Genomic DNA, 106,828 nt, shown 5'->3' with positions numbered 1-106,828 from the left:
TGTGAGTTGGCCGTTGCTTGAGCTGACGCGCTAGGAAATCGAACCAGTGACCTTTGGATATTAACTCCAGAGTGCTGACCACTACACCAGCGCAGCGTCAACGCGAGCTGTAACACAACTCAGGATAGCACGTGTCAACAAAGTTTTCCTTCCGACTCATTCACTCACTCGCACTTTATTTGTAAACAAATTAAAGAGCTGCAAACGTTCGTCTAGTTTTGGAATGGATTTTTTTTTGTCACAGGCTATGTAACTTTGAAAGTGCCTACGCCCTTTAATATCCCTATCATAATTAAAGTATGTTTGACTTATTTAACAATTATATTGTAAATCCAGTAATCCAATCTTCAAATGCAACTCCAGCTGGTGTCTGTTACACTGTGCTCAGTGATCACCGTGATTGCGTGAGGAAAGCGAGTTACTCGCTTCCTTAAGGAATAGAAGAGTGGAATAGTAATTAATGATGTAATTCAAACAGATGTAGCTGCGATATAAAAATTGTTCACTGTTGTATGTATGTTGAACTTCTTTCGCACCATACGTAGCCACGCGTGCTAATCGGAGGTGCTAAAGTGTTAATGACTTTGGTCTTTGATGCGCACTGTCGGAAACTGTGAGCAAACTTTAGTTTAGTTTAAAGGTAACGTTTATTTTTCGTATTAAATGTAATAAAATAGTCGCTTGTTTTTTTATTCAACTGTAACACATGTCACACCTTTTGGTCATAAATATAAACCTTCCTGTCACGTCATTCTAAAATGTTTTTTACAACGTCTGTGTCGTTTAATATCTGAAGGTGCAGCCATGCAATTAATTGGTAATGCCACTGCTGGCTAAAGGGCCTCCGCTCACGAGAGCTTCATCGGGCATCTGGCCTACTCTTCCACACTGGCCAGTACATGGGGCTTAACGATCAACTAACTATGATGTACACATTCACAATGCTGCCCACTGTTTCAACTGCCTCGCTGAGTGATTCGATTGAGCCGGTGAGCTGAGGATTGCGAGTCTAGTTAAAATATAATGACTTCCTTGCTGATATTAATATTCTTATGCTAATCATAAATATTGTACAGAGATGTTACCACTCAAAAATACGTATTTTCTGGAATGAACATACGTCACGTAAATTAACTCGCAGTTGTACAGATGACAGTACGTAGATAGACTTTATTATGGTTCGTCTAGCAGATGTATAGCTAGCCTTGTGTTTCCAGAATGGCCCTCAGAGGTATAACGCTATGGGTTGGAGTTTGTCCAAAGAAAACAGGCAGCCGCAAGTCCACAAAGAGCGGCTGTTTTCGACGGCGTTCTTCTCCCGTTTCATTTTTTTAAGTGGAAATGCCAAAAAAATACCAAAGTTTTACATCGCAATCCGTGTCCGCTGCAATTATGCAAAACGCAATTACCGTACTTTGTTCTGCAGCAAACAAAGCCTCAACTGTTAACAAAGAGGGTTTGCATTGCTTGAAAAATGCTAAATAGGCGTGCATTTTTTGAGAAAATCGGGTTTACAAAAACAACCACACGTCACAACAAGACACATTGTAACTATTGTGGGAAGAAAGATTACGAAAGCAAAAGAGATTGGATATTTGTTTTGTTTACTTACCTGCACAAGCGGTGTTTCTTTCCCTCGTCTATAAAATAAAGTCTCAAACTACCTCACTTGTTGGCCTTACACCACGCTTGCCCATGTCTGTTTTATATTCTGGCCATCTGTGTGTAAGTACTTTGCAGTTTCCAAGATCACTTTTTAAATGCCTTCGTACAAGAACTTGTTGCAAGTGTCTTTTGTTATTAAAAGTGCACGCCTGAACATGCAAAAGAACGACTTGTGATTGTAAACTTCTCTCTGTGGCCTCTAGAGACTTTCTTGTTTCATGCCCTTTGGGCACAACACACACACAAACTTGCTGGGCTCACATACTCAGTTCAAAAGTGAATTAACCATTCGTTTCCTGATAAATAAATATCAAAATCAGAATTGTTATTTATACTGGAGGAATCCGATGAGCTGTAAAGCTCTTTTTTCACAAATGTTCAGTAGGGGCAGGTTAGAACGTCGCACCGACAAACAATGCAAAAACACGATAGGAGTGCAAAGTAGAGGAGAGGTAAACAACTCTTTTCACAGATGTCTAAAAATACGTTGTGGTATTCGTCGGTTACATGGAAAAAACAGCATCGCATCTCTGATTCATTGCCAATTCTCACAATTATTTTCACAGACCAAATCTGAATTTGGAAAATCAAAATGCATCTTTCTTTTTGTTAAAGAAAATACTCGGAAACTATGAAAAGAGAATCGTGTTGATTCAAATAATATCCAGGATTTTTACTGCCACTTTCAAAGGAAAGGCACCCTGGGAAGGTTATACCACACAATGGTTTTATTTATTTTAACCATAAAGATATAATCACTGAAATTAGGTGACATTTAATCTATAGGAGCAATGGGCCTTCTGGGTCAATGGGCCTTCTCTCTAATTTGGCATTGTTTACAAAATGCAGCTGTTGCCAGCATGTGTCTCATGCGCATCACATTAGAATGACGTTGCTCTTAAGCCAAAATTTAGTGGCAATCTGATGTCATGGCTAACAGCCATTAAAGGACATTATGGAGCCCAAACATGTAATTGAACGAAAGTACAATTTGCTGAATTTAATTAGCCACTGCTTCTATGGAAAGTTAAATACGGTGAACTATCTAAATTTTAAGGCTATTACAATGGGCGTTTGGTTATTTTGCATTTACTACCACGTGTATTTTATTTAATGCTGTATGATTTTTATTAATGTTTTTGTATTGGTTGGCATGAGTTTTAACTTCAGCATTTTTTCACAATGTAATGTTTACGTTGATTTGTGTAGATTTTTTTTCACTGTAAAAACATTCCTTCTCGACTGTTGCTTTTACCCCAGGCTTCCCTTGGCAAAAAATAGTTATTGTTTTAATGGTTTCTCAGACTGTTCTAATTTGAAGAAACTCAAGCACTCTCTCACTTTCTCGATTTCCATTTATTGCGTCCATTTCGCCACCTCGCTCTCCCTCATTCGCCCGCTCATTCCACTCGCTCCTTTGCTTTCCACTCTAATTCTTTTGCCTCGTGATGCTGAAATGCGGGGGGTCTTGGGCACTCCATTCTGCCAAGGTATACCGCCTCCCTGTGTCTCTACCTCGGCCCTGCTGTGCTGCGATGGGTCGTTTCTATGCGCACCGAGTCAAATTTGATCTGCGCCCTGGTCTATTCCGAGGCTGCATCACCTGCGATTAGCACGGTTGGCAACGTACGCTGCGAGATAAGTTTATCATACGTCTCAAGTCCCCGCTCAAAAAGGTTGTGTTGCTCACTCTGGGTTCTTGAAGGCAGTGTTGTCGTCATCGTCCTCAGTTGTTGGTTAAACCGTGCCTCCCATGCAGGACATGAGTTCTCTTAACTGCACACAAGCCTGAGTTCCATCAAGATTGTAGATATTTTTTTGTATGTCGGTGTCATTGCTTACGAAGGATAATTTAATGGTGCGTGGGGCACTCAAGGGAGATTGAGTTATTGAGCATTCTAGAGAAGGAGTTGAAAGTTGGGCAGCAGGGTGGTGCAGTGGCAACACTTGGGGCCTCGCAGCAAGAAGGGCCTGGGTTTGATTCCCAACTCGGGTGCTGTTCTCTGTTGAGTTTGTGTATTCTCTCCCCCTTGTTCTGCACGGGTTTACTCCAGCTTTTTCGGTTTCGTCCAGGTAGCTAAAAAAAAGCCACACAATGTAACGGGTATCGTGCCAAAACATCCCGATGCTGAAACATTACCTGCAAATCACTCGTTCGAGATGACAATCTCGATTGAAAACTAACGTCTTTAAAACGGCTTTTTTGTGTTTAGTTTGTTGTCCTTCCTCCACGCACCTCCGTTATGCACGGTTGGCTATGCACGGTGCAAAAGAAGTTCTGATACATACACACAGCAGCAGTAGCAGCAGCAACATCGACCCCGACAGGGAACGCTTGACAGCACCCTCCTGAAGAAGAGACACTCTTGGGTATACAAGTACGATATTATTATTTTTCTGATTCTGAATACACAAACAGATAACGGCATGCTAAAACCACGTATCTACTACCCGCATTATTTCTCTTCCGCACGTTGTTATTTGTTCAAACGCTTCTTATTTGTAATCCTCAATAAACCAATCCCTGTAGCGTTACCACACACTTCTCTCACAGTGACAACATAATCATAGCCATGTTTACAGTCCTGTACATTCAGCCTGGATTTGCTTGCACAGTTCATCAGGCATCTGTCAGCCAACATATTTAAAACAAATTGTCAGATACCACACAATGCTGCTGCCTTACCAGTTGCCAGCTTCTTCTACCGATCTTATGGCCTCTTACAGAGTGACTTTATTCAGCTCGGCGAATAATAATAATAATGTTTCCTTTACTGCTGCCTGATGGTTTTCCATTCGACCTCATAGTTTTGTAGCTCCTCGCTGCTCCAAGGTTGACTGACCAACTCATTCCGTGTCACTATTATCCATAGCTGACCGTATTCCTGCGCGTGGAAATATGCTCACGCGATGCACGAGTCGGGACCTCCTGTTGCTTGTGAGCACACTCTGTTTGTGTCGTTATTCTTACGCGAATTAAAGCTGTGCATTACAGATAATCAATGCTATTCCGCAGTAGAATGCAAGCCGTATAATTACGGCATGCTTCCTTGTCCGTAACCCTGAATGCCATGCTTGCCTAGAACACCTTCCCACTCGCCATACCGAATGAAACTCACTCACCCGTTCATGCGGCAATGCATTGACTTTTGAGAAAAGCCCAATAATGAGCAATGAACCTGCGAAGCTCTTCTTGCACGGGTGATCAAACTGCCCAGGTGTCACGAGGTTTGACTTTCAGGCTCGCGAGCCCAATTATAATCCACGCCGGTTTCTTTGGCCAGCCGACTTTGAATGCACGCAAAAAACTACTCCTCTGTTGAGGAAATACTGTCTATGCATATATGTGGGATGAGTTTCAGAGTACATTTTTAATATTCTTATGCCCAAGTTCATGTTTGAATTCCAATTTTCTGATTTAAAACGTGTATATTTAAAATGTGTACATTTTAAATGTCCTTTATATATGCACTGAATGCAATTTAAAACAATGCTCATTGAATTTCGATTTAAAGCTTTCGTGACTGCAGGGATTCATATTCTTGGTTCTTTTGGTAAAGCTACCTTTTTTGGATGTTCTAATAAAAAAGAGACCTGATGGTTCAATGAGCCACTCTGTCTACAGGAAAGCTACCCATACGGATGCTTACCTGAAACCGGATTCCCACCACCATCCATCCCAGAAGAATTCCCTCATCAAGACTCTGCACCATAGAGCCCAATGCATATCCGACCAGGAACACATAGCCAGTGAACACAAGCACGTACACCAAGCTCTTAAGGCTAATGGTTACTCTGACTACACAATCCGCAAAGCTATCACTCTAACCATGAAGAAGGACCCTCTTGAGGAGCCATTCAAAACCATCACTTTACCCTACATTGCGAGGATCACAAAAAGATCAACAAAATCTTGAATAATCACAAGATCCAGGTCCGATTCAACACATTACATAAAATCCGTGATCTGGTTCCCTCTGTAAAAGATGTGATTCCGGACATACAGTACCCTGGCGTCTACAAACTAAGTTGCCTCTGTGGTAGTAGTTACATTGGAGAAACCAAACGACATGTCTCGGACTGCATCCGTGAACACAAAGCAGACCTAAAACACGGTAGGACCAACACCTCTGCCGTGGCAGATCACTGTTATAATTCAGTAGGCTCACATGACATTGACTTCTCCAAGACAGAGGTTATCTGCAAGCCATCTGGCTACCATGAGAGATTCGTTCATGAGGCTATCCACATATACAAACACAGAGACAATTTCAAACAAGAAGATGGATTCTGGCTTAGCAATCATTGGAAGGATTTGATAAACCATTTCGGGTCTTAATTGATTGATCACGCTTAAGGTGGCTTTCAGACCACATCCATTATTTTTGTCTCCCCCCTCCTCTTTTCCGAACATATATGGACTCGTCCATCTGAATAACTGCCAAATCGCTCTCCGTGGTGCTAACGTTAAAAAGAACCGCCACTTTTTTCAAATTTTCTTTCTATGGTTTTCACACCTGATGATGATTGTTTGTGTTGCAGTCAAAACGTCGTGAGAATTTTGTTTTATATTTTTATTATTTTATTGTTTCCCTTCTACGTGACTTTACCGAAAGAACCAAGAATATAATGCTCATTGAATTTTAGTTTTTCATGTAAAGTTCCGTCAGTTATAAATCACACTAACAATAATGTTCATCTGATTTTTTATTTCATTACATATATCCTAAAACATGTTTTACTAAACTTTCCCACCAATAGTGATGACACTTTTGATAGGACAGCCACAGGTGTCATGCCATGAGGGTGACGTCACTTAGCACCAGGTCACATCGACACAATGCTGTTTTTGAGTCGTGTTAAATTTAATTTGTAGGCCCGATTTTTGGATTTATAGCATGAATCCAAAAATTGGGAACACGTCCCTCGTGTGTGTGTGTTTGTTTGCCTCATGTCAAATGATGGACCCAATGAGGAGGTTGGAGGGCAGGATCATTCCTGGCTTGTATCTTCATTATTATTCTAAGGTGACCCATTAAGATGGTAGCATGCCCCTCTCCAGACGTGTCAGTAAATTGCCTGGCAGTGCAATTGAAAGAAATGTTAGAAAATTTGAACGGATTGAACCTGGGTCAATGTAACCGCCGCTGTCGCCTGGCCTTGCCCAATAATGGCTCCATGCCAGATGATGGTGAAATAAGCCCTCTTTTCAGGCTGATTGAAATTTAAAAATTGCCTCCTCACTTTCGCTTTGTCAATCCCTCCTCACCCTCTTCACATTCGCACGGAAGGTGAAGTATTACCCTCCTCACTGTCGCAGCGTTTTCTCTATCTCGTCCCCTTTTTTGAAGACCCACCCATTTAAAATGGCCGTTTCTCTCTCTAATTATCTATCGTATCTCTTTAGTCCTTCGCTCCCCTGTCACGTCTCACCTATTTTCCTACATGCATGGCCCTCAGAGATCCATTGTTTAAGGGCGCGCCTTATAGCATCCGAATTATTATCATTGTTTTAGATGGAAGGAGAAACATCTGTTGGTTATCAGGTATCATGTTATGTTGTTGGTGGTGGTGTCATGAATAATTCTACACGCAAAGGTAGAGTAAGTCAATCGAACCCCACAGGACATAAAATGATTAGCGTGATATAAAGACAGCCCTTAAAGTACGATACATTCCACACATGAGTACATTCCTGCTCCTTATTGTCATTGTAGTTAGTCAAATTAAATAAATAAAACAAAACTTTTATTTTTTTTCCCCGGATCATTGCATAGCTACAAGCCCCTGTTCAGAAGTTTCGGATTAATCCGAAATTTGGGAAACAGAAATTACACGTTTTACTTAATCTGCTTAAAGTGTCCTCTTGAGAGCTTAGTTCTGTGGCTTTGCACTAATATGCGCATCGCCATATGGACAGGGCTCGTGCTGGGAGATTGTTCTCCCGAGTACGGACGGTGTCGAAGTTTATAATCGAGTATTGATTGGACACTCGGCTAAAACGTGACTTGTAAAGACGGGAAGGAGGGGGGAATGAACGGCGAATTTCACCAAAGCACGAGCATCCATCCATTCTGTCTGGCTGTGCCACTCTATACAGGGTTGAACATTTATCGCTACCCCTCTAAAATAATGGGGAGAAATTACATTTTACATACACCGTATATATAACAAAGCCTATACATGTCTTTGAACCTATCCACGTGACTTTACCGAAAGACCCAAACAATAAGCCTTGCAACCCTTTGGTTTGCAATTGTTACAAACATGTACAACGTTAACACGTACGCACATTTGATTAAACAAAGTAGTTGTATTTCGATTTAAAGCTTTCGTGACTGCAATGATTCATCTTCTTTGGTTCATTCGGTAAAGTCACGTAGAATGAGAATAAAATAATAAATTGATAAAATAAAATAACACAATAATATTCTCACGACGTTTCGGCCACAGCGCTGTCCTACCAGACAGTCTCGCTCCCTTCACCTGATGAAGGCCGCTTGTGTTGTGGCCGAAACGTCGTGAGAATATTATTGTGTTATTTTATTTTATCAATTTATTATTTTATTCTCATTCTACGTGACTTTACCGAAAGAACCAAAGAAGAAAAAAAGTAGTTGTACTTACGTGGCCGTGCTTAATTTGTGTTTCGATGACTTACCTTCTAAAAACAATTGGGCATGTCTCACACCCCCAGGAAGGGCATCTCGCACCCCTATAGGGCGCGTGCATCCCAGGTTAAGAGCCGCTGTGTTAGCGGGTATACAATGAGGGCCATCATTGGGGTATCTATAAATGAATTAATGTGGATTTGCTAATTAAATCGATCATTGTGTGGATATACCATGGCTCCTGCTGCTGATGATGAGAGAACGGTATTGAATTTTCATGTGATGCATCCGTAGAGCGTCTACTCACTCTCGATCACAACTGGTATGTTCGTTGATATACAGGGTGATCCATTTATTGATACCCCACTAAGGTAACATAGATAAATTGCAGTATGGAGAAAACTTTTATTTTAAAGCCTCCACGCGTCTCCCAGCAATGTCCATGCCCTTATTACATCTTTTAACAACACTCTGTAAGATCTGGAGCCATAGCTTTGACAGTATTCAATCATCTGCTGAGAATAAAGAGGGTCATTAGGAATCAGCAGGGTGTCCAAAAATGGATCACCCTGTATATTCATGAGCCCTTTTAACTGTTAACCTAATACAGATGACTTCATGTGCTTTTAATGAGACACAGAGTACATTTTCTACTCATTAACACGTGATGATTATTCATGCTTTTTAAATTGTAAATGCTGTGCATGTGTTTCGTGTGCCATGTATTTAAATTCCAGTGCTAAATATATGCTGATAGGCACAGGATATTAAATGTGCTATGCCATCGGTATCACTTTGGTTAATGTTGCAAGTGAAATGTTTTTTTTGTTTTATTGTTACCCAGGGGTAGTTGAGGGTTTTGTAAATCAACAGGCGAGCGGCGCACTGCTTATTGGGAGTGTTTTTCCTCCACGATTGCGCTTGGTGGGATAAAGCGTCTGGCAAGCATGGAAGAGGAGGCCAAATACCCTCCAGAAGAGGGGCTCTCGAGAACTCTCTCTAGTGGAGACCCCTCCACCAGCAGTGACGTGAGTTAGAAGTTTCAGAGATTAACCTTTTACCATTTACGTACTTTGACACACTGTCATCGCGAAGAGGTGATTGTCAAGGGGCACCTGTCTAATAGCTGGCCTCTTTATTGAAATTTAGCAAAATAATATTCTTTATTATTCTGCTTGTTTGCCCAGGAAAGCTTCAGGACTCTCTTTCAGGAGTACTCTCTGCAAGTGTTCACAGGAGGGGCGCGATGTTGCTGCGCTGTGTAATTCCCAAATGAGTGATTTGTGGGTAATTTTTCAGCATTGGGTAGGTTGGTCAATACCAGTTGCATTGCCCGGTTCTTTTGTTCTTAAGCTATGGCACGGTATCTTCCACACATCGGGGGTGGCAGTGAAGGAATACACCTTCACCACCCCCAATCAAGCAGCGCTTCCTTTCGGCGTTGTCATTAGGAGGCTTTTATTACTGGAAGGCGCAGCAGTTGGGGGGCAGTACCACGTCTCTCCTTCCTGTCATCCGTGAGTGATACGTACGGTGCAAAAGAAGTTCAACATACATAATAGGAAGGGCCATCTGTGAATACGTAACAGGACAAATTACAGGCTGGCTTAGCCAGCAGAGATAATTGGCATCGCCAATTAGAGGCGTGTAGTTAAGCGGAGTTTCACTGCGTGTTGTTTTACACGGATATGTTAAAGGCGCAGCCCTGCAATAACTTGCGTACGCCACTGCTGATAGAAAGGTCTTCACTTGGGGGAGCTCGAGAGAGTCCATTTCGAGGGTACGTTGGCCTATTCGTCCACACTGGCCAGAACAATCTTGGAAGAGGTGGATGATTGGTAGCAACGCGAATAATCGTTAATTTTACAATGTTTTATTTTAAGAAGATTGCATTGTATTGCATGTCTTGTAAACATCGTGCAATGTACTATTGTGTTGTTTTCCCCATGCAAGTACGGTTTTCTTCAATGTAGTTAATGAATGAATACAATACATGGCTGCTCTTAATTTGTAAAAGGATTTTGGGAAGATGTTACATCATAGCCATATCCCCCAAGAGGTGGGCCTGTATCTTTCTTATGTCACGTCGCACTTAATTGAGGTCGCGACCTTATTGATTGAACCTTACTCGCTCATAAACTCTCACACGCTTACAGAACCACACGCGCATGCTTCCAGAGGCATCGCTAATTACCAGGGCTCTGGCCTCTGTGTCAACGAACGCATTCTGTGCAGAAATCAGCTGCGGATTTGAACGCGACGATCCTTAATAGACAGAGCGTGGAAACATGTTACGTAATTTGGGGCACTTTGCAAGCGTAGACTCTCGCCGCGAATATGAAATTCATGCTTTTGAATAGTTCTTTTTAAGAGCCGTAGATAAATGAACGCAATCAAAGCGATAACCTTCGCGACTAAGCCCCATTCATGTCTCACCCAATGTTCGTTTGAATCCCAGCCTGCTTTATATCTTCACAAAATGCATTATTTATTGAATGTATGTTGAACTTCTTTCGCACCGTACATAGCCAGCCGCGATAATCGGAGGTACGGGGGACAGGACAACAAACTACATACAACAAGGAGTTCTAGAGAAACGAGCTTTCGGTCTAGATTTAAAAGTGGCTTTCTAATATCAAACGCATAACATGGTTTCGAGGTCTTATAACTTTCACCCCACAGCTTCTACGTCGTACTTACAAATACACAGGGGACCAATGACGGATTCAAATTGAGTCTTGCTCTTCATGACACTTGCATCGAATTATGCGTTTAAATAGTTTTATTATCATTCAATGTGCATTTCCGCTGAGTACGCCTCGTGCCAAACGAGTGCCCGGAGACTTCTGCTGTCACTCGAGGCTGCTAAATGCGTAGCCGACAAGATGACCGAGTGCCGTATTGAATCGCGACCTGGAATTGTGGCAATTCACTGACGCACGAGAGGATCAGTGGCGGGTTATCCTAGTAGCAAGAGTAGCTACATACGTAGCTACGGGCCCTGCACTTTCAAGTGTCCCGCACTTTCAAGGGCCCCGCGCTAAACGCTTTCAAGCTATCAATTCCGTTTTAGTGATTCTGTACTTGCTCTATTACTATAGTACTATACCGCCTTCAACTTTTATGAACGACTGGGTGTTTAAGGTTAGCGATTGTCGCATTATCTGGGCTGTATAGCAAATGAAAAAATACAATTACTTTACTATGCAAGTAAAAAAAATGAGTATTTGAAAATGTATGTGTTTATTTTTTTTTATTTAGGGCCCCTTTATAGCAGATGCTACAGGCCCCGCACTAGCTTAATTCGGCACTGGAAAGGATGTGTCTCATCGTTGCGGGCCTCGTCTGCAGGAGAGTGATCCTTCGTTCTCGTCGCGGTGCTTTAATTGGAGCGGCGTCTGGGCTGAGTGAGCTCCCACCTCCTCCTCCTGCTGCTCGACGTAGCGGTCACTCTGCTCTAGACGTGGGAGGGGCTAAATGTCGCAGAAAGGATGTTAGCTATAAGCCAGTGTGATATGTAGGATTCCACAGGGATGTCTGTCAAAAGCAACTCGGAATCTCTATTTAGGCTGGAGGAGGAATCCGATGAGCTATGAAGCTCTTTTTCACAGATGTCCAGTAAGGGGCGGGGCAGAACGTTGCAGTGCGAACAACGGTGGGTATGCAAAATAGGTAGAAGGTGAGCAAGTCAATGCATCTGCTTCGTATGTCCGTCTGTCCACGTATAAAACACACAATAATCACAATAATCAGCTCCGTATTGTCTACAGCTGATCGCTTTTGTTATTTACATTCTGCACAAAGACGCGAATTATGATGTTGTATTATTTATTTAATACAGTTTCTTTTGAATATATTATTCCTTTATAGTGTGCAGTGAATCGTCTGTTTCCTCTGTCTACGCTTAACAAATTTGGCTTGCCAATTTTCTCACCCTGCAAGAGTTTACGCGCAAAACCCATACATCCAGTTCACCATGGAAGTGCAAGCTGACAAAACTCGACCATTTCTGGATATTCTGCTCGGACAGGGTCGAAATGGTAAAATTTAACACAGAGCTTTTACCGAAATAAAACGCACACCGACGCATATCTGAATGCAGAGTCACACCATAAATGTTTGAAATAATAGCAAAATATGCAAATACCTTTCAAATATAGACACATACGATGCCTTTACATTTATTAAAGTGACACAAAAGATTAAAAAAACGCCAATGTGTTGCATGTCCTCGTGCATATTATAGAATTCATATTTCAGTCAATCCACTGCTAGATGAATGCCTTGCCACGCCATGTCACCTGTGGGAGCTGTTTGACAAATTTCACCATGCTTGTCAGTCCGGGTTCAACGAGAAGCCCAGGAACCAGATATCTCTCACCACCGATGTTAGCCGTAGCCAGGAATCAAACTCAGGCCGCCAGGTTCATGGCACAATGCACTAACCAGTGTGCCACCACGCTCCCACTTTGCAAATAACACATTATACATGTACACAAATGTAACATAAATACACGGTACTTTGCTTAACCTTGATCCGTTACAAGCTACGCATCTCCATAATATCATTGCACGCATGCATGCGTTTTCCTTACCGTATTACATCCTAAACCCTGGGCTTTTAAAAAAGGGGGTCTCACCTCTACTCCTCAAGTGTTCACGACGCTACCCACAACCCCACTCAGCCAGAGTATGGATTGATGAGCTTAAACTGTCAATCTATCATCATTTTGATAACATTACCCTCTACAACGATGACCTACAGTACATGTATGATTAAAATGTGCCATCAAGTAAAGCTATGCTAAATATAGAGGAAACGTTAGTTATTCGTTTCCAGCAAAACATTTGATATTAAAACTCATTAAAACGCTAATGGGTAATATTTGGCAAGGGAAAAAAAATCAATTGAAGAATGATAAGAACAGGAATGCAGGGACTGTCTTGTGAATGTAAAGAGCATAGATGAACGTATCTGATCATGTGAAATTGCTTCTGGATAATGAGATTGTATTGACAAGCTATATATAAATCAGACTATCTGTCAGTGTTTCAGTGCCTCGAGTATAATATACTTTCGGTTTTCAACTGTTTATTGTATTCGTCCATTGGTTGATTTTGCGCACAAAATAGAATCACTATATTGGAATTCCCTGTTCAGTGGAATGTCTAATAAAGTAATACAACATCTGTAATGTACTGCAATATTCATCAGCATGATTGTAATATAACAGTAAACGCATCCACGTATATGACCTTATATTGTTAGATTTACAGTTAAACACGTTGTATTTACAATGCATTCTCACATGAAGTATAAAATAGCAATTGTTGTTCTTTTAGAACAGCAGTGACATGGTTGCAACTACCAAAATATCTATCTTGATGCAATCACAAACTATTTGGACATCGCAATGTCCTGGTACATCCTAAAAAGTTGTTATGAGGATTGACACAAGTCTAAGAATATCATCACGTCCGCATGCAGACCCAAGGGGCTCCACGTGATAACATTACATGCAAATATCATTTTCCATCTTTCAGATCAATACTGTAGGTCATCCCAGCCTGTTGATACCAGCACAAATTGTCATCGGCATCACCTCTCTGTATGTCTTTTGTAACACATCTTTTCCTTGATCTCTGACCTTGAGTTTCCATTTGCGGCGCTGTCTTGGGAGCCTACCCTCCCATTCGCCTGGACAGGTGGTCCCAACTGCAAAGTCACAACCCCCTCCGCCAGCAATGATTTTGTTGTCATTTTAATATTCCAAACTTCAAAGTTTCTTATCATGTCCCGCCAGGAAAACACTGCGATCCTCTGCGTCCAGCTGTCTTGAAAGGTCATACGCATCTCGTGTCCATGCCATCTCTAGGGAGGTTTTAAGTATTGGGGCATTGATGGGAGGCTGATATGAAACTGGCAGGCATCTTCATTTCTCCACCGTTTTTGGTTCCGTTTCGCATTATTAATAGCAATTGCAAGAACAATTTGCAACGTACAGAAATATCGGTAAACACGTTCTAGTATTTTTTTAATCGTAAACTCGTATGCTTAATTGACAGTATTATTTGATGAGTTGCGGGCGCTTGCCGTGGTGTGATGGTGAATACGCCGGGCTTGCAATGCCCAGAGGTCGCCGGTTGAATCTTCGAGCGTGGCGGTTGAAAGAGTGGTGCAAGATTCCTCAAAACCCGCTCTCCCCTGCGTGTGCCCAGCCAGCACTCGGAGTGAATGCAATTCGCACGTCTTGGTGGTGGTGGTGGCGTTGTTTTTGTTCTTACAATTTACTTTCATCAAGACACCTGGCCAGCGTGGAAGAGTAGGCCCATTACTTCTGGCAGCAGCGGCGCGTGAAAGTAATTGCAGGGCTGTACTTGCGCCTGTCTTAATTTACGGAGCATTGTTTTGAGTTTAGATTATGTTGCTGTGACTTAACTTTGGTGAATGTGTTTACGGTGTTCGGTCTCGTGTTTGCATTATTGTGTTGACCGAGTTTGGCGGCTCCCGGCATGGTACTTAGTGGTCATCTTGTGCTGTCCGTGCTGGACAACAACTGAGCGAATTACCTCCTCGACACGTGTGCACTCCTCAGCGGGAGTAAACACATATAGTATTTTTTTTGCTAAAAAACAATTTTCCAGCCATTACCTGAGTTATAGTAATCACCCCCCACCCAAAAAAAATTGGATTACACCCTTTGTTCTGTAACAGGTAAACCAAATTGACATCTGAAATTGTGTCAGTGCTGAGTAAAGACGGCAGAGCCGCAACCATGCCTGGCAGCATTTCAGCAATCCATGAAAAAACATATTCAGAGTGGACAATTGTTGTTTGCACACACAATGCAAATGACATACCCAAGGTGTTTACATGTGTACACACACAGATTTACATATAGAACTCAAACTCTCACGTCAATGCACGTTCCAAATTGTTATTGACAGCATGAATTTAGTGCATGACTTCCCTTCCATCAAACTAAAAGGTATTGAATATGGGATGCTCTGCTGTAGCATTCAATAAAGCTGACTGTGTGAGTGCATCCAACACAACGGTGTAGTCGTCTGCATGTGCCTTATGAATTACAATGCCGTAGACTAAATCGTGCACAATTATTTGCGCAGTTTTAACGACACTTCAAATTTCAGATGTACCACCTGAAATGCACGCATACTGAAATTTCAGGTGGTAGCTATTCACATTTCCTGGGAATTCGCAAAGTCTGCCTCAATGTATGACCTGTCCCTCGACGGTCCGATTCTTTGTTTTTTATTTATATTTCCGACTGATTTGCACTTGCGCCTGTAATATGTCAGCATGTGAAATAAATAATATAGGTCGTGGAGGTTCGAGTCAAAATCAAGTTTATTTTGTTGAACCAGGTAGGAACTCAAGAGACCAGGTTAGGCTCATTTGCAAGCGTGACCCTGGGTCAGAGGCATGATAAACGCTAAACAAATAAAACAAAATACGGCCATGAAGCGAAAATAAATCAGAAGGAAAAAAAACAACAACTTGTGTGTCTCATGAGAAATCAACAAATATTGCACAGATGTAAATCAATGTTAAATTATACATTGCCTGTAGCGTGAGGTATTTTTCGGCTGATCACAGTATAATTATAATTAAGTTACCGGAACGTTAAACAGATATAGAGTGACGATTGTACTCATATGTAGAGATGCAAGGATATACGAGTCAAATGCGACGTTGCAAATAATCCACAGCTGAGCATTGTCATTTATATGGGAAAGCAACCAACGACATTTTGAATCCATCAAATTGCAGGTGTTGGGTGCGTTAACAAAGAATGAGCACGGCCTGTATAGGTGCTCGCTAACATCAGGATCAGAATATTGATTTACACCGGAATAAATCCGATGAGCTACAAAGCTATTTTTCACCGATGTCCAGCACTTGTCCCAACAGTCTGTCAAGGCTATAAGGGGCGAGGGGGGGGTCTTTGCCTTTGTATTAAAAGGAAGCCTCCCTCCCCCATTTTTTTAGACCCTTCCAAATAGGAATCCTTTGATTGATTGTTTTTGATTGGCTAGCATCCATCCCAGCTGAATGCTGCGTGTACTGCGTTGTTCAGGTGTTGCCAGTAGTAAGGCAGCAGCAACAGGAGGCCCCATCACAGTGAGACGTTGTTCAGGTGCTGCCAGTAGTAAGACAGCAGCAGCAGGAGGCCCCATCACAGTGAGACGTTGTTCAGGTGCTGCCAGTAGTAAGGCAGCAGCAGCAGCAGCAGGCCTCATCAGAGCGAGACGTTGTTCAGGTGCTGCCAGTAGTAAGGTAGCAGCAGCAAGCCTCATCACAGTGAGACGTTGTTCAGGTGCTGCCAGTAGTAAGACGGCAGCAGGAGGCCTCATCACAGTGAGACGTTGTTCAGGTGCTGCCAGTAGTAAGGCAGCAGCAGGAGGCCTCATCAGAGCGAGACGTTGTTCAGGTGCTGCCAGTAGTAAGGCAGCAGCAGGAGGCCCCATCACAGTGAGACGTTGTTCAGGTGCTGCCAGTAGTAAGACAGCAGCAGCAGGAGGCCCCATCACAGTGAGACGTTGTTCAGGTGCTGCCAGTAGTAAGGCAGCAGCAGCAGCAGGAGGCCTCATCACAGTGAGACGTTCTTCAGGTGCTGCCAGTAGTAAGGCAGCAGCAGCAGGAGGCCTCATCACAGTGAGACGTTGTTCAGGTGCTGCCAGTAGTAAGACGGCAGCAGGAGGCCACATCACAGTGAGACGTTGTTCAGGTGCTGCCAGTAGTAAGGCAGCAGCAGCAGGAGGCCTCATCACAGTGAGACGTTGTTCAGGTGCTGCCAGTAGTAAGACGGCAGCAGGAGGCCACATCACAGTGAGACGTTGTTCAGGTGCTGCCAGTAGTAAGGCAGCAGCAGGAGGCTCCATCACAGTGAGACGTTGTTCAGGTGCTGCCAGTAGTAAGGCAGCAGCAGCAGGAGGCCTCATCACAGTGAGACGTTGTTCAGGTGCTGCCAGTAGTAAGGCAGCAGCAGGAGGCTCCATCACAGTGAGACGTTGTTCAGGTGCTGCCAGTAGTAAGGCAGCAGCAGCAGGAGGCCTCATCACAGTGAGACGTTGTTCAGGTGCTGCCAGTAGTAAGGCAGCAGCAGCAGCAGCAGGCCTCATCAGAGCGAGACGTTGTTCAGGTGCTGCCAGTAGTAAGGTAGCAGCAGCAAGCCTCATCACAGTGAGACGTTGTTCAGGTGCTGCCAGTAGTAAGACGGCAGCAGGAGGCCTCATCACAGTGAGACGTTGTTCAGGTGCTGCCAGTAGTAAGGCAGCAGCAGGAGGCCTCATCAGAGCGAGACGTTGTTCAGGTGCTGCCAGTAGTAAGGCAGCAGCAGCAAGCCTCATCACAGCGAGACGTTGTTCAGGTGCTGCCAGTAGTAAGGCAACAGCAGCAGGAGGCTCCATCACAGTGAGACGTTGTTCAGGTGCTGCCAGTAGTAAGGCAGCAGCAGCAGCAGCAGGAGGCCTCATCACAGCGAGACGTTGTTCAAGTGCTGCCAGTAGTAAGGCAGCAGCAGGAGGCCCCATCACAGTGAGACGTTGTTCAGGTGCTGCCAGTAGTAAGGCAGCAGCAGGAGGCCTCATCACAGTGAGACGTTGTTCAGGTGCTGCCAGTAGTAAGGCAGCAGCAGGAGGCTCCATCACAGTGAGACGTTGTTCAGGTGCTGCCAGTAGTAAGGCAGCAGCAGCAGCAGGAGGCCTCATCACAGTGAGACGTTGTTCAGGTGCTGCCAGTAGTAAGGTAGCAGCAGCAAGCCTCATCACAGTGAGACGTTGTTCAGGTGCTGCCAGTAGTAAGGCAGCAGCAGGATGCCTCATCACAGCGAGACGTTGTTCAGGTGCTGCCAGTAGTAAGGCAGCAGCAGGAGGCCTCATCACAGTGAGACATTGTTCAGGTGCTGCCAGTAGTAAGGCAGCAGCAGGAGGCCTCATCACAGTGAGACGTTGTTCAGGTGCTGCCAGTAGTAAGGCAGCAGCAGGAGGCCCCATCACAGTGAGACGTTGTTCAGGTGCTGCCAGTAGTAAGGCAGCAGCAGGAGGCCACATCACAGTGAGACGTTGTTCAAGTGCTGCCAGTAGTAAGACAGCAGCAGGAGGCCACATCACAGTGAGACGTTGTTCAGGTGCTGCCAGTAGTAAGGCAGCAGCAGGAGGCCCCATCACAGTGAGACGTTGTTCAGGTGCTGCCAGTAGTAAGGCAGCAGCAGGAGGCCCCATCACAGTGAGACGTTGTTCAGGTGCTGCCAGTAGTAAGGCAGCAGCAACAGGAGGCCCCATCACAGTGAGACGTATCTACATTATTAAAGTATGTTACGTTGTTAGATGTCATCTTGTGGTAATAAATGCGTGTCATATTGTTGATTTGCAATAATTCCGTACAGTATTACTGAAAGGGGAATGATTAAGTAGTGATGACTTATGTGGTTATAAACGTGTGTTTACAATTTCCGAGTCGTACTTATTTTAATGTCTGAGTTGTACTTATTTGTCTCTGAGACGGTGAAACATCCACTGCGTTCACGACATTGGCAGCACGTGCCCTGAAGCAGTCGGCTCAACGTTAAAGCAGTGCATTTACAAAGAACTGTGAACAATTTAATTTTCACTTTCATTTTGTGTGGGGGGTGGGGGGGGGTAAATACAAACACTTATTTTGATAGGTACAAGCAAAATGTACCCAGTCATGAACACCCCAAAGAGTTTAATCTGAACAAATAAGTCTTATACCTGCAAGACGAGTAGCAACAGTGGAATACATCTTCATGCGTTTAGAGTATTTGGCTGCTTTACATTTCCACACCATAAGCCGCTTCGTTGGGGAATCATTTGTGGCCAGTTCGCATTTGAAAAAGAGCTATATAGCTCAGTGGGCCTTACCTGGTGGAATGAAAAAAATCAAGATATTCGTCGTGTTTATTGTAGTCCAGCCGTTGCGAGGAGATAGCGTAGCTTCATCTCGTCATCTCCAGCCATTCTCATGCTATGAATGAATGTTCTTCCCATTTTGAGGCCACTACCTGCCTGCCACATCGCTCGCTTTGTGTGTGTGGCGTGATTCCATCGCCTCATCCGCCATGTGACTCTCCTCCCTGGGGCACACGAACGCTCTCACGAGGTTACCGCTCCCATCACAGACGCGGCACAATGAGATTTGCTCGTTGTTATCGGTCTCGAAAATATTTTACAAAAGGCAGCCGATTGAGGTTACATTTGAGACAGGAAGACATTTATTGAAAGCTTTAAAAACCCCAACGCATCTTAAATTGACAACAAATATGACCGTTGTAACCCCATTTCCCAATGGCTGTGCCTTCTGAGGACATTGTACGCGGCTGTATTTATAGCTAGGGTTGGTGCTGTTGCCTGTGATTCATCGCTTTGGAGATGAGGGCTGATTGTGGTCATGACGTTTTGTGAAACTCACAAACCTGCTGGCCTGTGATGTGGCCAGGTGATTGCTGTAACACACATGAGTTCGTAAACTATAGTTTGTTTTTACTTATGCATGGTATCCATTCATGGTATCCATGGTATTCAATCATGGTATCCATGGTATACAATCATGGTATCCAATCACGGTATCCAATGGTCTCCAATCATGTTATCCCTGTTATCCAATCATCCAAAAGCATGGTATCCAATTATATGCATGGGAGGATCAGGTGTAGCGTGATTCAGTGTTCTACTCATCTAAAGAGCTTCGACAACATACTAGACCAGAATGTGTCGTTTGATCACCACGTGCAAAATATCGCGAACTCCTGCAATATATCTCTAAATATTAAGTAAAAAATTGTCTGTTTGTGTGTGGCTTTGTGTGTGTTCGCGCGCTTGCGAACGATTTCGCTCTCCAACGGTGGGGTTTACGTAAAATAAAAATAGCCAAGTACCACGCCGTAAGCCCCGCCGTGAGCAAGCGCTATTCCTTTTTCACATCCGTCAACATTAAATGAGTTTAATTAGCGATTTAGTGCGATTTTTGCGTGCTTCCCATTTACTTATTTATTCATGACGCGTGCATGACCATACCAACTCACGCGCCTTTGGTGGGTGGGGGGGGACGGTCCATGCCAAGTCGCACGCCTTCGGTGGGAGTGAGGGGGACATTTTCTTCCGCCTTAAAAATGCTATGAAAATACACTAAACGTTGACGTTAATTCTTCACTGTGTGATGTCCCCCCCACCCTGATGCGTGCAGTTATTATTACTATACAGTCGGTAGATGCTACCACTATAGGCCGTAGATATTACTGCAGAGCGGCCGGGGAGATCGTGGCTGGGGGGGCGGGGGGGGTCAGGGGTACCAGCCCAGCCCCAGCCTGCCAAGGAGCCACCTCGGCCGGCTGGACAATCTAGGCAAAGCCGGAAGCTCTGCACGGGACTAGGCCTCAAACACGGCACTCTATCAGGTGAGTACTTTGTGCTATACCAGGGGTCGGGAACCTTTTTGACTAAGAGAGCCATGAAAGCAAAAAATTTGGAAATTTATTTCAGTGAGAGCCATATAATATATTTTAAAAGTGAATTCAACTAAATGTCAGTATAATAAGCCTCTGAATTTATTTTTTTAAATAATGTTGTTATAACACTCACCATTAATGCGACTTCTGGTGCTGCATGGATTTGCTGATGTCTTTGTAGTCGGGTTGGTACTTGGTGAGGTTAAGCTTCATGCAAGCGTTGAGGCTTTCATCCGTTAAACGTGATCGTAGGTTGGACTTGATGTTTTTAAGATGTGAGAATGACTGCTCACATGCATACGTAGATCCAAACATGGTCAATACAGCAATACTCACACGCTGCAGTGTGTGGTATGTGACAGGAAGCGCGTTCCAAGTTTGAGAATCAGCTGGTCTTCGGGTTGGAGTTTTTTCATTTCTGTCCACATGTGCTTGCTCGCCAACTCCGCTTTCTGTCGTGTGATTCTTTCCAAATCTTCATTCAGTGACTTGAACTTATTCACCCACATGTCTGAGGCCTTCAGGTCAGCCACTTCTGCTTCAAAATCTCTGACGGAGACACCAGGGATGTAAATCAGGTCGGCTGTGTTCAGTGAACACTCGTTTGGATGGGTGATGAACTTAAAAAGACGAGTGTGCTCACGAAATTCTCCAAAGCGTGCTTTGAAGGACTGTAGGAGACTGGATGTGCAGCCAGTTAGCTGGTGGAGATCAAGGTTTTGAATGGGCTCACTTGCTGTGCATGCATCTTTAAATTGGCTCAGTTTTTCAAAATGTAGTAAACGACCTATTTCAAGATCCGTGATGAAAAGCTCCAGCTTGTTTTCAAAAGCAAATACAGCTTGTTGAAGGGATAACACTGTATTTCCAATGCCTTGCATTTTCACGTTGAGCTGGTTCAGATGTTCAGTCAGATCTACGAGATAGTAAAACTTGAGGAGCCACTCGGTGTCGGCTAGCTCAGGATGCCCGACGCCTTTCATTTCAAGGAAAGTCCGGATTTCGTTCAGGCAAGCCGCAAAACGGCTAAGCACCTTCCCTCTTGACAACCAACGCACATTGCTGTGCAAAAGCAGACCAGGATAGTTATTTACAACTTCATCCAGCAGTGTTTTAAACTGGCGATCATTTAAGGCTCGGGCAACAATAAAGTTGATCACACGAATGACCAGCGACATCACTTCGCCAAACTGCCTGTCACACATCTGAGCACAAAGTGCCTCCTGGTGTATAATGCAATGGAAACTTAGGATGGGTCTATTTTCATGTTCACGGAGAAGCGCCACAAATCCTTTGTTTTTCCCCACCATACACGGAGCACCATCAGTACACACTGAGAGAAGTTTATCCATAGGTAGACTTTTTTCTTGAGCAAACTCCATGAAAGACTTGAATAAATCCTCACCTCTTGTGGACCCTTTTAATGGCAGAACAGCAAGACTTTCTTCGCGCAGTGTGTCACCAACAGCATATCTTGCAATCACGCTGAACTGCGACAAATGGCTCACGTCTGTTGACTCATCCAAAGCCAGAGAAAAGAACGGCGCTGCATTTATGTCCTTCACTTGCGTTTCCTCCACTTTGTTTGCCATCACGATGGTACGATCATGAACAGTTCTTGCCGACAGAGGCATGTCTTGTATCCGTTTGATTATCTTGTCTTTGTTCGGAAGATCATCAAAAAGTTCATTGGCTACATCCAGCATGAACGTTTTAGCATACTCGCCATCTGTGAATGGTTTTCCGTTCCTCACTATTGCTAAAGAACCAGCAAAGCTAGCCGAATTATAGTCACCTTGCCGGGTCCATACGCGGAGTTGCTGCTGGCTAGCTTGCACCCTGCTCAGAAGCTCTTGGCACGCTTTCTTTCTGCTGTCTCCCGCAGGGTATTTTGATGCAAAGGTAGCGTGGCGCGTGTCGAAGTGCCGCTTTACATTCGACCGTTTCAACGATGTAATTTTGTCATTGCAAATTAGACACACCGCAGAACCCGCTCTCTCCACAAAGGCGAATTCTTCAGTCCATTCATCCTGAAATGTACGATACTCGTCGTCTTTTTTTCTTTTCGCCATCTTCTTCGTCGAAGGGTTAGCTTTGAGCTAATGACCGAGCAGACGCAGTCTCAGACTGATTCAAAAGGGGGCGATTACCTGTTTTACCCAGCAACGGCAAACGTAGGCCAGTATCATCCAATTAAAATAATGGACAATTGCTCCTGCAGCCCTGAACAGGACACGCGCAGTGAAAAATCGATGGATGGATTAAAACAAGTGAGAATATTTTGTTTTATCTGCGAGCCATATGCAATCATCAAAAGAGCCACATCTGGCTCACGAGCCATAGGTTCCCGACCCCTGTGCTATACAGTCGATAAATACTGCTATAGAGTCAGCATGTACTACTGTAGTGATAGCAGGTACCACCACAGTCAGTACGCACAGCTGTTCGATTTTTAAGAGTAGTTTTGAAATATTTTCTTGGCCCAGGCAACGCCGGGTATATAAGCTAGTGTTCATATACAAATGAAAGCGAGAGATGGAAGCAAGTCTGGACTGCGGCAGACATTAAAAATCAACATCTCTCATACAAGACCCTACCGTCGAACCTCCCAGGTTTCAACCTTCCACGTCGCCAGTGGTCGACCATCAACCGAATCGGGACCGGGCCATGTGGCCGATGCAGTCACCTGATGCACAAACGGCGCCATCGAAATCTCGGCGGCCACCAATTTCAAACGATCGACCCTCATTGTAAACAGCAGCTGATGTCTTCACTCCTTTAAAGGAGGAAAGTGACGAGATCCACTCTGCGTCTGAATCAGACAATCAAGTGGATAACAACATCTAAAACTACATCTTTTATCTGCTTCTATGGGCTCTCGGACACATTCGGGCGTTATTGGTGTAGAATAGTATTGGCACGATTATTGAACGCCGTATGTGCACAATTATTTGCCATGTGTCGTGAAGGGCACTGTAAGATCGGACCATGTCCGTCCGGTGCTCGCCAAGCTGCATTGGTTTCGGTTTGCTGAACGAATACATTGTAAGGCCGTGATCAAGACAAACAAGGTGCTTTCCACAGATGAACCACACGACCTGCGCTAATGTCGTCAAGGGGCATACACCTTCACGGCGGGCATCCTCGCAGCGGATTTTGGCGAAACCATCGAACAAAGACGTGGCGCTTTCAGATGCGCTTCTGCAGCCATCTGGAACGCTCTTCCGAAATTATGAAGCCGCTAGTGATATATATTTTCAAATCTAAACTGAAAACTCGTTTATTTAGAACTGCTTTTCCTGTTCCCTCGTACCTCAGTTCCTCCGATGAGCACGATTGGCTACGTACAGTGCGAAAGAAGTTCAACATACACACGAGAGGAATCACAAGTTAGAGTGAGTGTCTTGTGTTATCATCTTCGCCGTTAAAATGGAAATGTCATGAAGATATAAGATTACAAAATAAATCGAGGGTGGAACGTTTCATGAAGATGTATTTCCAAACCCCTTTTCCACCGACATCTTGATATTCGCAGCAATGAAGCTTGGCATTTATTACATTCTTATCCTCACTGTTGGCATACTCGCTACGCTTTTTCTTGGCAAGGATAATTGTTTTTACATGTATAAGATAGTATTGGATAAATATTGGCGTATTATAAATGAGAAGCATACTGCACATGTACGGATTTTTTGCAGTCCATTGGACGCTGCGATTGCTTCAATATATTGGTGTTATTCTTTTTCATTATAATAGCTCTGCTGAAGGCTGATTGTGAGTGAAATATCAACATTTTCATTGCAAATCATGGGTTGTGTCCTTGAGTTCCAATTCTATCACAATTCAACAAATGCCAAGTCACTAAACTATTTATACAAAACTGAACTATGATTGAATGGAGTTGAATGAATACAAAATAACTATTCAGTATGTTCCACATGCCAAGGGCACACCGCCACCACCACAAGAGTATGATTAAACCCTCAACGATTTGTAATCTAAAAGCGGTCACAACTGCATTGCGCAGAACACTTTGTTCTCGTGTATGACTCCACGATTAAAAAAAGCAGCCAGAAAAAGATAACCGGCATACGCCTCTGGGACAGGTGCCACCACAGAAGAAGGGTGTTGCTTGTAAGACTGTGTAGATGATTCACTCTGCCCCTTCCTCACATCTACACATTTGCTGCATTGCTTTGTGGCTGAGGAAAAATAAAGTTCTGCTCCGAATAGATTCTCACCTGGTTGAAATAGAGAAATATTATTGACATGTAGTTTTCAATAAGTATTGGAACATTTTAACAAGATAAAGTGGTTATTTTATATCTTGTTGATGTATGTTCTAACTTTAATTGTTCCGGTTACGACTCCTTTACGTCGTTTTGGCAACAAATGTACATTCGATTTTGGCCAGAATGTAAAAACAAGAGCTAACGTCCAACAGGCTTAGCCTGAAATAAACAGAATAACAAGGCTTTTTGCCATCTAAAAAAGAATCAACTATCAAAGCCACTGTCTTTCCATGTAGTAACATGACATTTGGTAGATAAATCATACAAAGCCTCTCCTTTGTCAAAAAGTTATACATTTTTGAAGTACAAGGATGAGCCAAAATAATAACTCCTGAAGCTCATAAGTTCAGTGGGCAACTGATTTGTGAAAAGTCAATGATCCCCGTGTAGCCTCAATACAAATATCAGCCAAGCAAATTTAGATGTGTTTATTTGTATTGAATTGTTGTGATTGAAATACAAAATGAGCATGGCTGAGATGAAAAGAACATTAAAATTTGGCGAACATTGCCAATGTGTTTCATGCACGTATGAAGCACAGTCTGCTCCTTCTTAAATAAGTCATTTTGAGAATAGAGGTTCAATTTTAATGACTTATCAAAACTTTGCCAAGAGGGAAAACAAATGTAAATTTGTTTTATATATATTTTATTTTTTTATTGTTTCCCTTCAACGTGACTTTACCGAAAGAGCTAAGGATATGGTGATAACCTTGTATTTTTTTTAAAATTACCAGAGACTAAACCAGTCCCGTTCAAATTTTTGGGGTGGAATGATGGATTGATGCAAGGCACCAAGTACCTAATATGCGAGATAAATTCCCAAAGAAAATTCCATAAAAAGCGATGTGGCAGAGAACCCCAAGAGACTAAATAGGCTTCCATTACGTCCTCGGGTGGAGCCAGAGAACCGAACTCTTTGGTCCATAAAAGAGTAGACATAAATCTATACATGCCTTCTGTTAAACATCTTTGTTAACCACATATATTTAGGCTTCATCCACGGCTGTGCCTTCCATGGGTCTTTGTGGCCAGCTCAATGCGAAAGTTTCTACAAAGAGCAAATACTTTTGGGGTTGTGCCGTGCGTATATTGGGCACGGCGTCTGACGTTTCGACCACCACGTGCCAGGAGCTTCTTCAATTCAGTTGCTGAAATAAAATAAAAACGCTCTCAGCGCGTGGAGCGAAACATATGCCAGGTAAAGGTGGCAGGTTAATGATATGATTGCAACTGTTAATGAAGGAAGTAAGTGTGCTTGGTCAGCGCACGTCATGGCAGCCAGAGGATGGAACATGCCCGAGAGAACGTCCGCTGGGGAGATGGAGCGTTTAAATTATGTTGTTATGCTGGTGCTATGCCGAATACATTTCCAGGGCGTGAGAGATGTTACAGGCTTGGAGAGGCCTTAATTCAGCAGTGGATTGAACATGGCTGAGGATAAAAAAAACTGACTATAAAGATAAAAGTCCAGCCCTTTTTGTGTGTCTGGTGGAATGTTCACTCGCCAATTGGTGCCTTCGTCACTAAAATTGCACTGCATTCCACTCGTGATTTCTATGGCCTTCGACCCAATAATAATGTCAGAAAGTGGTCATTGGTGTATCGATAATAACACTGTGTAGCACATTTTTATTTGTGATTGTCCCTGTGTAGTAAGTGTTAAAAGCAGAAATATGCCATGTAGGCATCACACATCTTAACAGATGCTTCCACAGAGTACTATTTCACTCTTGTCTGGATAAATTGGCCACAGACATAGCAAAATGCGTCTGCCGGATGCTTGCAGCCTCTTGCACTGGTGGGCTTAAGGCCCCTGTATTTATACGACTATTTATATTATTGGAAAGTTCTAGAATGTTCTAGAAGTTACTCCCAAGTTTACTCAGCACTTAATCTATCTGGAGTTTGTGGGGAATAATAGCAATTTTTTTAGGCATAAGCAATTTAAAAAACACACTTACTACCCAGGGTCAAAAATTGTGTTACATAGTGTAATCGTTGGTACAACCCTAGTTTGAACCATCATCTCAATGGCAAGGCCCTCCCAGAACATCACCAACACAAACTTTATTCTCCAGAGGAAAGAGAGCAGGCACCAAACATCATACGCATGAGTCCAGACTTGTCATATAAGATCACAGAGAGCATATAGAGTCCTGTACTATATAACAAGTTAGATGAACATCGGAACGGTGCTCCTCTCCTCTTTACACCCCTGAGCCAGTGGTGGAAATTCCACATCCCTACGACGAGGGGTGAGTCTATCCACAGGGCAACCATTGATGACTTCCCCACATCGACGGTACTTATTTTTTATCGACCCCGGAACAACAACGCGCTGTATCGACACTCGAGCGGGATTTTTATTTCCAACCTTCCAGCCGCTCGCTCTGCCTCTGGGCCACCTGGCCGGATACAATGCCGCCGGTGTACGGAGCCCAACGCGGTCGCGTCATTTAGTTCCGCCAATTATGCTTCCAACGGCCCCTTGTGGAAACTTGGGCTCCTCTTTCGACCCAGCAACAAATGGAACGAGTTTGGAGGAATTTATCGAAAGCAGTCCTCTCGATTGAAAACTCATTTCTTTAGAAGTGCTTTTTTGTGTTTAGTTTGTTGTTCTTCCCCCACCCCCCCCCCCCCCCCCGCACGTCCGATTAGCACGGTTTGGCTATTTTGCGGTGCGAAAGAAGTTCAACAAATATACAGTACATACATACACTGTCCCCCCCTTCAAAAGCAAAGCCAGAACTTCAGGGAAACGACGAAACCCCCCCACCCACCCACCCAGCCCAGGCCAGGCCACAGTGGAAACTCGGGTTCAGGAAAGGAAAACAGTCGGCATTCAAAGATGTGCGGAGAGCACCAATAAATGACACCAACTCATAAAGAATTGTGCCGTTGATTTTTCCATTTGTCCTTCCTTTCACATTATTTACGTCTTTGTGTGTCCAACATACATGTATGGCTGTCGGAGAACTGTAATTGAAATTGTGATACGTTGCCAACCTCGAGAAATTGACTCTCGCTTTCGGTATGCCGCTGTAATTTATATTGAAGATTAGAAAGGAGGCTTGCTTTCATGGACAGTACTCTAATTGCATTGCCTCGCTCATTGGCTATTAAAATGCCAAACTGTTTATGCTAATATTAGCTTTTTTGCATCGTTTACCGTACGGTGTGTCACTTGGATATGATGAAACAAAGTTCAACCTATTTAGACGCGGTGTTGCACAGTTATTATCGCACTAAAGAACTAAGTAAATACAAAAAAGCAGTAGCTGCTCAATCGGTTAGGGTTTGGTTTGTGGTGACAGGGATATGTGTGGCCTAGTTATCAAACAATGCCTAGTTACCCAACAATGCCTGGTTATCATACAATGCCTGGTTATCATACAATACCTGGTTATCATACAATGTCTGGTTATCATACAATGTCTGGTTATCATACAATGCCTGGTTACCAAACAATGACTGGTTATCATACAATGTCAGGTAGATGCTACCGTACAGGACACTGCTGCTAACACAAACGATCATGTTTTATAGGATGGAGATGGTGTAGAAATCACCCAGGACACCTCTGTCTTTGCACTGCCTCGTTAGCCTTTAGCCCAGGAGATTTCCAGGCCTTGCAATATTTTACAAGGTCAAATGGTTGTCTAGGAACCGTATGGGAGTGACTTTGTTCCACCTTTATACAACAAACATCTCCGGAGGCTTTACACTCACAACGCACGCCAGTAATTGCGTATCCGTCTGTGTGAGGAATTGCCGCAGTGTATGCTGACTTTGACAAGTCAGTGGAAGATGTTATTCTTAGCGAAGTTGAATTCAATATCAGGCGTGTTTCGCCATTCGACATCACCTTTGTCCACCCCGCATTAACTGGGTTCCCTGCAATAAATCGCCGACGGTAGATCCAGCCCCTCCTGCCTGCGCTAAAGTAATCACCACACAAGGTAAGGCAAAGGTGTAGCCCTGCAATGTATCACTCACGTCACTGCTGGGTGGAAGGTGCCTCCGCTAGAGGGAGCTCTGGAGAGCCCCTCTAGAGGGTGCTTGGCCTCCTCTTCCACACCGACCAGATATCGTGGTTGAGGTGGGAGTATCCACACTTACCCCACCACACAACCTGCCCATTGACCGTGGTGTACTCGATCCCCAAGACAGTGAAACAAAATTGAGGGTCTCCGTCGTAAAATGGGTACGGGGCATCGCTGAATTACGCGCAGTGTTTTACGGGCACGCAAGCCGGGCACTAAACTGGGACACACAGAGAGAGAATAATAATAATACGTGGATCGGAGAATCGTCGACAAGTTATAAACACATTGCCTGTTGAGAAGGACGCTCCAAAAGCAGGAAACGCGTCCAAAAGGACTACTACGCCGGAGATGGAGCGGTGACATCGGAGACTGGTGTGCAGGAGATACGTTGATTCATGCTTCGGGAGATCGTGAGAGATGGACACGGCTTGGAAGGCATTCATCCAACGGTGGATAGATCATGGCTGGCGACGACGACTCGTGTGAGTGACTTGGGCACTGCGAGCGAGCGAGGGGGTGGCGCGCTGCGTGTCGCGTGCCTCGTGCCGGGCGCGGCATGGATCCGTAGCCGCCAGGTGCGCACCCTGCCCACTGCTCAAGAATGATCTCTGCATCTCGAAGACTGAAGTCATTTTCCCAGCTCCAACAATGTATGGAGGAACACTCGAGTATAAGCACCACACGTTTGTGAAAAGTTGGCTGGGTTTCTTGCCATAATGCGGGGGGGTGGAAAGTATTTTTAACGTTGTGAACCAAGGGCATGATTGCAATTGATGTACATTTTAAAAAAAATGTGAAAGTCTGTTTCCCGCATGCTTAATCAGTCAACAATATGTACAGCCGAGTTTCCTTCTCAAGAGCACGAATCAATCGTTCACCAATGCTGCTTACTTTATCTAAACATTTAACTGCAAAATGATACCAAGGTCTGCTTCTATCTCGCACGATGGTTTTTATCTTACCTATAAAAGCCTCCAGTGTTAGAAAACCTGCATCTCTAGTTCACGCGATGATTTGAAAAAATTACGATAAAGTTTCTTGGGTTAGATGGCGTGGATGTCAATGTGTCGCACACGCACCTCCACCCGACACAGCCAACTAGTAAGGGGTTTGTCACGTGAACAAAACGTGCCGCTTAGTTACTAGTTCAGCACACCGGTGTGTTGGAGAGTAGAACCACAACATTTACAATTGGGCACGATATTCCACCTCTTGTGATTACAAACGGCTCCATCAGGCGATTGCCAGAAATGCGAAGACGTGTTTCTGTTTTTGGTCTTGAATGGGGGAAGGTGGTAGTCAGGGGTTAATGTACAGCGTTCGTAAACATTGCAGTGAATTATGTTAATTTGGAATTATGTTACCGGTTAGATTAATCAGGGTTAATCAATATGATGAGATACGGAGTCGTTAATTGGGATCTACGGAATTAAATGCGCCTTACGAATATAAAAAATTGTTACGATGATAAAATTAACGATGCTGAAAACTCCAGCAGCAAATGGCACTCACTTGAGTCGGCGGTCGACGTTCTAAGTGAGAACTACGACCCCCTCGGAGGAGCGGCGCCGCTCCGCGCCCCCTCTACCGTGACCCGTGGATCGAACAAATCACTCGAGACACGCCGCCGGTGTACGGCAGCGAGAGACGTTCGTGCGAATGCTTTCGAGGTCTCACACATTTGGCGCAATGCTCCCTCGCTGACTGCGCGCGATGAACGAACGAACGGACGATCGAACGGTGTTCCCGTTGTGTGTGTGTGCTGGCACCAGAGTGCGCGTGTGGCCCCGGTGTTGTGCCGTGTGCAGGGCACGTGTTGTCTTTGTTTGAGTTGGCTGTCGTGTTGTGGAGGAGGCTCGTGAAGGACGCTGCTCCTGCTACTGGGCAGGTGGAGGCAGTCGCCCTCCAGCAGCAACAACGAAGGGCAGAGGAGCGACGCTCACAACAACGAGCGGAGTGCCGGGCGGCTAAAACGTAGCAGGTTGGCACAGTAAGGGGACACAGGTGGGGCATCGGCCACTCATCTCAGTCAGTCAACCCATGGCACCTGCTGGGTCTGTCGCGTGACCTGCCGGCGGGCGTTCGACACTTCACGTGGCCTTAACGTGCACCTAGCTTGGCACAAGGTGACGTCACCGCCATGTCGTGGCGATTGGCGGTTATTGTTGGTGGTGGTGGTGTGTTCACGGCACGTGCTGTGTGAGCCATGTGCCGGGTGTGTGGTATGCATGTTTGTGTGTAAACATGGCGAAACCACGTGTGCGGAGTTCTGTGTTAACACCGCCACCATATGCACGTGAACTATCCATCTCTGGCGTTGGGCCATAACTCGTCCTCGGTTGAGTGAGATACTACGTGTATATTTTTTTAAGCACTGTTAGTATCTTTATATCGTGAACAGTAGGGGTTAGGAATGTGGATACAGGAAATAGATTTCGTGCGTTTGTGTGGTAATTTAGCATCATAGAGGACGTTTAATACGTAGGCTTTCGCGTCCAATATCATCCATAATAGAAGTTTTTTTGGGTTAGATCGCGTAAATACAAATGCGTCGTTAAGCCCACTACCACCCGACACAGGCAACGAGTAAGGTTTGTCACGTAAACAGAACGTGCCAATTCGTTACTAGTACAGCACACCGGTGTGTTGGAGAGAAAATCCACAACACTTACAATTTACATGTAATGACATTTGATTGCAAATGTTGTGGACTTGCTCTCCAACACACTGGTGTGCTGTACTAGTAACGAATCGGCACGTTCTGATTACGTGAAAACCCTTACTAATTGGCTGTGCCGGGTGGTGGCGGGTTTAACGACACATTTATGTTTCCGTGATCTAACCCAAAAAACCTCTACTGTGAATGATCGGGGACGTTGTGAAAATCAGACCAATGTAACTTTTGGCAGGTTTTTTCCAATAGTTACATAAAAAAATATCAAGAAACGTAGAGCAGTCAGCCTGTGCTGTTTAGAGATGGCGAATGCGTAGGATGCCCGCAATACCGGCGGGCAGGATCAGTGGAAGCGACTTGGAAATCCTCAACGGCTCTCCTGTGTGACGAGTGGTGGGGAGGGCAGGTTGCCAACACAGGTATTAGAGGTCCCCACCCAGGTGTCGGAAACCAAGGGAATGACCTCGAGACGTATTACTGCGTCTTCAGATACAGTTGCATTCAGACGCTATATAAATTCAAATCCGTATTGCATTTGTAGATTTCTCTCAGAGCTGCTCTTGAAGGTCAGGGGTCGGGTAATGCTGTAAAACACGGGGTGTGGGGACCTGGCAGAAGACATAAAGCAGTGGCGGTGCCGCATGCTGGCACCAATGGGGCAGTGACATGGCCGAGTGGTCGTGTCTTTTTTTTTTTGGGGGGGGGGGGTTTGGGCCCGCGGCTGCCCTGGTTAATACTGTGTTGTGTATCAATTATAAATACTCCTCGATGTCTGCTTCACATTGAACGTTGAAGGTCCCTTGGCGTTATTCGAAAGAGAGGAGGCCACGTGGACTGGCGTCAAGGTCCAGATTTGCCAAATTGTGACATTTCTTGATAATTACTTGATTGGCAAACCCACAGCAATTGTCACCTCTTACTGCAAACACGTAGCAGGACCCTGCTGAAGAATAGTCTTATGACTTTCCTGGGTAAATATAGAAATATAATAATGGTACTGGCCGTGATAACCTTAATCTTGATGTGCAAATACCAGTTGGGTAAATATAAATACAATGTGCGGACATAAGGAACTGACCATTCGTTTGTTTACAGGGAGAAATTATTATTTTCGTACTACTTAAACACTTTTCTCATCAATCTTGGGTCTGAGCCAACGATTTCGAGTTTTGGAGTTTTACTACGCTGGCACAAAGCGTTGCATGACGAAGCCAAGTGTCGTATTGGCCGTTTGACGGTGAAATTAAGGCAATTATTTAGTGACCGCTTTTCATTCCGGGGTATGCCGGTCTGACAGACAGTATGGTGGAACTCATCAGAGCTAAATTAAAGAAACCGGAATTCAAGCTTTAAAGCTGCAATTCTTAGATTCATCTCAGAAATAAATGTTCGCCCGCTCTCTCTCATCTGTCAGCGACAACAGATTAAAGAGGGAGGCACAGTTGCACCAAGCAAGACAGATACGAGGGGGGAGAGAAAATATATATGCTCACCATCCCCACCACCATTCAACGAGCTGCAGCGGAGACAGATCAAAAACGAATTGTCTTCCCTAATGCCCGAATCCCACCTCTGCCGACAGTGCACGGTGGAAGAGGGTTGATGTTTGTTCAAATTGCTCTCGGAATGTTGAAAATAAAAAGGAAGCGTATTTCGGATGCCTTAATGTTTGAAAGACGTTATACATATGGTGGCACAACAAATGTTCAGTGGAAATCATTTTGTATTCATAGAAATCCATATATAGTGGATTTAATTTATTGACACTACCTTCATTTCATATGACAGGAATGTGGTCAGCATTTCTTCTTTTTAACAATTTATTTTAGACTTATGGGAAATACTTTTTGTGGCTATTGCTTAGTGCCTGCATATATATACGTATCAACACATTTTCTTATAGATATAAGCATTTTAACTTGCGTACATGCAACGTATTTAACATTTCTGTTCCAACTTGAATATAATAACTTACGATGACTGCTCTTCTCCAAATCAATGCTTAGACATATTTTTCAGAATTAACCTCCAAGATATTAGTATTTAGGAACATGTGTGTGTGTAAATCAACTTAAACACAGAATCACATGTAGACATCACACATCACTTTAAAACGTAGGCTTTCGTGAAGATATTACAAAACTAACTGACCATTGTCTAAATAACACTTGTTTCTTATTGAGAGGTGATTTCTTTAAACAAAAGGAAGGAGCCGCAATGGGCTCTCCTTTATCTCCTGCTATAGCAAATCTGTACATGGAAAACTTTGAAACAAGAGCACTTGCCTCGAGTACATTAAGACCATCTTTTTGGTTTAGATATGTCGATGACACTTTGGTTGTCTGGTCACATGGTCACATACACTTAATGCATTTTTAAATAATCTTAATGCACAAAACCCAGCCATTCAGTTCACCATGGAAATGGAGGTGAACAACACACTCCCCTTCCTGTATATTTTGATTGGACGCGGCCTAAATGGTAAAAGAACGCCACAGAGCGTCTATCGAAAGGGAACGCATACAGATGCCTAATCTGAATGCAGATTCGCATCATCACCCAGCACAGAAATCCTCTCTCATAAGGACGTTCATACATCAGGAAAAACAGTGTCAGATGGTGAAGGAGAGATATTAAACATGTCAAAGAAGCACTACGACTGAATGGCTACAATAATGCTCAAATGAACAGAGCATTGAATGCCAAACCAAGACCGAAGAACAAAATAGCTGAAAGTGATCAGATTATAAAAACAATTAAAATACCATATATCTCAGGAGTAACTGACAAATTAGCCCGTGTTTTGCAAAAGCCTCAAGTAAAACATTCAAGTAAGATTTGGTATGGTACACAAAATTATAAAAAGTAAGTTATCAACAAAAGGTGTATATCGGATCAATTGCTTATGCGGTAAATGCTATATTGGACAGACGGGACATTAGCGTAAGACTAAAAGAACACCAAAGGAACATTACATTCTCTCAAACACAACTGTCGGTAGTGGCAGAACATGCTTGCCAACAAGGACACTCAATTGATTTTGGTAACGTTGAAGTGTTGAGCAAAACTAATTATTACTGGCCAAGACTAATTGGAGAATCCATCGAAATTGAGAGAAATACCAATTTTAACCGCTCTGATAGCTACAGACTTAGGGCAGCCTGGAAGCGTATTATTAAGTAATACACAATACATTACAATTCCTCATAGAGGAATCACCTACTAATTAACTGATTACTAATCTATTATATAATTACATACCCCCCTCACTTCCGCCTCTGATCTCTAAACCTGATAGGGTTCAATGATGACGTCATCCTGCACTATCTAAGACCGGGAAGCAGGTGGATGGTTTCACTATTCTGGAAAATCGCCCGAAGATGCTGGATGTAATTACCAGCGAAACGTCGTACCCACATTCTAAATGTTGTGGATTCACTCTTCAAACACACCAGTGGGCTGAAGAAATAACTAATTGGCGTTTTGTTAACGTGACACATTTTTTACTGATTGGCCCTTTCAGGTGGTGGAGGGTTGCAACACATTTATACTTACGCGATCTAACACAAAAGCCTTTATTATGAATCACACATCACATCAGCACGGCTCGGCATATGCAGTGGGAAAACAACATAAGCCTCCTGACCCGCACCAGGCTGGATTGGCATGCTTCCAGCGCAGCTCAGATGTGCCTCTGTAAAAAGGGTGACAATTGTCTACTGCCCATTATAATCCTGCCTGCTCTGGAACCTGCTATCCTCACCGTCCCTGTTTGTTACCAAGGGATCTTTGTCGATCTTCTGCTCTTTTTAAAAAGGTCTTTTTTTTTCAAACATTCTGCTTACATTTTAAGGTTTCAGTGTCCAAATATCGTAGACGTGCTTTCACCCTTACGATGGTCTCCAAAGTCGGAAATAGTTTAGCATGCTGGTTTTACACGCCAAGTTCAGTCAGCTCTGCTTTTCAGTTTCAGTTTTTCAATTTCATTTATTTGGTATAGCCCTGTGAGCCATTTGGCTCTTGAATCGGGTGCAACCGCAACAAACAAAACATAAACAAGAAACATCTTAAAGTGACTCCGCGCAAACAGAAAAATCCAGGAAAAAAACAGCAAAGTCTTCCAGAAAGAGCACCGTATATAAATGATTTGTGCAAAAATCCCAGTGGGATGCAAGTCAAACGATAACAACCATAAGACAAATTAGATTATAGTTATCAGTCTAACTCTGTACTGCAACAAACAAATATGGCTAAACCAAAACGTTTTCGAAATCACCAAAAATAGAGAAATCAGTAATACTGTGCGAGATGCTGGCTGTTGAACCTTGTGCTGCATTACGGCTTCCGTTCATGTTGCGGTGGTGCAGGCGTTGTTTACCCAAATGTACATCTGCAAGGTCTCGCTGTTGGTGCCAATTTGTGGCCATGTTCGTTCTCACTTGGAGGCAATCTTTTGGGGGGTCGTCAAACACGGTCTATGCTCATTCTCATTCCTTTTTATAACAGCAATTTGCTCTTGAGTGGCTTTGTTATAGATCAAAATTTTATTTCATTACCAACATTTGAATTTTGTCCGAATGGGAACTGAAATCTGCCGCAGGAATCCACAGCTGGCGGCTTCTTTTTTATTTCTTTCAAAAAGCATGGCCATTGTCCGAGAAGGTGGCCTTGCTACGTTAGTATTTATAGCCGTGCTCTTACTCCAAATTACATAAATCCTGCCGCTTATTGATTGGAAACCTATGAATAACTGTGCAAGGACATTTCCATTGTCCCATGTATAGTCTCCAAAAAGGAACGCGAATCTTATTTTAGGAATAAATCAATACAAATTACATAATACTTTTAATGACAAACGTGACAGCGTCTTGGTATCAAGGCAATTTTTACGTGCATTGTGCATCTTGTTTTTCTGACCCAATGATTTCAGATGACGTAGAGTTACATTGCGCGAGTCTTTTATCCGTGTATTAATATAGACTGTGTCAATAAAACTTCTGTGGAGCAATGGTTCGCCCACTGGACTTAATCATCTAGAGGTTTCGGTTTTCATTGTTTTATCTCCTGCCGCGGTAGATGAAATAATGGTGCAACTTTTGTTTTGAGCTCCCCGGCTCTGCCCACCCAGCGGTACAAGTGGCCACATCACAGTTTGAATGACAGGTCGGGTGCCGTGAGTCAAAGTGTGGGTACGTCCACCTCTTTCGAGAAACCTAGCCAGCATTGAAGAGTAGGACAAGGTACCCTGGAGAAGGGCTTTCTTGAGCTTCGCCTAGTGCAATGTTTCTCAAACTCTTTCTTGAGCTCCGCCCAGTGCAGTGTTTCTCAAACTCTTTAGGCCCGCGAAGCACTCAGCCGATGCAAACATTTCCACGGACCGCAGAGCCCCCTAACCCTAGTGACAACACATTCACCTCTCTCTCTCTAAATTCCACTCATACAAAGTGAGTCATATTACCGGAATATAAAAACATTCTTGTTAACACAGCTTTAAGGTTTTTATTTTATTATGGGGGGCGGGGGGGGGCTTTTAGATCTTAGCTTTAGGGTAGTTCAATCAGGGTAGTTTGCCTAACTTCAATTTTAATTAAATATCGTAAAGTAAAATATGAATCAATGTCGTCATTCTTCGTCCGGATCGAGCGGCGTTTGCATCACAGCCGCGCGGAGCGCTGACGGCGGCGTGGGGACCGTGCACTGCGAGTCACTGCCTTCTGCCAGCAGTGCCATTAGCAAGATATTGCTGGCAGGCACCTTGACTTTAAAATATATATACTTATTTAAACCAACATGAACTTTGTGACTTAAGTTTGATTCCGGGACATGGCTAGCAGGAGTGGTAATGAAGTATTTTTATATATATAAGATCCCAACCTTACCGCCATACCCCAGGCCTTTCCCCAGCCCGCACGAACCAGTGGAGTGAAGCATGATCAATGACCGTCATGACTACGAAATGAACTTGAGTCTAGTTAGGACTCTCGAGGAAACGTAGAGGTAGAACACAAGTCGTTCTCGTAGTTTCTATTCCGTTTGAGTCCACCATCCTCGTAGTCCAAGGCAGTACATGAAGCAGCAGCGCCTTCAGAAGTTGTATTTCTGCTCAAGTAGAGATACATGATGAGCAGCGCATTCATCAAGTGTCTGTGTATTATATATATTCCTTTTTCTTGAGCTATCCAACAGCATTAACGTCACTTGATTTTAGATATTTCTGGCTCTCCATCCTGCCGTAACGTTTAATTATTGACGGTGCTACACGACTATTTTACAGGGTGATCGCTGCATCGAACTCCCACAAGTCATAAGCCTCGTATATTTGCAAAGCCGTTTCACGAAAACATTACAATCGTAAATGACAGCGGAATTCTCTGCCGAGTCGATACGTCAAATCTGCTCCGGACAATTAGCGATGTTTTCAAGGAAAGTTCGTGTAAAATTCAGCGCACTAATTAATTTCAGCCGGACCTGTCGGGAACGCCCCGTCCATCACGTCTCGTGTTGCCCTCCTGATAATACGGTGGTGTATATGTGCAGTGGTTTGGCGGAGACCCATCCGTCAGCAGTGACGTGAAGCAGGAAATTGCAGGGCTGCGCCTTTACCCGTTGTACCTTATTTTTTTTTCAAAATCCATGACCATTGTGAGCTCGACTCACCGCCGTGACCCCCAACGGCGGAGGTTGCGCTGCGACTTCGTGAGCCCGTGCGAGGCGCTTCCTGCGTTGTTATTCCACACTGTGAGAGGTGCCCGGCAATTCCGGCAATTCCGGCATTCGCTCGCGCTGCCAGACTCGCGCTCGCAGCTGCTCTCAACCCGTTGGGGGGGGGGGGGGGAGGGGGTCGCCGTGGCCTTGCGGTGGTGGTGGTGGTGCGCGCAGCCGGGGTCAGCGAGGAAGGCCGCTGGCAAGCCCCTCGTGCCGTGTCCGCGCGGCACCGCCCGAGACCCCCCTCTCGCATTCGGGGTGGGGGGGGGGGGGTCGTTGGAGCGAGCGGGCGGGTTCGCTCTGGCGTTGTCGAACTGGGGTCTGGTAAAAATGGCTGGACGTGGTTCGCCCACAAATTTGCGAGCTCAGGTATGTAGCTCCGATGTTGAGTCGGCCCAATCAATGCGCCGAGTAAAAGTTAAAGGCGTTAAAGGTGCGGGGACCTGCGATTGCTTTCTCGCGACCGCTGCTGTAAGCGAGCTCGATATATATTTATCGAGTGCCTCCTCTTGCGCGCAGCTCGTTTGCAGCGTGCAGGAGGAGGCCATCAAATTGGAATTAATTGGGAAAGCAAGAAAGGCTGCCGAGCCTGGAGCCCGTGGCGTTGAGCTATTTATCTCTTGTGTGCTTCGGGGACGCACGCGGGTTGCCCACTGCGCTCGGACGGACTCTTGAGCCCGGCTCTCTGTTGGAATAGGTGCTGAGCTTTGTCTTTCTCCCCCTTGACATTTCTCGTTTGTTGTCTCTCATGTTTTGAAGGTGCAGCCGTATCGGTTTGATTTGACCAGAATGTCCCGTTGCGTGTTTTCAATACACGCCATAAGCTGTCTGAAAATATTCACTTACCATAATTTATCTTGAGATTAAGTATGCCTGCCTGTGCAGAGAGGTGAAAGTAAGAGTCGATATATTATTGGTTCTTTCGGTAAAGTCACGTAGAAGCGAAACAAAATAATAAAAAATATGAAACAAAATTCTCCCGACGTTTTATTTTTTATATTTTTTATTTTTTTCCCTTCTACGTGACTTTACCGAAAGAACCAAGAATATGAATCCCTGCAGTCACGAAAGCTTTAAATCAATTTATGAGTCGATATGTTTCGCAAATGTAATTTCATCTCTTAATATTATGGCAAACACGAAGACAACATGTGCAAGGACACATTTGACATTTTTTTTAAAATATGTTTTTATTGTAAGTATTTCTTTACGTACTTTGTGTAAACACGTCGTTTCTTCTCTGTCTTAGTGACCTTTGAGGGGGTGGGGGGGAGATCCAACTATTAAAGTGCAATTTGGCAATTTCCTTGGCCATTAATTTACGAGCCACTCATTCGTGACCCACTCATTTGTGAGGCACTGATTTGAGATTGAGGTTGCGATGTCGGAAACCCCCATTATTTAACGCCCAGATAATTGGTGCACAAACCTATTGTTTTGTCAATACCGCATTACGGAATCACGACCCTTATAAATAAATATGGATGTACCCAATCAAATGTAACGACTATACCTCATTCATTTATATCTCATTTTATCTCGTTCAGATTGTTTATCACTTGCAAGAGAGATCCAAGATCTTAATAAGAGGATGTCAGCACGTTTTTTACTTTTAAATATTTTAAATATTTCCCTTGATGAGTTTTCATGTCACCTCGAAGGCAAATGACCTCCGTAAAAGAACAATCTTCCCTTTTTGTGTGTTGCTCAGCTATTTAAAGTGAAAAAGAAAAACCGTTGAAAAGGCGTTGGTGGTTTATCGCAAATACAAATAAAATAACGTGCAGACATTTTAAACTTAATTGCACATATTTTAAAGTCGTAATTTTCCCTCAAATGCTTTGAGGATGAAAGCAATCTGTGAAAATCGCATGCCTTTCCTGGATCTCTGTTGACTTTCGGCATGATGAATGGCTTCTGTCTGCAGCATGCTTTGAGCGCAGCAGCCCCCGGCACGCACCAGTCTCTCTCCGCTGCTGTGCGCGCGTCCGTGCTTGGGGAAATCGGTGGCACAAAGTAGAAATCCGTTGCATGAGGAGAGACAGATTTTGAAGGTTTTCTATGAAATTAAGCGATTGCTTTACGATTAGTTACGTCTACGTTTCGAAGTTGAAATAATATGGTTTGGATTGAGGTTAGTTTACAATCAAACATTTTTTTTTAATGAGATTACTTATATATTTAGTACCTCAGTGATTTTCTCTGCTGCCCCAGGGGGGTATGATTCGCTCACTGGAGTTGGAAGCCAGAGGCCGCCCCTCGGCGTGGCAGTTAAGGAATGGGGCAAGTTTCTTAAATCCCCACCACAGTTTATGAGTTTAGCTGTGGGTACTCACACCTCCTCCAAGATGTCTGGCTAGCGTGCAAGAGAATTGCTGAAGTGGGCAAGTGGGCGTGTGTCCACTTCAGCAATGGTTCCTTGCTGTGGTTGTCACACCTGATGACGGACGCTTGTGTTGCGCCCGAAACGTCGTGATTTAATTTCGTTTATTTTCTACCTACGTGACTTTACCGAAAGAACCAAAGAGTATGGATCCCTGCAGTCACGAAAACGTCAAATCTGATTGTATTATCTTATTACATTACTTGTTTCGTTCGATAGACTTATGGGGATATTTTTGTTATTTCTGTTAAGAACAATGTGTCTATACTTGGTATGCCTCTGTATGTGGCTTGCATTTATCTGTGCATGTGTGTATATGCTGCCTAAACTTCGAATGAGTGCTGGTGCGATGTGTAAACATCGCCACTGGGGAGACAAAGGCGGCCAGGTGTGGTGCTGGCCACTCACTCCCTCCTCGTGTGCCCTTCGTGCCCTCATTGGTGCCCGCTAACCTGCACTTGCCCCAACAATCTGTTAAAGGCTATACAGGGGAGCTTTGTCTTTGTATGTCAGCATAAAGACACGGGCGGGGGGGGTGGGGTGTGAACAAGTGTGACCTATGCGTTTATATGTCATCGTGTGCGCAGGTCTCTGTGTTTGCCACATGCACGTTGCGTGTGGCTTGGCGTTCCCGGCTGCGGTGGCACGAGGCTGCTCAGTGGGCTGGGCTGAGCGACCTTGGGCCCCATGCAGTGCCGGATTAAGCTCGTGCGGGGCCTGCAGCATATGTTGTTATAAAGGGACCCTAAATAAATAAAAAACGTAAATATAAAAACACACATTTTTAACATGCATAGTAAAGTAATTTTATTTTTTCATTTTCTATACAGCCAGATAATGCGACAAATCGCTAACCTTAAACACCCAGTAGATCATAAAAGTTGAAGGCAGTATAGTACTATAGTAATAGAGCAAGTGCAGAATCACCGAACCGGAATTCTCCAATCCAATTTTAAGTAAACATCTTCACTGAACATGGCCTGGGTGATGGTCTGACTCCTCTCCTGGTTTTAATTTTGTTAGTTTATGCTACAGTAAGGAAAAAAAGTATTTGATCCCCTGCTGATTTTGTACGTTTGCCCACTGACAAAGAAATGATCAGTCTATAATTTACTCTGTTCCGACCATGGATGAACTCGTCCGTCTGAACGGGGCCCATAGCTATCCGTGTTGCTAAAGTTGAGGGTAAGAATCCACCCATTTTTTCGCCATATAGCATTGTGATATATAACGACTTATTGTTGGTAGCTTAGCTGATTGGAGAATATATAGAGTTTATTGATAACATTGAGGTAATTTATATTTTAGTTTTTTATTGATTCACTATGTAGTATTCATTATATATTGTATTGTATACCCAGTTACTGTGAATAGCTCAGATGTGTAGGCCTTGACTTCAACATAACCATTTTTGTGACCAGTCACAAGCTATTCACTCAGTTATTTCAATGCTAAATTCGCCTAGTTATTTCAATGCTAAATTCTCCTGTTTGATTTGTACTAGGTGCCTCGGTGAATGTATATGCTCTGACTTTAACATAGCTATTTCTGTGACCAGTTACAAGCTAATCACTCAGCTATTTCAATGCTAAATTCTATGCTAATTCCTTTGTCAAGGGGTGCCTCTGCGGATGTGTATACTTTAACTTAGCTATTTCAAAGCTAAATTCTATGCTAATTCCTTTGTCAAGGGGTGCCTCTGCGGATGTGTATGCTTTAACTTTAACATAGCCATTTCTGTGACCAGTCACAAGCTAATCACTCAGCCATTTCAATGCTAAATTTTATGCTAATTCCTTTGTCAAGGCGCTTTGTTTCTTCTCACACAGCTTAAAGGTCGCGATCTGAGCGTGGCTTTTTCACTCCAGTGCTGTCCTCCAGACAGTCTCGTCCCTTCACCTGATGAAGGCCGCTTGTGTTGTGGCCGAAACATCGTGAGAATATTATTGTGTTATTTTATTTTATCAATTTATTATTTTATTCTCATTCTACGTGACTTTACCGAAAGAACCAAAGAATATGAATCCTTGCAGTCACGAAAGCTTTAAATCGAAATCTATCCAAGGATGTCAGGGACAAGATTGTAGACCTACACAAGGCTGGAATGGGCTACAAGACCATTGCCAAGCAGCTTGGTGAGAAGGTGACAACATATTCTTAGTTTTTTCGGTAAAGTCACGTTGAAGAGAAACAACAAAATAACAAAATATATATAAAACAATAAAAAAATTCTCACGACGTTTCGACCATAACTCAAACGGTCATCTTCAGGTGTGTTGGTTTGCATAAATTTATTTTTAAACGGCGCATTTATTTATTTATAAAAAAAAACGTTGGCGTCACGCGCAGCAATTTGGCAGTTTGCCCAGGACTATTCCATCTATTTTTTTGTTTTATATATATTTTGTTATTTTGTTGTTTCTCTTCAACGTGACTTTACCGAAAAAACTAAGAATATGAATTACTGCAGTCACGAAAGCTTTAAATCAAAAGGTGACAACAGTTGGTGCGATTATTCGCAAATGGAAGAAACACAAAAGAACTGTCAATCTCCCTCGGCCTGGGGCTCCATGCAAGATCTCACCTCGTGGAGTTGCAATGATCATGAGAACGGTGAGGAATCAGCCCAGAACTACACGGGAGGATCTTGTCAATGATCTCAAGGCAGCTGGGACCATAGTCACCAAGACAACAATTGGTAACACACTACGCCGTGAAGGACTGAAATCCTGCAGTGCCCGCAAGGTCCCCCTGCTCAAGAAAGCACATATACATGCCCGTCTGAAGTTTGCCAATGAACATCTGAATGATTCAGAGGACAACTGGGTGAAAGTGTTGTGGTCAGATGAGACCAAAATGGAGCTCCTTGGCATCAACTCAACTCGCCGTGTTTGGAGGAGGAGGAATGCTGCCTATGACCCCAAGAACACCATCCCCACCGTCAAACATGAAGGTGGAAACATTATGCTTTGGGGGTGTTTTTCTGCTAAGGGGACAGGACAACTTCACCGCATCAAAGGGACGATGGACGGGGCCATGTACCGTCAAATCTTGGGTGAGAACCTCCTTCCCTCAGCCGGGGCATTGAAAATGGGTCGTGGATGGGTATTCCAGCATAACAATGACCCAAAACACAAGGTCCTGGAGTGGCCTAGCCAGTATCCAGACCTTAATCCCATAAAAAAATCTGTGGAGGGAGCTGAAGGTTCGAGTTGCCAAATGTCAGCCTCGAAACCTTAATGATCTGCAAAGAGGAGTGGGACAAAATCCCTCCTGAGATGTGTGCAAACCTGGTGGCCAACTACAAGAAACGTCTGACCTCTGTGATTGCCAACAAGGGTTTTGCCACCAAGTACTAAGTCATGTTTTGCAGAGGGGTCAAATACTTATTTCCCTCATTAAAATGCTAATCAATTTATAACATTTTTGACATGCGATTTTCTGGATTTTTTTGTTATTCTGTCTCTCACTGTTCAAATATACCTACCATTAAAATTATAAACTGATCATTTATTTGTCAGTGGGCAAACGTACAAAATCAGCAGGGAATCAAATACTTTTTTCCCTCACTGTATCTCAGGGTTTTCATAATATCTATATTTTAAGGCCTTGGTTAGGATGACTGCATTGGTATAAATTAATCTTGCTCGTGTTCTTGATTTCCCGTAAAATGTACAATTTGGTTCTCTATGAACTTTGTACACAGTTTATGCTTGCACATTAAGGAGCGGATGTGTCTGTAAACTATTCAAATCAGTTTTGTTCCCCAGTTTCCCCCTCCTACACAACCCGGCTGCACAATTTACAAACAACAATCACTGTGACGATGACCCGAGCCGTGATAGCGATGCTGCAGGTAGGCGTTGTACGTGATAGCGATGCTGCAGGTAGGCGTTGTACGTGATAGCGATGCTGCAGGTAGGCGTTGTACGTGATAGCGATGCTGCAGGTAGGCGTTGTACGTGATAGCGATGCTGCAGGTAGGCGTTGTACGTGATAGCGATGCTGCAGGTAGGCGTTGTACATTGTCGACAGCGAGCTCGTCATGGCTCAGCCCTGGCTCGACCCTCGCACTCAGGGCTCGGCTCAGGCTTGGGTCGCTCATCTTCTTCCAAAGACGCACGAGTGGCTCAGCCGTGGCCTGGCTCAGCCTCATGGGAATCCTGAACGTGGCCTTGACCGTCCTCGGAGCCGGCTCAAGTCAAGCACGGCTCTGAGCCGGCTCACTTGAGCCAGAAGCATCAAGCTGTCAGGGGTTCTTGTATTGATCGTACACCAATGCCGTGCACACATGCCTGTATTAACCCATGAAAGCAACGAGTTTATATCAATATCAAGAAATAACAAAGACCCAGAGGTATGCCTCTTTTTAAGATATCAGAGAGCATGCCCAGTGACAAAATACATTTTCTTTGGGCCATATAAATGATCCATGGGCCACGTTACCTCTACCGCTTAAGGCCCGGGTCATCCCGTGTTGAGTCACGTGTGCTGCACTCCTTCTACTTTGTCACTCGCAGGAGGGGCAAGAAGAGTGAGCCCCTCCGCCCTCGGGATATGAAAGTGAAAGCGGGCAATTTGTCTCCGCGTGCTGTACATCGCCAGCAGGGAGGCCTCTGCCACAAACGCTCAAACGCGGTGATGCGCCGTCGTGCCTCCCCGGGGCTAGTGCCTTTTCTCTCCTCTGTGATTCACGCTTTATACAAATCCTGAAGAGATCCTCGAGTAATGGTGACAATCAAAGATCATTCGGTGCAGGTTTCACTTATCGGAAGGCAAAAAACAAAAACTTGAGTTTATTTGCAATGTAAGTATACAGCGTACGTTTGTGTTGCGTGCGAGGTGAGCCTGTTCAGAGTGCATTATTAAATGGAAACAACACTCATCCACTCATAATGAGCGAGATTGTTCGTTATGCGTTTGCCCGAGCGGCCCCCGCACCGAGCGTCCCCACGTTTTGCAGAATTCACACGGTGGAGTACGTATGTACAGTACGTTGAACTTCTTTCGCACCGTACGGAGCCCACCGCGCTAATCGTCGTGTAACCGAGATTCCACTGTTGGGAATCGCTGGGAAATTCCACGGCTATGGCCGGAGCTCTGCCGAAGCTCCCTCCCGACGTGGGTGAGAAGTTGGTTCTCGTTTGCTGTGAGTTGATGGCCTCAGCCCGGTCACGAATGACCGCGCACGAAAGAAAAAAACACGGCATTTAAAATGTTGTTTTGTCATTCGAGCAAAATGCTATGAGAATTAACATGTTGAGCGCGCGTTATGGACTGAAGCGTGGCAAAATAGATGTCCGACTAAGAGGATATAACCTCCACTAGGTGCATATTCCCAAGTTGAACCACCCTTTTGCCAAAAGGCCATCATTCCATCAGAACGGGGTGGGCTTATGGCCAAAAAACGTGTTATGAATCGGAACCATAACATTGATTTCTCAGACAAATACCTAACCCATATTCTTTGGGTCTTTCGGTAAAGTCACGTAGATAGGTTAAAAGAAAATAACAAAAAATACAATCGCTTGTGTTGTGATCGAAACGTCGTACCGAAAGAACTAAAGAATATGAATTCATGCAGTCACGAAAGCTTTAAGTCAAGAAATACCTAACCCCTTGAGCTATACTTTAGGACTGTATTAAATCAAATTCATCGATTCAAATCAATTACTAGGCTCATGAGGGATGGTTAGCGCACTAGAATTGCAATCCGGAGGTCCCCTTTTCAATCACCCGGCGCGGCTTTTTAAACAGTCGCCAAGTTTTTAAAATCTCCCTCTACCTCTGTCCACCCAGTAGAATAAATGAGTTCAGCACATTCAGTTGATGGGCAGGTCGCGTACGGTGGGTTAAAGTGTGGGTACTGCCACCTCTGGCCAGCGTGGAAGAGTTGAGGGGGGGGGGGGAATCTCCTCTGGGAGGGGCTCACTGAAGCGCCGTCTCGTGTAGGCCCTTCTGCCGGTAGTCGCGTCAGCAGGACGTTGCAAGGGAAACGCCTCGGACAAATACGTCGAAAGTCAATAAATTACGCTTGCACTCTCCCAAAAGGCTTGTCGTTAATCTGTCTGGGTAGTGTGAAATGTACGAAGTTAAAGTGGTCACAGCTTGGTGGAGTCTTATTTCATAATAATTTAACTGCAGTTGTCCTAATGCTTTAATCCGTCTTTTAGAAGTTACATAATACAGTCCCGTATTTTGGAGCAAATTTTACCAGAATAATGAGATATTCCACAGAAGTGCAACTCATTGCCGCACGAACGGTTAAAGTTAAAATGATGTCGTGGAATTTCATTAAACAGGGGATTCAGCACAATTTCATCAACTCTAAGTAGGAATGATAGATCGACGCATTCGGTAATGTGACTGGGCCTGCCATATACACTCTGGCTTGCACTATACATCAAAATGCCATAACCGTGTGTCACAATATTGAGTGTATTTTTTTGGCATTATGTGCAGTGCATGCAAAGGACAGCCAAACAATCGGTAATGAATATATATAGTAAAGAGTGTTCCATATCTACTGCTATGAATTTCTTCAAGACCATCACAATATTTTATCCAGAATGTGAAAAAAATGTAATCCATTTATCAAATCTTCTTAATGGTGCTATGCTATATAGTGCACTGAAGCGGTGCACCTAAAATCCTGCGATTGAATCCCAGACTGTCACAGGACGTTAAACTCGATCTTAAGTGTAATAAAGTGATTGTCTCAGCCCGGTCGCCAATGAATACAAATCAAAATTATGTACTGCTTAACATTTTATTTTGGTGGATAGGTGGCTCAGAGATCGAAACGCCTAGGTGGCACTGCTGAGATCCGGGGTTCAAACCTACACAGCCACGCACGATTAAAATTACATTCTCAAGTGTTGGTGAGTTGCCACTAATATCTGCACAAAACCCATCATTAAATTCGGTGTCAAACTTACCCTGGCCAAAGTCAAGCTCGGTTTGACTACGATTTAATGAACAATACCGTCGAGCAGGACATGCGGGAACTTGGTGGTAATGTGCATCTTATATAAGGGAAATTTGTGATTGTGTGTTTGTTCAAAATGTTTATCATACTTCCCAACATACAACAAACATGAAATATGACATGTGGGTAGCTTCCAGATTGGGGGGGGGGGGGGCGCAATAATGGATGGCAAGTGAGCGGTGACGTCACATCTGTGATGTCACCCGCATGCGGCAGCGTCACGCAGTGTGCCTGCTGACGTCACGCACCCCCCCCCCCATCCTCCGCGTAGGCCCTGTATTAATCCAAGACAAGAATCCAAGTCTCGGGCGAAGCCGGGTAGTGAAGCTAGTAATGTATAATTGGAAGGCATCTGAGAAGTAGTTACGTGACATCTACTTCTGCAGAACATTTTGTGACATGGGTGTATTGAGTTGAAGTGTGAGAGTTTCAAACGGATTCATCCTGTCATGACATGATGCCAAGAGCACCATCGGGATAACTTTGGGTTTGTGAGATACAGAATCGCATTTTGTGGCACTTAATTTAGCCGAATCGTTTTGTAATTTTATTGAAATCTGCACAAAGAGAACCAACCTCATGGGCGTTGTGCTGCGAAGTGCATTTGTCTAATGACTCCGATTGTAACGTGAATTGAGCCCAGATTAATCATCACCAAGCGCATTAGGGGCCGTCCATAAATGACGTCACGCGATTTTGGACGATTTTTGACCCCCCCCCCCCTCATCACACGGCGTCACAAAAAGTCAGACCCCGACTCAAATATGACGTCACAAAGCTCTGCCCCCCCCCCAATAAAACATGCTTCAAACCGCTTTAAACTATTGTCATTGTAGTGCGTATATAATGTGGCGCTGCACTCTGATGTTGTAGTAGAAAACATTTATTAAAAAGTACATTTAATTAAGTAGAATGTGTTGTCTCCATTTATTTAAAGTTGTGCATTTTGATGTGACGTCACATTTCTCACCCCCCCCCCCCCCGTCACACATCGTCACAAATGTCTGACCCCCCCCCCCCCCCAGGTGCGTGATGTCATTTATGGACGGCCCCTTATGCTAATTCTGTTGAAATGAGAATTGAGCCTCGGTATGCAGCACTTAGTGGATTATGTAGAGACGGTTAATTATGAAACATGTTCGTGATGTAATTCTTATCAGGCCCTCATAGTATGTAAAGTTTTTACGGAATCCAAATTTCTGCCTCCAGCTCTATATCGCTGCTACATCTCTCTGTACGCTGTGAAGGCAGTGTTATTGACAAATCTGAGCTTTTTGTTCCCTACATCTTTAGATCACCTCTTGCTAGTTAGCCCGTTGCATATAAAACAATGTTGTATTGTCCGTCAGCATCTTCAATCTCCACCATCTGTTTTCCGTTCTAACATTAAGCACACTTTGGAGTCAGTGTCTAATTTATTGACCTTTTTTGTCTTCTTAAACTCAGCCTGCATCTTTTCTAGATTTGAAGCTTTCGTGACTGCAAGGATCCATACTCTTTGGTTCTATTCGGTAAAGTCAAAGAGTATCAGCCTGCTTCGTATCATGTTTTATTTTAGTAGCCAACTAAGCGTCTAAATCTCATTCAGTTTAATCGGTGACCCATAAAGAAAACAATGATCACTGTCAGGTGAGCAGCCCCCGCTGCTCTTCCAATCACCGCCGTTTTGTATCCTTGCCAAAACATTTTTAGTTTTTTTGTGATTTGCCATCTTTTTTGTCTGCGTTTTCAAGAGCATCAAACACATTGCCGAGTGTGTGTGGTTTTTGTTTAAACACAAAAGGCATGTCACAATTTTCAAACTTTCGATGCGCGGGAGTCTACATCCCCCACTCATTAACGAACGCCACTTATGAGCACTTGGAGTCATCATTGCATATATGTTGAACCTCTTTCATACCGTACGTAGCCAACCGTGCATAATGGGTCGGGTGCCATTCGGCATCATTTCGTCAGAACGGCCATATAACTTTTAAACAGCCAAATTAACGTGAAACACTACATTTTTTTTTCATGTGCACAGCAAAATCCAGATCAGCGACTGACTGCGCTTGAGAATGTTGCTTAATCGTGGGTGGCAGTCTGGATTTGAAGCGAGTATCACAGTGGTGCCAGCTCAGCATTTCAACGTTATTGTCACCCCATGAGCCATTCCAGCTATCACCGAATCGCACTTTCTTGTTAATGTCCATTGTATACGTCAAAGCCTCGAGAGTGTGGCCTGGAATCTATTGGAGTCATGATGAGCCAAGTGCATGATGGGGTTCCATACTGTGCTCCTCACCCTCTACTTGGTGTTTACGTTTGTCCGCACACACGGGAGCTGATTTTCATGAATCCACGGCTCGAGCTCAGACACCGGTAATCAGAGGGGAATTGTGGGTTACAGTGTCAATTTCCCATCCGTCACAAAACCAGAAATCCATTAACCATTCAGATTTTTGGTGTCGTTTGCATCACTTACATATATGCGCTTCTGTTCACCCGCAAATATGTGAGTTCATGAATAACAGTTTGAATCGTAGGGTGGTTCTACACTGAGGACATGCTCATGGCATAGTTTGTTCATACGAAGGAGACGTGAACTTCAGTGGAATATCCCATATTCTACCCATAGCGGATGTTGTCGTGGTGTAAAATGGGTTAGCCTAGTGGACTCGGAATACTTGAGGTCATCGGTTTAATTCTCAGGAGCAGCATTTGAAAGAATGGTGCAATTTTATTGAATCTCTCTGCCTCTGTCCACCCAGCAGTAAAATTGGTAAACCATTGTGAGTTTAGTTGTGGGTACTCACAAGCAGCGTGAAAGAGTAGGCCAAATACACCCTCTTGTAGGGCTCTCTAGAGCTCCTCTACGGGAGGCCCTTCCCCCAGCAGTGGCTTGAGCAAGCAATTTCAGGGCTGCACCTTTACCCCACCTACCACGTATCGAGCGCTCTTCTATATCCAGCGTCTGCATCCATAGGCACAAACTATCCACTTTGTATTGGGCACCAGGCTGGCATCATGAAGCAATGGTTAAGTCTGTCCCTGTACGCGCTTATTGCGAGTTTTGAAGCAAGCAGGGTATGTGAGGATGTGTGAGTCTGCATTGGTCAAACCAGTCTCCGCTGTCCGCTCCAGCACCCATCGTGTAATTGCTAGATATTCAATTCAGAAGACCAACCAAGTGGAAAACTTTGGATTGTGTTAATGCAAACTAAGTGTGCCGTATGTATTGACACCGGATTACCCTTGAGATGTTGTCAGAATTTTGATTTAAAGCTTTCGTGACTGCAGGGATTCATATTCTTGGTTCTTTCGGTAAAGTCACGTAGAAGGGAAACAATTATATGCTTAGCTCTTTCGGTAAAGTCACGTTGAAGGGAAACAATAAAATAATAAAATATATTATTTTATTGTTTTATTACTATTTTATTGTTTCCCTTCAACGTGACTTTACCGAAAGAGCTAAAAATATGAATTACTGCAGTCACGAAAGCTTTAAATCAATATTTAAGGGAAACAATTGTTTCATATTTTTATTATTTTATTGTTTCCGTTCTACGTGACTTTACCGAAAGAACCAAGAATAGGTTGCCAGAAGTTTTTTTTTAAAATGAGCTGCCCATTACTTCAGCATGCTGTTCTGGTGCAATGGTGAGCACACCCGAGTTGCAGCCCAGAGGGCGCTGCTTCAATCTACTGGCAGTTGAAACGACAGGAAAGTTCCAGCCTCTCCACCCAGCAAGGTCGTCACGGTAGCCAGATGTTAACGACCTCGTCTGGTATACAGGAGGTCGTCGGTTCCATCCCAGTCCTGACGCCTGTTGTATATTTGGAGTTTGCATGTTCTCCCTGTGGTCGCGTGCATTTTCCTCCGGGTTTTTTCCTCCAGATTTACAGTCCAAATGCCTTTAGAGTATTTGGCTGCTTTAATTTTTCACATGATAAGCCACTTCATTAGGCTTTCATTGGTGGCCGGGTCGCTTCTGAAAAACAGCTATATAGATAGCTCAGTGGCTCTTACCTTTTAAAATAACAAATATATAGTTTGGTTTATGGTTTAGTATAAATGGCTCCACCACATTTAGTCTATTGGAAGGGATGGGTGTGGTGGGGCAAAGTGTGGGTGCTCCCACCTCTGCAACGATGTCTGGGCAGTAAGACAAATACCTCTGCAGTTGTTTCTCGTAGAGGCCCTTTTACCAGCAGTGGCGTGAGCAAGCATTTGCAGGGCTGCACCTCTCTACCCTTGCTTTTTCATTCACCTTTTCACTATTATAAGGTATCTTATCTGCAATGTGTTGGAATGGGCTGTAGACAGTACACACTTGAGAGAAATTGGCCTTTGCAGTGTCACGGATGACATACATTCTGTGCTCAGCCTGTGGCACATTGCTGCAGGGGCATTTGTGCCAAGCCAGAGAGGCAGATTTGTGCCGTGAGAATTCAGCGTTGGCACGGCGTTTTCCTGCGGTGCGTTTTTATTTATTTAAATTCAATTTCCTAAAACAACATTTGAGGACGTTTATGATGAAGGAAACATTCGCCCATCGGTACTGCGGGCCGAGAAACTGCAGAGCACGTTTGAATACGGAGCAGTGATTAGGAATCTTGACCAGGTGCCAGTCAGCTGCATGCAGAGGGCTCGTATGGATGTGGGTTAGTGGGGTAGGAGGGTGGTGTGTGCTCTCTGGGTGCTTAATGGCTGCACTTGTTGAGCCTTCATTGTTTCTTCCACCCGTAAGTTAGGCCTCTTTTAGTTGGCCGCCTTTCAACAATGGGAATGTACAACAATATTATCTGCCCAGATGTGCAGCGCTTGCTATTTTCAGTGCAGGTGTAATTGATTTGCTCCGTATAACCCAGCTGCATTAAAGCAGCTCGTAAAAGTCGCTACAAGTGAATATCACGCAAATGGGCCCCATCAGCACATTTTATTTAGCTCACAAATGGTTCCTAATTATATTATTTTTCACATCAAATTCCATCCCTACCCAGCCAGGTGGCTCAGCAGGAGAGCGAGGTGGCTCGTAATCGTTAGAGTGCGAGTTCACATCCTGGCTGGGGGTTGACTCAGTCCATCATCCATTGGGGTCGATACATGAGTATTCAATTGTGCGGAAGTCGACAAGTGGTTATCCTACAGATAAACTCACCCCTGCCATAGGAAAATTGAATTTCTATCACTGGGTGAGGACTGTAAACGGAAGATGACCACAGCCTCAGTGCTCATTTGAGCAACAAATTACTGCCCCCCGCCCCCCCCGCTTAACTCGCGCAAACTCCTCCACTCTGTGTGCGTGACACACGCACACACGAGGTGAAATCACTGCTCGTGTGTGTGTGCGTGACACACACACGCACACACGAGGTGAAATCACTGCTCGCCGATTTACGTGCAAATGCATCCGCAACGCTTTTCCCGTGCAAAAAAAAAACTATTGGAGCCGCTTAAACCGACACTTGAGAGAGAGAGAGTGACAACGCGACCGAGGGATGAGCAGTTGTACACGTGCCGTGTTCTGCGGGGAGAGTTCGACTATTACGTGGGCAAATCGCGGACACGTGCTTCGATCGTGTGGTCCCCCCCGCCACCCCAATCTTGCAACTGAAACAAGCTGCGCCTGGTTCGGAGAGGGATTCTCGATGCACAAATGGGAACCTAAAGGCTCTGCCGCGTGGCATGGGCAGTACGTTCAGCAACGTGGGACTTTTAGAAAAGAGCATTGACCGAGTGACGTAGAACGAGTGACCGTTGCAGGATGCATATTGCCGGATGCTTGTTACTATACAAGGTACATTACCAATGCAAGCTAATACGATGGCGTAATCACTTACAACTGAATCTGTAGTTGCTTCCTCTATATAAGCCACACGCTCTCAAGACGTACGCTGCCTGGCCCAGAACACGATAGGCATCTGCGGCAAAGATCAGACGAAGCTTCGTTTGCTCGTCTGCTCCCAGTGAGGTCTGATGGAGGAGCGGCGCACAGCTGATGATTCAATCTCCCGTTACTTGGCATGCGTGGGCCTGTATCCCTTTATCCCATGTAGATTTCCTTTGATAAAAGAGGGTTGCATTTTCTTTTAGTTATCGCATTTAATGCTCTCCTGGCTCAACATAAGTGTATTCTTTTTGCACCGCAGATGTGTTTACAGTAATTTAAATTAAGTAATTTTGATTTAATGACCGCGATGTGAAATGTAACCAGCTGATGACCATTAAATGCCATTATGAACTATTCATGCACGGTATGCAACTTTTGACTAAATAACGTAATCGGTATAAACAAGAATATGTTAACATTTAAAGTCAAACGTGTTCGGAGGGTTACCTTTAAGAATGAGCAAGTTTCTAGTGACTCAATACTAAAGGTTTTAAAAGTAAGGGAACATTGTTTAGCATTTCTTTTTTTCAAATGTCAATGTCGAAGTGACTTCCTGTTGACATTAGCACTGAGACAGTGGCGGAAATTCCTAATTCCTATGGCAGGGGCGAGTTTATCTGTCGGACAACAACCGTGGACTGCTCCACGAAGTGTTACCTACTTTATCGACCCTGGAGGGATCGTGGGTTGTATGAACAACCAACCAGGATTTTAATGTGCAAACGCCTTATTTATGCACAAGCCAAATTCATAAACACGCGCACGCAATACACAAAAAAACAAAGATCCCCCGTACAGCCTTAACAGACTGTTGGGGCAAGTGCTGTTAGCAAGCACCTATGAAGGTCGGCACGGTACGCATGGGGGTGGGTGGCTAGCACCACGCCAGACCGCCTTTGTCTCCCCAATGGCGATGTTGTGTACACACCGCACCAGGTACTCATTCGAGGCTGAGTTGACCTAAGGGAGTCCCAGGAGTGGTTCAGATAATGGTCACTGGTGTTGACATCGTCACGCACACGCGCGCTGCATTGCGAACACGGGATGCATTGACGTCACAGAACACAGGCATCCACGCAGTTGCCGAGCAACGAGGGCGCCCCGCCTCTCCATCCCCCGCTGCCCCCCCCCCACCACCACCCCCCACCACCACCCCCCACCACCCCAAACCGCCACACCCGCCCCTCCCCTCGCTGCGGCAGCAATCCACGTTTCGTAGTCCAAACTCGCACACAGTTTCAAGCGGTTTGGCTAACTTTTAATTGCTTCTTAGGAGATAAAAGTACATTTGAAGAAGGAAAACACCCCCATAATTTTTTTAAAAGTAATTACTCGATCCCTAATGCGATGTTTTTTTTGTCTTTCTCTCTGCCAGGATCACCTTCAAGTGCCGCGTTAATTCCCAACACTCGTATGTGTGCGATACTATTGTTGTTGTTGTTGTGCCACCGCCGACAACAAACGAATGAAACGTTGAAGTGCACCGGTCGTTTCGCGTACTTGGCGTGGCGATCTAGCGAATCGCAGACGGGCCCGACTTGCCCGATACTGGCCGGTCGCACCAAGCTACTCCACCGCACCAACCTACTCCACCACATCTGTTTCCCATCAGAGCCGGGTTCGGCTCTGCGCAGGGCCTCCCAACAAACAAACAGAAGAAAGCCCCCTTGTTTTGGTGGACTGTGGCGGGTGTGGTTAGGCTTGGCGGTGGTGGTGGATATAACAACGTGAGAAAGGTTGAAGCGGGCATGTGGGGGAAATGTGGCTGGATGGGTCACGGGGAGCGGGAGCTAGATTGTGGCAAATGGGGGAGGCTAGAGGGGTGGAAAGAGAGAAGACGAAAAAGGGGCACAAAGCCACTGCGTAGGAGGCTGCTCACGGCGGAGCTGCATCGATGCCTTTCCTGGGGTCGTGTTACGCGCGGCGATCGTCACCAACGCCTGGCGTTTCGCTCCGCGCGCGTCATTTCCTAAAGTGGCTCCCACCCCGAGCGGAGCGAAACGTCGGACACCGTGCCGAAAACAACGCGGCGCATCCCTCGGAATCGCGTCGTAGGGTGGCCTAGGCCCTAGAGGAATTCACAACCGTGGCGCAGCCAGAGAGTTGCACGGCCCAGCAAAGCCGAAAGCCATCTGACGTCATCCAACCCTGTGCGTTTCACAGCTCAAACTGCAGGATACCGCCACTGCTGCATTCAGAAATTGAGATGCCCAAGCCGGCGAATGCATTTCATGTGAGAAATAGTGAATGCACAAACCGGTGAGCCGCATGCCCCATGGAGTGCACGTTGAAATGGAAATGAATCGTAAGCGTCTGATGTAACGCGGGTGGCATTCTGGGTACTCGTGGTTGCTTCGGGATGCTGAGAACCACGCCTGATTACCTACACTGAGTGGGGTCATGATCATCATAAAGTGGTGAACTATCGTACTTGCCCTATACAAATCACGTTTTCAACTGTCCAGATTTTCGCTGATGACCTATTGTGTAGTGACGGCACGGAGGGGAGTAACGCTATTACTCTCCATGCCTGACATCTCCATATCACGATGATGAGGCCCCTTGAACAAAACAATACGGTACCAATTTATTGATTCCTCTCATCAGCCAACACCCACGCATCCCTCCCCGCACCCCACCCCCCAGCATTTCCCCCCTCCCCTACAGCCCCCACCCCCCTCCGCACCCCCCAGCACACCCCCACACCCACCAATTCATTGCAAGCTACTTGCGATTCAGAATAGATCCAATTGATAGGCTGCCGGTTGTTAAACCCCATTCATCATATACTGTTTTCAAAGCAAAACATTTCATTCAAAAATCGTAAATGTTAGAAAGGTGGCACGTGCAGATTGTAGAATCGGTGTGCATGGTCGAAAGGAGTTTAAAAATCAGCAGCCTACCATTGGGTGCCACGGTGGCGAGGTGATGTTAACTATCTCGCCTGGTATACAGGAGGTCGTGGGTTCGATTCCAAACTTGGCGTCTGTATATTTGGAGTTTGCCTGTCTCTCCCCATGATCGCGTGGATTTTTTTCTCCGGATCCTCCGGTTTTCCCCTCCACATCCACACGCGTTTCGAGTATTTGGCAGCAATAAATGTCCACCTAATAAGCCACTTCGTTGCGCTATAATTTGTGGCTAGGTGGCTTCTGAAAAAGAGCTGTACAGCTCAGTGGGCCTTACCTGGTAAAATAAAAAAAATGTTTATATATTCTTGGTTCTTTCAGTAAAGTCACGTAGAAGGGAAACAATAAAATAATAAAAATATAAAACAATCAAATTCTAACGATGTTTCGACTGCAACACAAGCAATCATCATCAGGTGTGAAAACCACAACAAGAAAAATTGAAAAAAAGTGGCGGTTATTTTTAACGTTAGCACCACGGAGAGAGATTATAGTTTATAGTTTAGTTTATAAATCGGTAGGGTTGACAAGTGTGCTGAGATCACGAAGCCCACCACCTCCTTTGCCTACAGCCATTCTCCCTCTTCCCTCTCTACCCTATCCTCTCCCACCTCCCCACTCCACGCTCCTTTATTTAAAATAGAAATCACGTTTTACAGCTCTTTGTAAATCCACCGTTGGACGAAAGCCTCTTCACTGCGCAGGGGTCGTTTCGCCGTACATTTAACCAACCTGGTGCAAGTGTGGCTTTGGTGAAAGGGAGGGCCCACGACCGGTTCCTACGTCGGGTCGCGGGGGTTCACTGTGCCGTGCGCTAACCACGACATCAGCACTCCAGCCCACGGTCTGTTTACCATAACCCTATTTTCTATTTTGACATCCTTGGCCCTCATCTTCACCCCCCTGGAGCCCCGTAAACTCATTTGTCTCTGTCCCCACCTTGTTGCCCCTCTTCCCTTCGACTCGCTTCAGCATCAGCAGCAGCATCATCATCATCATCCAATCTTTCCCTCTTCTCTCAATTAAACCCGCTTCCTCGTCGTGTTCGAAACGCGGCATGACAACAGTGGGCAGACGATGGGCAGAGAACCGACACGGAGTGGGGAGGCCCGGAGGAGGGAGGACACGCGGAGGGAAAGGAAACCATCGAGTCCGGAGGCCATGGCTGGACAGAGGCATCTGAAGGAAGGAGTGGAAGAGAACGTAGCCATTGTTAACGGATAGCTGTCAACCTTATAGAATTCAGTTACAGGGATTCAATTACCTCTAAGAATCGGAGCGTAACCTCATCACACGTTTGGAAATGATGCTGCAGTGGTCTTTTCCATTGATTTTATGAAAGACGGCATGCTTTGTTAATTCCCCGCACAAATACCGTGCAATCTCGCTCTGCGACAAGCATGCTAGCAACCACACAAAGCCATAGTCGGGCAGGTGCCAAAATAGGGCCTCATTTTGCTCGTTTCATTATTTTTACAGTAACAATTTCCAGAATGAGCCAACAACCAACTCAGATGTCTGGCTTATGACCTCATCTAAGTATTTGTTTTAATGTGTACGTGCCCTTGGGTTTGACTACATTTGTACGGCTGTGTTTATGTGTGTCTACATTTACCATGTATCCTTAGCTGGCACAATGTGGAAAATGTTCTGCAACTGGCAGAAATTTCGATTTAAAGCTTTCGTGACTGCAATGATTCATCTTCTTTGGTTCTTTCGGTAAAGTCACGTAGAATGAGAATAAAATAATAAATTGATAAAATAAAATAACACAATAATATTCTCACGACGTTTCGGCCACAACACAAGCGGCCTTCATCAGGTGAAGGGACGAGACTGTCTGGTAGGACAGCGCTAGAGTGAAAGAGCCACGTTCAGATCACGGCCTTTAAGCTGTGTGAGAGGAACAAAGCGCCTTGACAAAGGAATTAGCATATAATTTAGCATTGAAATAGCTGAGTGATTAGCTTGTAACTGGTCACAGAAATAGCTATGTTAAAGTCAGAGCATTTCTATGCTAAATTCAATGCTAATTCCTTTGTCAAGGCGCTTTGTTTCTTCTCACACAGCTTAAAGGTCGCGATCTCAGCGTGGCTTTCTCACTCCAGCGCTGTCCTCCAGACAGTCTCGTCCCTTCACCTGATGAAGGCCGCTTGTGTTGTGGCCGAAACGTCGTGAGAATATTATTGTGTTATTTTATTTTATCAATTTATTATTTTATTCTCATTCTACGTGACTTTACCGAAAGAACCAAAGAAGATGAACCTGCAGAAAGATTTGAATAAACCGAGTCGTACACGTTGACCTGCCTCCTCAGCTTTAATACGTTTTTCATGATATACTTTTATTATTATTCATTCATTACGAGTGCAACGAGTGTGATTCTACATTATGTCCTCGTGTGTTGTTGTTGTTAAGCATGATGTCTGGCACAATCGGCACATCGGAGCGCCATACAGCACCAACACAATAGCCCAGTAAACATGACGGACGCCGAGCCAACGTCCAATGTTTACTGGGGCTATTATTTATTTATTACTTACATCATTTAGTCTGGTATATTGTTCAAAACCAAGCTATACCGAGGCCACGCTCGGAGAGAGTTATGACCGTCCACGCTGCTCAATCCACACTGCATATGCCTGCCTCTCTGAATGATTTGCACGTCCACCATAACACCATAACATTGTCTCACGACTGTCTGTCTCTGGCCTGTAGCACACAACACTCAGTATGCCCCTGCGCTAAAAATAATCTTGAGAAAATCTCCCCCCCCTCTCCCCCGCACCTTCTTCAAACTCTAGACGTTTATCCCCATTTGTACAGCTTCTTGAGTTGAGGTGACATTTTAGATGGTTTATGTAAACGGTCAAGCTGCAACCCTGCTATTGCTTTCTTACGCCGCTGTTTATAAACCGGCCTACACGAGAGGGAGCTCTACAGTGCACCTGTAGAGGGTATTTGGCCTACTCTTCCCTGCTGGCCAGACGTGTTTTTTCTTGGAAGAGTACCACACACCTGTTAATCTACTTCATTATTGTGAAAGAGTTTGGAATGTCGAATTCCAGCTGCTGGAACAGCTGCCAAGGAAAATGAGATCTGCCCCACGTGTCTTCACAGTGTTTTAGCTCGGACTTATATTCTGGAATATGACAATACTTACAAAATTATATATCAATTTACTTAACTTAAAATGTAACAAATATTGCACCTTCCAGTCGGGCGCTCACATCACGATCGGACTAACTTATGCTATCGACGGTCAGCGTAGTTGCATTGACGTCGGTTTGCACGTGACAGTTACTTTAGATTTAAAGCTTTCGTGACTGCAAGGATCCATACTCTTTGGTTCTATTCGGTAAAGTCACGTAGGTAAAAAAATAAAACAACAAAAATCACGACGTTTCGGCCACAACACATCATGCTAAGTCGGCCAATCAAATGCTAATTTTTATGCTAATTCCTTTGTCAAGGCACCTTGTTTCCTCGCACACAGCTTAAAGGTCGCGGTCTGAGCGTGGCTGTGTATCACTCCAGCGCTGTCCTCGGGACAGTCTGCTCCCTTCACCTGATGAAGGCCGCTTGTGTTGTGGCCGAAACGTCGTGATTTTTGTTGTTTTATTTTTTACCTACGTGACTTTACCGAATAGAACCAAAGAGGACAGTTACTTTCCTTCTACAGGCAGATAATTCCTGTAGGTCATTACAAGTACACTTTCATACAAAGTTCATATCAAAGACTCCTTCGTGTTAATTATAAGAGTGTGTCGTTGCGACGTCACAGCTTATTCACAACAACTACGTGGGAGAGGATTGGCACGAGGGCTCGTGCATTGCACTGCTACGAGCCTGGAAACCCGAGTTTGATTCCCAGCCGTGGCCAACGTGAGCGCTGAGCGATATCTGAATCGGTCCTGGGCGCCCACTTCACCAACCCACACTGACCAGCACGGTGAAGTATGGTAAAACAACCCCCACGACCGACACAGTTTCGGGGAGGCTTTCACACAGTAGTGGATTGGCAAACGGCTGTAAATGATTATGTATGTGCTAAAAAAAAACAAGACAAGTTTCGGTCACCCTTGCTTGACTACCTTAGGACAATTGCTTAGCGAAGTAATAATTATACTTCTACAATATTAAATATGGGATACACGGAGACACATTCCTATGCAGATCTCAATGTTTGATAACGTCTCAAAATAGTGCAAAAAGATTTCCTGCTCGAATGAGCTTCGAGGCGGTGCTCGTCTGCTGCTTGCAGTCTTGAGACAGCGGTGGAAGTTCCACATTACTATGGCATTTGCGAACCTCTCCATAGGACAACCGCTGTTGACTTCCCCAAACACGCGTAAGCAATCGAGTTGTCGATCCCAGAGGGACGATGGGCCATGTCAAAAGCCCAATCGCTGAACTACCTGGCCAGGTTTATAGATGTCTACAGCTGCAATATTTATTTTTTCACATCTACATTCTATCGCTAAAATATATCATTATTTATCCAGCTACCACGTATTATTCTGCAGAAATCTATAGCATTGTGGTTGAGAAAGTGAATATAAACTCTAACCGACAATTCTTAAATAAATAATCACGGTCCCTGTGCGATTCTTTTTAAGGAAGCTGGCAAAACCCCAAGTCATGCAGACGTCGCGGCGGGGTGGAGGGGCCGTTGGCAATGAGCGTGAGTGGCAGGTGGTGGCGTTCAAATGTGCGCGTGTGTGTGTGTGCGCGCGTGTGTGTCTGCGTGTGTGTGTGCGTGTGTGTGCGCGTGTGTGTGCGTGCGTGTGTGTGCGCGTGTGTGTGCGCGTGTGTGTGCGTGTGTGTGCGTGCGCGTGTGTGCGCGCGTCTGTGCGCGCGTGTGCGTGTGTGTGCGTGTGTGTGTGCGCGTGTGTGTGTGCGTGTGTGTGTGTGTGCGCGTGTGTGTGCATGCACGGAGCCAGGTCGTGGATGAAGGGCACCACGGGAAGAATAAAGCGACGAGGAGGCCAGAGTCTCTTCGCAAGAGAATGGACGAATCAGCTCTTTGCAGTAAAAGTGCCGTGCAATAAAATTAACGAATTGACCTTTGCCCTCCAATCTCCGTGGTTTTCAGGACGAAGGGTTTTCTCCTTCTTTAGCACAAATCTCAGTTTTACATGTGGAGGGTGGCGAAAGGCGCAGCTCCCCTTTGCGTTTATAAATATAGTGATTGTAGTGAGACGCTGTTTAATAAATGTGCGTTTCGAGTATTTGACTGCTATAAATCTCCACGTGATTTTTATAAGCCACTTCGTTGAACGATCATTTGTGGTCAGGTCGCTTCTGAAAAAAAAGCCGTATAGCTCAGTGCAGTGAACCAATGATTATGCCGATTAGATGGACCAAAGTCTGATATGGCTATTGTTGACAAATGCATCGAATACAAAAAAAACCTGCTAAAATTATAATTGTTTAGTTCAGTTAAGGATCATAGCTCGTGCTCTTTCTGAAGGACTCTTCAAATGCGGCACATTTTCCCGTGTGTGTGGCAGTGCTACAGTGCCAGGAGCATTGACAAGTTTTAATGGACATGCCACCATTTCAGAATAGTAGATTGCAGAGCATCGACGCGTTCGGGCACGATGCCGCAGAAGTGTTCGTTGAGGGGCTCAGACACACATGGACAATATTTGCGCCATTGCGTGAAACCGCTGGCTTTGGACGATTGTACCCCGCGGTCAAAGATGGGAACGTGGAGCCTTCACCGCATGAAGCCGGTTCCGTCCCACAGCTCAGGTTCACTGCCCGTTTCTCCTTTGCGGAAAACATCGCGGCATAGGAATAGGAGCCGTTGTGAAGAGTCCCAGCACACGCGTCCGGTGCTGTGAGAGGTGCGGGTAAGGCCGTACCGCTGTACACCGTCTCACGCTGACCAGCTCTCGCCCCCCGTGGGTACGAGGAGGAAAGGCGACGCCGCCCAACGCTGAATTGCATTCATCCACCTGGTCTCTGCACACAAGATGATTGCATCTCACCCTATCATCATCACGGATGCGCATTCCATGCATCGGCCGCCACTCCATTGTCATTCTTTTGTGACGTCACTCACCAATTTCGGCGGTGACAGCAAGCAGGCGCACACACGATCACATCACGTGACTGTGTATGTGGTTACCAGAACAGTTAATACCAGAACAGTTAATACCAGAACAGTTAATACCAGAACAGCTAATACCAGAATAGTTAATACCAGAATAGTTAATACCAGAACAGTTAATACCAGAATAGTTAATACCAGAACAGTTCATACCAGAACAGTTCATACCAGAACAGTTCATACCAGAACAGTTAATACTGATTAATACTGTTCTGGTAACTTTAATGTTTCCCTCGCGCTTACCAGCTTTTATGCTGTTTAATTTTTCATTGAACATATTTCTAATACATATTTCATACATGGCAGTTAACATTTGTTAAACACATTTTTCTCTTGCTATTGAGTAGGAATTAGAAAAATGTAAGCGCAATGTATGGTATATGTTATATATCAGCACATTAAGGCATTTTTTTCAGTTCTGAAAAATAATATTATTCTAACCGCCATGCGAAAATTGTTTCTACTGCTATGTATATCTACGTATTTATTTGCATTCCTGAAATAAAAACATAGTTGGAGGTAATTATACGCATTTTAACCACGATTCAACTGAGTGAGGTTTAATTAGCTGCATCAGCTCCGCATGATTCCATTCCAATTTTGTTTGCGCCCATACACAATATGGCACACTAACTTCTTCACAACAATGCATGCTGATAATGGCTTTTAAATGTATTTTACAGAAAGGGAAATAAATTCATCTTACAATCGAGATTGCTAGTTATAGCACTGGTTTATTGCATTTGGGATGCCGATGTGGTATAATGTTTAGCACACTGGGCTCGCAATCCAGAGGTCACCATTTAGACTCCCCCCCATGCAGCAGTTGACTCAGCCCCCCCCCCCCCAAATGGACACCCCCACAATGGACACCCCCAGAATGAACACCCCCACAATGGACGTCACCCCTCTGCCTGTCCACCCAGCAGTATAAATGGGTTAACAGTTAGTCGATCGACAGGTGACGTGTGGTGAGGTGTGGGTACTCACAGCTCTACCAAAATATCTGGCGAATATAACTACTCTCGTCGAGATTCCTCTAGTGATAGCCCTTCCACTAGCAGTGGCATAAGCAACACGTTGCAGGGTTGCACCTTTACCCTAATATTTTATTAATTTTCCTGAGTAGTTTTACTGCTAAGTGAATTTACGTAAGAAGTCAACCGGAAGCACTTTGATAAAATGTAATAAAACACAACAAATGGTCTAACGTTCAAGCATTGACAGAGTTTCGTAAGGAACTCGTATCAACTTATTTGACAGATTCAGGTTTGGATATAGAGACGAGGGATGTTCCAATTGCGTGGGGTGGAGTGGTGGCACAGAGGCCCGCGCTTGAATATCGATGCCCGGCCACGACTAACATCAGTGGTGAGTGATGTGTGAACCAGCCAGTCCCCTCCCCCATCGTTGCCCCACCTCCGCTCCATATTTACCAACCAACACTGACCAGCGTGGTGAAGTATGGTCAAACAACCGACATGGAATGGGGAGGCCTTCGTCTAGCAGCGAAATAACAATGGGCTGTAAATTATTATAATGATCAAACTTAGTAAGGATCACTTGTTACATGAGCTAGAGTGTGTAGAGACTATTACCATCTTTAGAAGTACCAGTAGATTGTTGTGTGTTAACTCGCTGTGAATTATGGAAAATTGGTCACTGCGGAACTCAGAGAGACCCAGATGTTGAGAGCTCAGGGCGTGGCACCACAATGCGCGGAATTCAAAGTGGGTGAAATTTGATTTAGCCTTCAGTGGGGAAAATTCGTGGCTTTTAATAGTGGAATATAATATGCATGTTTCTGCATCCAAATTTCCAAACGGGGGGGCATGTGCTTGTTTTACATTTCACGAGAATTTCACTGCAGACATCTGCAAGTCACATGGCATGGCCCACAACCGTTTGTTCCAGACAGACGCTGCACCACTGAACCCTGAAAATGTGACCAAGGAAGTATTTTTGTTTAAATAATCAAATTCAACATTTGGAACGTGTAAGTTTTATATCCACATAATTAACTTGCAAAACGTTCTTCAATGTCGGCCATTTATTGGTATGCGTGAGAATCGTGTTAGAAATCAGGCAGTCTATAATTCATTCCACCGGTGGTGTCTGGACAGTTTTTAGCCAATGCCTGAGACGAATCCTCGCGTGAAAGGCATGAATCAGTGCCTTATTATAATCTGGAATCTACACGATCATAAACAAAAAAGACTAAATGTGAACTTTAAACACGTGACCATGTTTGTAGCAATGTTCGTCCGTGCTGTATTCTCTTCCTAACAACGGCCTCCTGAAATACCTCTCCTAAAAAACCCAGCAGCAGCAAGCAGCAACATGAAGTTTAACAGCAGATGCAAAGACTCCGCTATACAGTACACTGTACAGGGCATTATTCCAGAGGCAGCCCTCCATCTTCTCCAGGCACAGGGCTACGGCCCACAACCACGACACACCACCGATTCTTCTACCACGACACCCACCAATTCCTCTACCATGACACCCCACTAATTCCTCTACAACGACACACCACCAATTTCTTTACCGCGACACACCACCAATTCCTCGACCATGAAACACCACCAACTCCTCTACCATGACACCCCACCAATTCCTCTACCACGACACCCACCAATTTCTCTACCACGACACCCACCAATTTCTCTACCACGACACCCACCAATTCCTCTACCACGACACCCACCAATTCCTCTACCACGACACCCACCAATTCCTTTACCACGACACCCACCAATTCCTTTACCACGACACCCACGAATTCCTCTACTATGACATCCACCAATTCCTCTACCACGACACCCACCAATTCCTTTACCACGACACCCACCAATTACAATACCACGACACCCACCAATTCCTCTACCACGATACCCACCAATTCCTCTACCACGACACCCACCAATTCCTCTACCACGACACCCACCAATTCCTCTACCACGACACCCACGAATTCCTCTACCACGACACCCCACCAATACCTCTACCACGACACCCACCAATTCCTCTACCACGACACCCCACCAATTCCTCTACCACGACACCCCACCAATTCCTCTGCCATGATACACCACCAATTCTTTTACCACGACACACCACCAATTCCTCTACCACGACACCCCACCAATTCCTCTACCACGACACCCCACCAATTATTCTGCCACAAGACCCACCAATTCCTCTACCACAACACCAACCAATTCCTCTACCATGACACCCACCAATTCCTTTACCACGACAATCCACGAATTATTCTGCCACAAGATCCACCAATTCCTCTCTCACGGCACCCACCAATTTATTTACCACAACACACACCAATTTCTCTGCCCTCCCAGCCACAGCCCCATCTCGACAGCTTTTAAACTCCCAAGCACAAACTGCCGCCACCCCAACCCCCCCTTTTTTCCTATAGCGGCCCCAATCCTCTGGGGGATAGGGCGGGTCTAGGATTATTGAAAGCAGATTTGGGAGTTCTCTGGAAATTGGCTACAAAGTGGAATGTGTAGAGACTCCGGGGTCCTACGTCCGCGCTCGACTACAGTGTTGTGTGCTAGTTCAGCAGAGTGTAGTGTGGTGCATATAGCTCTGTGTTATGTGCACCACACTACACTCGGAGTTGACGACTCAGCTTAGGTCGACTCAGCCTAAAATGAGTACCTTGCGTGGTGTGTAAACATCACCACGAGGGAGAGAAAGGTAGTCGGGCGCGGTGCTGGCCACCCATCCCCCGTATGCATGCCGGCCTTCATAGGTGCTGCTTGCTAACAGCACTTGCCCTAACAGTCTGTTGAGGTTATTAGGGGGATCTTTGTCTTTGTGCGACGCAGTTGTGATTCGAATTCCCAGTGTTTTGCACAGTCATTTTGAACTCTGTGTTTTTGTATGGGGTGGTCAAAAAGTTACGGAACGATAAGCGTTCAAACAAATCACAACAGTCTGATTTTATACAATACTTGTTTCTGCCTTACAAATCTTAAATACATTACAGTAATTTCCTTAATGACAACTAAGATGCCGTGAAAGTAAGACTGACCAGAATTATTCTGAAAGTAAAACTTTTGTTAAAGGTGCTGTATTAGTATGGCCTGCAGTAAGCAATCAGCATTGGCCAAACTCTTGATGTGCATTGTTGTGCGTAATTAAGCAGTGTTTGTTCTGTATATGAAGCTAAATCAACCGCTTTAGAAAGCCCGACACCAGAAAATGTGGCCCACATATTTTAAGCCTCCATTTATATTCGTAAAACCATATGTCTTCAAGTATATACATTTAGAATGGCACGTGTAAAACAAATACACGATATACCGCCCACTTGTTTTTATACAGCAAGTCAGCATTCTGCCTGGGTTTGTGTCCATGTGAAACACTGTGCCCCTACTCCAGCTTTCATGCAACGTTGGTCCCCTATATAATATATGAAATAGAGCACAGAAAAACAGCAATAAACAAATACGGGCGTTTATTGTATAATTTATAAGTCACAGCTCACGCGAAGTCTGCTGCTCTGAGGCAACAGAGTCAGCAGACTCCAGCAAGAGATGCGTCACGGCCGGCTTCCCCAGCTGGACTGGCGATCTCGCAGGCATCTTCCTTTTGAGGGCGCCACGGTGGCGAGATGTTAACTCCCTCGCCTGGTACACATGAGCTCGAGGGTTCGATCCCGACCCCCATGCTTGTATATTTGGAGTTTGCATATCTCTCTCACTGTGGTCGCGTGTATTTGTTTCCGGGTCCTCCGGTTTTCCCCTCCACATTTAGAATCAACGTGCGTTTAAGAGTAATTGCACGTGATACGCCACTTCGTTGAGTTGTCATTTGTGGCCAGGTCGCTTCTGGAAAAGAGCTGTGTTGTTCAGTGGGCCTTACCTGGTAAAATAAAAAATAGTCGGTAATTACGAATTCCTGGCGCATCAGCTCCGATTTCAGAAGCAAATCTCCCTCCGATGCCCGATATGGGGTAAGATGAGCTATTATAATTAGTAAAACACAATGCAGGTACGCCTAAGAGAGTTGGGCCAAAATACCAAAGGTGCAGGTCTGGACCTTTGGTTTTTATAATACAGGGTAGAGAATGTGTTGGTCATTTGGATGCTGTCGTGTAGCTTGCTGGATTCACTCTGAATTTTGATAATGTATGCTTATGCCATCACTACTACCAATCAACAATGCAATATAGGTCAGAATGTTTAGAAGTACGAACGGGGTATTGAATGCAACTCAATAATCAGTTGTCTATAAGACAGAGACCCAATTGATGTAGAGTCTTTGTCCATCCTTCTAATTCATTTTGGTGGAACGACTGCCGTTTTTTGTGGAAAATCGATCTCTTCCCGTCATTTGTAATTCATCTGGAGTCAATTCCCACCGTTGGAGGGACGAAGCCATTCTGTCGCACGACATTCCGTACCGGCAGAATGGCTCAGCATGGGCGGGGTTAGGCCTGGGCTAAGTAATTGGGGAATCTGGTCGATCGATGGTGGAGGTGTGGACGTGGTGGGGAGTGCTGAGTGGGTGTGGTGACCCATTCTGCCATATTCCGTGGGTTTTGACCCCGTGGTCCATAAATTTGTCTGGAAAGAAGTCCGGCCAGATTGAGAGTGTATTTCAGCTCCTCAGAATGTGGTGAAATGGGGCAAGAACGGACTTGTACACACCCACAAAAGAAGAAGAAGAAGATGATGGGAAAGTAAAAATTGAAAACTGTGAAGGTAAAGATGACGTCCATGAAGATGAGTAATAATGATTATGAAAATTATTATGACGATATTAACTATGTTTATAATGATTATGCCAATGATGATAATAATACCAATGATTTTGATTTAAAGCTTTCATGACTACAGGGATTCATATTCTTGGTTCTTTCTACGTGACTTTACCGAAAGAACCAAGAATATGAATGCCAATAATGTTGATAATAATGGCATTTATTTATTCTCTACTAATTTTTTTGAGGTTTCTACAATTGGATATGGTGTATATGTATGTTTTAATAACCAGGAATGCATTAACATTCCACAATCCCATGACAAAATCCAGTATTTCTATAGGACAGCCACTCGTGTTCTCGCACAATCTCTCATGACCCACCAACCCTTGCTTCTTAAAGCGTTGGTTTACTGGTGTCCACCAGTGCTGATGTTCACACACTGCACCAGGTGCTTATTGAAAACTGAGGTGGCCCCTGGAAGACCCAGGACAGGTGGAGACACCACTTGCCTCTGATGTTAGCCTCAGCTTGGAATTGATCCCCCGTTGTCCAGGTTAATAGTGTTGCATGCTAACCATTACGGTCATTGCTTAGGTGCGACATATAACGGTGTCGTGGTTTCAACAAATCTGCGGGGACAGCAGTCTCAGCCAAAATAAATAATTCTAGATTTGAAGCTTTCGTGACTGCAAGGATTCATACTCTTTGATTCAGCCCTTAACAATCCACTGCTGGATATAAACCTCTCCAAACCTCGTACATGATGATGGGGGTTGAATGACCATACTTCACCATGCTGGTTAGTACAGGTTGGTGATGGGGGCAAGTGGTTGTGGGAACTCGGGACCGGTTCGGAGAGCACTCACCACTAATATTACACTTAGTTTGGAATCACACTCACATCACTGGGTTCATACCACAATGCATTAACCACTGTGCCGTCGCTCCACACATACGTATACACAACGTCACAATATGATTTATAGATCATCCAAATCCTGAAATCAGATTTAGCAGCCAGGGGATGCATATAATGACCAATTACCGTAGGTGTTGCTCTTTTCATCACAGTCATTTATTTCCCCTACCAATATTGCAATATTATCTTGGGATGACATTATTTCAGGTCATCGTCACTGCAGTGTTTGAAAATGTAACACCTTCCCAGTAAAAACAAACACATGTCAAGGGAAATGTGCAGCACTGCAATTGCCTCCTCATACCATGCCACTCCTTCCACTCGAGAGAGCTCCAGAGAGCTCCAGCTAATGAGTATTTGGCCTACTCTTCCACGCTGACTAGACATTTCGGAGAAGGTGGGAATACTCACACGCAACTCCAGCACATGTGATCTCCTGACAAACTCACTGGCGTAGCCGAGGAGTTGGTTGGCAAGAGACTGAAAATGATCATTATCATTCTTATTATTTTTGTATGAAGACCCCATCCATTTGCAGGGCTCAAAGAGGCAAGAGCCATTGCAACCCCCCAGACGACTAAATAATACAACAAATGGGAAGATTTATGTTCATTATTATATTTATCAACACACTTGTTTACCCAGCAAAGCCTCCCTGAAACTCAACAGTGTTGATATCTTTAACTCCTAACGAACAAAACGTCTTTACAAAAATAAAATTAGCCTTCCTCTGATCGGCTTCGCACCTCTCTGGCCCTTATTCTGCCACCAGCTCCTTCTTTAGAATTTGTGGTCTTTTCGTGCACGGCGCCTTGATACTCTACTGTGAAAGGTGCCTCATAAGTGCACATTATTTTTGTTTTAAGGCGACTTCACTGTGTGCGTGTCTGTGCTGCTTCGCTCTACTTGGATGTCTATGTGTGTGTGCGCGGTGTGTATTTAAAATTTCATACTTAACTTGCAATTTAGCAATCTTTGAAATAGCGTAATCAACCAGACTATGCGTTGATTGTGTTTTGACCGACCGTCTGTGTTGCTTTATATGGTTTCCAAATTTTACTAAACCATGTTTGTTTGGTATGCTTCTCTCTCTGTGTCCCCTGTTGTATCTGTGTTAGTTCAACCCTACTTGGGTCTCTGTATATACATCTGGGGTTATGTGCTTCCCTCGTAAATGTAGCTCTTCTGTACCTGATGATGGCTGCTTGTGTTGCAACCGAAACGTCGTACGCTATTATGTTATTTCATTATTTCTTATTTATACGTGACTTTACCGAAAAAAACAAAGAGTAATTATTTTTGTTATTACTATGTGCGCTGAATCACAAGTATGAATTCGTGGCTGGTTTTAACCATGGAAAATAAATGAAATGAAATGATATTTTCCTTGTCTTCTGCCTTTCATGTCCGTGGAATTTCCACAGGGTGTGAGGCCGACCTCACGGAGTTCCATGACGTTCCATGGAATGTCAATAGAAAGTGATGGAAAGGCATTGACATTCCATAACTTTCGTGGAATATCTACGGAACGTTTTGGTTATAAAAAAGGGGGGGGGGTGGATAGGCAAGAGGAGGATTGAGACTGCAATGCCATTCCTGATGTTCCCAAATGAAGAATCGGCAGGCAGGATCTTATCACCTAGAAATTGATGGGGTAATGCAATCATCTATATTCTGGGGATGTAGAAGGGATTTTGTGGCCCTGAAGAGGGATTTCAAGTTGCAGACATACTCTTATGTGTGCTCAAATGTCTATTTTTTTTTTAAATACGACTCGTGTTGTTATTGTTGCGTTCAGGAGATGCCACGAAGCATAATTTTCCACTGAAAATAATACCACGTGTTATTTGCACCAAGGCAACTTCATTATTACTGTTTGGTCGAAATGCAAGGAACATTTGTCAGGTGAATTTTTCTCAAAGAAGCATTAGCCATAGAAAATCAAAGCGTATTCATCATTGAGTTAGAGTGGTGCATTTATTGAACGTGAAAGCAGTTTCAATATCTCTGAAATTTACAATGCGCAAGTTTCCATTAGAGCGCATTTAGACAAACCCCGCGGTAACAATCTTTTCGTTTTGTAGAATAAGAACGGGATCTCATGCCGACCAAAGGGAAAGGCCCTAAGACCACGTGGTGGAGACGGCGAGACGGCGAGGAGGCAGCGAGCTGCTTGTCCATCAGCTGCGGGATCTGCCAGGGGGGGTTGGAGGCTCTGCGAGTCCCGCGGTGGTGGCTTGCGTGCACGTGCCGGGTGCACGATGCCATCGCACGGTGGCGGCGCGGGGAGGACTTTGTCCAGCAGTGGACTGACCATGGCTGATGATGACTACAGTATCTATGATTGCCCGAGGCTTAAGGAGATCTCCAAAATTCGAAACAAACACAAGATCCTGGTCCGGTTGGGTACAGTACACAAAATCCGTGACCTGATCCCATCCGTGAAGGATGTCGTTCCTGACTTACAGTACCCCGGGGTTTACAAATTGAGCTGCACTTGTGGTGATTGCTATATCGGGGGAGACGAAGCGACATGTCTCTGACCGAATGCGCGAGCACAAATCAGATTTGAAACATGGCAGAACGAATTATTCTGCCGTAGCTGACCACTGTTACAACGCTGTGGGTGATCACGATATAGTGTTCTCCGATACCAAGGTCCTTTGCAAACCCATAGGTTATCATCAGATATTTGTCCACGAGGCAATTCAGATTTACAAACACAATTTCAACCGAGAAGATGGTTTCAAATTAAGCAATCATTGGAAAGATGTTCTAAATCATACCAAACATTAAACTAATTTTCACTGGTACAGTATATTTATCCAAGTCGTGATATACCAAACTTTCACAGCAGCTTATTTCCCTTCAAAACAACGTTTGTAAACTCCCCTCCCCGTGCCGGTCCGTTACGTTGCTGTACGGTAATTTCCTCTCACACCATCATTTGTACATTTGTAAACTCCCCTCCCCCTCCCCCCGTGTTGTTACTCTATGAGCATTTTATGCAAATTCCTTTGTCAAAGCGTTTTGTTTCCTCCCACACAGCTTAAAGGACGCGACCTGGGCTGGACTGTCTTCATTCCAACGCTGTCCTCGTAACAGTACGGTCCCTTCATCTGATAAAGGCCACTTGTGTTGTGGCCGAAACGTCGTGATTTTTGTTGTTTTTATTTTTTTTACCCACGTGACTTTACCGAATAGAACCAAAGAGTATGCTTAAGGAGAGATTCGTTTTATTGAGCGAGGCGTGCACACGTGCGCACACACACGCACACACATGTACACACACGTACACACACGTACACACACGCGTGGATGCAGTGTGTGCGTGTGTGTCACCGAGCTCAATGCAGAAATTGCCCGCGAGGCATTTTTTACAAAATGTCCTCACAAAAGCCAAGCGTTGAGCATGCTTGGCTTTAAGATTGTGTGTTGATAATGTTGCTGTTGGCAATAGTTGTGGGTTTCATGGCGTATAAACACGATGAATTACATTTTGCATTGTGTTTTTTCTTCTTCTTCTTAAATCTGTGAGTCACAGCGTGCAAAAGTGCGAGAACAGATTTTTCTCTGGCAGCTTCCAAATGGAATGGCAGGTCAGTATCACACCACCACCACCAGCATCATCATGCCCTTCAGATGCCCTGCGGGGGAATCACTAACTAATCTTGAAATTCAGATGCGTGTATATTGAACTTATTCAACTCTGTACCAACCGCGCTAATTGGAAGTGCGGGCACGGACAACAAAATGAGCACACGAAAGATAAAAAGAGATCATGAACAGGAAATCCTCTTGCAACGTTTGTCCCGCTTCGGCTGCGTGGCTCCCCGTTGCGTGTTCAGGTAGTGTGTTCAGGTTGTGTGTTCAGGTTGTGTGTTCAGGTTCTGTGTTCAGGTTGTATGTTCAGGTTGTATGTTCAGGTTGTTAGTTCAGGTTGTGTGTTCAGGTTCTGTGTTCATGTTGCGTGTTCAGGTTGCGTGTTCAGGTTGTGTGTTCAGGTTGCGTGTTCGGGTTGTGTGTTCGGGTTGTGTGTTCAGGTTGTGTGTTCAGGTTGTGTGTTCGGGTTGTGTGTTCCGGTTGTGTGTTCGGGTTGTGTGTTCGGGTTGTGTGTTCAGGTTATGTGTTCGGGTTGTGTGTTCGGGTTGTGTGTTCATGTTGTGTGTTCAGGTTGTTGTGTTCAGGTTGTGTGTTCAGGTTGTGTGTTCGAGTTGTGTGTTCAGGTTGTGTGTTCAGGTTGTGTGTTCAGGTTATGTGTTCAGGTTGTTGTGTTCGGGTTGTGTGTTCGGGTTGTGTGTTCAGGTTGTTGTGTTCATGTTGCGTGTTCAGGTTGCGTGTTCAGGTTGTGTGTTCGGGTTAAGCTGCGTGTTGTTCAGCACGGTGTCCGACGTTTCGCTCCACGTGCAGGAACTGAAAAAAGTTCAGTTCATCAACTCAATTCAGTTCAGTTTCTGAAGAAGCTTGCAGCACATGCAAATCTGGCTGTGGCCTGATGAAGCTCGTTGTAATTACTGGGGAAACGTCGTGCTCAGATTGTAAAAGTTGTGGCTTGGCTCTCCAACACACCGGTGTGCTGTACTAGTGACGAACTGGCACGTTCTGTTTACGTGACAACCCTTACTAGTTGGCTGTGTCGGGTGGTGGCGGGATCTAACGACACATTTATACATTTACGCGATCTAACCCAAAAAAACCTGTATTATGGAGATACAAGATTTTCATTTTTTTTTTACAAATAACAGAAAACTCTATCCACACATTTCCGATTCAAGGCAGCGCCGTTCTCTCTGCTGGGACCAAAGCCATCTCAACACACCGTGGGGCCCTGTGCTCTTGAGGCCTTGGACAACGGGAGAGACTGCCACGAATGCCTGGAGAGACAGACACACACACGTGCTCTATTCACCGCTGCGCCAAGGCCTCCTCACAGACTCACCATCCCTCGCAGTCCTGCGATGCCCCAATCCACCTCGCACCCCCACACGTGAGCTGACCTCGGCTGTCCTCCATGGTGCGTTCTCTCCTTTGGCTGCCATTCCCTCACCAGTCTTGTCCATCTGTTATCATCGCTTCCCGTGTTGTGTCCTGCCCAAAGCCCAATTACCTTTCTGAACAGTAAACATGACTTTTTTTTTCTACTGAACAGTGCGTTCCACCAGCGTGCATATCTCCATACTCCTCCGTCGGCTTTTCAGATATTTTTCCCCCATGCTCTATGCCAATCCAAATGTCAGTGCGGTGAGTACACGCTGATTACAAATGGGTCACTCACCAATTTAATTAATCTTTTTTCATTCTGGATTGACTTCACTTACTGCCCTAGATCGTGTCCCCATGTTGTGTTTTGCTGATATGTCCCATAAAATAATGTTTTATTTTTTATTTTTGATCATTGATCTCATTCCGCGCAACATTCGTTTTGTTCGCTTTTAACTTGAGCTCCACTTACACAGACGTATTTGTTAAGACCGTATACGAATCCGAGATGGACAAATACTTTTTGTTTGTATGCCTTTATTTCTCCAACGTACCTCCGATTATCGTGGTTGGCTACGTACGGTACGAAAGAAGTTCAACATACGTAGATTCATGGCTGCGAATAGCTTTGGTGAGAGTGTATTTTGTCTAAATTTATATTTCCTTACTTTCGCTGATCGATATGTCGATGAAAGGCAACGATCACCGTCGTCATTGAGAAGAGACATGGCACAGTGACAGAGAGGAATCTTCACGCTGTTGGTTTTCATATTTATGTTCAAGACATTTGGTCGGCAATATTTGCATGTGCACATTTGCTGAATGTGGCCTTGCACAATGGCACATCGTACCCCTTACAATAAGAATGTGTGGATTCTTGCATTGCATGAGGGACAGCGGTAAGGCCTTCATCCAGCAGTGGGTAGATGATGGCTGACGATGGTGATTATGATGACGATTCGCGACTATACTCACTACAGTTCACGTACAATCTTAGTTCATGGCCTCAGGCTTTTCTTTCTAAACAAAGCATTTATCCAAAAATGTCAGCGGGACGGCTTCCGCTAATCTCCAGACGTACAGACCTACATCTTGTCTAGCTACATGATTGCATCAAGCTCTTGTCACATTATAACTACTGCTTGGTGGCAGCGTCTGATGTCTTTACTGCAGTCGGACATTGCGACTTGCTGTCACAGCTGTATGGCAACAAGCTGCGCTCTTTAAGCCGCACGTGCGCATACATTTCAAATTGACAGCCACTACAATGGCCAGACGTTCGAGGAGATGCCGTGTTTGTAGAGCAGACCAAAAACGATTCGCTTGATGTTCACATGTAGAAATATCATGCATAAGCGTGCACTGTATGCGCGCGCGCGTGTGTCTTGAATCCATGTCGGCAAGATATCAACAGCTGCACGCACATATGGAAATAATTTGGCAGTTCTCTGCTTATATTGAGGTTGGGTGGTGGTGGTGGTGGAGGGGTGGGAGAGAGAGGGTATGGTTGTGTCCTGAATGACGAAGCAACGACTAGGAATGATCCCTTTCACAGTTATAAATCTCACTCTGCATGCTATCCTTGGCCTACTGATTTTTCAGGTGCAACGTGAACAACAGCAAACTGCCGCGGTGTTGAAACGTACAACTTCTGAAAAAAGTTGCACTCTTACAACAATCCCGTTTATGAGTAGGGGTGAGCCCGTTGCGACTCAGCGTCTCGTCCGAGGCAGGCCTAGTGATGCCCCCGACATTCATTCTGCGGCCACCGACATTCATTCTGCGTGGAGGCGGTGCGGCGGCGGATTGCACCTCGGTGTAACGGTGGCGAGCCCCGCACTTGCAACACAACGGTTGGATTCGATCTCTCGACGCAGACGTTGAAACAAGAGGGGGGTGGGGGGTGTGTGGGGGGCAATTTTGTTGAATCCACTGCGCCCCTGGCCCCCCAGCAGTGTAGATGGGTAGCGCAACGGATAGTCGACCGGCAGGTCGCGTGCGGCTGGGGGTAACGCGTGGGTCCTCCCACCTCTCCCAAGGTGTCTGGCCACCGTGGAAGAGTAGGCCGAGGTACCCTCTCGAGTGGCTTTCTTAAGCTCGCTATGTCGGAGGCTTTGCTTCCGGCAGTGGTGCGAGCAAGATATTGCAGGGCTGCACCTTTAGCATGATAATAATTGGTGATTAATTGCCAGCGGCAAGCAGCGGTTACCGCAACGCAATATGAATCAACTCCCAGGCCAAATTTGGGCCCTACCTTCATCAACCTGTACCGATAAACGTGGTATGTAGCATGGTTAACACAACAAAACACAATTGACATGGCAGGGGGAAGACATTTATCAAGCAGTGGCTTAACACAGCGCTGACAAAATTATATACGAGCCACTACTTGAGTACTGAATACAGTACGTCTGTGCCAAAAACAAGCGGTATGGGTAGCTTTGCTTGACTGCCTTCAGACAATGCTTGGCATAGTGAAAATTAAATTCATACAAGCTTTAAATACAGGACACATGGAAACATATTGCTCTGGAGATTTCAGTTTCTGATAATGCCTCGTAGCCGCAATATATCATTGTACAGCAGTGCATACCAGCGGAATTGAGAAGTAAAACATCAGCAGCATAGTTCACACGTGGCAGAGTCTTACAGTGTAATCACTTATGTTCTCATGGACAGAATTCAAAGAAAGGTTATCCGATTCCATGTGCTTCTCTCTCCCCGAGTCCCAGACCTCGTGAGACCAACCACTTCGCAAACACGTGCATTTGTCAGCATCTCTCACCAGACTATGGGTAACACAGCTAACCACATGTGGTATGTAGCATGTTGGAAATACCAACATCTATTATAATAAATGTAGATATCACTTAATAAACTGGAGAGATGCTGGAGCGATCCAATACCTCTATTGCGAGAGAGATCCGGACGTAACGAAAATGATACACACATTTATTAGGTGGAATTGTGGAATATCGGAATAAGCAATTTCAATTCAATTTCACTCATTTTATATCAGATAATTATCTATAAGATGATTACTGGGTGTGCATTTATGTGTATGGGTCCAATGGATGGATTTTTTTTGGCTTTGCGGGAGGTTCCATTGGTGGAAACTTTCCTTGAAGCCAAGTTTTTATGATTCAAGGTTCACGTTTTGGCACCATTCCAAAGTGCAGAATGAGTGGAGTATGTATTCACTGTACCAATGCCAGTCAATCCCATGTTCTGACTGGGACAAGGTAATTCTGCTACAGTGCCATGACTTCATGCCCTAATCTCTGCTCACAGATGAAGCTAATTTATATGTATGCATATATAACTTCTTTCGCGCCGTATATAGCCAAACGTGATAATCAGAGGTGCGGAGGAAGGACAACAAACTAAATATGAAAAGCAATTCTAAAGAAACGAGTTTTCATTCGACATTTAAAAGTGCATAACTCCAGTGGCTTCCTAATGTTGGAATGAATAACTTTCCAGACGGCCGCAGAAGCGCATCTGAAAGCACGCGATGCAGTGACCGTCTTTGTTCCATGGCCAGCCAAAAGCCGCTGCTGAGAGGATGACTGGAACATTGGTCAGGCTCCAGTCCATGCGATCAAAATCCAGAAGCAATGTCCTCCTGGTCCAGCGGATTGGATGTGGATGGGGGATCGTGTGCTCCCAACGTGTGAGCCAATCACGGGGGACGGGGGTCCAACCAATCGCAGAGCAGAGTCGTTCCACATAATCCGTGCGGAATTCCGTGTCATTTATGCGTTCATGGTACACCACAATCTTGACGTCAAATAATCACACTAGGAGTGTACGTTGAATCTGTGTTTATTTAGTAAGTACATATTTTTTTTAAACGTTGTGTGCGTTTAAAACAATGACAAATGAAAAATATGGCAGTTAAGAAGTTTGATGTTGGAAAAATTTAGGGGGTATTGGATGCCATATTAACTAGATAATGACTGTATATAAGCCATATGCGCAATATACACAATCATATTACAGTATATATAATCAATCATGTATACAAAGATCCCCCGTGTAGCCTAAACAGACTGTAGGGGCACGTGCCATTAGCGAGCACTATAAAGGCCGACACGGCACACGAAGGGGTGGTTGGCCAACACCACGCCCGGCCGCCTTTGTCTCCCAAGTGACGATGTTTACACGTCGCACCAGGTACTCGTTTGAGGCTGAGTCGACCTAGGGGAGTCCCAGGACCGGTTCAGATAATCGTCACTGGTGTTGGCCGTAAGCGAGAAGGGGAGTGTCCAATCTTTCCAGGAAAATGCATTACACTTAAAAAAGACGTTTGAACTGGCTTGGTATCGTAGCAAGCGGACCAAAAAGAGTGTGAGGGCTTAGCGCCTGAATTAAGAGGGTGGAGTCATGAGTGTAAGAGCAGTGGATTGAGCGTGCTTAGTTGGTAGTATATGGTGAGTGGGATGTGCCACATTCTCTTTTAGTGATACATATTGTACAGAGTGGTCCAGACGTCTCGTGACACACAAGTAATTGACCCCTACAAAAAATATTCCTTGGCATGTTCATTTAATCGTCCTCTCTCACCTGAAGACGATTGCTTGTGTTGCGATCGAAGCGTCATGATATTTGTTTTATTATTTTTCTATCTGCGTGGCTTCACTGAAAGACCCATAGAATATGTATTGCTGCAGTTACGAAAGCTTTAAGTCAAGATGTTCATTTCTGTTTAAAAAAAAAAACCTTAACTTGAAAAAATGTTAAGTTTTAAAGAACTGGAGTCAGATGACATCTGGACCACACTTTACATCAATTTTTATGTTAGGCTTTGTGTATCTGAATCACTTCAAAGACTGTGGGGGAGGGGCGTTTGGGGGGGAGTCACAATTGTTCTTACATGGGAACGAGTGATAGGAGAGAAAAGCGGCCACATCGACCTTGGCCAAAATGTAAGGAAACGGTTGTGTTTATGTGCAGCCCAACGGGCCCAGTTAGTAACACGTTGTCCAGTAGGGATGTAATGATGTAAAGATTAAACTCATTTTAAGGTTCACAATACATTAATTTGATTGTGCATTGAAGAATTATTTATGTGTGAATCCAGCTGGGAGCGCACGCTCATAGTCTTCATCTGGGGTCTCGCTCTGTGATCCCTCTCCAGAAATCAGAGGGCTTTTGGTTGTCCGACTTAGGGCTCCGTGTCCCTGTTGAGCGTCCTCCGGGAGGTCTTGGCAGAAGCTGCTTGCGGCCCATTGTTGATCAGAAATAGCTGGCACGGTGTCTGTTTCGGTGCATCTTGAGGCGCTTGAGCCCATAGGCTGCCATGGTGGCTTCAGGAGCGGAGAGTGCCGTCCAGACCGGTGGCTCCACCCCTGAATGTTTGCCGCTAAGTGATCGTGTGAGAGGGAGGGATTGTTGCTTTGCCTCGAGATTGTTCCGTCCTTGCAATGGACTGGGCGTTCGGTCGGGTGGCAGACAGCGGCCTGCATGGCGCAAATATTGGTGACGTGAAGGTCACCACCCTTGACTTTGCTGATTATGCTGTGATTTTCATGGAGTCACTATAACGCCTTGCATTGATATCCTGGACACGCAGAGAGAGCCACCGAGATTTCAGGTGCCCCTGGGTTAAAACTAAGATCCAGGCTTTTCATGGCTTTTTGAGTGGTTTTGGGCAGACTGTGTGCATGTCTGTTGAGCATGCCACGATGTGGATTCATTTTTCTTGGTAGGGTTATCCAGAGCAAAAGAAGTATGGAGTCAGAAGTCTTAAAATTACTGGAACTGGCCTATATTTACTTCATCACAGTGTTTTGGCACTGCTGTTATCTTATCAGAAGGATGAAGCTCCATGTTGCCAAAGTTATTGTGCTTCCCTGGCTTGCTCTATGTGGCTGAGACGGAGTTTCTCAAGGCATCATTGTGGACACGACTTAACCTTTTTGTTACCAGGTCTCTTCACGGAATCTTGGGTTACTGACGGGATGCCTTTGTGTTTAACATGGGCTACTGCAGGAAACTAAGATGAGGCTCGCTGCCTTCACAATGCGGGAATAACCCCTGTGCCACTGGGCACGTGGCTAATCGGAGGTTTTCAGCGCGAGAACCTCCGATTAGCACGGTTGACTACGTACGGAGGGGTCGCCCACAGCCTCGGGGCTCCATCACATCGACGGCTTTGCTCGAGACGTCGGGGATATGACGGAGGAAGCTCGCCTGGGGCTTTGCCAAGTGGGACCCTAGGGGTAGACGCTGGAGCGGGGATGCTGCAACACGGACGCCCGACTTGACACAATCATTTAATGCCACTGAAGATTCTACAGATACATTCCACGATAGATTACACATTGCGTGACGACGTGGAGGAGAAAAAAGAGCCACGTTTTAAGAATCGAATTTTTATATTTCACCCACTAATAGAGGAGTGAATCCTTCCGTCCTTCCTGTTCAGTCGCTTTCATGACATCATTTGGCTCACGACGGATTTCAGCATGACCAGACGCTGAACCAAGGAGTTGCTGGTTGAACAGGAAACGTGAGTCCTTGATACGAGGACCTCCTGTGGAGATGATCTGTCCAGCAGCCATCAGATAATCCTTTCAAGATGCCCCTGTTGGTCTTCCACTGTGCAAGCGGGAAATAATCTCGGCCAAACTCAAACAGCTCAGGGGGTGTTCCGTGGGGTAAGACAGCGGACAGCCAATCATCGCCTAGATCAGTTAATGTGATGTGCCTCTGCTAGCAAAAGGTGTGTCCGTATGCCGATGGCTTGGGTATTGCTGCCCCATATCAGTTCGCAAAGAGCAAGGAGGCCACTCGTGGCATCAGCGGGGCTAGGGATTGAGTGGGCGTGGATATGCAGAACTGGGCGGGGCTGCTGGGGGGGAGGGAGAGGCTGGTTGAGCCTCAGAAATGTGGTGGTTTTGTATCTGGTCTCGCTGTCCATGAACCTCTCTGTCTACCTCAACAGCCTTTTCAGAATGGCTGAACGAAGAGAAAAAGTACACATGCATAGCCACTATCTATTATATGGTTGGCAACGGGCACTTACGTGCTCATACTTTTCATCTGTTTGTCATTCATAAAGCACTCGCGATGGGTACAGTACGTATATTATTCCAGTAGTTGAGAAAAAAAATCCCAATAACACACACGTATAAACACAAGCATAAAAGCACCAAAATATACACGTACCTACATGCACGAGTATTAACGTTGCGTGTGCGAGCTTCAGATTTCACCTTCTAATTTAAATTGTTGTCTTTTCAGACGTTTTATAGGAACAAGACGGAAAACAACCACAATAATGTCGTGATACATTCAGCGAGGTGGCAGTCCAGTCCGACTCGTGCGTTGACCGTGGCAACGATCAACGGTGAATTGTAAAGTGTGACGTCCCCGTTTGTTAACTACCTCGCCTGGTGCACAGGAGGTCGTGGGTTCAATCCCAACCCTGACGCCTGCTGCTGTAAATGTTGAGTTTGCGTGTCTCTCTCTCTATCATCATCACGGTTGCTAGGAGATGTTAACTACCTCGCCTGGTGTACAGGAGGTCGTGGGTTCAATCCCAACTCTGACGCCTGCTGCTGTAAATTTGGAATTTGCGTGTCTCTCTCTCTATCATCATCACGGTGGCTAGGAGATGTTAACTACCTCGCCTGGTATACAGGAGGTCGTGGGTTCAACCCCAACCCTGACGCCTGCTGTAAATTTGGAATTTGCGTGTCTCTCTCTCTCTCTCTCATCATGATCACGGTGTCTAGGAGATGTTAACTACCTCGCCTGGTATACAGGAGGTCGTGGGTTCAATCCCAACCCTGACGCCTGCTGTAAATTTGGAATTTGCGTATCTCTCTCTCTATCATCACGGTGCCTAGGAGATGTTAACTACATCGCGTGGTATACAGGAGGTCGTGGGTTGGATCTCGACCCTGACGCCTGCTGCTGTAAATGTTGAGTTTGCGTGTCGCGTGGATTTATCTCCGGGTCCTCCGTGTGTTTGACTCCACATTTAGACAGATGCGTTTACGAGAATTTTGCTACTGCTCGAAATGTCCACGATGATGACAATCCGCTTTGTTGAGCGATCATTTGTGTCCCGAAAAGAGCTTTACAGCTCAGTGGGCCTTACCTGATCAAATTAAAAAAAAGGAATTGTTTAGTTCATGTCGGGGGTGAGGACTGACGGCGGGATTGAAGTGCATGGGGATTGAATCCGACATTGATCCTCCATGTTATTAACATTCCCATAGCATTACGAGTTCCATCATTCATCTCGTCTGTGCGCGATGACGCCACGCGGCACCAGCGCTGCGCGTTCCCGCTCTGGCGAAGAGTGAGCGGTGGCATTGATCAAGTTCAAGCGTGGCACTATGGTCGTGAAGAAAACGGTGCACATCTGGCCATGGCCAGTTTGAATGTGCATACATTTAGACAGTATTGGGGGGGGGGGGCAAAGCGGCCAATTGGGAGATAGGTGTGTAATTTGATGTGGGACGGCATTTCCCTATCTATATGTTTTTTATATTTCTGAGACTGCACTTTCAGTTGTTGCTCCGGCGGGGGGGGGGGGGGGTACATTTATCGCACACCGATTCGGAGATACCACTGATTTCAAATTTGTTTCTATGAATTCGTGAGGTAAACTGCATGTAGCACCGGGACCCGGGAGAGCATCATGGGAATGGGACCATTCCCCCGTGTCTTGCTGCTGTTGTCAGTCTGTAAATTAAACTTTCCATGAAGGGGCAAAGGCCCTCCCCATTCTCTCCCATTCCTTCCCTTTCACTCAGCCGTTCCCGTTCAGACGTGGCCTTCGGATTATTTAATTTCATCTCAGCCATTTAATCCGCCGTCTTCCTCTGCCTCTTTTGTCTTGTCTCAGTAGCCGTCACGTTTGTGTCCCAGTGCGCTCTACGGTTGGCTACGTACGGTGCAGATTAAGTTCAACATACATACGTACGAGTGGGCATCGTTGGGGACCACGGAGCCTCCATATTTGGCCTCGCTGGCTCATGGCTTCTTGTAGGAGAGCGTAAGTTGTAGATATATTTTAAGAGTTGTGAGGACCCTGCGCCAACAATTAGGTCAGCCGGGTGAGCCCCTGCAAGACCGCGCCTGGAGGCCCTTCGGGCACTTGGGATCTGGAGGTATTTTTAAAATGTTTTTTTTTGTTTTGCGGAAGGTCAAAGCAGCCACGCGGATTCTGGAAACTTTTGAATGATTTGTCAAGCGTGAGCAAAATCCTTCAGCGTTCCTATCCCGGCGTTCCTCCAAGAGGACCAGTCGGGAAGTGTGCTCACCCCGGTTAAGCGGCGCTGTGCCAGGTTGTCGGGGTTCATTGGAGTTGCATTGAACTTGCCTGTGGGAACGTTGCAAGGCTATGCAATGCCCGAGGGATACATGCCGCCGACCGACCGGGCTGGAACAATTTACACTTTGTCGTCGTGGTGGAAGTATCCCAAACATTGTAGCGACTACGGCGAGATCAATGCTTGCTGCCAACAATGCCCCCAGTCTGCTCGTGTTCACCAAGTGACTCGGGAGGGAAACGTCTTCCTGGCGCGAGAGAACTTTACGGGCCCAAAGGAAACTCCCACCGCTCTCCTCCCTACTCCGGCCAACATCGTAGCCATACAGCTCAATTCAGACTTCCCTGTCCAACATGAAGACAAATGTCCCTCGATCCAGGGAGGTTACATCTACATATTTCCATCACCGGTGAGAGAGAGAGAGCTTCCACTATTTTATAACTTCAACGTGTGATTGGGATTGAATGGCGCGTGTGAAAAATATAATTCATCAATCGGATGAAACCTCTATTGATTACCGCTCATTAATAAACTCAGCTGCAGGAGAGGACTGACTTTCACTTAATCCCCCCACCCCCCACTGAGATGTTTAATTATTAATTACTCACCGATCATAGCTCCCATCATCAAAGAAAGGCGGGGTGGGAAGTATAGATATAGAAAGAAACAAACATCTCAGGTTTCAAACTGGGAGACTGAACCAAGAGAGGGAGAGAAAAAAAAACCCTTGAACGAAACCAGACAATAGCAGAATGTGCTGGTAATTGGAACCGACTGAGCGGGTATTAATAGGGCGTAGCGAAGGCACACCAAACGTCCGTCCAAGTTATGGCAGGTGACGTCCAAACGTGGCGAGTTGGCATGGAAGGGGGCCTCATCAGATCTCAGAAGCTAAGCAGGACCCGAGACTGGATAGTGCTTGGATGGGTGACTGCCGTGACAATTCAGGTTGGCGTTGGTGCCAGGAAGCTACGCGATCGGCGGCAGAGGGAAATGCGATAAAATCCGTTGTTGTACCGTACTGTGCTCCCACGTCTATGCTCTCCACCTTCACCAATCCGCACTTATCAGCTCGGTGAAGTATGGTCAAACAACCCCGACGACGCGCATGGCATGTGGAGGCCCCCGTCCAAAAGTGGATTGACACGAGTGCTGTTCGTGTCCACAAATCGTGCTGCATCGTAAAAGTTAGGAGTTGTGCCCGTTAAACGATAACATCTCCGTGCCGTACGGGCATTGAGAGCTTGTGATGGGCCATGGAGAGAGATGTACTGGGCTCAGGGATGCAGAGTCCTCATCCTCGACATCTGCTTGGTTGGACAAAAAAAATCCTTTTCCCCTCGGTATTTCCCCCCCTTCCCCCACTCAACTCCCCTCTCCGTCTGGCCGGAACCCCCAACCCAGTTTCGCTCGGGTCTGGCTAACCATACCCCAACCCCCCCCCCCCCAACTTACCCCCCCCCAACTTACCCCCCCCCTCCCAGCTGCCTGCCGAGTCTGGCCGCACCACGGCCTCACCTCAACACCGTCCGGAGGTTGGGCAATGCTCCCCAAAGTCACAATCCAGTGCATGGGTGAGTCACAACCCATGACAGTTTTGTGCATCGCTGCATTAAAGCAACGCAAGGGCGTCTGGTCAACTTTAATTACTTGTGTGTGTGGTTTACGTGTTGAACATTACTGGCTCAGGTCTATTCATTTGGCATATGCCATTCGTATGGAGTAAAATACCGTCTGTACAGTAGTTGTATATGCACAATACGTTGTTCATGTGCTGTAAAGATGGGCCGTTGCCCGTAACGTCGCCTATTAGATATATTTTTCTCTCATGTAACCACTGTTATTGGACGATCGCGTTCGGTTTAAATTTATTGTTGCTTGTATACCACTGCCAACGCAGCATCGCCAAATATTGTATTCACTTTTTTTTTGTTAAAGGGATATTCGCTGTGTTGTTGCCTGTTACGAGCTCTGCATAAAAAATGTGTCGGTTCGTGCAGGAAAGTGGGAGTTCGTGCAGGAGAGTGGGAGTTCGTGCAGGAGAGTGGGAGTTCGTGCAGGAGAGTGGGAGTTCGTGCAGGAGAGTGGGAGTTCGTGCAGGAGAGTGGGAGTTCGTGCAGGAGAGTGGGAGTTCGTGCAGGAGAGTGGGAGTTCGTGCAGGAGAGTGGGAGTTCGTGCAGGAAAGTGGGAGTTCGTGCAGGAAAGTGAGAGTTCGTGCAGGAAAGTGGGAGTTCGTGCAGGAAAGTGGGAGTTCGTGCAGGAGAGTGGGAGTTCGTGCAGGAGAGTGGGAGTTCGTGCAGGAGAGTGGGAGTTCGTGCAGGAGAGTGGGAGTTCGTGCAGGAGAGTGGGAGTTCGTGCAGGAGAGTGGGAGTTCGTGCAGGAGAGTGGGAGTTCGTGCAGGAGAGTGGGAGTTCGTGCAGGAAAGTGAGAGTTCGTGCAGGAGAGTGGGAGTTCGTGCAGGAGAGTGGGAGTTCGTGCAGGAGAGTGGGAGTTCGTGCAGGAGAGTGGGAGTTCGTGCAGGAGAGTGGGAGTTCGTGCAGGAGAGTGAGAGTTCGTGCAGGAGAGTGGGAGTTCGTGCAGGAGAGTGGGAGTTCGTGCAGGAGAGTGGGAGTTCGTGCAGGAGAGTGGGAGTTCGTGCAGGAGAGTGAGAGTTCGTGCAGGAGAGTGGGAGTTCGTGCAGGAGAGTGGGAGTTCGTGCAGGAGAGTGAGAGTTCGTGCAGGAGAGTGAGAGTTCGTGCAGGAAAGTGGGAGTTCGTGCAGGAAAGTGGGAGTTCGTGCAGGAAAGTGGGAGTTCGTGCAGGAGAGTGGGAGTTCGTGCAGGAAAGTGGGAGTTCGTGCAGGAAAGTGGGAGTTCGTGCAGGAGAGTGGGAGTTCGTGCAGGAGAGTGAGAGTTCGTGCAGGAGAGTGGGAGTTCGTGCAGGAGAGTGGGAGTTCGTGCAGGAGAGTGGGCAGTTCGTGCAGGAGAGTGGGAGTTCGTGCAGGAAAGTGGGAGTTCGTGCAGGAGAGTAGGAGTTCGTGCAGGAGAGTGGGAGTTCGTGCAAGAGAGTGGGAGTTCGTGCAGGAGAGTGGGAGTTCGTGCAGGAGAGTGGGAGTTCGTGCACGAGATTGGGCAGTTCGTGCAGGAGAGTGGGCAGTTCGTTTATTTTAAAAGTCTGCGACAGAACTCTGCGCGCTGAGCCAATGGGGCCACGGGCGCGCGCCTCGCCTGTGGAGGGCCACGTGACCCACCCGTAGCGCCTCTTAGCCTCTATGTGACGCGACGTCGAGTCCTCGGGAGCTCAGAGGCCAGTGGGAGCTGAGCGGGGACTGCTTCTCACTGCAAGGGGCTGCTGGTGAGTTGCTGGCTTTCGCTCATTCAAGCGTGAATGATCTGACATTTGTTAAAAGAGGTTTTTTTTCTCATTTTTTGTTGTTAAATCGATGATTGGGATGTAATTGTACGTGGGTATCTCGTGAATTTGTAAATGTTTTGGGTTGTTTGTGACAGTTTCGTGCATGTGATGTTTCTTTGAAGTTTTCTGTGGAGTTTAAGCTTTTGTTAACTCTCTAGTGTGGTTAATGCAAGCTGGGGTACGTATCTCCTTTATAGTGATTGCTTAAGCTTAAAGTTACCCTGTTAGGGCAAAGCAGAAAATCGCCATCATATATATTTCAGTATTTAGCTATGTGAGTTTTTGTTACAAGTGTTTTTGTTAAATGTAAACATGTCATGTAAGACATGTCTTAAATGTTTATTGCTCCAATGTCTCAATTGACAACAGTGACGGATGGGTTCGGTTTTTATTTACTTTCGCTTTATCCAACCGACGAAAATTCTGGAGGTTTGTTTTTTTCCAAGAGAGCCGTTGTGGTAATTATTTGCTTTAAAATTTCCTGGCAGGACAAAAAAACAAAAAAAATCCGTGATCAGTGCAGCCTGCACACGTCAGCACACTTCAGTTATAGACTGGCGAAACTTCTTGGAAGCTTAAAAAAAACCTTTCTTTAAACAAAATGATAATCATTGACTCCACTTTGAAAGGTCGTCTTGTTGCAATCCAGAGCTTTGCTTCACTTTCCCAGTAAGTCCGTTAAAACTGAGCAAGTTTCTAAAAATCCGACCATCTCTGTCCAACCAGCAGTGTGGATATTCACAACACAGTTCGGCGATTGGCAGGTCGCGTGTGGTGGGGTAAAGCGTTGGTAACTTTGACCTCTCCCTAGACGTTCAGGCAGGATGGAAGAGTAGGCCAAATACTCTCCAGAGCTCTGTGTAGTGGAGACCCTTTTGCCAGCAGTGGCATTGCAGGGCTGCACTCTTACACTTTGTATAGTGTTTTTATAAGTGTGCTGATTACAAAGTGTATAGTATATCTCTACAATTTAAATATTATATTATTTCCCAAGTAAACCGTTTTGCGTCTTCGGGCTGCAGTCAAAAGTCAAAGGGCCAGGTTGTCTTCTTGTCGAGTCTTCATTTTTTGTACATCCCGGTTTTATTTTTTTAGCGAAAAATGTTCAACGTCTCCACCACCACCACCACCCCCAACAACAACAATGGGGCAAACCGTCTGGGCGATGTGTTTGGGCTGCTTTCTGTCAAGAATGAGAATCTGGCCGAGAGTTTCCATCAGTCCCAATTAGCGTGCAATGGTGCCCATCCCCTCTGGGTGGTGCTTGTGCCAGTAGGGACACCTCTACATTCCCGCGACAGGGGCCTGCCAGATGGCAGGAAGCTACCGTGAGCTGCTGTGCACCTTTCAATCTAAATTGACAACTGATTTCTTCAGAACTGCTTTTTTTGTGTTTAGTTTTTTTTTATCCTTCCCCCATACCTCCGATTAGCACGGTTGGCTACGCACAGTGGCGAAAGAAGTTCAACATACGTACGTACAGTGAGGGAAAACACTTATTTGATCCCCTGCTGATTTTGTACGATTGCCCACTGACAAAGAAATGATCAGTCTATAATTTTAATGGTAGGTTTATTTGAACAGTGAGAGACAGAATAACAACAACAAAAATCCAGAAAAACGCAAGTCAAAAATGTTATAAATTGATTTGACTTAGTACTTGGTGGCAAAACCCTTGTTGGCAATCACAGAGGTCAGACGTTTCATGTAGTTGGCCACCAGGTTTGCACACATCTCAAGAGGGATTTTATCCCACGCCTCTTTGCAAATCTTCTCCAAGTCATTAAGGTTTCGAGGCTGACGTTTGGCAACTCGAACCTTCAGCTCCCTCCACAGATTTTCTATGGGATTAAGGTCTGGAGACTGGCTAGGCCACTCCAGGACCTTAATGTGCTTCTTCTTGAGCCACTCCTTTGTTGCCTTGGCCGTGTGTTTTGGGTCATTGTCATGCTGGAATACCCATCCACGACCCATTTTCAATGCCCTGGCTGAGGGAAGGAGGTTCTCACCCAAGATTTGACGGTACATGGCCCCGTCCATCGTCCCTTTGATGTGGTGAAGTTGTCCTGTTCCCTTAGCAGAAAAAACACCCCCAAAGCATAATGTTTACACCTCCATGTTTGACGGTGGGGATGGTGTTCTTGGGGTCATAGGCAGCATTCCTCCTTCTCCAAACACGGCGAGTTGAGTTGATGCCAAAGAGCTCCATTTTGGTCTCCTCTGACCACAACACTTTCACCCAGTTGTCCTCTGAATCATTCAGATGTTCATTGGCAAACTTCAGACGGGCATGTATATGTGCTTTCTTGAGCAGGGGGACCTTGCGGGCGCTGCAGGATTTCAGTCCTTCACGGCATAGTATGTTACCAATTGTTTCCTTGGTGACTGGTCCCAGCTGCCTTGAGATCATTGGCAAGATCCTCCCGTGTAGTTCTGGGCTGATTTCTCACCGTTCTCATGATCATTGCAACTCCACGAGGTGAGATCTTGCATGGAGCCTCAGGCCGAGGGAGATTGACAGTTATTTTGTGTTTCTTCCATTTGCGAATAATCGCACCAACTCTTGTCACCTTCTCACCAAGCTGCTTGGCAATGGTCTTGTAGCCCATTCCAGCCTTGTGTAGTTCTACAATCTTGTCCCTGACATCCTTGGAGAGCTCTTTGGTCTTGGCCATGGTGGAGAGTTTGGAATCTGATTGATTGATTGCTTCTGTGAACAGGTGTCTTTTATACAGGTAACAAGCTGAGATTAGGAGCACTCCCTTTAAGAGTGTGATCATAATCTCAGCTCGTTACCTGTATAAAAGACACCTGGGAGCCAGAAATCTTTCTGATTGAGAGAGGGTCAAATACTTATTTCCCTCATTAAAATGCAAATCAATTTATAACATTTTTGACATGCGTTTTTCTGTATTTTGTTGTTGTTATTCCGTCTCTCACTGTTCAAATAAAGCTACCATTAAAGTTATAGACTGATCATTTCTTTGTCAGTGGGCAAACGTACAAAATCAGCAGGGGATCAAATACTTTTTTCCCTCACTGTACGTATGTGCAAGATAAACAGATTCATCAATCTTAGGATGGATGAGGGTCTTGGTTGCTCATTGACCACAACCTTCTAATCGTGAGCCATGCGCTCTAACCACAGACACACCCAGCTGGCTAAGACTCCAAGTAGTTTCGTGGTGGGGAGAGGGGTTTGGAAAACATGTTTTGAGACTTTTGTCAATCCACTGCTGGATGAATGCCTCCCCACGCCGTCTCAGATGGGGTCGGTTGTTTGGTGTGTGCGGGTCACGGCTAACTGATGTTAGCCGTGGTCACGTGGTCACGGCTAACTGATGTTAGCCGTGACTAGAGATTCTAACAGCGGTTGCAGCGTTGACAGCGCAGTGCGCTAACCAGGGTACCGCTGCTCCACCCTCCTACATACACGGCAAAACAAAATAAACTGTAACATTCAAACCCCGCTCACTTGAGGTCAACCTAAATTATTGTTTCATATGTCCAGCCCTCTACCCAGCAGATGGATGTCGCACGCGCACCATTGCCCATTGCAAGACAATGGATTGCAGGCGTGAACCACCAAACTTTGGATTTGTTTAAAAGCCTATGTCTTCCACTCCATCTTTTATTAATAATAATCCATTTATCCCGTTTGGTATTCGTGCCATTCCTATGGTGGCAAGGCTATCAGGAATGTGCTATGAATTCGCAGACCGGTTTATCGTCTGCCAGGAGGGGGGTCGACGTAATGTGGTAGTAATATTTCATGTTTGGACGGGCACACATGGCCTACTCTCTCCCGAATGTCGCCCGCAGTATTAACCAGGGCGGTCGCTGGGCTCGAACCGTGAACCTCGCCAAACAAGCGAGGAACACACTATCGCTGGGCCGTGTTCACCGCCACTGCATTAACTTCACCCTCCCATACAATCGATTGAAATCGTTTCAGTGTGTTTGGTGCTCGCAAATGTACGGACCGGGTGAGGTGGCGCATGCCTGCAAAACAGCGCCTTAGAGGCCAGGGTTGGTGGATCACGCTGAGCGGGTTCGTAGTCCAAACTTGATGGAGCCTTCTGAATAACGACTCAGAGACTCAGGATGCGGCTGTGTGAACCTTGTGGGTGTTATCCCCTCACGTGCACCACGCTTTCTGTGGGTGCCCTGTTGTCCTCACACAAAATGCAAACCAACATAAATTGCATTATCCAAAGATCGCATTTAATATTTTGTTGAGAACTATCACACTCACTGCTCACCAATAATCTAAAACACTCACTGCTCACCAATACTCTAACACACTCACTGCTCACCAATACTCTATCACACTCACTGCTCACCAATACTCTAACACACTCACTGCTCACCAATACTCTAACACACTCACTGCTCACCAATACTCTATCACGCTCACTGCTCACCAATACTCTAACACACTCACTGCTCACCAATACTCTATCACACTCACTGCCCACCAATACTCTAACACACTCACTGCTCACCAATACTCTAACACACTCACTGCTCACCAATACTCTAACACACTCACTGCTCACCAATACTCTAACACACTCACTGCTCACCGATACTCCAACACACTCACTGCTCACCAATACTCTAACACACTCACTGCTCACCAATACTCTAACACACTCACTGCTCACGAATACTCTATCACACTCACTGCTCACCAATACTCTAACACACCCACTGCTCACCAATACTCTAACCCACTCATTGCTCACCAATACTCTAACACACTCACTGCCCACCAATACTCTAACACACTCACTGCTCACCAATACTCTAACACACTCACTGCTCACCAATACTCTATCACACTCACTGCTCACCAATACTCTAACACACTCACTGCTCACCAATACTCTATCACACTCACTGCTCACCAATACTCTATCACACTCACTGCTCACCAATACTCTATCACACTCACTGCTCACCAATACTCTAACAGACTCACTGCTCACCAATACTCTAACAGACTCACTGCTCACCAATACTCTTAACACACTCACTGCTCACCAATACTCTAACACACTCACTGCTCACCAATACTCTATCACACTCACTGCTCACCAATACTCTAACACACTCACTGCTCACCAATACTCTATCACTCTCACTGCTCACCAATACTCTATCACGCTCACTGCTCACCAATGCTCTAACACACTCACTGCTCACCAATACTCTAACACACTCACTGCTCACCAATACTCTATCACACTCACTGCTCACCAATACTCTAACACACTCACTGCTTACCAATACTCTATCACACTCACTGCTCACCAATACTCTAACACACTCACTGCTCACCGATACTCCAACACACTCACTGCTCACCAATACTCTAACACACTCACTGCTCACGAATACTCTATCACACTCACTGCTCACCAATACTCTAACACACTCACTGCTCACCAATACTCTAACACACTCACTGCTCACCAATACTCTATCACACTCACTGCTCACCAATACTCTATCACACTCACTGCTCACCAATACTCTATCATTCTCACTGCTCACCAATACTCTAACACACTCACTGTCACCAATACTCTAACACACTCACTGCTCACCAATACTCTAACACACTCACTGCTCACCGCTTCGCGACGACTATTCACTGAACGCGAGGTCGAGAGGTGATCGCGGCCAATACCCTTGGCGCTACAGAACCGACGTCTTCAATATTGTGCAGCTGTTGCACATTAGACACCCAACCACCACCCTCCTGGAGTTCGCCCCGCCCCCCTTCTCGTCGACTGCAGTGGCCCCTCGCGTGCCCCCCCCCCCCCCCCATTGGGGCCTCCTCGGATCCGTGCTCGGCGACCGCCGTCCCCGTCGCCACAAACTTCCCACGTGACCTGCGGGGCTGCTCTGCCTCATCCTGCAAATGACTTCCGAGTACCTTCTGTATGCACCACTAATCAAAGGCATCCTCTGTATGCACCACTAATCAAAGGCATTCTCTGTATGCACCACTATTCAAAGGCATCCTCAGTATGCACCACTAATCAAAGGCATTCTCTGTATGCACCACTATCCAAAGGCATCCTCTGTATGCACCACTATTCAAAGGCATCCTCTGTATGCACCACTATTCAAAGGCATCCTCTGTATGCACCACTAATCAAAGGCATCCTCTGTATGCACCACTATTCAAAGGCATCCTCTGTATGCACCACTATTCAAAGGCATCCTCTGTATGCACCACTAATCAAAGGCATCCTCTGTATGCACCACTAATCAAAGGCATTCTCTGTATGCACCACTATTCAAAGGCATCCTCTGTATGCACCACTATTCAAAGGCATCCTCTGTATGCACCACTAATTAAAGGCATCCTCAGTATGCACCACTAATCAAAGGCATCCTCTGTATGCACCACTAATTAAAGGCATCCTCAGTATGCACCACTAATCAAAGGCATCCTCTGTATGCACCACTATTCAAAGGCATCCTCTGTATGCACCACTAATCAAAGGCCTTCTCCCCTGCAGGACCAGCACCAGAGCGGTGCATGGGTGGGCCCAGCACCACCATTTGGCCCTTTGACCACTCACGATCACGACTCTGTTGAGCGTGCACTACTGCCATGGTGCTCCCCACAACAGCTGTTACCCCCCCCACCCCCCAAATCCGAGAGGAGCTGGGGACAGGCCTGATCCGCTGGATCTACCAATATTCAGAGTTGCTTTGTTAAAAGTCCAGCTCTCTGGCTCGTGCCAAGAGCACAGGCGTAGTTCCTGCCTCAAACATCTAAATTTGAACCTCTCTACTCTTCCAATGTGGTTCATATAACGGGCATCATATTTACACATTGCATCGTACGCGATGTTTCTTTCACCTCCGCCTTATAACAAATCGAAATTCGTGAAGTACGAAATGACTTTGTAGGCAGTAACTATTCAATCGGTTTCGCCGATTGCATCCTTTAATCATACACGCATCAAACGATGCACGTGAAGAATCGATGCTTTTCAATTGATAAATGTTGTCATTGGTCAATGTCACCCATTGGTGCCAGCGTACGGGGTGATGAGCGAGCAGTCTTTATTGTTATTTTACTCAAAAGAAGCGACACGTTGGAGCGACATCCAGGGGTCTGCAGCCTGCTACTCCGGAGTGGCGCGCGGCTCTGCAAGGAGCCGCTCCGTGGCGTTGTCCGTTCGGGGCCACCAGCGTCTCGCGTTCACCGCCACACTGCATTGTGGGCTCTTGAAATGTTGAGGGGCTTTTTTTTACCTAATTCGAAAGAAAAGGCTCCGCTTGTTCTTTTGGTTGCCGACCCACCGGACCAAATGAGCATTCACTCGTTCATTCTCGCTCACTCTCAGCCACTCTCTCTCTCTCATTCCCCCCTGTCACAACAAAGGCGCGCACCCAACAACAACAAACAACACGCTCAATAGATGAGCAAGGGCCCTTTGTTTGGGCCAATTTCGCCAACGATGCTCCGTTGCACTTCTAATGCAAGCACTGGGAGGAGGATCAGGCGCGTTGACCACACCACCGGTCTCCATAGCTGTCAACCCGTACGGTTTACCCCGTATTCTTGTAGAGGGAAATTCAGTGTTCAGGTCCATACGGCGTACAACCGTTTCAATACGGGCAAAAAAAATGGTTTGTCTATTTATTTGTGTTTCTCCCTTGTGATGGGACTTTGCAGGATGAACGTTGAGAATTATAAGGGCACGAGGTGACCAATAAGGTCTGGATTGGTCTGTAATAAGGTAGGGCACTGACAAGGGGTTGACAGATATGACCCCGTATAGTGATGAGTAACTGCCCAAGCACATTTAATCATCTTAATTGTCAGTGGCACTGATACATTTGTTCAATTATATGCGTACAATTAATCATACTGACCCTTTTCATTTCACGTTGTAATAACCCAAAGACACACACAAAGAAACGACGTCACAGTTGTTCGTGGACTCAGCTTCCCAGATTGCAAGCCGCGAAGCGTTACCAGTGGCCGCCGCTTGTAAAACTTGCCTGGGTTGGCGTCACATCGCCCCCCAAATCCCTCCACGAGAGTGAAGTGACGGAAATTCCCCTCCCGCCGCTCTGCATGGGCTCCGATCCCTACGCCTCCTACTGGCCACTGCCGTGCAAGTGCAGGTGGGGTAAAGGCGCAGCCCCGCAAGTACTTGCTCACGCCCCTGACGTTTCGGCCCGTGACAATACACATCATCGTGCTGCTGTTAAACCCCAACAATTGTTTCAAACGTGTGGCGGCCCTCGCGCTGGTGATGTCTTATTGGCGAAGGTGCCCCGTCCCCCTGGAAATTAGTGAAGAACACTGCTGTAGAGTCACTCTTAGAGAGTATTTGGCATCCTCTTCCACACTTGTCGTTGGCGAGATGTTAACTACCTCGCCTGGTGTGCAGGAGGTCGTGGGTTCGATCCCAACCCTGACGCCTGCTGCTGTATTTTTGGAATTTGCGTGTTCTCCCCGTGATCGCAGTGGATTTTCCCTCCACATTTTTGAAACATGCGTTTACAACATTTGACTGATATAAATTGCCACGTGACAAGCCACTTCGTTGAGCTATCATTTGTGGCCAGGGTGCGTCTGAAAAATAGCTATATAGCTTAGTGGGTTTTACCTAGTAAAAAGAAAAACATAGTTTATAGATTATTTGGAAGAGTTGAAATTATCCACACTTTACCCCATCGCACTTGGGCCCATATTGACTGCTTAGTGGACAGAGAGACACTTGGACCATTGTCTGAGCTGCCGCGCCAGGAGGCAGAACCAGCGATCTCTCTAGATTGCAATTCCAGTCTGCTAACCATTACACGACACTCCTGAGACATCTACACCCCAGTGTTGTAGCCGCCTTAGGGATGAACAGAAGGCTTGCGGTCGTACGGCTGCAGAGCTGATGACCAGCGTATCACCCTGTTATTCTCCATCTGTAACCTATTTCGAGAACTTAAACGGTTTGTGATAGGTTTCAGGGTTATATTCTTTCTCGTTGGGAATGTTTGCACAACCCACGCCAAGTAGAAAAAAATCATTCTCGATTGCAGCGTACAGTATTTTGCGAGGAAGTAACTTTCCTTCTGGCGAACTTTTACCGAGTATTTATTTTCTGCTTCCACATTTCGCGTTCTTGCATCGACACAGCACCTAGGCGAGCGTCTGAAGCATCGCTCCGCAAGACGAGTGCATCTCGAAAATAATAACAAAAATAAAACCAAATCTTCCTCATTTGGTTACTCAATGATCGGCTTAATTTCCTTACCAGCTTTCAACTTTTCAAACACCGCATTTGCTTCTGCAGTCCATTCATCCTTGTTCAGTTGGTCTTGAGTGATCAAGTGAAGGAAGTGACTGCATCTTGCACAGCGTGGGATGAGCTTTCCATGATACCCAGCCAAGTCTGTGAATGGTTATAGCTCTTGGCAGAAGATGCCCTATTTTGGAAGATCCTTGGCATTTTATCCCCGTCAGCTCATATTGGTCTCTCCCCAACAATATGCATCAGGAGTAGAGAGTTTCCTTGAAGTCTAGCCCTTGCTGTGAGGTCGTGTCATGGACGTGGCTCAAATCGTGCGGAAATCATACCGCGTGCAAAATAATGGCAATGTGATTATCAGCAATGGTAATCCCATTCAATAGTCTCAACATCATCTGGTTAAATGCAGCCAGATCACCAGCTACTCCAAATGGCATTCCCTTAAGCACTGTTTGGTCGGTCTGCTCAGCTCTAGTTGGTTGAAATATTGGTCAATTCCCAAAAACGCAAGCGACACATCTTGATCATGGGACCTCCTTTGCCAGTACTAAAATATGATATGAGGTTTTTCCCCTTTTATCTGGCAACAGGTGTTAAGTTGTTAAAACACCAAACTGAAACATTTTACAAGGAATCATGTCTGCATTAACCACAATACTTGTGGTCAGAATGCAAACAAAAAAAACACTGATAATATATGCATTGTCTTTGAAACTGATTGGTCCACACCAGACAGCTTTCTTTTGAGTCTCGTCTCAAACGGTGTTAGACCAGAGGATGCCTTTTGGCCAAACCTATTCTGATACATCTTGAGTTTTGCATCAAATTGTATGACCCGGTTTGACGAATGCAGGCTGACACGTAAGCGATTTGAGAAATCTGGCTTTCTCACCAGGACAATGACGCTGGAATAGTTGGAATCAGCTTCATCTCCCACAAATTTCCATTATAACTTGTTTCATCCTGTTTTATTTCCCACTTAACCAAGGTAGACACATCCAGATATGGATATGGTCTTATTGGGTTTGGCCGAGTCTCTAAGGTGCATCTCAAGTTCTGCTCCGGTCAATTTTACCAACCTTATATGTGAAGACATCTGAAAATATCTCCAAAAAACGACTCGACTCTCTATTCTGAGTGTATGACGGGTTGGGATTTCGCTATAAACAACCTTATCATGTTTATTTTGGCATAGAGGGCAGCGTAAGGTTTGCCTCTCATTCGCCATCTTCTGGCACCGCTTCCCATTTTCTTACTCAGTTTAATCAGGTGGTAGTAGTAGTAGGCTTTAGCGAACAATAGTTTCCATAAGAGGTTTTTCTGGGTTAGATCGCATAAATATAAATGCGTCCTTAAACCCGCCACCATCCGACGTGGCGAATTAGTAAGGTTTGTCACGTAAACAAAACGTGCAAATTATTTTCTTCAGCAAAATCGGTGTGTTGGAGAGTAATCCCACAACGTTTACAATTCGAGTACGACGTTTCACTGGTGATTACAACCAGCTTCATCAGGCGATTATCCAGAATTGTGAAGAAGTCTTCTTAAATACACTCTCCATACTGTTAGCTCTTTCTGCCTTGTCCATTTATCTTAATCTATGTATATTTATTCGCTCCGTCTGCCTTGTCCATTTATCTAAACCCATGTATATTTATGTATTTACATTTCAATTATGATATATGCATGTTTGGATTTGGTTGGTGTTGTAAACCCACTGTGAATCCAAAGTCACGCAAGTTCTGTATCCATACACATTTAACAAAGGCCCTCTCCACCACCACCACCACCACAACGTCTCGTTCTGTTATCTGGGAGCGGCATGAGACGTTCTACTCAAATTGCTCATGTTCGGCCTTGCAGCTGTATGACCACCGTTGGATTTCCACTGCCTCTCAGATTCTCCTGGATCATCTAGCTGGCTTCCTTAAACCCGTTTCTTAAGTAAAATCCTGTTGGTAAGTAACATTTACCTCATACGTTAAATATTATTTAGTCCGAGATAGGGAACAGATTCTCATCCCTGCTATACCGTATTGGTCTAAGTTCTCACTAATTGCATTTTCTGTGAGTCTGTGCCAGCTAATGAAGAATTATTTTGTGTTCGTGTATGTGTGTCAGGCTGCCAGTCAAGGTTTCCAGATCCGGGGAATGTTTGTCAAAGTTCAGAAAATCTTCCGTCTGGACTACCTTTGAAACATAAGCTCGAAGACGGCAAAAGGACGTGAATGGGAAAATATTTCTAACACAATCGCACCAAATTCCTCAGTGAGAAATACAACTGGCTGAGTACTCATGTGCTCGTGCAGCGAAACGATGCGGTGTAGCAGCACAACTCTGCAACGAAACATCTCGTTCAACAAAACAGCGGCCGGCTTCATAATGCTCGTCGTCATACTATCGCTGCTTTCACTTGCATCAGCACAGCAACCCCAAGGCCCACACATTGCTCACTCTCTTTGCTACGGTCAGACCTGCTACTCGCTACACCTGGAAAGGGTCGCGTTCCTCGCAGCGCACAAAGCGTGCCAGGGCCGTGGAGGAATGCTGACGACGATGAAGACAACCGAGGAGACTTCTCTTCTGCAGGAGCTGCTCATCAACTTCCACACGCACCGGGAGGCCCAGCTTGGCGCCGCACCCGCCCGGAAGCTGTGGATCGGCCTCCGCCGCAACAGGCGTCAGTGCTACGCGCCCAAAAAGCCGCTGCGGGGATTTTACTGGCTCTACCGGGACGAGGAAACGTCCTACTCCAACTGGGCCAAGGAGCCCGGCGGTCCATGCACCGTTGAGAGGTGCGTAACCGCTGGCTACACCCAGGCCGAGATAACCGACGGCAGCCCCAGCCTCAAGTGGGAAGACGGCAACTGCAACGCCCCGGCCATGTTTGTGTGCAAGTACACGTACAGGGGCATGTGCGAGCCATTCCATCTGCGCGCAGGCGCCTCCATCACCTACCAGGTGGCCTTCGGAGTCACGGACCAGGACTTCGGCATGTACCCGGAGGGCAGCACTGGGTCGGTCGTGTGCGCGGGGAGCGACAAGGTCGTTGAGGTGACGTGCGAGCTCGTGGATCAAGAATTTGGTTGGACCGGAGCGTTCTTGGATCCCCCGTGCGAGCTCGAAGCCTCCGAGGATTCTGAGGACGACGATGCGGAGGAACTGGTCAGCCTGCCGGTTTCATCAGAGGAGGACGCGGAGGACAAGGCAGGCTGCGACGTGGACAACGGCGGCTGCGAGCACCGGTGCGTCCAGGAGGAGGAGGAGGAGGGGGCCCATCGCTGCGAGTGCATCCAGGGCTACCTTCTGGACGAAGAGGACGAGCGCAGCTGCGTCGACGTCGACGAGTGCGGCGATGGGGAGCTGCCGTGCGAGCAGCGGTGCATCAACACGGAGGGCAGCTACCACTGCGCGTGCGAGCGTGGCTTCGAGATGCTGGAGGGCCACACCTGCGCCGACATCGACGAGTGCGAGGGCTTCCCGTGTGAGCAGTTCTGCGAGAACACGCCAGGCTCATTCGCGTGCTACTGCGCCGATGGCTTCACCCTGGACGCGAGCAACAAGCGCGACTGCGTGCACTACGACCCGTGCTCGCTCGGCGCCGAGCTGTGCGAGTACGCGTGCAGGCTAGCGCAGCGGGGCGAACCGGAGTGCTACTGCGGCCCGGGCTATGCACTGCACGAGAACGGCGCCAACTGCACCGACGTGGACGAGTGCGAGTCGAGCCCGTGCGCCCAGGCCTGCTTCAACGTGCCCGGCACTTTCCAGTGCTCGTGCGAGGAAGGCTTCTCGCTGTTGAAAGATGGCGTCGGTTGTGTTCCGAAGGAAGGTTTTGCCATCTTTGCGGCGACGGCTGTAGAAGACGAGGACGAGGTGGAGTTGGCTGCGACGGAGTACGCCGACTTGAACGAGTTGTCGGAGGATGAGAATGAGACGACGGAGCTCGGCCTTCTTACGGAAATGACGCGCCCGGCCGAGTACCCAGTTAGGCCTACCCACACGGCCGCGTACCCGGTTGGGCCTACCCACACGGCCGCGTACACGGTTAGGCCTACCCGCAGGTCCGCGTACGCGGCTGTGGCTACCGTCACCTCTGAAATTAATGTCGACGAACACACCGCCGGCGGCGAGACGTCGACTTGGCCTGCAGTGACGTACGAGCGCGATCGCCGTCCGCAGGGGACCGGCTCGGCGCGAGCGACGGAGGAGCGAAACTCGAAGCCCTGGCTTCTCGTGGCCATCATTTTCGCTGGCCTGCTCATCGTCACGGTCACCACGTTCCTGTGCTTCGCGAAGCGTGGCGGCCGTAAGCGTCCCGCTCAGAGTGGCCCGAGTTCGGCGCCTGCCGGCGCTCAAACCGGGGTCCCGCTCACCAAGACTGAAGGGCTCGCCGGTGGGCCGCTCGATTCCTCCGCAGATGTGAACGAGACCTCGGCAAACAATGAAGATTTGACAATGCAAACGAGCCTGCAAAACGGTTCATAATAAGGCCTCAGCCATTCAATAGAGAACTATAACTTGCCGTATGACATTGCAAGGCATGGCCTCCATCCTTCTGTCATTTCAAACCTTTAAACACGTGTAATTTAGGTGTAGCATAATTATGCCATTGGTATTTGCAAATTCACTGAGCTTGAAGTCATTGATTTCTCAACTGCTTGCTAAATAACCGATTACTTTAATTGTGTTCCACGCGAGGTCAAATCTCCGTCTTTATTCTCTAATGAGAACTGGGCCTCGCTTGTCTCCATTGGTAGGCCTAAGCCAGTGAAAAAAAAACATCGTATTCTATTGACGAAGGTCAGTGGGGCGATACAGGCTAACCACTGTTGACTTCCCACAAAGTGGTATTTATTTTTATCTACCACGAAAGACTGTGCCTTGAGTCATCCACTGATCTGGAGTCTATCTTGGAACCCTTCTCGTTAAGCATTCAGCGAGAAATAAATATAACTATAAGCAACTTTAATAAGCTACTTTATTTTAATTCTGCAAAAGAAGTCTATAAAAGCTTGTAATGAAAGTCCTCAGTTAAATGGACAATCACTGCGTACATTCACGCAAAATAAGCTGCCATCTGTTTAGCTAACACGCTCAATTGATCTCAATCCTCGTCACAGCTGTCGGATGTGTTTTCGGGTCGTAGCTCGTGTTGCTCGCCATGTTGTCTGACGTTCTACTCCACCTGCTGGCAGCTTCTTCAAGGACCGATGGAACGACTAAAACAAACATCTCCGCGTAGGGAATGAGAAGTCGGACATCGTGCTGAGCAAACACGTAGTGCAACCCGAATATGCATCGGAAGGTTGTACAGCACCATGGTGGATATATGCACAATAGTTACCTTTGTACAGCCACTTTTACAAAAGCCAAGCTCTAAAGAGGGGATCTCATATAAAAGTTACGATGAACTTTGTTTCCACAATTCAGAGTAAAGTGTTGACATTAAACGATTAAAATGCCTACAGCTTGCATGGCCAGATGTGCAACATTGTAGTGTATCTAGCCGATAACCGTAGTTTTTTAAAGGATTTTTTACTGTCGATAAAGCATTTGCATGATTACGCTATTTTTTATATATATACGAGGAGCTTTGGGTCTTGGTTCGGTAGTCAATGGGAACGGAAACAAGTTTTCATTTTTTTTACCGCTCAATATGATGTGAAGTGTTTAAGTGTGCTTACACTTTTGTCTGCTTTTGTAAGTTGTGTCTGATACTGATCGCGGACTTTCTTGCCGGCTGTCACGTTTTACTTGGGGTATAGCGAGCAACATTCGCTTCTTGTCGTTGAAAGAGAATCGGTCTGAGAAACGATTTGACAACACCCATCATCATGATGTGGCTCTCTACGCGTTTCTACGGTGACGACTTAACCTTCATTCCCAACCTCCAGCAACAAATTACCTCCGCTCAACACATTTATTTCGCCCCGACTGTGCGAATAAGTGAGTCTACCGCAATCGATTGCAAAGTAATACCGCTTCATCGGGGTAGGCAGAAATATCATATATGCAGAGGCAGGCCCGTCCGTATAGGTGAACTAGGCGGGTCGCCTCGGACGCCAAGTTAAGTGGGGGGCGCAAATTCGAGGAAAAAATACAAATAAAATAACGAAGATGACATTATTTAAATTCACGTGCGCGTACTGAGGGAATATGAATTATAATGCATTTCTGAGAACGTGTTGGTCGGACAGACGGACAAACCGAATGATCATTATGCCTCTGTTAAAAAAAAAAAATATATACACTTAAAAAACATTTAACGGAAAAATTGAGGACAAATGTTTCTCAGTTTACCAGCAAACCTCAGCCTAGATCTTGCCCTTGGGGGTTCGAGGGATGGGGTGCAGATCGCACGGTTCGCCTTCGGGCGCCAGTTGCTGCAGCGAGTCTGAGGCCGTCCCTGTCCCCGTGTTGTAACATTAGGGGCTGTGATGTCAGTCCTCGCTGGACATAATATCTGCACATTACAGATGTGTCCTTGTGCCAGCGATTCCTTCGTCGCGATTCCAGTCACGAATCAACAATGTTTCGTCTTGCTTGTGCCATCGCTTTCATGTTGTCTGGTGTGTACTTGTTCTTTTCTTTATTTCTACGTCCTATGAAGAGAGGGCCCATTGCCCATAACGTCGACTCGGATATATATTTTTCCTTTTAAGGCAGTGTCAATGACAAGTGTGCTGACTTTACAGGTATACCGGAATTTAATTAGCATAACACGTATGTAATTGATTCCTAACGCTTGGTTTAATTGTACGAATCGGATGTTGTTGTTGTTGTTGATGCATCGTTGCATGCCAAGTGACCGGGTAATGGTCTCGCGAGAATCCTCCCATGATGTCACACCACGTGACGATTCGTCGTGACGCCACGCTGGGTGTGTGTTGGTATTGTTGGATGACGTCAGTGCCTTTGGCTCTTATTGTCAATGCTTTGAACGCATGCGTGGACGATGGGGTATTACACAATCTGGGAAGACCTCCACAAACGAATGCACTTAACCGTTGGAGTTAACCCTTCCTTTAGCCCCACGGGTGTGTTTCCGGGGTCGTACCCGCGTTGTTGTTGGAGCACGATGTCAGCGCGAAACGTCGGACAAAGGTGCAGGACAACACGTGCGGAGGATTACAGCACACAACCGCGAAAACCTTCCCAGTGTCACTGATGCCTTCATTCAAATGAAAAGAAATGAATGCGGTGATAAAAGTTACACACTTAAACTGGAATTTACAGCTCTGTTAGACACTTCGTCTGAACACTCATTATTGTACATTCTGTTACTGCGTATAAATTATTGCTTTGTTGTGAGCGTCATGTTGCATTTGTAAGGGAGGCTGGGTACATCGGCGTGTCGTGTAGTCGTTATTCTTTTGTCTGACCGGTTCAAGGTTATGACTCCTTTGGAATATGGAAAATCACGAGCCACATTGCATGTTACACTTTACAGTGAGCACATGCAAATTAAGCTTCCGAATTGGTAATTACAAATAACTGCTTGCTTTATAAGAATTTACGTTTCTCATTTGTGTTTAATTTTGTCGACACTTAACGTGTTGCATTTTGCCTGCTATAATGTAGTAGAGTTGTTATATTTCTTGTTGTTGCTCTTAATGAAATTGTGGTTTCAGTCTGGCAGCTCTGAGTGTGACAATCAGTGCGACCGCGTGGACACCACGTGAGGTGGCGGCGTCGCAGTGCCGCTGGGCACGTGGGAGGAGGGAGGGACGCGTGGGTCGCTCCGCAGAGCCGCCGCGCGATGCTGGATGGAGGTGGCGGTGACGGCAGGAACGTGTGAGCGAGGAGGATCTTACCCATGTACTGTCGCTATACTCGAAATAAAACCGACCTTAAAAACCCGACACTTGCGCTGTGGACAGCCATTGCTTACGTGCATACTTTATGGCAGTGATGCTCATTACAAAAAAAAAATGAGATTCAATTAAATCCGGATGAAAGAGAACGCCCTTTATAAATGCGTATGACTTTAGGAATTGCGAATCTTTGATGAACAAAAAAACACTGTCCAACGTTTTCTGTGTTCATGAAAATTCGAGAGATGTGAGAGAAAGTGAGAGAGCACAATGGCATGTGGTCGTCAATGGGACAGCCCCTGCAGATCCACATCGCTCATTCGTCAAGCCCATCAATTGCAGAGGAAAAGCGGTGGCACTGTGGTTAGCATGCTGCGTTGTGAACCTGGCCACGTGAGTTCGAATTCCCAAACTCACCAGCGGAAGGAAAAGGGCCGAACAAGCCCCATGACCGGCACGATGTGATGAGGTGGATTGATTGATTGGATTGACAAAACTGTAAACATCGGTGGGTAATGGAAAACACACTTGCACTGGGTCACAATGAGGTTACCTTGACCTAAAGTCAGTACTTGATGCACCCTGTCCATTATTACAAGCGAGCGTAAAAGCTGTTGGGTGTTGTTGATCCATATTTCCCCTTCGGCGTGCCGTGCGATGGCACTTGAGCTTCCTAGAGTGTTTATGATTACTGAGACAATTCGGAAGAAGTTACAGGCTACACATTAAAGTGGTTTGCACTCTGCAATGCTTCACCGGTCAAATTGCAAAGACATGGTGTCTTTAAATCGTAGGCTCATTCGTGCAAAGTAGAACATTACCACGTGGTATTTTTCTTCATCCAGGCACAGCGACATTGTGAATTACGACATTTCCCCTCGTTGCTTTAGTAAAGCGTCAGACGTATTATTGGTGCAGTGTTCACTTCGTGGAATGTTCCATGTTTTGTAAGTATGATAGATGCAATTTTATATTCCATTTCTACAATGGAATGTAAAAGCCAATTCGTATTTTTTGAGGTTGTTATTGTGGAAAATGTCCGGTATTGTCACTTTAAGTAACGCAGGCGTGAGAGCGATACCGAATTGAAAAGCGACTTTAAAGAAAGGTCATTGATAAAGCCCGTAACGATTAGTTGACGTTTCACAACTTGCCTTGATAATTGAAGAATCGAATCTTCTTTGTCTCTCTTTTTTAATGTTTCATCGCTTTTCATTGTTACCCCGCTTGTACAGTGTTTCTCAAAGCTTTAGAATAAATGTGACTTTAGCTTGTTGGCATATATTTTTGTTACATATATTCTTATTACACACGTGCTTCTAAGCGTCGTATCTTGCACAAAAGCAATCGAATGGAGTTGACGGATCGATGATATAATCGGTACATGCGTAAGAGCGTAGTGGGTAAAGAGGCTGGCAGTGCACAGGTTGGAGAATGAGACGACGTTGATTTGTACAGAATGTTGACATAAAAAAATATATATAACACTGCATGGCGAGATGTAATCTCTAATACGAGCAGGTCGACAAACGAGTGGAACCATTGCGCGAGAGACATCATAAGAACATTAACCAGAGGCGCGCTGGTACGAGAGGTAACGGGGAAGCAACAGGGAGAGAGGGGGAGGCAGTCGGAGTTAGATCATCAATACGCTAAACAGATTCTGATTGGATCCCATAAAAATGTTTCACAATGATGCACATCCAGCTATGTAGGAGTGTTATATTCTGGCGTAGACCGATCATTTGCAGTTTTAGTTTCCATTTTATACTAAAATATATTGGATTTTGTTATATCTTCAAATTACCTGAGTGACTGTTATGCATAACTCTTTAAATAATAAATACCGTTCTCAAAAACAGAAGGTTGCATGGATCAATAATTACAATTACAGATGAAAAGGCAAATCGGCCATATGTTACATGCTTCCATCAAAATCTTTTCACGGCAACAAGACATCTGCAAGTTGGATTTGAGAATCGAAGACGTAAATATTGATGGGAAAATACGCGCCGTCTCAGATTCGCTGATGACAGAGTGATTGAGACGATCAGTGGGCATGGACTGCAGGAATTTGATACCAAAACACTTTTCTTAAAGGAGGCTGCGAGGTTGGGCTCGGGATTAAAATGAGCAAAAAAACAAGGTCACAAACAACAAGTTCGCTAAACAACTGGAGATGTCTGTTGGGAGGGATGCAACGGGAAAGAATACCACGTGCACTTAGGGCATCCGTTGAAGGCGGACGGGAACAACAAATCACGAAGTAAAGAGAGGCAACGTGAAGCAGATTTGACCAGTTGTTGTCAAGCTGAACTTGATATGTTGAAAAAATTCACGTAACAATCTGCTCAAAGAAGAACATAATGAGACCTCCTTGGCCAGTACCAAAATATGATAATAGGGTTTTCCCCTTTTTCTGGCAACAATAAAAAACCTATTATCATATGTTGATACTGGCAAAGGAGGTCCCATGATGTAGATGCTCACCCCGAGCTCTCATTACTCTGATAGTGGCATTGTCTTTGTGCTGTGTTCGCCTTTTGGCGTCCTCTGGTCTCACACCGTTTGAGACGAGGCTCAAAAGAAAGCTGTCTCTGGTGTGGACCAATCAGTTTCAAGGACAATGCATATATTTTGATTTAAAGCTTTCGTGACTGC

The 106,828-nt window shown here is 45.6% G+C and overlaps 1 protein-coding gene and 1 long non-coding RNA gene across 5 annotated transcripts; both read left to right on the top strand.

Moving 5' to 3' along the window:
• The first annotated feature begins 18,941 nt into the window (after window positions 1-18,941).
• Window positions 18,942-63,550, top strand: LOC142929584 (uncharacterized). Its single transcript, XR_012945742.1, has 3 exons — window positions 18,942-20,713; window positions 24,083-24,159; window positions 61,580-63,550. It is a non-coding gene; the product is annotated as an uncharacterized LOC142929584 (long non-coding RNA).
• A 21,633-nt stretch (window positions 63,551-85,183) lies between these two features.
• On the top strand, window positions 85,184-104,215 carry LOC116947895 (thrombomodulin-like). Of its 4 annotated transcripts, none has more exons than XM_076071146.1 (2): window positions 85,184-85,251; window positions 98,475-104,215. In XM_076071146.1, the coding sequence occupies exon 2, from the start codon at window positions 98,649-98,651 to the stop codon at window positions 100,836-100,838; it is 2,190 nt and encodes a 729-aa protein (XP_075927261.1). In that variant the 5' UTR covers window positions 85,184-85,251; window positions 98,475-98,648; the 3' UTR covers window positions 100,839-104,215. The 4 variants fall into 4 exon arrangements, with proteins under 4 accessions (XP_075927261.1, XP_032820064.2, XP_032820066.2 ...); XM_032964173.2 differs by lacking the exon at window positions 85,184-85,251 and adding an exon at window positions 86,894-87,009; XM_032964175.2 differs by lacking the exon at window positions 85,184-85,251 and adding an exon at window positions 92,904-93,018.
• The last annotated feature ends 2,613 nt before the right edge of the window (window positions 104,216-106,828 follow it).

This window comes from Petromyzon marinus, chromosome 31, assembly GCF_048934315.1.
Source record: "Petromyzon marinus isolate PM22_M1 ecotype Great Lakes invasive population chromosome 31, UKy_Petmar_22M1.pri1.0, whole genome shotgun sequence".
Taxonomy (NCBI): Eukaryota; Metazoa; Chordata; class Hyperoartia; order Petromyzontiformes; family Petromyzontidae; genus Petromyzon; species Petromyzon marinus.
The sequence above is the reverse complement of the archived record's forward strand: the minus strand, read 5'-3'. Positions and strand labels throughout refer to the sequence as shown.

Excerpts from the sequence above, each read along its gene's own strand:
- LOC116947895 (XM_076071146.1), top strand. The coding sequence starts at position 98,649 with ATGTGCTCGTGCAGCGAAACGATGCGGTGTAGCAGCACAACTCTGCAA.